This window comes from Protomyctophum bolini (assembly GCF_963924005.1).
Source record: "Protomyctophum bolini genome assembly, chromosome: 1".
NCBI lineage: Eukaryota > Metazoa > Chordata > Actinopteri > Myctophiformes > Myctophidae > Protomyctophum > Protomyctophum bolini.
In genome coordinates this window covers 45,617,987-45,762,165 of record NC_137862.1, presented here as the reverse complement: position 1 = coordinate 45,762,165, position 144,179 = coordinate 45,617,987, and the positions used below count along the sequence as shown (strand labels likewise).

At 39.1% G+C, this 144,179-nt stretch overlaps 4 protein-coding genes across 6 annotated transcripts in view; 1 reads left to right on the top strand and 3 right to left on the bottom strand.

Moving 5' to 3' along the window:
• Positions 1 to 47,739: 47,739 nt before the first annotated feature.
• Positions 47,740 to 76,150, bottom strand: drc4 (dynein regulatory complex subunit 4). Its single transcript, XM_080789269.1, has 11 exons — positions 76,026 to 76,150; positions 74,782 to 74,874; positions 74,215 to 74,412; positions 63,389 to 63,595; positions 62,248 to 62,302; positions 61,943 to 62,148; positions 61,194 to 61,361; positions 60,931 to 61,017; positions 48,733 to 48,942; positions 48,103 to 48,168; positions 47,740 to 47,963 (listed from the first exon to the last, which is right to left on the bottom strand). Exons 1-11 carry the CDS (start codon positions 76,026 to 76,028, stop codon positions 47,829 to 47,831), a joined length of 1,428 nt encoding a protein of 475 aa, XP_080645395.1. The 5' UTR covers positions 76,029 to 76,150; the 3' UTR covers positions 47,740 to 47,828.
• A 1,801-nt stretch (positions 76,151 to 77,951) lies between these two features.
• Positions 77,952 to 110,406, top strand: dbndd1 (dysbindin domain containing 1). Its single transcript, XM_080790858.1, has 4 exons — positions 77,952 to 78,059; positions 86,400 to 86,573; positions 96,544 to 96,681; positions 110,064 to 110,406. Exons 1-4 carry the CDS (start codon positions 78,029 to 78,031, stop codon positions 110,207 to 110,209), a joined length of 489 nt encoding a protein of 162 aa, XP_080646984.1. The 5' UTR covers positions 77,952 to 78,028; the 3' UTR covers positions 110,210 to 110,406.
• Positions 110,407 to 115,036: 4,630 nt separating this feature from the next.
• On the bottom strand, positions 115,037 to 131,903 carry LOC308315534 (mitochondrial inner membrane m-AAA protease component AFG3L1-like). 2 transcript variants are annotated; one of them, XM_080763561.1, is made up of 17 exons: positions 131,605 to 131,903; positions 129,822 to 129,912; positions 129,649 to 129,714; positions 129,445 to 129,548; positions 127,346 to 127,498; positions 126,532 to 126,606; positions 125,643 to 125,701; positions 125,231 to 125,528; positions 124,796 to 124,933; positions 124,352 to 124,505; positions 123,569 to 123,676; positions 122,404 to 122,529; positions 121,488 to 121,598; positions 120,782 to 120,897; positions 119,771 to 119,971; positions 118,623 to 118,817; positions 115,037 to 117,334 (listed from the first exon to the last, which is right to left on the bottom strand). In XM_080763561.1, the coding sequence occupies exons 1-17, from the start codon at positions 131,734 to 131,736 to the stop codon at positions 117,119 to 117,121; spliced, it is 2,343 nt and encodes a 780-aa protein (XP_080619687.1). In that variant the 5' UTR covers positions 131,737 to 131,903; the 3' UTR covers positions 115,037 to 117,118. The 2 variants fall into 2 exon arrangements, with proteins under 2 accessions (XP_080619687.1, XP_080619686.1); XM_080763560.1 differs by having other exon boundaries at positions 115,038 to 117,334; positions 125,643 to 125,767.
• Positions 131,904 to 133,006: 1,103 nt separating this feature from the next.
• def8 (differentially expressed in FDCP 8 homolog) overlaps positions 133,007 to 144,179 on the bottom strand; it is a 14,739-nt gene continuing 3,566 nt past the window's right edge. Inside the window, exons 3-12 of one of the 2 annotated variants that reach the window (XM_080763593.1) lie at positions 143,150 to 143,247; positions 142,871 to 143,020; positions 142,096 to 142,237; positions 140,568 to 140,732; positions 139,231 to 139,358; positions 138,745 to 138,858; positions 138,462 to 138,542; positions 136,398 to 136,538; positions 136,025 to 136,134; positions 133,007 to 135,571 (exon numbers count right to left, since the gene is read on the bottom strand). In XM_080763593.1, coding sequence (XP_080619719.1) covers positions 135,478 to 135,571; positions 136,025 to 136,134; positions 136,398 to 136,538; positions 138,462 to 138,542; positions 138,745 to 138,858; positions 139,231 to 139,358; positions 140,568 to 140,732; positions 142,096 to 142,237; positions 142,871 to 143,020; positions 143,150 to 143,247 — 1,223 coding nt within the window. In that variant the 3' untranslated portion in view covers positions 133,007 to 135,477. The remainder of the gene's footprint in view (positions 135,572 to 136,024; positions 136,135 to 136,397; positions 136,539 to 138,461; positions 138,543 to 138,744; positions 138,859 to 139,230; positions 139,359 to 140,567; positions 140,733 to 142,095; positions 142,238 to 142,870; positions 143,021 to 143,149; positions 143,248 to 144,179) is intronic. The other variant, XM_080763594.1, reaches the window with a different exon arrangement.

Below are 144,179 nucleotides of genomic sequence, written 5' to 3'. Positions count from 1 at the left end.
TGCAAGAAATGCAAAATGGACTATCGTTACCAGCAGTATTTGCTTGGTTATCATAACTTCAACGATAAGATATTTCTTTCCATACCACTTTTATCTTTTCTGTTGGCTTTTATGGCAGTAAGTATTTTTAAACTGTAATTAAGTACATTCTTTGTGTCACTGGCAGCAAAAGCTGTCATTTTTCAATGTGTGTGTGTGTGTGTGTGTGTGTGTGTGTGTGTGTGTGTGTGTGTGTGTGTGTGTGAGTTTGTGCGGCCGAAGTACTGGGCTCAGAGCATAACTGATTGTAAGGAGTTTATTCAGTTTCAATGTAATGCACTTTTTTAATCACTTTTTTAATCCTTTACACAGAATGACACTGCTCCCGGACGAACGTTACAAGCGCTGGAACTATTCAACGGGCTAAAAACACATCATTCCACGATTCGCAAAGCGTTTCATCATTTTCTCTCTCTAATGGACTTTGAGTTTGATTATTCATGCCTTAGATGCGGTCATGCACCGCCGATACTGATCTGTGACGCTGATTTCAAAGTTGCCTTTGATCTCCCAAGTAAGATCGAACACACAATTAAACAACAAATACAATTAATAAAATTAGATTAATGTTCAAATTTTGATCTAACCTCCACCTGACAATGCTATCTGACTTTTAGTGACGTGTTAAAGTTAATTGAAATACCTATCTTCATTTTGAAAGAATTATAAAAGCTTGATAAAATGTTATTCTAACTGAATAATTACATCTTACAGTGAATTATTTCGCGAGACCCGAGGGCACTTACTCCCCACCTGCAGAAATTGATGTCGAAACCTCGTGGACAGAATTGCATAAAGAGATGATAGCAGAAGGTTTCATCTGTGGTAAATGTTAAAGAAGGACTATGGCCTATTTCATTTAAGATTACAGTGTCTGTCAACGTACGGGTTGCTGTTACATTAATAACATGGTATTTTCAATTACTTTTGCTCTGCAGGCAAGGCCCAGAAAAATCCATACTCGTTGATTCCTGGTTATTCAACACTAGCTCCGTGGATGGGGAGAAGTGTACGTTTGCAGGACGTCTTACCGAAAACAGAGGGTTTTAAATCAATGAAACCACATAAGTCTACGCCTACCACTTCAGTTGATTTGACTGAAACAGAGGAAATTTCCGTATTGGAATTGCTTGAAGGAGCTGATGTAATGTGATTTTTTTATATTGATTTGTTATCTAGACTATATGTAGTCTAACAATTAATTGAAATTAATTCAATATTTGTTTTATCATAAAGGGCCTGGCAACGCGTGAGCAGCTTGAAGCTGCGTGCGCATATGTGGGCGTGTCGGACGAGGGGACGGTTCCGGATCTACGTCATCGTTTGGAAGAATTACTGAATTACAAAATTCTCTTTCCAAAACTGTTCTTGAAACTGCTAAAAGCTGGAGGTAAGAAAATGTTAATTATACACATTAACCAGTATCCCCAAAAATATCCCAACTCTTTCAGCGCCAACTGGTGGTCACCAGTTTAGGCCTATTATAAAGTCAAAGAATTTGTAATTATATTATGCATGTAATGTGCATGTCATCACCTGTACACCAGATTAGAGGAATTTTCAAAATATGGATGACATGCACATTACATGCATAATATCATTTTCAATTATTTCTTACTTTATATATAATGGGCATTCAGAGACTAAACTGGTGACCACCTGGTGGCGTTTAAAGAGTTGGGATATTTTGTCGTCTAGTGTTATCTGAACATAAAGTGAATATATTTTAATTCGTAATCTATATTGCTTATCTCTCTATCTCTCTCTCTCTATATCAGGTGGCATTTTGCATTTCACTTGCACTCACGGAGTGGTTTATTACTTAAACTTTTTGTTTTTTAAAGAAAGCGCGAGAGATCATGTTGACGGGTTATTAAGCCTTCGTGCTTTTCCAACTGTTTTTTTGTGTGACATCGCCGGTCAGGTGTCTAGACACATGCGCAATCGCTGCTCAGATCAGCACAGATTTTTTCAACCAAATGAAGGCAGGTTTTGTGAAAACACGATCGAAAATGTTCAGCTTGCTCTTGTGAAAGAGCTGATCATCGAACCAGACTGGGTGGAAAATTTGAATTCTCATCCAGTTCAAGTTGGATTGGATCACCACGATCGTTTCATAAGTCCACACCCTATCACAAAGACGAGGTCCAGATATGCGATTTATGACCGTTTTCATGAGAAAAATCAAACACGCCCAGAGGAGCGTCTGAGGAGTTTAAATATTTGTCCTTCACTCCGAGCGAAAGTCAACTCTTCAAAAGCTGAACAGTTGAACAGAGAGCTGTCTTCTGTACTTTATTCTTTCTGTGAAATGAAGCCAGCTTCTTTCATGTTCAGTATGCGAATTCACCTCGAAATGAGAAATCTAAAAATTAACCAGATTTTCAAAGAAAGAATCGAAAAGATGGCCTCACAGATATTGGATGTTGGAGCCAATGGTCTTTTAATTCAAAAAGGTAATTAGACTGCACATTAATTAAATTGAAATACAAACATTCACTAATTAATTATTTTATTCACTTTTTTTTTTAACAGGTTTTTCTGGTAGCATTTTCATAATTAAGAATAATCAAAAATGCAAAGTATATAACTGGGCCTAACCTATTTTCCAAAAGGACCACAAAAGCTAACACCTGCAGGACCTTCCAAGTCGAGTCCTATTCATAAGAAGTGTCCAAGTCACCCGACGCCGCAAAGTGAACCCTCCAGTTTTCCATATGAGAAATTAAAAATTACAAAGGCTCAAGAGGTCAGTTAGTGTTTTGTTTCCCTGAAATTTTTAACAGAACCTATTATTATTATGTCTGATTTTGATACATTTATTTGATGCGTTACATTTATATTTACAGACGGAATTGCAGGCAATCTGTTGTCGAAAGGAGGAGCCTAATTTGCCATCGCCAACCTTGCGCAGATTGGATGAATATATTCTGACTCTGCACGATTTCAAAACGGTTGTACCTAGTGACTTTGTCTTAGCTCCCAAAGGCAAAAGGGTTTACGACTGGTTGACAGGAGACGTAAGCATACGCACACACGAATGCACACGCACGCATGTACGTCTATACCTAAAAAAATATTAATAATAATTCTGAATACAGGTTTTGAACTTCAGGACTAAGCAGATCCTAAGAAACCGTCCAACGGTAATAACACTGTCAGGTTTGAATGTGAATAAGCAATGTAAATAATTATAATAATTAAACGTTAATACTGTATGTCAAATGTTTTGGTAGCATTTTAATTAATAATTCTGTTTTATAACTACATGTACATTGAGTGCAGTGGGGGATGGTTCCTGACTTCCTATGGTCAACATGGCTTATGGATATAGACAGCATTGATTGGGTCCAGGAGAAGAGGATAAAAGATATTGAGGTAGGTAGGGTTTTTTCCTTTGATATTTGATTGTAAAGTAAAACGTTTAACAAGTAATTCAATTACATTTTTTTATCAATTCACAGCATGCAGACGTCATTGTCTTCCCCCTCGGAGTGCCATGTCTTAAAGCAGACGACAGGCCTAGTCACTTTGTGCTTTGGGTAAGTAGGCCTACATAATAATTATGTTGATCAATGCATATTAACATATATGTATAATAAAAAACTTAGAAATCTGTCTGATGTGATTTTCTAAAGTTCATCATACTCGTTTTATAAGACACGTTTGGGATAGTGGTATTCATTGAAATGACTGTAATTGAAAAAATGTTTTAATTTCACAAGGTTGTCGACTTTCTGACAGAAGAAATCAGAGTATATGATTCTATCGGAAGATTTTCGTTGAATCCATACATCTCAACGATGCAGTAAGAAATATTTTGTTTACTCATATATGGACATAACTACTCATGTTGTATCACAAATAAATACTTATTTAACATGAGTGTACACATCTGGCTATATATATATATATATATATATATATATATATATATATATATATAATAATGAAAACATTTTTCTATACTTGCAATTTCAGAAAAGCATTCCGCTGGCACAAACATCACGAAGTCTTTGAGAGAATTGTGTCCAAACAAACATATCGTTTTCCTGAACACTGGAGGCAAATCGATGCTACTAGCTGCGGGCTTTTCGTTTGCATGGTAAATACACACACACACACACACACACACACACACACACACACACACACAAGGCAACGATGTTAATACGTTTTTATTATAGTGTTTAATGTATAGTTAATTGCATTTCTATTTGTTCTTAAAAGGCGGTGGAACACGAGGCAGCAGGAATCCAAGTTGCCGCAGAAAACTTGCACCCGCCGCATACAGAAATTATCCGAAATTATCTGGCAAGTCAATTGTTGATATCAGATGAGGCACAACTGCAGGACTTTAGACTGCAGGAAGAAGAGGTAAGACACATTTCTCTGCGAAAACATGCAATTTGAATAATATCTACCCACCCCCCCCAATACACACACACACACACACACACACACACACACCATGATCATTTGAGAGACAGCGACAGATAATTTGTCTTCCAAAAATCAGGATTTGCAAATCCAGCTAGCAACGTCGCAGTCTCTCCTGTTGCCAGTGGAAGAAAGACAAAATCAAAAACCCCAAATGGTTTTAAGAAGCAAAATCGCAGGAAACGTAAGATATGTTCTTGTATAATGTCATAAATGAATAATATTCATTATTATTGTGCAATTATTAAAGTGCAATTAACTTCTGCCCCTTATACCGTGGGAAAAAAGCTACCATCCTCCTCTTCTGAAGAAACTCAACCAGCTCAGTCCGATGCTAAAGAAAAGGGGGGGGGAGAAACATTTGCAAAGGTATGAGACTGTGTTTTCGTATAAATATTACTATATGAAAATGTCTTAATGTCATAGGTGCGATTCATAAATACAATTGAAAATATAACTTCACCTACCCTGAAAATAGCAAAAGGGTTCCAAAATGCCGGAATTGGATACACAAGACTCTCAAGAGATTTCCAGGAAGACAAGCAGTGGGGAACAATCACAACAAGTAAAAAATGCACTTGTTACCTTTATTGAAAATGTCATATGTTAATTACATAAATGTAAAAGTAATTAACACCACCAATGTCCACCTCCCGTTGGAATAGCCCCCCAAAAAGAAAAAGCAGAAGCGTGAGGATCCAAAATGCATGTCAACTTCTGTGATGGCATGTATGTTTGAGCTACGAACAAGGAAAGAAAGGAGTCAGGTTGAAACATTGATGTGTAGTACATGCAATAATGTTATTCACGATCAGTGCCTTGGACTAGATGCTAAACAAACAAAAAAGTTGAAAAAAGGGGAATTCAACTGCGGTTGTTCAGATTCACTGTAAGTAGCACTGTTCAAAATAAAACCACATTCTTATATATAAAATTAACGGTTTCTGTAATTGTTAAATCTGTAAATTATGGTGTGCAATGTACATTACAATGTATTAACTCTATTATTGTTTATACTTTAGGACGTTCGAAATTAGTTTCAGTTTGGAAAGCTTGGAAAAAAAAGTGACTTCAAAGGACATCACGGTGTGCAGTAACTATATTATTATTGATATAATCTAATTTAAACATATATGATTGATTAACATATGTCACTGATCACAACTTTGTTTATTTCGTTATCACAGAAAATGACGAAAGAGATTTTGAAAGAGAACACGTTTTGTAACCGATACCATGCCTTTGTGAATGAGAAGACATTTGCAAGCTATGCACAAGCTTATGCAAGCAACCAGACACTTCGAAATCTATCAGCAGAAATGGTAAAGGAAAAAAAAAGGGGTCTAAATTACTAATGATTGTAATGAACTATGTGTGTGCTATATAACAACAAAAGCCGAAAATAAATTGGAATTACGTTCATATCACAATTAATCATTGTATTTATGTTCTCATTTCAGAAAAAAAAATTCTTGAAACACTTGAAAGACAACAGCAAAACTGCTGATTTACTCGAAAAGGAATTTCCGGGAGATAAATCCAAGAAAAAATCATTTTACAAAAACGTTCTGATGCCTGAGGTTAGTTGTAGTCATTGTTAAAATATATATTTTCCTATTAAGCGATCTCTCTCTCTCTATGCACGCATGCATCATTCATCATCCATGTGTTTGTAAACTTTTTAACATAATTATGACTTTGTCATTTCTTCATTATTCACCAGGTCACCATTCGGTTTTTGATGAAATCCAAGTCTCTAACGCGATTAGAGGCAGAGAGAATACTGATGTTTGAAAGGTATATATGTTTTCTTGAATTAATGTTTTGGTTGATGACATAGATTCTAAATATTACTGATTATCTTTAAGGATATTGCTCATCTTGGGAAGTGTATATATATATGTGCAATAATCCAACATTAATGGTCGATTTTTTCCAGGCCAGTTGAAGAAGTGGCAGAAGAGGTATAGTTATCTTTTACTATTCATGATCATATGAAAATAACAGTCGTACATGCTTGTGAAAACGATTTAAGTAATTCCTTTTTTTATTCCACAGACTGACAGTGATGAATAAACTTTTTCTGCTGTGATTCCGGAGGAAGATCTGCGGGATTATGCGGAGTGCATTAGAATTTTTTCTTTTGATCCATGCATTAATGTGTTTAGAGCAAAAAAAACTCTACATATGCTGAATAAAGTACAAACATTAAAAAGAAATCACCATAATGTTTGAGAAGTTTGCTTTCATTCGCTGTATGATACATTATGCTATTCTCATTGAGTCAAACACGGAACGTATATGCGATTATTGATTTTATTGTAATGCAAAAATAAAAATGAAATTTAAATTTGGACGTAAGTGACATGCATTTCTTTGTTTTCAAATATCTTACTGCCTTGACAACATCACATTAAAGGAATAAAACAAATGAATAAAACAAATGAACATGAATGCATTAATGAATGAACAAATAGTTTTATATTTATAGTTTAAAAACAACAGTAAGTAAGACAATGTAAATATCACAATATATTTTGTGTGCTCTGCACTGACTGACTGACTGACAGACCGACCAGAAATTAATTGTATATAAATTAAAATGTCCTATATGCAGTGTTTGGGAGAGGCTTAGAGTTCTCATCGGGCCCGAAATTTGAAGCCCCGGCACGGCCCGGCCCTAACTGGGTCAGACCGAACTGGCCCGCACTGAGGGACGGCGGTTATAATACTAATAATTTTGTAAATCAAATAGCCATTAGCCTGTAGCCTGCAGTGGACTTTTAACATTAATAAACATAACAAAAGCAGCGACACCCCACCCCCCATCCATGCGCTTTGTGCGTAAAACCGTCATTATGGGGTACGCAGCACTCTCGTGGACCTCAATTGCAAAAGAGAGAGAGAGAGAGAGAGAGAGAGAGAGAGAGAGAGAGAGAGTCACTCACCCCCCCCCCCCATCCCCTCTCTCTCTCTCTCTCTCTCTCTTATAAACGTTGCGCGCACACACAAACATATACACACACAGATCTCTGAATTATTTCATCCTCTGCTAGCGTAACGGCTAGCGCTCTCGCCCCTATAGTCAAGGCACCGTGCAGACACAGGTTCGATTCTTGCAAAAAGCAAACTTTTTTTTTTTAAAGTAATTTTTTTACCCGTACATACCGTGTGTGTGCGTGTGTGCGTATACAGTGTGCGTGCGTGTATGCGTGCGTATACAGTGTGTGTGTGCGCGTGCGTGCGTGCGTGCTTCATCGTATTTATTATTATTACCTGCATATTAATAATAATAATAATAATAATAATAAATACGATGAAGCACGCACGCACACACACACACACACTGTATACGCACGCATACACGCACGCACACTGTATACGCACGCACGCACACACACACACTGTATGTACGGGTAAAAAAAGAACTTTAAAAAAAAAAATAGTTTGCTTTTTGCAAGAATCGAACCTGTGTCTGCACGGTGCCTTGACTATAGGGGCGAGAGCGCTAGCCGTTACGCTAGCAGAGGATGAAATAATTCCGAGAATTCTACTACTAGGACTGCACCACGGCACCAGGGCACGCAAAAAAAAATAAACAATGGCGGATTCGCCACAGCGGATTGTGTACTCGCCAAGGCGGATTCTGTACTCGCCATGGCGGAAAATGAAGAATACGCCATGGCGGAAAAAATAGGTCGTGGCGAGTCGTCGCCACGGCGGATTGTGTACTCGCCAAGGCGGATTCTGTACTCGCCATGGCGGAAAATGAAGAATACGCCATGGCGGAAAAAATAGGTCGTGGCGAGTCGTCGCCACGGCGGATTGTGTACTCGCCAAGGCGGATTCTGTACTCGCCATGGCGGAAAATGAAGATTACGTCATGGCGTAAAAAAATACGTCGTGGCGAGTCGTCGCCGCCACGAATTAATCTCGCTGTCTCTCCTCGTTTCTCATCATTTTGGACCATGGGCTATAGCCCATATCGTACGGCATACTATAGCACGCCGTTTTTCATCATTTTTGAGGATTTGAAAAAAAAGAAAAAATAAAAAAAACGATGGGTTATAGCCCATGTTTTTTTTAAATTTTGAAAAAAAAAGTTAGCCTCGTTTCTCATCATTTTGGACCATGGGCTATAGCCCATATCGTACGGCATACTATAGCACGCCGTTTTTCTACATTTTTGAGGATTTGAAAAAAATAAAAAAAACGATGATTTATGCCCATGTTTTTTGAAATTTTGAAAAAAAAAGTTATCCTCGTTTCTCATCATTTTGGATCATGGGCAATAGCCCATATCGTACGGCATACTATAGCACACCGTTTTTCATCATTTTTGAGGATTTTTAAAAAATTAAAAAAACGATGGGTTATAGCCCATGTTTTTTGAAATTTTGAAAAAAAAAGTTAGCCTCGTTTCTCATCATTTTGGACCATGGGCTATAGCCCATATCGTACGGCATACTATAGCACGCCGTTTTTCATCATTTTTGAGGATTTGAAAAAAATGAAAAAATAAAAAAAACGATGGGTTATAGCCCATGTTTTTTGAAATTTTGGAAAAAAAAGTTAGCCTCTTTTCTCATGATTTTGGACCATGGGCTATTGCCCATATCGTACGGCATACTATAGCACGCCGTTTTTCATCATTTTTGAGGATTTGAAAAAAATGAAAAAAACGATGGGTTATAGCCCATGTTTTTTTTAATTTTGGAAAAAAAAGTTAGCCTCTTTTCTCATGATTTTGGACCATGGGCTATAGCCCATATCGTACGGTATACTATAGCACGCCGTTTTTCATCATTTTTGAGGATTTGAAAAAAATGAAAAAAACGATGGGTTATAGCCCATGTTTTTTTTAATTTTGAAAAAAAAAGTTAGCCTCGTTTCTCATCATTTTGGACCATGGGCTATAGCCCATATCGTACGGCATACTATAGCACGCCGTTTTTCATCATTTTTGAGGATTTGAAAAAAATTAAAAAATTAAAAAAACGATGGGTTATAGCCCATGTTTTTTGAAATTTTGGAAAAAAAAGTTAGCCTCGTTTCTCATCATTTTGGACCATGGGCTATAGCCCATATCGTACGGCATACTATAGCACGCCGTTTTTCATCATTTTTGAGGATTTGAAAAAAATGAAAAAATAAAAAAAACGATGGGTTATAGCCCATGTTTTTTGAAATTTTGGAAAAAAAAGTTAGCCTCTTTTCTCATGATTTTGGACCATGGGCTATAGCCCATATCGTACGGCATACTATAGCACGCCGTTTTTCATCATTTTTGAGGATTTGAAAAAAATGAAAAAATAAAAAAAACGATGGGTTATAGCCCATGTTTTTTGAAATTTTGGAAAAAAAAGTTAGTCTCGTTTCTCATCATTTTGGACCATGGGCTATAGCCCATATCGTACGGCATACTATAGCACGCCGTTTTTCATCATTTTTGAGGATTTGAAAAAAATGAAAAAATGAAAAAAACGATGGGTTATAGCCCATGTTTTTTTAAATTTTGAAAAAAAAAGTTAGCCTCGTTTCTCATCATTTTGGACCATGGGCTATAGCCCATATCGTACGGCATACTATAGCACGCCGTTTTTCTACATTTTTGAGGATTTGAAAAAAATAAAAAAACGATGATTTATGCCCATGTTTTTTGAATTTTGGAAAAAAAAAGTTATCCTCGTTTCTCATCATTTTGGATCATGGGCTATAGCCCATATCGTACGGCATACTATAGCACGCCGTTTTTCATCATTTTTGAGGATTTGAAAAAAAAGAAAAAACGATGGGTTATAGCCCATGTTTTTTTAAATTTTGAAAAAAAAAGTTAGCCTCGTTTCTCATCATTTTGGACCATGGGCTATAGCCCATATCGTACGGCATACTATAGCACGCCGTTTTTCATCATTTTTGAGGATTTGAAAAAAATGAAAAAATAAAAATAACGATGGGTTATAGCCCATGTTTTTTGAAATTTTGGAAAAAAAAGTTAGCCTCTTTTCTCATGATTTTGGACCATGGGCTATTGCCCATATCGTACGGCATACTATAGCACGCCGTTTTTCATCATTTTTGAGGATTTGAAAAAAATGAAAAAATGAAAAAAAACGATGGGTTATAGCCCATGTTTTTTTAAATTTTAGAAAAAAAAGTTAGCCTCTTTTCTCATGATTTTGGACCATGGGCTATAGCCCATATCGTACGGTATACTATAGCACGCCGTTTTTCATCATTTTTGATGATTTGAAAAAAATGAAAAAAACGATGGGTTATAGCCCATGTTTTTTTTAATTTTGAAAAAAAAAGTTAGCCTCGTTTCTCATCATTTTGGACCATGGGCTATAGCCCATATCGTACGGCATACTATAGCATGCCGTTTTTCATCATTTTTGAGGATTTGAAAAAAAAAATTAAATTTAAAAAACGATGGGTTATAGCCCATGTTTTTTGAAATTTTGGAATAAAAAGTTAGCCTCTTTTCTCATGATTTTGGACCATGGGCTATTGCCCATATTGTACGGCATACTATAGCACGCCGTTTTTCATCATTTTTGAGGATTTGAAAAAAATGAAAAAATGAAAAAAAAACGATGGGTTATAGCCCATGTTTTTTTTTATTTTGAAAAAAAAAGTTAGCCTCGTTTCTCATCATTTTGGACCATGGGCTATAGCCCATATCGTACGGCATACTATAGCACGCTGTTTTTCATCATTTTTGAGGATTTGAAAAAAAAAAAAAAAACGATGGGTTATAGCCCATGTTTTTTGAAATTTTGGAAAAAAAAGTTAGTCTCGTTTCTCATCATTTTGGACCATGGGCTATAGCCCATATCGTACGGCATACTATAGCACGCCGTTTTTCATCATTTTTGAGGATTTGAAAAAAAAAAAAACAAAAAAAAAACGATAGGTTATAGCCCATGTTTTTTTTTAATTTTGAAAAAAAAAGTTAGCCTCGTTTCTCATCATTTTGGACCATGGGCTATAGCCCATATCGTACGGCATACTATAGCACGCCGTTTTTCTACATTTTTGAGGATTTGAAAAAAATAAAAAAATAAAAAAAACGATGATTTATGCCCATGTTTTTTGAAATTTTGAAAAAAAAAGTTATCCTCGTTTCTCATCATTTTGGATCATGGGCAATAGCCCATATCGTACGGCATACTATAGCACACCGTTTTTCATCATTTTTGAGGATTTTAAAAAAATTAAAAAAACGATGGGTTATAGCCCATGTTTTTTGAAATTTTGAAAAAAAAAGTTAGCCTCGTTTCTCATCATTTTGGACCATGGGCTATAGCCCATATCGTACGGCATACTATAGCATGCCGTTTTTCATCATTTTTGAGGATTTGAAAAAAATGAAAAAATAAAAAAAACGATGGGTTATAGCCCATGTTTTTTGAAATTTTGGAAAAAAAAGTTAGCCTCTTTTCTCATGATTTTGGACCATGGGCTATTGCCCATATCGTACGGCATACTATAGCACGCCGTTTTCATCATTTTTGAGGATTTGAAAAAAATGAAAAAATGAAAAAAAACGATGGGTTATAGCCCATGTTTTTTTAAATTTTGGAAAAAAAAGTTAGCCTCTTTTCTCATCATTTTGGACCATGGGCTATAGCCCATATCGTACGGCATACAATAGCACGCCGTTTTTCATCATTTTTGAGGATTTGACAAAAATGAAAAAAACGATGCGTTATAGCCCATGTTTTTTTAAATTAAAAAAAAAAAAGTTAGCCTCGTTTCTCATAATTTTGGACCATGGGCTATAAGCCCATATCGTACGGCATACTATAGCACGCCGTTTTTCATCATTTTTGAGGATTTTTTAAAAATGAAAAAAACGATGGGTTATAGCCCATGTTTTTTTTAATTTAAAAAAAAAAGTTAGCCTCGTTTCTCATCATTTTGGACCATGGGCTATAGCCCATATCGTACGGCATACTATAGCACGCCGTTTTTCATCATTTTTGAGGATTTGAAAAAAATGAAAAAATAAAAAAAACGATGGGTTATAGCCCATGTTTTTTGAAATTTTGGAAAAAAAAGTTAGTCTCGTTTCTCATCATTTTGGACCATGGGCTATAGCCCATATCGTACGGCATACTATAGCACGCCGTTTTTCATCATTTTTGAGGATTTGAAAAAAATGAAAAAATGAAAAAAACGATGGGTTATAGCCCATGTTTTTTTAAATTTTGAAAAAAAAAGTTAGCCTCGTTTCTCATCATTTTGGACCATGGGCTATAGCCCATATCGTACAGCATACTATAGCACGCCGTTTTTCTACATTTTTGAGGATTTGAAAAAAATAAAAAAACGATGATTTATGCCCATGTTTTTTGAAATTTTGAAAAAAAAAGTTATCCTCGTTTCTCATCATTTTGGATCATGGGCTATAGCCCATATCGTACGGCATACTATAGCACGCCGTTTTTCATCATTTTTGAGGATTTGAAAAAAATGAAAAAACGATGGGTTATAGCCCATGTTTTTTTAAATTTTGAAAAAAAAAGTTAGCCTCGTTTCTCATCATTTTGGACCATGGGCTATAGCCCATATCGTACGGCATACTATAGCACGCCGTTTTTCATCATTTTTGAGGATTTGAAAAAAATGAAAAAATAAAAATAACGATGGGTTATAGCCCATGTTTTTTGAAATTTTGGAAAAAAAAGTTAGCCTCTTTTCTCATGATTTTGGACCATGGGCTATTGCCCATATCGTACGGCATACTATAGCACGCCGTTTTTCATCATTTTTGAGGATTTGAAAAAAATGAAAAAATGAAAAAAAACGATGGGTTATAGCCCATGTTTTTTTAAATTTTGGAAAAAAAAGTTAGCCTCTTTTCTCATGATTTTGGACCATGGGCTATAGCCCATATCGTACGGTATACTATAGCACGCCGTTTTTCATCATTTTTGATGATTTGAAAAAAATGAAAAAAACGATGGGTTATAGCCCATGTTTTTTTTAATTTTGAAAAAAAAAGTTAGCCTCGTTTCTCATCATTTTGGACCATGGGCTATAGCCCATATCGTACGGCATACTATAGCATGCCGTTTTTCATCATTTTTGAGGATTTGAAAAAAAAAATTAAATTTAAAAAACGATGGGTTATAGCCCATGTTTTTTGAAATTTTGGAATAAAAAGTTAGCCTCTTTTCTCATGATTTTGGACCATGGGCTATTGCCCATATTGTACGGCATACTATAGCACGCCGTTTTTCATCATTTTTGAGGATTTGAAAAAAATGAAAAAATGAAAAAAAAACGATGGGTTATAGCCCATGTTTTTTTTTATTTTGAAAAAAAAAGTTATCCTCGTTTCTCATCATTTTGGACCATGGGCTATAGCCCATATCGTACGGCATACTATAGCACGCTGTTTTTCATCATTTTTGAGGATTTGAAAAAAATAAAAAAAACGATGGGTTATAGCCCATGTTTTTTGAAATTTTGGAAAAAAAAGTTAGTCTCGTTTCTCATCATTTTGGACCATGGGCTATAGCCCATATCGTACGGCATACTATAGCACGCCGTTTTTCATCATTTTTGAGGATTTGAAAAAAAAAAAAACAAAAAAAAAACGATAGGTTATAGCCCATGTTTTTTTTTAATTTTGAAAAAAAAAGTTAGCCTCGTTTCTCATCATTTTGGACCATGGGCTATAGCCCATATCGTACGGCATACTATAGCACGCCGTTTTTCTACATTTTTGAGGATTTGAAAAAAATAAAAAAATAAAAAAAACGATGATTTATGCCCATGTTTTTTGAAATTTTGAAAAAAAAAGTTATCCTCGTTTCTCATCATTTTGGATCATGGGCAATAGCCCATATCGTACGGCATACTATAGCACACCGTTTTTCATCATTTTTGAGGATTTTAAAAAAATTAAAAAAACGATGGGTTATAGCCCATGTTTTTTGAAATTTTGAAAAAAAAAGTTAGCCTCGTTTCTCATCATTTTGGACCATGGGCTATAGCCCATATCGTACGGCATACTATAGCACGCCGTTTTTCATCATTTTTGAGGATTTGAAAAAAATGAAAAAATAAAAAAAACGATGGGTTATAGCCCATGTTTTTTGAAATTTTGGAAAAAAAAGTTAGCCTCGTTTCTCATCATTTTGGACCATGGGCTATAGCCCATATCGTACGGCATACTATAGCACGCTGTTTTTCATCATTTTTGAGGATTTGAAAAAAATAAAAAAAACGATGGGTTATAGCCCATGTTTTTTGAAATTTTGGAAAAAAAAGTTAGTCTCGTTTCTCATCATTTTGGACCATGGGCTATAGCCCATATCGTACGGCATACTATAGCACGCCGTTTTTCATCATTTTTGAGGATTTGAAAAAAAAAAACAAAAAAAAAAAACGATGGGTTATAGCCCATGTTTTTTTTTAATTTTGAAAAAAAAAGTTAGCCTCGTTTCTCATCATTTTGGACCATGGGCTATAGCCCATATCGTACGGCATACTATAGCACGCCGTTTTTCTACATTTTTGAGGATTTGAAAAAAATAAAAAAATAAAAAAAACGATGATTTATGCCCATGTTTTTTGAAATTTTGAAAAAAAAAGTTATCCTCGTTTCTCATCATTTTGGATCATGGGCAATAGCCCATATCGTACGGCATACTATAGCACACCGTTTTTCATCATTTTTGAGGATTTTTAAAAAATTAAAAAAACGATGGGTTATAGCCCATGTTTTTTGAAATTTTGAAAAAAAAAGTTAGCCTCGTTTCTCATCATTTTGGACCATGGGCTATAGCCCATATCGTACGGCATACTATAGCACGCCGTTTTTCATCATTTTTGAGGATTTGAAAAAAATGAAAAAATAAAAAAAACGATGGGTTATAGCCCATGTTTTTTGAAATTTTGGAAAAAAAAGTTAGCCTCTTTTCTCATGATTTTGGACCATGGGCTATTGCCCATATCGTACGGCATACTATAGCACGCCGTTTTTCATCATTTTTGAGGATTTGAAAAAAATGAAAAAATAAAAAAAACGATGGGTTATAGCCCATGTTTTTTGAAATTTTGGAAAAAAAAGTTAGCCTCTTTTCTCATGATTTTGGACCATGGGCTATTGCCCATATCGTACGGCATACTATAGCACGCCGTTTTTCATCATTTTTGAGGATCTGAAAAAAATGAAAAAAAACGATGGGTTATAGCCCATGTTTTTTTTAATTTTGAAAAAAAAAGTTAGCCTCGTTTCTCATCATTTTGGACCATGGGCTATAGCCCATATCGTACGGCATACTATAGCACGCCGTTTTTCATCATTTTTGAGGATTTGAAAAAAATGAAAAAAACGATGGGTTATAGCCCATGTTTTTTGAAATTTTGGAAAAAAAAGTTAGCCTCTTTTCTCATGATTTTGGACCATGGGCTATTGCCCATATCGTACGGCATACTATAGCACGCCGTTTTTCATCATTTTTGAGGATTTGAAAAAAATGAAAAAATAAAAAAAACGATGGGTTATAGCCCATGTTTTTTTTTAATTTTGAAAAAAAAAGTTAGCCTCGTTTCTCATCATTTTGGACCATGGGCTATAGCCCATATCGTACGGCATACTATAGCACGCCGTTTTTCTACATTTTTGAGGATTTGAAAAAAATAAAAAAATAAAAAAAACGATGATTTATGCCCATGTTTTTTGAAATTTTGAAAAAAAAAGTTATCCTCGTTTCTCATCATTTTGGATCATGGGCAATAGCCCATATCGTACGGCATACTATAGCACACCGTTTTTCATCATTTTTGAGGATTTTAAAAAAATTAAAAAAACGATGATTTATAGCCCATGTTTTTTGAAATTTTGAAAAAAAAAGTTAGCCTCGTTTCTCATCATTTTGGACCATGGGCTATAGCCCATATCGTACGGCATACTATAGCACGCCGTTTTTCATCATTTTTGAGGATTTGAAAAAAATGAAAAAATAAAAAAAACGATGGGTTATAGCCCATGTTTTTTGAAATTTTGGAAAAAAAAGTTAGCCTCTTTTCTCATGATTTTGGACCATGGGCTATTGCCCATATCGTACGGCATACTATAGCACGCCGTTTTTCATCATTTTTGAGGATTTGAAAAAAATGAAAAAATAAAAAAAACGATGGGTTATAGCCCATGTTTTTTGAAATTTTGGAAAAAAAAGTTAGCCTCTTTTCTCATGATTTTGGACCATGGGCTATTGCCCATATCGTACGGCATACTATAGCACGCCGTTTTTCATCATTTTTGAGGATCTGAAAAAAATGAAAAAAAACGATGGGTTATAGCCCATGTTTTTTTTAATTTTGAAAAAAAAAGTTAGCCTCGTTTCTCATCATTTTGGACCATGGGCTATAGCCCATATCGTACGGCATACTATAGCACGCCGTTTTTCATCATTTTTGAGGATTTGAAAAAAATGAAAAAAACGATGGGTTATAGCCCATGTTTTTTGAAATTTTGGAAAAAAAAGTTAGCCTCTTTTCTCATGATTTTGGACCATGGGCTATTGCCCATATCGTACGGCATACTATAGCACGCCGTTTTTCATCATTTTTGAGGATTTGAAAAAAATGAAAAAATAAAAAAAACGATGGGTTATAGCCCATGTTTTTTGAAATTTTGGAAAAAAAAGTTAGCCTCTTTTCTCATGATTTTGGACCATGGGCTATTGCCCATATCGTACGGCATACTATAGCACGCCGTTTTTCATCATTTTTGAGGATCTGAAAAAAATGAAAAAAAACGATGGGTTATAACCCATGTTTTTTTTAATTTTGAAAAAAAAAGTTAGCCTCGTTTCTCATCATTTTGGACCATGGGCTATAGCCCATATCGTACGGCATACTATAGCACGCCGTTTTTCATCATTTTTGAGGATTTGAAAAAAATGAAAAAAACGATGGGTTATAGCCCATGTTTTTTGAAATTTTGGAAAAAAAAGTTAGCCTCTTTTCTCATGATTTTGGACCATGGGCTATTGCCCATATCGTACGGCATACTATAGCACGCCGTTTTTCATCATTTTTGAGGATTTGAAAAAAATGAAAAAATGAAAAAAAAACGATGGGTTATAGCCCATGTTTTTTTTAATTTTGAAAAAAAAAGTTAGCCTCGTTTCTCATCATTTTGGACCATGGGCTATAGCCCATATCGTACGGCATACTATAGCACGCCGTTTTTCATCATTTTTGAGGATTAAAAAAAAAAAATGAAAAAAACGATGGGTTATAGCCCATGTTTTTTTTAATTTTGAAAAAAAAAGTTAGCCTCGTTTCTCATCATTTTGGACCATGGGCTATAGCCCATATCGTACGGCATACTATAGCACACCGTTTTTCATCATTTTTGAGGATTTGAAAAAAATGAAAAAATAAAAAAAACGATGGGTTATAGCCCATGTTTTTTGAAATTTTGGGAAAAAAAGTTAGCCTCTTTTCTCATGATTTTGGACCATGGGCTATTGCCCATATCGTACGGCATACTATAGCACGCCGTTTTTCATCATTTTTGAGGATTTGAAAAAAATGAAAAAATGAAAAAAACGATGGGTTATAGCCCATGTTTTTTTTAATTTTGAAAAAAAAAGTTAGCCTCGTTTCTCATCATTTTGGACCATGGGCTATAGCCCATATCGTACGGCATACTATAGCACGCCGTTTTTCATCATTTTTGAGGATTTGAAAAAAATGAAAAAATAAAAAAAACGATGGGTTATAGCCCATGTTTTTTGAAATTTTGGAAAAAAAAGTTAGCCTCTTTTCTCATGATTTTGGACCATGGGCTATTGCCCATATCGTACGGCATACTATAGCACGCCGTTTTTCATCATTTTTGAGGATTTGAAAAAAATGAAAAAATGAAAAAAAACGATGGGTTATAGCCCATGTTTTTTTAAATTTTGGAAAAAAAAGTTAGCCTCTTTTCTCATGATTTTGGACCATGGGCTATAGCCCATATCGTACGGTATACTATAGCACGCCGTTTTTCATCATTTTTGATGATTTGAAAAAAATGAAAAAAACGATGGGTTATAGCCCATGTTTTTTTTAATTTTGAAAAAAAAAGTTAGCCTCGTTTCTCATCATTTTGGACCATGGGCTATAGCCCATATCGTACGGCATACTATAGCATGCCGTTTTTCATCATTTTTGAGGATTTGAAAAAAAAATTAAAATTTAAAAAACGATGGGTTATAGCCCATGTTTTTTGAAATTTTGGAATAAAAAGTTAGCCTCTTTTCTCATGATTTTGGACCATGGGCTATTGCCCATATTGTACGGCATACTATAGCACGCCGTTTTTCATCATTTTTGAGGATTTGAAAAAAATGAAAAAATGAAAAAAAAACGATGGGTTATAGCCCATGTTTTTTTTTATTTTGAAAAAAAAAGTTAGCCTCGTTTCTCATCATTTTGGACCATGGGCTATAGCCCATATCGTACGGCATACTATAGCACGCTGTTTTTCATCATTTTTGAGGATTTGAAAAAAATAAAAAAAACGATGGGTTATAGCCCATGTTTTTTGAAATTTTGGAAAAAAAAGTTAGTCTCGTTTCTCATCATTTTGGACCATGGGCTATAGCCCATATCGTACGGCATACTATAGCACGCCGTTTTTCATCATTTTTGAGGATTTGAAAAAAAAGAAAAAATAAAAAAAACGATGGGTTATAGCCCATGTTTTTTTTAAATTTTGAAAAAAAAAGTTAGCCTCGTTTCTCATCATTTTGGACCATGGGCTATAGCCCATATCGTACGGCATACTATAGCACGCCGTTTTTCTACATTTTTGAGGATTTGAAAAAAATAAAAAAAACGATGATTTATGCCCATGTTTTTTGAAATTTTGAAAAAAAAAGTTATCCTCGTTTCTCATCATTTTGGATCATGGGCAATAGCCCATATCGTACGGCATACTATAGCACACCGTTTTTCATCATTTTTGAGGATTTTTAAAAAATTAAAAAAACGATGGGTTATAGCCCATGTTTTTTGAAATTTTGAAAAAAAAAGTTAGCCTCGTTTCTCATCATTTTGGACCATGGGCTATAGCCCATATCGTACGGCATACTATAGCACGCCGTTTTTCATCATTTTTGAGGATTTGAAAAAAATGAAAAAATAAAAAAAACGATGGGTTATAGCCCATGTTTTTTGAAATTTTGGAAAAAAAAGTTAGCCTCTTTTCTCATGATTTTGGACCATGGGCTATTGCCCATATCGTACGGCATACTATAGCACGCCGTTTTTCATCATTTTTGAGGATTTGAAAAAAATGAAAAAAACGATGGGTTATAGCCCATGTTTTTTTTAATTTTGGAAAAAAAAGTTAGCCTCTTTTCTCATGATTTTGGACCATGGGCTATAGCCCATATCGTACGGTATACTATAGCACGCCGTTTTTCATCATTTTTGAGGATTTGAAAAAAATGAAAAAAACGATGGGTTATAGCCCATGTTTTTTTTAATTTTGAAAAAAAAAGTTAGCCTCGTTTCTCATCATTTTGGACCATGGGCTATAGCCCATATCGTACGGCATACTATAGCACGCCGTTTTTCATCATTTTTGAGGATTTGAAAAAAATTAAAAAATTAAAAAAACGATGGGTTATAGCCCATGTTTTTTGAAATTTTGGAAAAAAAAGTTAGCCTCGTTTCTCATCATTTTGGACCATGGGCTATAGCCCATATCGTACGGCATACTATAGCACGCCGTTTTTCATCATTTTTGAGGATTTGAAAAAAATGAAAAAATAAAAAAAACGATGGGTTATAGCCCATGTTTTTTTAAATTTTGAAAAAAAAAGTTAGCCTCTTTTCTCATGATTTTGGACCATGGGCTATAGCCCATATCGTACGGCATACTATAGCACGCCGTTTTTCTACATTTTTGAGGATTTGAAAAAAATAAAAAAAACGATGATTTATGCCCATGTTTTTTGAAATTTTGAAAAAAAAAGTTATCCTCGTTTCTCATCATTTTGGATCATGGGCAATAGCCCATATCGTACGGCATACTATAGCACACCGTTTTTCATCATTTTTGAGGATTTTTAAAAAATTAAAAAAACGATGGGTTATAGCCCATGTTTTTTGAAATTTTGAAAAAAAAAGTTAGCCTCGTTTCTCATCATTTTGGACCATGGGCTATAGCCCATATCGTACGGCATACTATAGCACGCCGTTTTTCATCATTTTTGAGGATTTGAAAAAAATGAAAAAATAAAAAAAACGATGGGTTATAGCCCATGTTTTTTGAAATTTTGGAAAAAAAAGTTAGCCTCTTTTCTCATGATTTTGGACCATGGGCTATTGCCCATATCGTACGGCATACTATAGCACGCCGTTTTTCATCATTTTTGAGGATTTGAAAAAAATGAAAAAAACGATGGGTTATAGCCCATGTTTTTTTTAATTTTGGAAAAAAAAGTTAGCCTCTTTTCTCATGATTTTGGACCATGGGCTATAGCCCATATCGTACGGTATACTATAGCACGCCGTTTTTCATCATTTTTGAGGATTTGAAAAAAATGAAAAAAACGATGGGTTATAGCCCATGTTTTTTTTAATTTTGAAAAAAAAAGTTAGCCTCGTTTCTCATCATTTTGGACCATGGGCTATAGCCCATATCGTACGGCATACTATAGCACGCCGTTTTTCATCATTTTTGAGGATTTGAAAAAAATTAAAAAATTAAAAAAACGATGGGTTATAGCCCATGTTTTTTGAAATTTTGGAAAAAAAAGTTAGCCTCGTTTCTCATCATTTTGGACCATGGGCTATAGCCCATATCGTACGGCATACTATAGCACGCCGTTTTTCATCATTTTTGAGGATTTGAAAAAAATGAAAAAATAAAAAAAACGATGGGTTATAGCCCATGTTTTTTGAAATTTTGGAAAAAAAAGTTAGCCTCTTTTCTCATGATTTTGGACCATGGGCTATTGCCCATATCGTACGGCATACTATAGCACGCCGTTTTTCATCATTTTTGAGGATCTGAAAAAAATGAAAAAAAACGATGGGTTATAGCCCATGTTTTTTTTAATTTTGAAAAAAAAAGTTAGCCTCGTTTCTCATCATTTTGGACCATGGGCTATAGCCCATATCGTACGGCATACTATAGCACGCCGTTTTTCATCATTTTTGAGGATTTGAAAAAAATGAAAAAAACGATGGGTTATAGCCCATGTTTTTTGAAATTTTGGAAAAAAAAGTTAGCCTCTTTTCTCATGATTTTGGACCATGGGCTATTGCCCATATCGTACGGCATACTATAGCACGCCGTTTTTCATCATTTTTGAGGATTTGAAAAAAATGAAAAAATGAAAAAAAAACGATGGGTTATAGCCCATGTTTTTTTAAATTTTGAAAAAAAAAGTTAGCCTCGTTTCTCATCATTTTGGACCATGGGCTATAGCCCATACCGTACGGCATACTATAGCACGCCGTTTTTCATCATTTTTGAGGATTTTAAAAAAATGAAAAAAACGATGGGTTATAGCCCATGTTTTTTTAAATTTTGAAAAAAAAAGTTAGCCTCGTTTCTCATCATTTTGGACCATGGGCTATAGCCCATATCGTACGGCATACTATAGCACGCCGTTTTTCATCATTTTTGAGGATTTGAAAAAAATGAAAAAAACGATGGGTTATAGCCCATGTTTTTTGAAATTTTGGAAAAAAAAGTTAGCCTCTTTTCTCATGATTTTGGACCATGGGCTATTGCCCATATCGTACGGCATACTATAGCACGCCGTTTTTCATCATTTTTGAGGATTTGAAAAAAATGAAAAAATAAAAAAAACGATGGGTTATAGCCCATGTTTTTTGAAATTTTGGAAAAAAAAGTTAGCCTCTTTTCTCATGATTTTGGACCATGGGCTATTGCCCATATCGTACGGCATACTATAGCACGCCGTTTTTCATCATTTTTGAGGATCTGAAAAAAATGGAAAAAAAACGATGGGTTATAGCCCATGTTTTTTTTAATTTTGAAAAAAAAAGTTAGCCTCGTTTCTCATCATTTTGGACCATGGGCTATAGCCCATATCGTACGGCATACTATAGCACGCCGTTTTTCATCATTTTTGAGGATTTGAAAAAAATGAAAAAAACGATGGGTTATAGCCCATGTTTTTTGAAATTTTGGAAAAAAAAGTTAGCCTCTTTTCTCATGATTTTGGACCATGGGCTATTGCCCATATCGTACGGCATACTATAGCACGCCGTTTTTCATCATTTTTGAGGATTTGAAAAAAATGAAAAAATGAAAAGAAAAACGATGGGTTATAGCCCATGTTTTTTTAAATTTTGAAAAAAAAAGTTAGCCTCGTTTCTCATCATTTTGGACCATGGGCTATAGCCCATATCGTACGGCATACTATAGCACGCCGTTTTTCATCATTTTTGAGGATTTTTAAAAAAATGAAAAAAACGATGGGTTATAGCCCATGTTTTTTTTAATTTTGAAAAAAAAAGTTAGCCTCGTTTCTCATCATTTTGGACCATGGGCTATAGCCCATATCGTACGGCATACTATAGCACACCGTTTTTCATCATTTTTGAGGATTTGAAAAAAATGAAAAAATAAAAAAAACGATGGGTTATAGCCCATGTTTTTTGAAATTTTGGAAAAAAAAGTTAGTCTCTTTTCTCATGATTTTGGACCATGGGCTATTGCCCATATCGTACGGCATACTATAGCACGCCGTTTTTCATCATTTTTGAGGATTTGAAAAAAATGAAAAAATGAAAAAAAAACGATGGGTTATAGCCCATGTTTTTGTAAATTTTGGAAAAAAAAGTTAGCCTCGTTTCTCATCATTTTGGACCATGGGCTATAGCCCATATCGTACGGCATACTATAGCACGCCGTTTTTCATCATTTTTGAGGATTTGAAAAAAATGAAAAAAACGATGGGTTATAGCCCATGTTTTTTTAAATTTTGAAAAAAAAAGTTAGCCTCGTTTCTCATCATTTTGGACCATGGGCTATAGCCCATATCGTACGGCATACTATAGCACGCCGTTTTTCATCATTTTTGAGGATTTGAAAAAAATGAAAAAAATAAAAAAAACGATGGGTTATAGCCCATGTTTTTTGAAATTTTGGGAAAAAAAGTTAGCCTCTTTTCTCATGATTTTGGACCATGGGCTATTGCCCATATCGTACGGCATACTATAGCACGCCGTTTTTCATCATTTTTGAGGTTTTGAAAAAAATGAAAAAAAACGATGGGTTATAGCCCATGTTTTTTTTAATTTTGGAAAAAAAAGTTAGCCTCGTTTCTCATCATTTTGGACCATGGGCTATAGCCCATATCGTACGGCATACTATAGCACGCCGTTTTTCATAATTTTTGAGGATTTGAAAAAAATGAGAAAATAAAAAAACGATGGGTTATAGCCCATGTTTTTTAAAATTTTGAAAAAAAAAGTTAGCCTCGTTTCTCATCATTTTGGACCATGGGCTATAGCCCATATCGTACGGCATACTATAGCACGCCGTTTTTCATAATTTTTGAGGATTTGAAAAAAATGAAAAAATAAAAAAAACGATGGGTTATAGCCCATGTTTTTTGAAATTTTTGAAAAAAAAGTTAGCCTCTTTTCTCATGATTTTGGACCATGGGCTATTGCCCATATCGTACGGCATACTATAGCACGCCGTTTTTCATCATTTTTGAGGTTTTGAAAAAAATGAAAAAATGAAAAAAAAACGATGGGTTATAGCCCATGTTTTTTGAAATTTTGGAAAAAAAAGTTAGCCTCTTTTCTCATGATTTTGGACCATGGGCTATTGCCCATATCGTACGGCATACTATAGCACGCCGTTTTTCATCATTTTTGAGGATTTGAAAAAAATGAAAAAATGAAAAGAAAAACGATGGGTTATAGCCCATGTTTTTTTAAATTTTGAAAAAAAAAGTTAGCCTCGTTTCTCATCATTTTGGACCATGGGCTATAGCCCATATCGTACGGCATACTATAGCACGCCGTTTTTCATCATTTTTGAGGATTTTTAAAAAAATGAAAAAAACGATGGGTTATAGCCCATGTTTTTTTTAATTTTGAAAAAAAAAGTTAGCCTCGTTTCTCATCATTTTGGACCATGGGCTATAGCCCATATCGTACGGCATACTATAGCACACCGTTTTTCATCATTTTTGAGGATTTGAAAAAAATGAAAAAATAAAAAAAACGATGGGTTATAGCCCATGTTTTTTGAAATTTTGGAAAAAAAAGTTAGTCTCTTTTCTCATGATTTTGGACCATGGGCTATTGCCCATATCGTACGGCATACTATAGCACGCCGTTTTTCATCATTTTTGAGGATTTGAAAAAAATGAAAAAATGAAAAAAAAACGATGGGTTATAGCCCATGTTTTTGTAAATTTTGGAAAAAAAAGTTAGCCTCGTTTCTCATCATTTTGGACCATGGGCTATAGCCCATATCGTACGGCATACTATAGCACGCCGTTTTTCATCATTTTTGAGGATTTGAAAAAAATGAAAAAAACGATGGGTTATAGCCCATGTTTTTTTAAATTTTGAAAAAAAAAGTTAGCCTCGTTTCTCATCATTTTGGACCATGGGCTATAGCCCATATCGTACGGCATACTATAGCACGCCGTTTTTCATCATTTTTGAGGATTTGAAAAAAATGAAAAAAATAAAAAAAACGATGGGTTATAGCCCATGTTTTTTGAAATTTTGGGAAAAAAAGTTAGCCTCTTTTCTCATGATTTTGGACCATGGGCTATTGCCCATATCGTACGGCATACTATAGCACGCCGTTTTTCATCATTTTTGAGGTTTTGAAAAAAATGAAAAAAAACGATGGGTTATAGCCCATGTTTTTTTTAATTTTGGAAAAAAAAGTTAGCCTCGTTTCTCATCATTTTGGACCATGGGCTATAGCCCATATCGTACGGCATACTATAGCACGCCGTTTTTCATAATTTTTGAGGATTTGAAAAAAATGAGAAAATAAAAAACGATGGGTTATAGCCCATGTTTTTTAAAATTTTGAAAAAAAAAGTTAGCCTCGTTTCTCATCATTTTGGACCATGGGCTATAGCCCATATCGTACGGCATACTATAGCACGCCGTTTTTCATAATTTTTGAGGATTTGAAAAAAATGAAAAAATAAAAAAAACGATGGGTTATAGCCCATGTTTTTTGAAATTTTTGAAAAAAAAGTTAGCCTCTTTTCTCATGATTTTGGACCATGGGCTATTGCCCATATCGTACGGCATACTATAGCACGCCGTTTTTCATCATTTTTGAGGTTTTGAAAAAAATGAAAAAATGAAAAAAAACGATGGGTTATAGCCCATGTTTTTTTTAATTTTGAAAAAAAAAGTTAGCCTCGTTTCTCATCATTTTGGACCATGGGCTATAGCCCATATCGTACGGCATACTATAGCACGCCGTTTTTCATCATTTTTGAGGATTTTAAAAAAATGAAAAAAACGATGGGTTATAGCCCATGTTTTTTTAAATTTTGAAAAAAAAAGTTAGCCTCGTTTCTCATCATTTTGGACCATGGGCTATAGCCCATATCGTACGGCATACTATAGCACGCCGTTTTTCATCATTTTTGAGGATTTGAAAAAAAAGAAAAAATAAAAAAAACGATGGGTTATAGCCCATGTTTTTTGAAATTTTGGAAAAAAAAGTTAGCCTCTTTTCTCATGATTTTGGACCATGGGCTATTGCCCATATCGTACGGCATACTATAGCACGCCGTTTTTCATCATTTTTGAGGATCTGAAAAAAATGAAAAAAAACGATGGGTTATAGCCCATGTTTTTTTTAATTTAGAAAAAAAAAGTTAGCCTCGTTTCTCATCATTTTGGACCATGGGCTATAGCCCATATCGTACGGCATACTATAGCACGCCGTTTTTCATCATTTTTGAGGATTTGAAAAAAATGAAAAAAACGATGGGTTATAGCCCATGTTTTTTGAAATTTTGGAAAAAAAAGTTAGCCTCTTTTCTCATGATTTTGGACCATGGGCTATTGCCCATATCGTACGGCATACTATAGCACGCCGTTTTTCATCATTTTTGAGGATTTGAAAAAAATGAAAAAATGAAAAAAAAACGATGGGTTATAGCCCATGTTTTTTTAAATTTTGAAAAAAAATGTTAGCCTCGTTTCTCATCATTTTGGACCATGGGCTATAGCCCATACCGTACGGCATACTATAGCACGCCGTTTTTCATCATTTTTGAGGATTTTTAAAAAATGAAAAAAACGATGGGTTATAGCCCATGTTTTTTTAAATTTTGAAAAAAAAAGTTAGCCTCGTTTCTCATCATTTTGGACCATGGGCTATAGCCCATATCGTACGGCATACTATAGCACGCCGTTTTTCATCATTTTTGAGGATTTGAAAAAAATGAAAAAAACGATGGGTTATAGCCCATGTTTTTTGAAATTTTGGAAAAAAAAGTTAGCCTCTTTTCTCATGATTTTGGACCATGGGCTATTGCCCATATCGTACGGCATACTATAGCACGCCGTTTTTCATCATTTTTGAGGATTTGAAAAAAATGAAAAAATAAAAAAAACGATGGGTTATAGCCCATGTTTTTTGAAATTTTGGAAAAAAAAGTTAGCCTCTTTTCTCATGATTTTGGACCATGGGCTATTGCCCATATCGTACGGCATACTATAGCACGCCGTTTTTCATCATTTTTGAGGATCTGAAAAAAATGAAAAAAAACGATGGGTTATAGCCCATGTTTTTTTTAATTTTGAAAAAAAAAGTTAGCCTCGTTTCTCATCATTTTGGACCATGGGCTATAGCCCATATCGTACGGCATACTATAGCACGCCGTTTTTCATCATTTTTGAGGATTTGAAAAAAATGAAAAAAACGATGGGTTATAGCCCATGTTTTTTGAAATTTTGGAAAAAAAAGTTAGCCTCTTTTCTCATGATTTTGGACCATGGGCTATTGCCCATATCGTACGGCATACTATAGCACGCCGTTTTTCATCATTTTTGAGGATTTGAAAAAAATGAAAAAATGAAAAAAAAAACGATGGGTTATAGCCCATGTTTTTTTAAATTTTGAAAAAAAAAGTTAGCCTCGTTTCTCATCATTTTGGACCATGGGCTATAGCCCATATCGTACGGCATACTATAGCACGCCGTTTTTCATCATTTTTGAGGATTTTTAAAAAAATGAAAAAAACGATGGGTTATAGCCCATGTTTTTTTTAATTTTGAAAAAAAAAGTTAGCCTCGTTTCTCATCATTTTGGACCATGGGCTATAGCCCATATCGTACGGCATACTATAGCACACCGTTTTTCATCATTTTTGAGGATTTGAAAAAAATGAAAAAATAAAAAAAACGATGGGTTATAGCCCATGTTTTTTGAAATTTTGGAAAAAAAAGTTAGTCTCTTTTCTCATGATTTTGGACCATGGGCTATTGCCCATATCGTACGGCATACTATAGCACGCCGTTTTTCATCATTTTTGAGGATTTGAAAAAAATGAAAAAAACGATGGGTTATAGCCCATGTTTTTTTAAATTTTGAAAAAAAAAGTTAGCCTCGTTTCTCATCATTTTGGACCATGGGCTATAGCCCATATCGTACGGCATACTATAGCACGCCGTTTTTCATCATTTTTGAGGATTTGAAAAAAATGAAAAAAATAAAAAAAACGATGGGTTATAGCCCATGTTTTTTGAAATTTTGGGAAAAAAAGTTAGCCTCTTTTCTCATGATTTTGGACCATGGGCTATTGCCCATATCGTACGGCATACTATAGCACGCCGTTTTTCATCATTTTTGAGGTTTTGAAAAAAATGAAAAAAAACGATGGGTTATAGCCCATGTTTTTTTTAATTTTGGAAAAAAAAGTTAGCCTCGTTTCTCATCATTTTGGACCATGGGCTATAGCCCATATCGTACGGCATACTATAGCACGCCGTTTTTCATAATTTTTGAGGATTTGAAAAAAATGAGAAAATAAAAAAACGATGGGTTATAGCCCATGTTTTTTAAAATTTTGAAAAAAAAAGTTAGCCTCGTTTCTCATCATTTTGGACCATGGGCTATAGCCCATATCGTACGGCATACTATAGCACGCCGTTTTTCATAATTTTTGAGGATTTGAAAAAAATGAAAAAATAAAAAAAACGATGGGTTATAGCCCATGTTTTTTGAAATTTTTGAAAAAAAAGTTAGCCTCTTTTCTCATGATTTTGGACCATGGGCTATAGCCCATATCGTACGGCATACTATAGCACGCCGTTTTTCATCATTTTTGAGGTTTTGAAAAAAATGAAAAAATGAAAAAAAAACGATGGGTTATAGCCCATGTTTTTTTTAATTTTGAAAAAAAAAGTTAGCCTCGTTTCTCATCATTTTGGACCATGGGCTATAGCCCATATCGTACGGCATACTATAGCACGCCGTTTTTCATCATTTTTGAGGATTTAAAAAAAATGAAAAAAACGATGGGTTATAGCCCATGTTTTTTTTAATTTTGAAAAAAAAAGTTAGCCTCGTTTCTCATCATTTTGGACCATGGGCTATAGCCCATATCGTACGGCATACTATAGCACGCCGTTTTTCATCATTTTTGAGGATTTGAAAAAAAAGAAAAAATAAAAAAAACGATGGGTTATAGCCCATGTTTTTTGAAATTTTGGAAAAAAAAGTTAGCCTCTTTTCTCATGATTTTGGACCATGGGCTATTGCCCATATCGTACGGCATACTATAGCACGCCGTTTTTCATCATTTTTGAGGATCTGAAAAAAATGAAAAAAAACGATGGGTTATAGCCCATGTTTTTTTTAATTTAGAAAAAAAAAGTTAGCCTCGTTTCTCATCATTTTGGACCATGGGCTATAGCCCATATCGTACGGCATACTATAGCACGCCGTTTTTCATCATTTTTGAGGATTTGAAAAAAATGAAAAAAACGATGGGTTATAGCTAGAGTTGTCCCGATCACGTTTTTTTGCTCCCGATCCGATCCCGATCATTTGAGTTTGAGTATCTGCCGATCCCGATATTTCCCGATCCGATCACTTTTTTTTGCTCCCGATACAATTCCGATCATTCTTCCCAATCAGATACATTTTGGCAATGCAGTAAGAAAAAAAAGGGACTAAAACGGTTCCGAACTGCCGCCCCGTGTCCGAAACGGTTGAGAAATGACAGAGTTACTGTGTGCCGGTCCCTCTACTGTACCCTCTACTGTACTGTACTGGCACACACGAAATCATCATATACAGTTAATATGGGCATGTGTTTGTGTGCGTGTGTTAGGTTGCACACAGGTGGTGAAAAACAACCATGCTGTTTTCATGCTCATACCCAGTCCAAGGGACTGGCTTGCACCACTCAAAAAGTTTATTTATAGCATTATCTTTTATTCTTTTTTTAGCATATATTATTTTATTAGACATTTCTGCCTTTTCATTATTTAAAGGGGGAAAAAAAACCTTATATTGCTATTTTAATGTGCCTCATCATTATGTTCAAGGGAAAAATAATGCACCTATGCGCTCACACGTGGTGCAGAGTCGCAGCACATGCAGGGAGGAGAGGAGAGCTCGCTGGGGAGAGGAGGGATTCCGTGGCACAGAAACATTTACAAAAGTTTACAATAAAGATCTCTGCATGAGATATTATGCTTATATTATTAGAAGAAGGGTTTCTATCTACAGTCATGGATTGGACATAGAGTATTATGTTGGGACTTTTCAGACGGAATTTTCTTCTCCTGCTCCGGGTGGACAGAGCAACAACAACGAGTTGTTTTTGCTCTCTCTCTCCCTTTTTAGCACTCAAACAGCGAGTGCAGATGCAGAAGCAGATCTGAACAAGACGGTGCTTAGAAGCCTGTTGATTCGAGGTTACTCCGCTGTGTGTGTCTCTGTGTATGACGATCAATAATTATTCCACCGAGTGGTCTTTGCGAGGGCTGGATTCTCCTCATCATCTCTCTCTCTCTCTCTCTCTCTCTGTGGTTCCTTCTTTTTAAAAGTCGCTTTAAGCGTCGGTTGTTTCAGTGCAGCCGCTGCCGCTTGTTGTCGCTAGCTTTCTGCTATTAGCCTACTAGCCACGCAAGTTACAAGTTACGCAAGTTACGCAAGAACGTCGCCATTCGTAGCAAATCTACAAGATCACAGCGCGTTGCGAAAGCAACTCTTTGTGAGCTTGCAGATCTGCTGTTTAGGGCCAACGTCACTGTCGTGCGCTAAGTTTTCCTAGGAGCAGCAGCAAGAGGCTGCTTCGAGAGGAGGATGTTTTGTTGTTATTAATTATGAACCAATCTGTATTAAAAAACAAAACTAAAGACTCGGGAGGATGACTTTAAGACTTATAGATGGTCACGTTTCTTCTGTAACGTTAAATACAATTAAGAAAAGATTTAATAAAAAAAACAAAATATTATATTTAATAAATATTTTTTTCCCGATATTTTTTCCCCGATCCCGATCTTTTGAAAATGACGTGATCGGGCCCGATCGATCGGCCTCCCGATCGATCGGGACATCCCTAGTTATAGCCCATGTTTTTTGAAATTTTGGAAAAAAAAGTTAGCCTCTTTTCTCATGATTTTGGACCATGGGCTATTGCCCATATCGTACGGCATACTATAGCACGCCGTTTTTCATCATTTTTGAGGATTTGAAAAAAATGAAAAAATGAAAAAAAAACGATGGGTTATAGCCCATGTTTTTTTAAATTTTGAAAAAAAAAGTTAGCCTCGTTTCTCATCATTTTGGACCATGGGCTATAGCCCATACCGTACGGCATACTATAGCACGCCGTTTTTCATCATTTTTGAGGATTTTAAAAAAATGAAAAAAACGATGGGTTATAGCCCATGTTTTTTTAAATTTTGAAAAAAAAAGTTAGCCTCGTTTCTCATCATTTTGGACCATGGGCTATAGCCCATATCGTACGGCATACTATAGCACGCCGTTTTTCATCATTTTTGAGGATTTGAAAAAAATGAAAAAAACGATGGGTTATAGCCCATGTTTTTTGAAATTTTGGAAAAAAAAGTAAGCCTCTTTTCTCATGATTTTGGACCATGGGCTATTGCCCATATCGTACGGCATACTATAGCACGCCGTTTTTCATCATTTTTGAGGATTTGAAAAAAATGAAAAAATAAAAAAAACGATGGGTTATAGCCCATGTTTTTTGAAATTTTGGAAAAAAAAGTTAGCCTCTTTTCTCATGATTTTGGACCATGGGCTATTGCCCATATCGTACGGCATACTATAGCACGCCGTTTTTCATCATTTTTGAGGATCTGAAAAAAATGAAAAAAAACGATGGGTTATAGCCCATGTTTTTTTTAATTTTGAAAAAAAAAGTTAGCCTCGTTTCTCATCATTTTGGACCATGGGCTATAGCCCATATCGTACGGCATACTATAGCACGCCGTTTTTCATCATTTTTGAGGATTTGAAAAAAATGAAAAAAACGATGGGTTATAGCCCATGTTTTTTGAAATTTTGGAAAAAAAAGTTAGCCTCTTTTCTCATGATTTTGGACCATGGGCTATTGCCCATATCGTACGGCATACTATAGCACGCCGTTTTTCATCATTTTTGAGGATTTGAAAAAAATGAAAAAATGAAAAAAAAAACGATGGGTTATAGCCCATGTTTTTTTAAATTTTGAAAAAAAAAGTTAGCCTCGTTTCTCATCATTTTGGACCATGGGCTATAGCCCATATCGTACGGCATACTATAGCACGCCGTTTTTCATCATTTTTGAGGATTTTTAAAAAAATGAAAAAAATAAAAAAAACGATGGGTTATAGCCCATGTTTTTTGAAATTTTGGGAAAAAAAGTTAGCCTCTTTTCTCATGATTTTGGACCATGGGCTATTGCCCATATCGTACGGCATACTATAGCACGCCGTTTTTCATCATTTTTGAGGTTTTGAAAAAAATGAAAAAAAACGATGGGTTATAGCCCATGTTTTTTTTAATTTTGGAAAAAAAAGTTAGCCTCGTTTCTCATCATTTTGGACCATGGGCTATAGCCCATATCGTACGGCATACTATAGCACGCCGTTTTTCATAATTTTTGAGGATTTGAAAAAAATGAGAAAATAAAAAAACGATGGGTTATAGCCCATGTTTTTTAAAATTTTGAAAAAAAAAGTTAGCCTCGTTTCTCATCATTTTGGACCATGGGCTATAGCCCATATCGTACGGCATACTATAGCACGCCGTTTTTCATAATTTTTGAGGATTTGAAAAAAATAAAAAAAACGATGGGTTATAGCCCATGTTTTTTGAAATTTTTGAAAAAAAAGTTAGCCTCTTTTCTCATGATTTTGGACCATGGGCTATTGCCCATATCGTACGGCATACTATAGCACGCCGTTTTTCATCATTTTTGAGGTTTTGAAAAAAATGAAAAAATGAAAAAAAAACGATGGGTTATAGCCCATGTTTTTTTTAATTTTGAAAAAAAAAGTTAGCCTCGTTTCTCATCATTTTGGACCATGGGCTATAGCCCATATCGTACGGCATACTATAGCACGCCGTTTTTCATCATTTTTGAGGATTTAAAAAAAATGAAAAAAACGATGGGTTATAGCCCATGTTTTTTTAAATTTTGAAAAAAAAAGTTAGCCTCGTTTCTCATCATTTTGGACCATGGGCTATAGCCCATATCGTACGGCATACTATAGCACGCCGTTTTTCATCATTTTTGAGGATTTGAAAAAAAATAAAAAATAAAAAAAACGATGGGTTATAGCCCATGTTTTTTGAAATTTTGGAAAAAAAAGTTAGCCTCTTTTCTCATGATTTTGGACCATGGGCTATTGCCCATATCGTACGGCATACTATAGCACGCCGTTTTTCATCATCTTTGAGGATTTGAAAAAAATGAAAAAAAACGATGGGTTATAGCACATGTTTTTTTTTAATTTTGAAAAAAGAAGTTAGCCTCGTTTCTCATCATTTTGGACCATGGGCTATAGCCCATATCGTACGGCATACTAAAGCACGCCGTTTTTCATCATTTTTGAGGATTTGGAAAAATGAAAAAAACGATGGGTTATAGCCCATGTTTTTTTAAATTTTGGAAAAAAAAGTTAGCCTCGTTTCTCATCGTTTTGGACCATGGGCTATAGCCCATATCGTACGGCATACTATAGCACGCCGTTTTTCATCATTTTTGAGGATTTGAAAAAAATGAAAAAATAAAAAAAACGATGGGTTATAGCCCATGTTTTTTGAAATTTTGGAAAAAAAAGTTAGCCTCTTTTCTCATGATTTTGGACCATGGGCTATTGCCCATATCGTACGGCATACTATAGCACGCCGTTTTTCATCATTTTTGAGGTTTTGAAAAAAATTAAAAAATTAAAAAAAAACGATGGGTTATAGCCCATGTTTTTTTTTAATTTTGAAAAAAAAAGTTAGCCTCGTTTCTCATCATTTTGGACCATGGGCTATAGCCCATATCGTACGGCATACTATAGCACGCCGTTTTTCATCATTTTTGAGGATTTAAAAAAAAATAAAAAATAAAAAAAACGATGGGTTATAGCCCATGTTTTTTGAAATTTTGGAAAAAAAAGTTAGCCTCTTTTCTCATGATTTTGGACCATGGGCTATTGCCCATATCGTACGGCATACTATAGCACGCCGTTTTTCATCATCTTTGAGGATTTGAAAAAAATGAAAAAAAACGATGGGTTATAGCACATGTTTTTTTTTAATTTTGAAAAAAAAAGTTAGCCTCGTTTCTCATCATTTTGGACCATGGGCTATAGCCCATATCGTACGGCATACTAAAGCACGCCGTTTTTCATCATTTTTGAGGATTTGGACCATGGCACGCCGTTTTTCATCATCTTTGAGGATTTGAAAAAAATGGAAAAAAACGATGGGTTATAGCACATGTTTTTTTTTAATTTTGAAAAAAAAAGTTAGCCTCGTTTCTCATCATTTTGGACCATGGGCTATAGCCCATATCGTACGGCATACTATAGCACGCCGTTTTTCATCATTTTTGAGGATTTGAAAAAATGAAAAAAACGATGGGTTATAGCCCATGTTTTTTTAAATTTTGGAAAAAAAAGTTAGCCTCGTTTCTCATCGTTTTGGACCATGGGCTATAGCCCATATCGTACGGCATACTATAGCACGCCGTTTTTCATCATTTTTGAGGATTTGAAAAAAATGAAAAAATAAAAAAAACGATGGGTTATAGCCCATGTTTTTTGAAATTTTGGAAAAAAAAGTTAGCCTCTTTTCTCATGATTTTGGACCATGGGCTATTGCCCATATCGTACGGCATACTATAGCACGCCGTTTTTCATCATTTTTGAGGATTTGAAAAAAATGAAAAAATGAAAAAAAACGATGGGTTATAGCCCATGTTTTTTTTAATTTTGAAAAAAAAAGTTAGCCTCGTTTCTCATCATTTTGGACCATGGGCTATAGCCCATATCGTACGGCATACTATAGCACGCCGTTTTTCATAATTTTTGAGGATTTGAAAAAAATGAAAAAAACGATGGGTTATAGCCCATGTTTTTTAAAATTTTGAAAAAAAAAAGTTAGCCTCGTTTCTCATCATTTTGGACCATGGGCTATAGCCCATATCGTACGGCATACTATAGCATGCCGTTTTTCATCATTTTTGAGGATTTGAAAAAAATGAAAAAATAAAAAAAACGATGGGTTATAGCCCATGTTTTTTGAAATTTTGGAAAAAAAAGTTAGCCTCTTTTCTCATGATTTTGGACCATGGGCTATTGCCCATATCGTACGGCATACTATAGCACGCCGTTTTTCATCATTTTTGAGGATTTGAAAAAAATGAAAAAAAACGATGGGTTATAGCCCATGTTTTTTTAAATTTTGAAAAAAAAAGTTAGCCTCGTTTCTCATCATTTTGGACCATGGGCTATAGCCCATATCGTACGGCATACTATAGCACGCCGTTTTTCATCATTTTTGAGGATTTGAAAAAAATGAAAAAATGAAAAAAACGATGGGTTATAGCCCATGTTTTTTTAAATTTTGAAAAAAAAAGTTAGCCTCGTTTCTCATCATTTTGGACCATGGGCTTTAGCCCATATCGTACGGCATACTATAGCACGCCGTTTTTCATCATTTTTGAGGATTTGAAAAAAATGAAAAAATGAAAAAAACGATGGGTTATAGCCCATGTTTTTTTAAATTTTGGAAAAAAAAGTTAGCCTCGTTTCTCATCGTTTTGGACCATGGGCTATAGCCCATATCGTACGGCATACTATAGCACGCCGTTTTTCATCATTTTTGAGGATTTGAAAAAAATGAAAAAATAAAAAAAACGATGGGTTATAGCCCATGTTTTTTGAAATTTTGGAAAAAAAAGTTAGCCTCTTTTCTCATGATTTTGGACCATGGGCTATTGCCCATATCGTACGGCATACTATAGCACGCCGTTTTTCATCATTTTTGAGGATTTGAAAAAAATGAAAAAATGAAAAAAAACGATGGGTTATAGCCCATGTTTTTTTTAATTTTGAAAAAAAAAGTTAGCCTCGTTTCTCATCATTTTGGACCATGGGCTATAGCCCATATCGTACGGCATACTATAGCACGCCGTTTTTCATAATTTTTGAGGATTTGAAAAAAATGAAAAAAACGATGGGTTATAGCCCATGTTTTTTAAAATTTTGAAAAAAAAAAGTTAGCCTCGTTTCTCATCATTTTGGACCATGGGCTATAGCCCATATCGTACGGCATACTATAGCATGCCGTTTTTCATCATTTTTGAGGATTTGAAAAAAATGAAAAAATAAAAAAAACGATGGGTTATAGCCCATGTTTTTTGAAATTTTGGAAAAAAAAGTTAGCCTCTTTTCTCATGATTTTGGACCATGGGCTATTGCCCATATCGTACGGCATACTATAGCACGCCGTTTTTCATCATTTTTGAGGATTTGAAAAAAATGAAAAAATGAAAAAAAACGATGGGTTATAGCCCATGTTTTTTTTAATTTTGAAAAAAAAAGTTAGCCTCGTTTCTCATCATTTTGGACCATGGGCTATAGCCCATATCGTACGGCATACTATAGCACGCCGTTTTTCATCATTTTTGAGGATTTGAAAAAAATGAAAAAATGAAAAAAACGATGGGTTATAGCCCATGTTTTTTTAAATTTTGAAAAAAAAAGTTAGCCTCGTTTCTCATCATTTTGGACCATGGGCTTTAGCCCATATCGTACGGCATACTATAGCACGCCGTTTTTCATCATTTTTGAGGATTTGAAAAAAATGAAAAAATAAAAAAAACGATGGGTTATAGCCCATGTTTTTTGAAATTTTGGGAAAAAAAGTTGGCCTCTTTTCTCATGATTTTGGACCATGGGCTATTGCCCATATCGTACGGCATACTATAGCACGCCGTTTTTCATCATTTTTGAGGATTTGAAAAAAATGAAAAAATGAAAAAAACGATGGGTTATAGCCCATGTTTTTTTTAATTTTGAAAAAAAAAGTTAGCCTCGTTTCTCATCATTTTGGACCATGGGCTATAGCCCATATCGTACGGCATACTATAGCATGCCGTTTTTCATCATTTTTGAGGATTTGAAAAAAATGAAAAAATAAAAAAAACGATGGGTTATAGCCCATGTTTTTTGAAATTTTGGAAAAAAAAGTTAGCCTCTTTTCTCATGATTTTGGACCATGGGCTATAGCCCATATCGTACGGCATACTATAGCACGCCGTTTTTCATCATTTTTGAGGATTTGAAAAAAATGAAAAAATGAAAAAAAACGATGGGTTATAGCCCATGTTTTTTTAAATTTTGAAAAAAAAAGTTAGCCTCGTTTCTCATCATTTTGGACCATGGGCTATAGCCCATATCGTACGGCATACTATAGCACGCCGTTTTTCATCATTTTTGAGGATTTGAAAAAAAAGAAAAAATAAAAAAAACGATGGGTTATAGCCCATGTTTTTTGAAATTTTGGAAAAAAAAATTAGCCTCTTTTCTCATCATTTTGGACCATGGGCTATAGCCCATATCGTACGGCATACTATAGCACGCCGTTTTTCATCATTTTTGAGGATTTGAAAAAAATGAAAAAATAAAAAAAACGATGGGTTATAGCCCATGTTTTTTGAAATTTTGGAAAAAAAAGTTAGCCTCTTTTCTCATGATTTTGGACCATGGGCTATTGCCCATATCGTACGGCATACTATAGCACGCCGTTTTTCATCATTTTTGAGGATTTGAAAAAAAAGAAAAAATGAAAAAAACGATGGGTTATAGCCCATGTTTTTTTAAATTTTGAAAAAAAAAGTTAGCCTCGTTTCTCATCGTTTTGGACCATGGGCTATAGCCCATATCGTACGGCATACTATAGCACGCCGTTTTTCATCATTTTTGAGGATTTGAAAAAAATGAAAAAATAAAAAAAACGATGGGTTATAGCCCATGTTTTTTGAAATTTTGGAAAAAAAAGTTAGCCTCTTTTCTCATGATTTTGGACCATGGGCTATTGCCCATATCGTACGGCATACTATAGCACGCCGTTTTTCATCATTTTTGAGGATTTGAAAAAAATGAAAAAATAAAAAAAACGATGGGTTATAGCCCATGTTTTTTGAAATTTTTGAAAAAAAAGTTAGCCTCTTTTCTCATGATTTTGGACCATGGGCTATTGCCCATATCGTACGGCATACTATAGCACGCCGTTTTTCATCATTTTTGAGGATTTGAAAAAAATGTAAAAATGAAAAAAACGATGGGTTATAGCCCATGTTTTTTTTAATTTTGAAAAAAAAAGTTAGCCTCGTTTCTCATCATTTTGGACCATGGGCTATAGCCCATATCGTACGGCATACTATAGCACGCCGTTTTTCATCATTTTTGAGGATTTGAAAAAAATGAAAAAATGAAAAAAACGATGGGTTATAGCCCATGTTTTTTTAAATTTTGAAAAAAAAAGTTAGCCTCGTTTCTCATCATTTTGGACCATGGGCTTTAGCCCATATCGTACGGCATACTATAGCATGCCGTTTTTCATCATTTTTGAGGATTTGAAAAAAATGAAAAAATAAAAAAAACGATGGGTTATAGCCCATGTTTTTTGAAATTTTGGAAAAAAAAGTTAGCCTCTTTTCTCATGATTTTGGACCATGGGCTATTGCCCATATCGTACGGCATACTATAGCACGCCGTTTTTCATCATTTTTGAGGATTTGAAAAAAATGAAAAAATGAAAAAAAAACGATCGGTTATAGCCCATGTTTTTTTAAATTTTGAAAAAAAAAGTTAGCCTCGTTTCTCATCATTTTGGACCATGGGCTATAGCCCATATCGTACGGCATACTATAGCACGCCGTTTTTCATCATTTTTGAGGATTTGAAAAAAATGAAAAAATGAAAAAAACGATGGGTTATAGCCCATGTTTTTTTAAATTTTGAAAAAAAAAGTTAGCCTCTTTTCTCATGATTTTGGACCATGGGCTATTGCCCATATCGTACGGCATACTATAGCACGCCGTTTTTCATCATTTTTGAGGATTTGAAAAAAATGAAAAAATGAAAAAAAACGATGGGTTATAGCCCATGTTTTTTTAAATTTTGAAAAAAAAAGTTAGCCTCGTTTCTCATCATTTTGGACCATGGGCTATAGCCCATATCGTACGGCATACTATAGCACGCCGTTTTACATCATTTTTGAGGATTTGAAAAAAATGAAAAAATGAAAAAAACGATGGGTTATAGCCCATGTTTTTTTTAATTTTGAAAAAAAAAGTTAGCCTCGTTTCTCATCATTTTGGACCATGGGCTATAGCCCATATCGTACGGCATACTATAGCACGCCGTTTTTCATCATTTTTGAGGATTTGAAAAAAATGAAAAAATAAAAAAACGATGGGTTATAGCCCATGTTTTTTGAAATTTTGGAAAAAAAAGTTAGCCTCTTTTCTCATGATTTTGGACCATGGGCTATTGCCCATATCATACGGCATACTATAGCACGCCGTTTTTCATCATTTTTGAGGATTTGAAAAAAATGTAAAAATGAAAAAAAACGATGGGTTATAGCCCATGTTTTTTTTAATTTTGAAAAAAAAAGTTAGCCTCGTTTCTCATCATTTTGGACCATGGGCTATAGCCCATATCGTACGGCATACTATAGCACGCCGTTTTTCATCATTTTTGAGGATTTGAAAAAAATGAAAAAATGAAAAAAACGATGGGTTATAGCCCATGTTTTTTTAAATTTTGAAAAAAAAAGTTAGCCTCGTTTCTCATCATTTTGGACCATGGGCTTTAGCCCATATCGTACGGCATACTATAGCACGCCGTTTTTCATCATTTTTGAGGATTTGAAAAAAATGAAAAAATAAAAAAAACGATGGGTTATAGCCCATGTTTTTTGAAATTTTGGGAAAAAAAGTTAGCCTCTTTTCTCATGATTTTGGACCATGGGCTATTGCCCATATCGTACGGCATACTATAGCACGCCGTTTTTCATCATTTTTGAGGATTTGAAAAAAATGAAAAAATGAAAAAAACGATGGGTTATAGCCCATGTTTTTTTTTATTTTGAAAAAAAAAGTTAGCCTCGTTTCTCATCATTTTGGACCATGGGCTATAGCCCATATCGTACGGCATACTATAGCATGCCGTTTTTCATCATTTTTGAGGATTTGAAAAAAATGAAAAAATAAAAAAAACGATGGGTTATAGCCCATGTTTTTTGAAATTTTGGGAAAAAAAGTTAGCCTCTTTTCTCATGATTTTGGACCATGGGCTATTGCCCATATCGTACGGCATACTATAGCACGCCGTTTTTCATCATTTTTGAGGATTTGAAAAAAATGAAAAAATGAAAAAAACGATGGGTTATAGCCCATGTTTTTTTTTATTTTGAAAAAAAAAGTTAGCCTCGTTTCTCATCATTTTGGACCATGGGCTATAGCCCATATCGTACGGCATACTATAGCATGCCGTTTTTCATCATTTTTGAGGATTTGAAAAAAATGAAAAAATAAAAAAAACGATGGGTTATAGCCCATGTTTTTTGAAATTTTGGGAAAAAAAGTTAGCCTCTTTTCTCATGATTTTGGACCATGGGCTATTGCCCATATCGTACGGCATACTATAGCACGCCGTTTTTCATCATTTTTGAGGATTTGAAAAAAATAAAAAAATGAAAAAAACGATGGGTTATAGCCCATGTTTTTTTAATTTTGAAAAAAAAAGTTAGCCTCGTTTCTCATCATTTTGGACCATGGGCTATAGCCCATATCGTACGGCATACTATAGCATGCCGTTTTTCATCATTTTTGAGGATTTGAAAAAAATGAAAAAAAACGATGGGTTATAGCCCATGTTTTTTTTTATTTTGAAAAAAAAAGTTAGCCTCGTTTCTCATCATTTTGGACCATGGGCTATAGCCCATATCGTACGGCATACTATAGCACGCCGTTTTTCATCATTTTTGAGGATTTGAAAAAAATGAAAAAATGAAAAAAACGATGGGTTATAGCCCATGTTTTTTTAAATTTTGAAAAAAAAAGTTAGCCTCTTTTCTCATCATTTTGGACCATGGGCTTTAGCCCATATCGTACGGCATACTATAGCACGCCGTTTTTCATCATTTTTGAGGATTTGAAAAAAATGAAAAAATAAAAAAAACGATGGGTTATAGCCCATGTTTTTTGAAATTTTGGGAAAAAAAGTTAGCCTCTTTTCTCATGATTTTGGACCATGGGCTATTGCCCATATCGTACGGCATACTATAGCACGCCGTTTTTCATCATTTTTGAGGATTTGAAAAAAATGAAAAAATGAAAAAAACGATGGGTTATAGCCCATGTTTTTTTTTATTTTGAAAAAAAAAGTTAGCCTCGTTTCTCATCATTTTGGACCATGGGCTATAGCCCATATCGTACGGCATACTATAGCATGCCGTTTTTCATCATTTTTGAGGATTTGAAAAAAATGAAAAAATAAAAAAAACGATGGGTTATAGCCCATGTTTTTTGAAATTTTGGGAAAAAAAGTTAGCCTCTTTTCTCATGATTTTGGACCATGGGCTATTGCCCATATCGTACGGCATACTATAGCACGCCGTTTTTCATCATTTTTGAGGATTTGAAAAAAATGAAAAAATAAAAAAAACGATGGGTTATAGCCCATGTTTTTTTTTATTTTGAAAAAAAAAGTTAGCCTCGTTTCTCATCATTTTGGACCATGGGCTATAGCCCATATCGTACGGCATACTATAGCATGCCGTTTTTCATCATTTTTGAGGATTTGAAAAAAATGAAAAAATAAAAAAAACGATGGGTTATAGCCCATGTTTTTTGAAATTTTGGGAAAAAAAGTTAGCCTCTTTTCTCATGATTTTGGACCATGGGCTATTGCCCATATCGTACGGCATACTATAGCACGCCGTTTTTCATCATTTTTGAGGATTTGAAAAAAATAAAAAAATGAAAAAAACGATGGGTTATAGCCCATGTTTTTTTAATTTTGAAAAAAAAAGTTAGCCTCGTTTCTCATCATTTTGGACCATGGGCTATAGCCCATATCGTACGGCATACTATAGCATGCCGTTTTTCATCATTTTTGAGGATTTGAAAAAAATGAAAAAATAAAAAAAACGATGGGTTTATAGCCCATGTTTTTTGAAATTTTGGAAAAAAAAGTTAGCCTCTTTTCTCATGATTTTGGACCATGGGCTATTGCCCATATCGTACGGCATACTATAGCACGCCGTTTTTCATCATTTTTGAGGATTTGAAAAAAATGAAAAAATGAAAAAAAAACGATGGGTTATAGCCCATGTTTTTTTTAATTTTGAAAAAAAAAGTTAGCCTCGTTTCTCATCATTTTGGACCATGGGCTATAGCCCATATCGTACGGCATACTATAGCACGCCGTTTTTCATCATTTTTGAGGATTTGAAAAAAATGAAAAAATGAAAAAAACGATGGGTTATAGCCCATGTTTTTTTAAATTTTGAAAAAAAAAGTTAGCCTCGTTTCTCATCATTTTGGACCATGGGCTTTAGCCCATATCGTACGGCATACTATAGCACGCCGTTTTTCATCATTTTTGAGGATTTGAAAAAAATGAAAAAATAAAAAAAACGATGGGTTATAGCCCATGTTTTTTGAAATTTTGGGAAAAAAAGTTAGCCTCTTTTCTCATGATTTTGGACCATGGGCTATTGCCCATATCGTACGGCATACTATAGCACGCCGTTTTTCATCATTTTTGAGGATTTGAAAAAAATGAAAAAATGAAAAAAACGATGGGTTATAGCCCATGTTTTTTTTAATTTTGAAAAAAAAAGTTAGCCTCGTTTCTCATCATTTTGGACCATGGGCTATAGCCCATATCGTACGGCATACTATAGCATGCCGTTTTTCATCATTTTTGAGGATTTTAAAAAAATGAAAAAATAAAAAAAACGATGGGTTATAGCCCATGTTTTTTGAAATTTTGGAAAAAAAAGTTAGCCTCTTTTCTCATGATTTTGGACCATGGGCTATTGCCCATATCGTACGGCATACTATAGCACGCCGTTTTTCATCATTTTTGAGGATTTGAAAAAAATGAAAAAATGAAAAAAAACGATGGGTTATAGCCCATGTTTTTTTAAATTTTGAAAAAAAAAGTTAGCCTCGTTTCTCATCATTTTGGACCATGGGCTATAGCCCATATCGTACGGCATACTATAGCACGCCGTTTTTCATCATTTTTGAGGATTTGAAAAAAATGAAAAAATGAAAAAAACGATGGGTTATAGCCCATGTTTTTTTAAATTTTGAAAAAAAAAAGTTAGCCTCGTTTCTCATCATTTTGGACCATGGGCTATAGCCCATATCGTACGGTATACTATAGCACGCCGTTTTTCATCATTTTTGAGGATTTGAAAAAAATGAAAAAATTAAAAAAACGATGGGTTATAGCCCATGTTTTTTGAAATTTTGGAAAAAAAAATTAGCCTCTTTTCTCATGATTTTGGACCATGGGCTATTGCCCATATCGTACGGCATACTATAGCACGCCGTTTTTCATCATTTTTGAGGATTTGAAAAAAATGAAAAAAACGATGGGTTATAGCCCATGTTTTTTTAAATTTTGAAAAAAAAAGTTAGCCTCGTTTCTCATCATTTTGGACCATGGGCTATAGCCCATATCGTACGGCATACTATAGCACGCCGTTTTTCATCATTTTTGAGGATTTGAAAAAAATGAAAAAATAAAAAAAACGATGGGTTATAGCCCATGTTTTTTGAAATTTTGGAAAAAAAAGTTAGCCTCTTTTCTCATGATTTTGGACCATGGGCTATTGCCCATATCGTACGGCATACTATAGCACGCCGTTTTTCATCATTTTTGAGGATTTGAAAAAAAAGAAAAAATGAAAAAAAACGATGGGTTATAGCCCATGTTTTTTTTAAATTTGAAAAAAAAGTTAGCCTCGTTTCTCATCATTTTGGACCATGGGGCTATAGCCCATATCGTACGGCATACTATAGCACGCCGTTTTTCATCATTTTTGAGGATTTGAAAAAAATGAAAAATGAAAAAAAACGATGGGTTATAGCCCATGTTTTTTTAAATTTTGAAAAAAAAAGTTAGCCTCGTTTCTCATCATTTTGGACCATGGGCTATTGCCCATATCGTACGGCATACTATAGCACGCCGTTTTTCATCATTTTTGAGGATTTGAAAAAAATGAAAAAATGAAAAAAAAACGATGGGTTATAGCCCATGTTTTTTTTAATTTTGAAAAAAAAAGTTAGCCTCGTTTCTCATCATTTTGGACCATGGGCTATAGCCCATATCGTACGGCATACTATAGCACGCCGTTTTTCATCATTTTTGAGGATTTGAAAAAATGAAAAAAACGATGGGTTATAGCCCATGTTTTTTGAAATTTTGAAATACATTTGAATTGATTATTGATTGATAAAAACGTTTCAATGATGCTAATTAATTCAGTTTATTTAATTTACATTTCATGAGTTTATTATGTTTAAAAACTGTTTAGAAACGAATTGAGCAAAAAATGAATTGATTTAGAAATGAGTTGATTAAGAGACACTTAAGTAAAAATGATATTTAGGTGTTTAGAACATGTAAAGTATGTGTATTGATTGAATGTGCATTATACTTACATTAGTTCTTTTTTATTTTCCCTTTAAGGTTTTTCACCTTACCTGACTTACCCACTAACTGACTTACACAATACCTGTACAACTGTACTCAACTACAAAGTAAAGAAGAGTATATATAAAGTATATATATATATATAAGAGTATATATAAAAAAGTTAGCCTCGTTTCTCATCATTTTGGACCATGGGCTATAGCCCATATCGTACGGCATACTATAGCACGCCGTTTTTCATCATTTTTGAGGATTTGAAAAAAATGAAAAAATAAAAAAAACGATGGGTTATAGCCCATGTTTTTTGAAATTTTGGAAAAAAAAGTTAGCCTCTTTTCTCATGATTTTGGACCATGGGCTATTGCCCATATCGTACGGCATACTATAGCACGCCGTTTTTCATCATTTTTGAGGATTTGAAAAAAATGAAAAAAAACGATGGGTTATAGCCCATGTTTTTTTTAATTTTGAAAAAAAAAGTTAGCCTCGTTTCTCATCATTTTGGACCATGGGCTATAGCCCATATCGTACAGCATACTATAGCACGCCGTTTTTCATCATTTTTGAGGATTTGAAAAAAATGAAAAAATGAAAAAAACGATGGGTTATAGCCCATGTTTTTTTTAATTTTGAAAAAAAAAGTTAGCCTCGTTTCTCATCATTTTGGACCATGGGCTATAGCCCATATCGTACGGCATACTATAGCACGCCGTTTTTCATCATTTTTGAGGATTTGAAAAAAATGAAAAAATGAAAAAAACGATGGGTTATAGCCCATGTTTTTTGAAATTTTGAAAAAAAAAGTTAGCCTCGTTTCTCATCATTTTGGACCATGGCCTATAGCCCATATCGTACGGCATACTATAGCACAGTTTTTCATCATTTTTGAGGATTTGGAAAAAATGAAAAAAAGGATGGGTTATAGCCTGTGACAGCTGTTGGCTGTTTTGATTATGTTTGATTAATGATTATTTAATATATATAGAGCTGATGCTATCATATCTCTATATATTTATTAGTATGCTTGTTTAGCAGGTACTAGGTTATAGGAGGAGCGCCTATTATGTTGCCTGGTACTGGTTGTTGCTTCTGTCCCCTGCAGGTGCTGAGCATAACGCCTGATCAGCCCTCGGATTGGTCCTGTGGCAGCTCAGGCCTTGCTTCCTGGACTATAAAGCTCACTCTCTGTCTGGACTTCGGGGTGGGAACACTGCTGCGTGTGGTGTGGGAGCACTCCAGCGTGTGGCCTTCCCTCCAGCCGACTGCTTATGTGTTTCATGTCAGGTTTAGTTGTAGTTCCATTTGTCTGTGTGTTAGGTTGTGTCGTTTGTTCATCATCATGTAAGTCATTCTATAATTCTGGGCTCACAGAGCCATTCTGTTTATCATTCTGTCCGCCATTTTGTCATGCACTAAGCCACTTTGTTCTTTATTCTGCTTGGAGTATTAAACCAAATATTCTTTTATGAGCCGTGTTGTTCTTTCATACATGTTACGGGCAGTAAAACCCCTAGACTTGAACCGTTTCGTAACATAGCCCATGTTTTTTTAAATTAAAAAAAAAAAAGTTAGCCTCGTTTCTCATTTTGGACCATGGGCTATAGCCCATATCGTACGGCATACTATAGCACGCCGTTTTTCATCATTTTTGAGGATTTGAAAAAAATGAAAAAATGAAAAAAACGATGGGTTATAGCCCATGTTTTTTGAAATTTTGAAAAAAAAAGTTAAAAAAATCCAGGCCCATGATTTAGAGGATAAAGCTCACATGTTACCCAATTAGTTGAATACACAAAAGCTAAGGCACTGGTGTCGTACTTCTGGTTTACCGGAACGGGGTTCAACTCCCTGCAGTGCCCTGCTCAATGTGTTGTATTTATTGGAAAAATTGAGTGTTGCGGAGGATGAGAAACATTAGCAAATTACGGAGTGTTGCGGAAAAAGTGTTAAAGAGTGTTAAAACAAAAGAATGGGTTATAACCCATGGGTTTTTGTTTTTTTTTGAAAAATTGCGGAAAAATTGCGGAGGAATTGTGGAGTGTTGCGGAAAATTGCGGAAATTGCGTAAATTGCAAATTGCGTAAATTGCAAATTGCGGAAATTACGGAAATTGGAAATTGCGGAAATTAGGGAAATTGCGGAAATTAGGGAAATTGCGGAAATAATGGGCTAAGTTGGCCATGGGCTAAGGGCTCATGTTTTTTGAAAAAATGGGCTAAGTTGGCCATGGGCTAAGGGCTCATGTTTTTTGAAAATTTGAAAAAAAAAATCCAGGCCCATGATTTAGAGGATAAAGCTCACATGTTACCCAATTAGTTGAATACACAAAAGCTAAGGCACTGGTGTCGTACTTCTGGTTTACCGGAACGGGGTTCAACTCCCTGCAGTGCCCTGCTCAATGTGTTGTATTTATTGGAAAAATTGAGTGTTGCGGAGGATGAGAAACATTAGCAAATTACGGAGTGTTGCGGAGGATGAGAAACATTAGCAAATTGCGGAGTGTTGCGGAAAAAGTGTTAAAGAGTGTTAAAAAAAACAATGGGTTATAACCCATGGGTTTTTGATTTTTTTTGAAAAATTGCGGAGGAATTGTGGAAATTGCGGAAATTGAAAATTGCGTAAATTGCAAATTGCGGAAATTACGGAAATTGGAAATTGCGGAAATTAGGGAAATTGCGGAAATTGCAAATTGCGGAAATTGCAAATTGACTGACTCCGCCAGATGGGGGCAGTAGAGTAGGTTACACATACCATGCAGCAACTCCAACCCATTATATAATAAACTATGTTAATAATAAACTATGTTAATATTTTAGATTTCTTGCACAAGGAACACTTTGTTTTGTTTCTTCAACTTGGATGTATTTCAAAGGACAAACATCTCAACAAATCACTCATGAAAACAGTAAAGGTGCACACTGCTGCGTTTAGCGGCGTTTCCCCCCCCGAAAAACTTGTCCAGTGTGCAACCACCTTAAGACCATTTATACAAGTCAATGTATTCATATCATTTGCACACAACAAAAACAAAAGAGTAAGGTGCTTTAATAGTTTATTTGTAGATAAAAATAATAATAATAATGCAAGTGTCAGAGTAGATCAAAGGGGGTCAAATAGGAGGATAAGCTGGTTTCTCATCGGGGTGCAGGACCCTGTCCCAGGGTCTGTCCAGCTACAATACACTCTGGGGTCTTGAATCCCAGCTCTTCCAGAGGGATGCCAAAGGCTTTCAGCTTTGCTTCGTAGGTCCGCAGCATGTCATTATGGGCCTGCCGATCAGAAACGTTAACGTCCTTTAAAGATGACAGTTCTAAAACTAATACATCACAAGCCACTACCTACAACACTACAGTATAAGTAAGTAGTAAAACCCTGAAGCTATTACACTTAGAGCACAGACTGACTCACCTTACACACACGAGCCAATTCATACTGCAATCCCTTGATGGCAGTGTTCTTGGAGTCCAGAACTTCCTAATGTAAAAAACAAAAACACACCAATTACTGCACTAATAATAGACAGTAGAACAAGCATAAATACAGTAATAAAACAATAGTACATGACCACAAATAAGCATGCAAGCAATAATGATAATTCAAAAAGCACAAACGTATCAGGAGGAATAATGCTCTCCGCTCTCTTTTATGTTGATTAGGCATTATTATAAATTATTAGGGCAGACCTCCTGGCGGAAATGTGTGCTCTATTCTACACACCTTGTGTCACAATGTACTGTACGTATGATAAGGGAACACAAGAGACACTTGGTGGAACAAACTCCCACTGTACCTTCGACAGGCAGCCTCTGTAGACATATTTAAAGCACAGCTCAAGACCTACTTCTATACACTCTTGCTTTTAATTGAACTTTTAAATTCCTTGTTATTCATGTCCTCACTGTATTGCATTACTGCTATTATTGTAATGTTTAATGCCTTGCTCTTTTTTTCTTTTCCATTGCTCTGCATGTCATGTCATGAAAGGTGCCATACAAATTTCTGTTTTATTATTATTATTCATTATGGTGGTTACAGTACCTCAACTTTCCGTGTGACCACGCCAAGGGCGGTTTGATCCATGTTGGAGGCAGACAGCACCTCGTTTAGCTGAGCTTCCTTCTTTTCCAGGTTGTCCGTCAGGGCGTCCAGCTTCCGTTCCAGCAACACATTCTTAAAACCACTCTTCTGCTGCACCTCTTGAATAGCCTGCGTGAACTTCTTGTACAGCTCATCTCTCTCCGTCTGGACCTGGGACCATTATCCACAGATGGACACATGCACACAGGAGCATAACCCATTTAGACCTGGGAACGATTCTAAAACAAATGTCTTTTTAGTTTTCTGAAAAACCTCATGTTTCTATGTCAGTGGTTCTCACTATTTCATGTCAAGGACCCCAAAAACTATATGTAATTGGCCGCCGACCCCCATCTGAAGTTCCAGGGACCCCACCAGAAGCAAATATTTGAGTTAAAAACGTCGGATCTGAAAGAATATATATATTCAAAGATTTGCGTCACATTTTCACGATTCTTCAAAAATAGCAGACCTACAAGCTCATAGCGCGGCACTATGAGCTTGTAGATCTGCTATTTTTCAATAGATAAGTTATAACATAATGCTTAAAACACCAAAAGGGGTTCCCGCCCTTAAACATATGCCTTTTGCATATACTTACTTGCTTCTAACACACGCTAGTGAATTAATACGGAAAGAAAATTTGAAAAAGAAAGTTAGCCTCGTTTCTCATCATTTTGGACCGTGGGCTATAGCCCATATCGTACGGCATACTATAGCGCGCCGTTTTTCATCATTTTTGAGGATTTAAAAAAAATGACGAAATGACAAAAACGATGGGTTATAGCCCATGTTTTTTGAAATTTTGAAAAAGAAAGTTAGCCTCGTTTCTCATCATTTTGGACCGTGGGCTATAGCCCATATCGTACGGCATACTATAGCGCGCCGTTTTTCATCATTTTTGAGGATTTGAAAAAAATGAAAAAATGACAAAAACGATGGGTTATAGCCCATGTTTTTTGAAATTTTGAAAAAAAAAGTTAGCCTCGTTTCTCATCATTTTGGACCGTGGGCTATAGCCCATATCGTACGGCATACTATAGCGCGCAGTTTTTCATCATTTTTGAGGATTTGAAAAAAATGACGAAATGACAAAAACGATGGGTTATAGCCCATGTTTTTTGAAATTTTGAAAAAAAAAGTTAGCCTCGTTTCTCATCATTTTGGACCGTGGGCTATAGCCCATATCGTACGGCATACTATAGCGCGCCGTTTTTCATCATTTTTGAGGATTTGAAAAAAATGACGAAATGACAAAAACGATGGGTTATAGCCCATGTTTTTTGAAATTTTGAAAAAAAAAGTTAGCCTCATTTCTCATCATTTTGGACCGTGGGCTATAGCCCATATCGTACGGCATACTATAGCGCGAAGTTTTTCATCATTTTTGAGGATTTTAAAAAAATTACGAAATGACAAAAACGATGGGTTATAGCCCATGTTTTTTGAAATTTTGAAAAAAAAAGTTAGCATCGTTTCTCATCATTTTGGACCGTGGGCTATAGCCCATATCGTACGGCATACTATAGCGCGCAGTTTTTCATCATTTTTGAGGATTTGAAAAAAATGAAAAAATGACAAAAACGATGGGTTATAGCCCATGTTTTTTGAAATTTTGAAAAAAAAAGTTAGCCTCGTTTCTCATCATTTTGGACCGTGGGCTATAGCCCATATCGTACGGCATACTATAGCGCGCCGTTTTTCATCATTTTTGAGGATTTGAAAAAAATGAAAAAATGACAAAAACGATGGGTTATAGCCCATGTTTTTTGAAATTTTGAAAAAAAAAGTTAGCCTCATTTCTCATCATTTTGGACCGTGGGCTATAGCCCATATCGTACGGCATACTATAGCGCGCAGTTTTTCATCATTTTTGAGGATTTTAAAAAAATTACGAAATGACAAAAACGATGGGTTATAGCCCATGTTTTTTGAAATTTTGAAAAAAAAAGTTAGCATCGTTTCTCATCATTTTGGACCGTGGGCTATAGCCCATATCGTACGGCATACTATAGCGCGCAGTTTTTCATCATTTTTGAGGATTTGAAAAAAATGAAAAAATGACAAAAACGATGGGTTATAGCCCATGTTTTTTGAAATTTTGAAAAAAAAAGTTAGCCTCGTTTCTCATCATTTTGGACCGTGGGCTATAGCCCATATCGTACGGCATACTATAGCGCGCCGTTTTTCATCATTTTTGAGGATTTGAAAAAAATGAAAAAATGACAAAAACGATGGGTTATAGCCCATGTTTTTTGAAATTTTGAAAAAAAAAGTTAGCCTCGTTTCTCATCATTTTGGACCGTGGGCTATAGCCCATATCGTACGGCATACTATAGCGCGCAGTTTTTCATCATTTTTGAGGATTTGAAAAAAATGACGAAATGACAAAAACGATGGGTTATAGCCCATGTTTTTTGAAATTTTGAAAAAAAAAGTTAGCCTCGTTTCTCATCATTTTGGACCGTGGGCTATAGCCCATATCGTACGGCATACTATAGCGCGCAGTTTTTCATCATTTTTGAGGATTTGAAAAAAATGAAAAAATGACAAAAACGATGGGTTATAAGCCCATGTTTTTTGAAATTTTGAAAAAAAAAGTTTGCCTCGTTTCTCATCATTTTGGACCGTGGGCTATAGCCCATATCGTACGGCATACTATAGCGCGCAGTTTTTCATCATTTTTGAGGATTTGAAAAAAATGACGAAATGACAAAAACGATGGGTTATAGCCCATGTTTTTTGAAATTTTGAAAAAAAAAGTTAGCCTCGTTTCTCATCATTTTGGACCGTGGGCTATAGCCCATATCGTACGGCATACTATAGCGCGCCGTTTTTCATCATTTTTGAGGATTTGAAAAAAATGACGAAATGACAAAAACGATGGGTTATAGCCCATGTTTTTTGAAATTTTGAAAAAAAAAGTTAGCCTCGTTTCTCATCATTTTGGACCGTGGGCTATAGCCCATATCGTACGGCATACTATAGCGCGCAGTTTTTCATCATTTTTGAGGATTTGAAAAAAATGAAAAAATGACAAAAACGATGGGTTATAGCCCATGTTTTTTGAAATTTTGAAAAAAAAAGTTAGCCTCGTTTCTCATCATTTTGGACCGTGGGCTATAGCCCATATCGTACGGCATACTATAGCGCGCCGTTTTCCATCATTTTTGAGGATTTGAAAAAAACGAAAAAATGACAAAAACGATGGGTTATAGCCCATGTTTTTTGAAATTTTGAAAAAAAAAGTTAGCCTCGTTTCTCATCATTTTGGACCGTGGGCTATAGCCCATATCGTACGACATACTATAGCGCGCAGTTTTTCATCATTTTTGAGGATTTGAAAAAAATGAAAAAATGACAAAAACGATGGGTTATAGCCCATGTTTTTTGAAATTTTGAAAAAAAAAGTTAGCCTCATTTCTCATCATTTTGGACCGTGGGCTATAGCCCATATCGTACGGCATACTATAGCGCGCAGTTTTTCATCATTTTTGAGGATTTTAAAAAAATTACGAAATGACAAAAACGATGGGTTATAGCCCATGTTTTTTGAAATTTTGAAAAAAAAAGTTAGCATCGTTTCTCATCATTTTGGACCGTGGGCTATAGCCCATATCGTACGGCATACTATAGCGCGCAGTTTTTCATCATTTTTGAGGATTTGAAAAAAATGAAAAAATGACAAAAACGATGGGTTATAGCCCATGTTTTTTGAAATTTTGAAAAAAAAAGTTAGCCTCGTTTCTCATCATTTTGGACCGTGGGCTATAGCCCATATCGTACGGCATACTATAGCGCGCCGTTTTTCATCATTTTTGAGGATTTGAAAAAAATGAAAAAATGACAAAAACGATGGGTTATAGCCCATGTTTTTTGAAATTTTGAAAAAAAAAGTTAGCCTCGTTTCTCATCATTTTGGACCGTGGGCTATAGCCCATATCGTACGGCATACTATAGCGCGCAGTTTTTCATCATTTTTGAGGATTTGAAAAAAATGACGAAATGACAAAAACGATGGGTTATAGCCCATGTTTTTTGAAATTTTGAAAAAAAAAGTTAGCCTCGTTTCTCATCATTTTGGACCGTGGGCTATAGCCCATATCGTACGGCATACTATAGCGCGCAGTTTTTCATCATTTTTGAGGATTTGAAAAAAATGAAAAAATGACAAAAACGATGGGTTATAAGCCCATGTTTTTTGAAATTTTGAAAAAAAAAGTTTGCCTCGTTTCTCATCATTTTGGACCGTGGGCTATAGCCCATATCGTACGGCATACTATAGCGCGCAGTTTTTCATCATTTTTGAGGATTTGAAAAAAATGACGAAATGACAAAAACGATGGGTTATAGCCCATGTTTTTTGAAATTTTGAAAAAAAAAGTTAGCCTCGTTTCTCATCATTTTGGACCGTGGGCTATAGCCCATATCGTACGGCATACTATAGCGCGCCGTTTTTCATCATTTTTGAGGATTTGAAAAAAATGACGAAATGACAAAAACGATGGGTTATAGCCCATGTTTTTTGAAATTTTGAAAAAAAAAGTTAGCCTCGTTTCTCATCATTTTGGACCGTGGGCTATAGCCCATATCGTACGGCATACTATAGCGCGCAGTTTTTCATCATTTTTGAGGATTTGAAAAAAATGAAAAAATGACAAAAACGATGGGTTATAGCCCATGTTTTTTGAAATTTTGAAAAAAAAAGTTAGCCTCGTTTCTCATCATTTTGGACCGTGGGCTATAGCCCATATCGTACGGCATACTATAGCGCGCCGTTTTCCATCATTTTTGAGGATTTGAAAAAAACGAAAAAATGACAAAAACGATGGGTTATAGCCCATGTTTTTTGAAATTTTGAAAAAAAAAGTTAGCCTCGTTTCTCATCATTTTGGACCGTGGGCTATAGCCCATATCGTACGACATACTATAGCGCGCAGTTTTTCATCATTTTTGAGGATTTGAAAAAAATGACAAAATGACAAAAACGATGGGTTATAGCCCATGTTTTTTGAAATTTTGAAAAAAAAAGTTAGCCTCGTTTCTCATCATTTTGGACCGTGGGCTATAGCCCATATCGTACGGCATACTATAGCGCGCAGTTTTTCATCATTTTTGAGGATTTGAAAAAAATGAAAAAATGACAAAAACGATGGGTTATAAGCCCATGTTTTTTGAAATTTTGAAAAAAAAAGTTTGCCTCGTTTCTCATCATTTTGGACCGTGGGCTATAGCCCATATCGTACGGCATACTATAGCGCGCAGTTTTTCATCATTTTTGAGGATTTGAAAAAAATGACGAAATGACAAAAACGATGGGTTATAGCCCATGTTTTTTGAAATTTTGAAAAAAAAAGTTAGCCTCGTTTCTCATCATTTTGGACCGTGGGCTATAGCCCATATCGTACGGCATACTATAGCGCGCAGTTTTTCATCATTTTTGAGGATTTGAAAAAAATGAAAAAATGACAAAAACGATGGGTTATAGCCCATGTTTTTTGAAATTTTGAAAAAAAAAGTTAGCCTCGTTTCTCATCATTTTGGACCGTGGGCTATAGCCCATATCGTACGGCATACTATAGCGCGCCGTTTTCCATCATTTTTGAGGATTTGAAAAAAACGAAAAAATGACAAAAACGATGGGTTATAGCCCATGTTTTTTGAAATTTTGAAAAAAAAAGTTAGCCTCGTTTCTCATCATTTTGGACCGTGGGCTATAGCCCATATCGTACGACATACTATAGCGCGCAGTTTTTCATCATTTTTGAGGATTTGAAAAAAATGACAAAATGACAAAAACGATGGGTTATAGCCCATGTTTTTTGAAATTTTGAAAAAAAAAGTTAGCCTCGTTTCTCATCATTTTGGACCGTGGGCTATAGCCCATATCGTACGGCATACTATAGCGCGCAGTTTTTCATCATTTTTGAAGATTTGAAAAAAATGACGAAATGACAAAAACGATGGGTTATAGCCCATGTTTTTTGAAATTTTGAAAAAAAAAGTTATCCTCATTTCTCATCATTTTGGACCATGGGCTATAGCCCATATCGTACGGCATACTATAGCGCGCCGTTTTTCATCATTTTTGAGGATTTGAAAAAAATGACGAAATGACAAAAACGATGGGTTATAGCCCATGTTTTTTTAAATTTTGAAAAAAAAAGTTAGCCTCGTTTCTCATCATTTTGGACCGTGGGCTATAGCCCATATCGTACGGCATACTATAGCGCGCCGTTTTTCATCATTTTTGAGGATTTGAAAAAAATGAAAAAATGACAAAAACGATGGGTTATAGCCCATGTTTTTTGAAATTTTGAAAAAAAAAGTTAGCCTCGTTTCTCATCATTTTGGACCGTGGGCTATAGCCCATATCGTACGGCATACTATAGCGCGCAGTTTTTCATCATTTTTGAGGATTTGAAAAAAATGAAAAAATGACAAAAACGATGGGTTATAGCCCATGTTTTTTGAAATTTTGAAAAAAAAAGTTAGCCTCGTTTCTCATCATTTTGGACCGTGGGCTATAGCCCATATCGTACGACATACTATAGCGCGCAGTTTTTCATCATTTTTGAGGATTTGAAAAAAATGACGAAATGACAAAAACGATGGGTTATAGCCCATGTTTTTTGAAATTTTGAAAAAAAAAGTTAGCCTCGTTTCTCATCATTTTGGACCGTGGGCTATAGCCCATATCGTACGGCATACTATAGCGCGCCGTTTTTCATCATTTTTGAGGATTTGAAAAAAATGACGAAATGACAAAAACGATGGGTTATAGCCCATGTTTTTTGAAATTTTGAAAAAAAAAGTTAGCCTCGTTTCTCATCATTTTGGACCGTGGGCTATAGCCCATATCGTACGGCATACTATAGCGCGCAGTTTTTCATAATTTTTGAGGATTTGAAAAAAATGAAAAAATGACAAAAACGATGGGTTATAGCCCATGTTTTTGAAATTTTGAAAAAAAAAGTTAGCCTCGTTTCTCATCATTTTGGACCGTGGGCTATAGCCCATATCGTACGGCATACTATAGCGCGCCGTTTTTCATCATTTTTGAGGATTTGAAAAAAATGAAAAAATGACAAAAACGATGGGTTATAGCCCATGTTTTTTGAAATTTTGAAAAAAAAAGTTAGCCTCGTTTCTCATCATTTTGGACCGTGGGCTATAGCCCATATCGTACGACATACTATAGCGCGCAGTTTTTCATCATTTTTGAGGATTTGAAAAAAATGACGAAATGACAAAAACGATGGGTTATAGCCCATGTTTTTTGAAATTTTGAAAAAAAAAGTTAGCCTCGTTTCTCATCATTTTGGACTGTGGGCTATAGCCCATATCGTACGGCATACTATAAGCGCGCAGTTTTTCATCATTTTTGAGGATTTGAAAAAAATGACGAAATGACAAAAACGATGGGTTATAGCCATAGAGTATTAAAAGGATAGAGACTAAACTAGCGCGAAGCTCCGCCCCCTCCGCTATTCATGTCAGTGGAAGTTGCTCAGTGGCGTTTTGAAGCACCCGGAAGGCTGCCGGAAGTACCGTCTTTTCGCTGATTCAGCATTTCACTTCCGCATTTGGACACCAAATTTTGGTGTCCAAATGCGGAAGTGCACCCAGAGTGCACCTGGGCTTTACATTGGGCGCTCGGTTGCACGGGGTTTCCTCGTCAAGAATCCACGGGTCCGCCTGCAGTCCTTCCTCTTACCACTAGGGACCAGCGCTTCAACATTGGAGTGCTTAGCTGGCCCCTTGGTTATAGCCCATGTTTTTTGAAATTTTGAAAAAAAAAGTTAGCCTCGTTTCTCATCATTTTGGACCGTGGGCTATAGCCCATATCGTACGGCATACTATAGCGCGCAGTTTTTCATCATTTTTGAGGATTTGAAAAAAATTACGAAATGACAAAAACGATGGGTTATAGCCCATGTTTTTTGAAATTTTGAAAAAAAAAGTTAGCCTCGTTTCTCATCATTTTGGACCGTGGGCTATAGCCCATATCGTACGGCATACTATAGCGCGCAGTTTTTCATCATTTTTGAGGATTTGAAAAAAATGAAAAAATGACAAAAACGATGGGTTATAGCCCATGTTTTTTGAAATTTTGAAAAAAAAAGTTAGCCTCGTTTCTCATCATTTTGGACTGTGGGCTATAGCCCATATCGTACGGCATACTATAGCGCGCAGTTTTTCATAATTTTTGAGGATTTGAAAAAAATGACGAAATGACAAAAACGATGGGTTATAGCCCATGTTTTTTGAAATTTTGAAAAAAAAAGTTAGCCTCGTTTCTCATCATTTTGGACCGTGGGCTATAGCCCATATCGTACGGCATACTATAGCGCGCAGTTTTTCATCATTTTTGAGGATTTGAAAAAAATGAAAAAATGACAAAAACGATGGGTTATAGCCCATGTTTTTTGAAATTTTGAAAAAAAAAGTTAGCCTCGTTTCTCATCATTTTGGACCGTGGGCTATAGCCCATATCGTACGGCATACTATAGCGCGCAGTTTTTCATCATTTTTGAGGATTTGAAAAAATGACGAAATGACAAAAACGATGGGTTATAGCCCATGTTTTTTGAAATTTTGAAAAAAAAAGTTAGCCTCGTTTCTCATCATTTTGGACCGTGGGCTATAGCCCATATCGTACGGCATACTATAGCGCGCAGTTTTTCATCATTTTTGAAGATTTGAAAAAAATTACGAAATGACAAAAACGATGGGTTATAGCCCATGTTTTTTGAAATTTTGAAAAAAAAAGTTATCCTCATTTCTCATCATTTTGGACCATGGGCTATAGCCCATATCGTACGGCATACTATAGCGCGCCGTTTTTCATCATTTTTGAGGATTTGAAAAAAATGACGAAATGACAAAAACGATGGGTTATAGCCCATGTTTTTTGAAATTTTGGAAAAAAAAGTTAGCCTCGTTTCTCATCATTTTGGACCATGGGCTATAGCCCATATCGTACGGCATACTATAGCGCGCCGTTTTTCATCATTTTTGAGGATTTGAAAAAAATGAAAAAATGACAAAAACGATGGGTTATAGCCCATGTTTTTTGAAATTTTGAAAAAAAAAGTTAGCCTCGTTTCTCATCATTTTGGACCGTGGGCTATAGCCCATATCGTACGGCATACTATAGCGCGCAGTTTTTCATCATTTTTGAGGATTTGAAAAAAATGACGAAATGACAAAAACGATGGGTTATAGCCCATGTTTTTTGAAATTTTGAAAAAAAAAGTTAGCCTCGTTTCTCATCATTTTGGACCGTGGGCTATAGCCCATATCGTACGGCATACTATAGCGCGCAGTTTTTCATCATTTTTGAAGATTTGAAAAAAATTACGAAATGACAAAAACGATGGGTTATAGCCCATGTTTTTTGAAATTTTGAAAAAAAAAGTTATCCTCATTTCTCATCATTTTGGACCATGGGCTATAGCCCATATCGTACGGCATACTATAGCGCGCCGTTTTTCATCATTTTTGAGGATTTGAAAAAAATGACGAAATGACAAAAACGATGGGTTATAGCCCATGTTTTTTGAAATTTTGAAAAAAAAAGTTAGCCTCGTTTCTCATCATTTTGGACTGTGGGCTATAGCCCATATCGTACGGCATACTATAGCGCGCAGTTTTTCATCATTTTTGAGGATTTGAAAAAAATGACGAAATGACAAAAACGATGGGTTATAGCCCATGTTTTTTGAAATTTTGAAAAAAAAAGTTAGCCTCGTTTCTCATCATTTTGGACCGTGGGCTATAGCCCATATCGTACGGCATACTATAGCGCGCAGTTTTTCATCATTTTTGAGGATTTGAAAAAATGACGAAATGACAAAAACGATGGGTTATAGCCCATGTTTTTTGAAATTTTGAAAAAAAAAGTTAGCCTCGTTTCTCATCATTTTGGACCGTGGGCTATAGCCCATATCGTACGGCATACTATAGCGCGCAGTTTTTCATCATTTTTGAAGATTTGAAAAAAATTACGAAATGACAAAAACGATGGGTTATAGCCCATGTTTTTTGAAATTTTGAAAAAAAAAGTTATCCTCATTTCTCATCATTTTGGACCATGGGCTATAGCCCATATCGTACGGCATACTATAGCGCGCCGTTTTTCATCATTTTTGAGGATTTTAAAAAAATGACGAAATGACAAAAACGATGGGTTATAGCCCATGTTTTTTGAAATTTTGAAAAAAAAAGTTAGCCTCGTTTCTCATCATTTTGGACCATGGGCTATAGCCCATATCGTACGGCATACTATAGCGCGCCGTTTTTCATCATTTTTGAGGATTTGAAAAAAATGAAAAAATGACAAAAACGATGGGTTATAGCCCATGTTTTTTGAAAATTTGAAAAAAAAAGTTAGCCTCGTTTCTCATCATTTTGGACCGTGGGCTATAGCCCATATCGTACGGCATACTATAGCGCGCAGTTTTTCATCATTTTTGAGGATCTGAAAAAAATGACGAAATGACAAAAACGATGGGTTATAGCCCATGTTTTTTGAAATTTTGAAAAAAAAAGTTAGCCTCGTTTCTCATCATTTTGGACCGTGGGCTATAGCCCATATCGTACGGCATACTATAGCGCGCAGTTTTTCATCATTTTTGAAGATTTGAAAAAAATTACGAAATGACAAAAACGATGGGTTATAGCCCATGTTTTTTGAAATTTTGAAAAAAAAAGTTATCCTCATTTCTCATCATTTTGGACCATGGGCTATAGCCCATATCGTACGGCATACTATAGCGCGCCGTTTTTCATCATTTTTGAGGATTTGAAAAAAATGACGAAATGACAAAAACGATGGGTTATAGCCCATGTTTTTTGAAATTTTGAAAAAAAAAGTTAGCCTCGTTTCTCATCATTTTGGACTGTGGGCTATAGCCCATATCGTACGGCATACTATAGCGCGCAGTTTTTCATCATTTTTGAGGATTTGAAAAAAATTACGAAATGACAAAAACGATGGGTTATAGCCCATGTTTTTTGAAATTTTGAAAAAAAAAGTTAGCCTCGTTTCTCATCATTTTGGACCGTGGGCTATAGCCCATATCGTACGGCATACTATAGCGCGCAGTTTTTCATCATTTTTGAGGATTTGAAAAAAATGACGAAATGACAAAAACGATGGGTTATAGCCCATGTTTTTTGAAATTTTGAAAAAAAAAGTTAGCCTCGTTTCTCATCATTTTGGACCGTGGGCTATAGCCCATATCGTACGGCATACTATAGCGCGCAGTTTTTCATCATTTTTGAGGATTTGAAAAAAATGAAAAAATGACAAAAACGATGGGTTATAGCCCATGTTTTTTGAAATTTAAAAAAAAAAAGTTAGCCTCGTTTCTCATCATTTTGGACTGTGGGCTATAGCCCATATCGTACGGCATACTATAGCGCGCAGTTTTTCATCATTTTTGAGGATTTGAAAAAAATGACGAAATGACAAAAACGATGGGTTATAGCCCATGTTTTTTGAAAAAAAAAGTTAGCCTCGTTTCTCATCATTTTGGACCGTGGGCTATAGCCCATATCGTACGGCATACTATAGCGCGCAGTTTTTCATCATTTTTGAGGATTTGAAAAAAATGAAAAAATGACAAAAACGATGGGTTATAGCCCATGTTTTTTGAAATTTTGAAAAAAAAAGTTAGCCTCGTTTCTCATCATTTTGGACCGTGGGCTATAGCCCATATCGTACGGCATACTATAGCGCGACGTTTTTCATCATTTTTGAGGATTTGAAAAAAATGAAAAAATGACAAAAACGATGGGTTATAGCCCATGTTTTTTGAAATTTTGAAAAAAAAAGTTAGCCTCGTTTCTCATCATTTTGGACCGTGGGCTATAGCCCATATCGTACGGCATACTATAGCGCGCAGTTTTTCATCATTTTTGAGGATTTGAAAAAAATGACGAAATGACAAAAACGATGGGTTATAGCCCATGTTTTTTGAAAATTTGAAAAAAAAAGTTAGCCTCGTTTCTCATCATTTTGGACCGTGGGCTATAGCCCATATCGTACGGCATACTATAGCGCGCAGTTTTTCATCATTTTTGAAGATTTGAAAAAAATGACGAAATGACAAAAACGATGGGTTATAGCCCAAAGATATGTTAGCATTGTACCTTGCTGAATCTCTGCTCCAACACCTCATGCTCCCATTTCAGATCTTTCATCTCCTTTTCTCCAACCTTCAAACGTGCCTTGGAATGCTGTCGAGAGTTATTGCCATTAATGAGTATGATCACTCAGGAAATAAATTAAAAAGTAGGGATGCACGATTAATCTGTAGCATAATCGGAATAGGCCATAAAAATGCCATATCGGTATCGGAACGGTCTCAAAAGAATACAGATTATTTAATCGTTTTTTTGAGTGGTAAACGCACCGCCAACGAGACCTTGTCCTTCTCATAATGGAGCAGCTGTTTCTGAAGCTCAGCCATCTCCTCCTTGGCTTTCTGAAGTGGTTCAGTTAGACGCTTGTTCTGAAGCAACACTTCCGCCATCTCCTTCTCTAGTCGCTCCTCTTTCTTCTTCATATCCTCCGCTTGTTCCTAAACAACATCGGTATGCTTGTATAAAACACAAAACTGCAGTGCTCAGCCCAACTATTGCAAATATACTCTCAACTAAGTTGCAATACTCTTGACAGCCCATTCATGACACGGGAAATTCCTATCTGATGATTGTATTTAAGTATGGCGTGATTATTTTTCTATGTGTTCGAGTTTAAGCACTCGTTTTCAATAACGCCACGCCCTGCTGTCTCGTGCATTATGCACATTAGGATTGTACGCAGGACTGTTCTAAACTCCAATACAAACAATCAATTCATTGACTGAAACTAGGACATGACAATGATGGATCTTTATGAAACAAAGACTTGACAGATTAAAAAAAAGAGGATAACCCAAGCTTTCCGTACAGATGCAATCTTGGTGAGTTTAAAGTCATTTAATACAGATAGGAATTTTCTGTTTTATGAATGGGCTGTCAAGGGTTGGTATTGCAACTTCGATGCAGATAGCATTATAGCGTCTAAGTTGCTTGCGGCTGGGAGGGGGGGCATTCATTTGAAATATACTTAAATGATACCTTCCTGGGATCACCATGGTTTATTTTCAACATGACTAACCTTCAGTGTGTTCATGAGGGCCAGATTGTTGAGTGTAATGTCATTGTAATAGTTCTTTATGTTGCTGAAAGCTTTCTCATGATTCTCCTTCAGAGTGGCGATGTGGCTGTTACTTCTCTCCTCTGTCTCTTTGATCTCTCTTTTTCTCTGGAGATCCAGTTCTTGTCGGAGCATGACCATCTTCTTCTCGTACTTGGCCTCGATTTCTGCCAAAATGGTAACAGACACAAAATTCAAACTTCCAATGCGAGGTTTTAATATTGAAATTTGAGCGCAACGCACCCACATGGACATGGTTCATTCACCTCTGACTTGTCTCTCAAAATCGTTTCTCGTTTTTGTTAATTCCTCATCATGTTTCTGTTGAGATAGAGATGATACAGTTAAGCTTGGCTCTGTGCCAATGATGTAGCCTGCAATCCAGACGGAGGCACTAGTACAGCGTTAACCTTTTCCCTTTTTGCCGAACAGAGCGAATCAGTCTGGATTCCAGGGCAGGCTACCAAAAAAAACGAAACATGGTATTCAAAAGAAGTGTGGTTGTCTTAATGGTAAACTTGACAGAAAAAGACTCACTCACTGTGGCTTTTCTTTTGTAAACTTTAATTTTGACCATCATTGTTGTCAACTTGTGTTTCCGCTCTTATTCTTTGTTGTGTTTGCTCCTTTGTGCCTTGTTTTAACTTGATTGTTTATATTGCTGTTTTTACTGTACAGCACTTTGTAACTTTGTTTTGAAAAGTGCTTTATGAATTAAATTGACTTACTTACTGTATACAAAAATGAAGGAAAACTCATATACTTTGAGCACAGAGCACTTCATAAGCATGATAAAAGAAAAGAAAAAATGTTTTGTGTTCGGACTAAAGGAGTTTTTTTTCTGTCAAGCTTTCCTCTATGTTTTTGAGACCACCGCTCCTGTAGTCAAGTTTGGAAAGAAGGACGAAGAAAGGCGCAACAGTTTTCTCAGTTCTTCGTTCTCTTAATCCATTTAGGTTTTCTCAAAAACCCATGTTTCTATGTCAGTGGTTCTCAAACATTTTCACGTCATGGACCCCCAAACATGTATATAATTGGCCGCCGACCCCCATCTGAAAACATGTTGTTCACTGCAGGGCTCCCACCAGAAGCAAAGATATGAGTTAAAAACGTTCTCTGAAAGAATATATATAAAGATTTGCGCCAGATTTTCACGATAAAAAAACCCCAAGAGGGGTTCCCGTTGAGAATGGTTTAATGGTATATTATGGTGACCCGCATGTAATTCCGACGGAGCATTAGTTCGACATGCGTCCGCATGTCGAACATGCGCTGCTCCCGTGCTTGTGGTTATGATTAGGTTAGGGTATGAGGTTGTTTGTCGGACCAATGACTAGTCTGAACTACATACTGCACCCGTATATAACAATATTATTGTGGGTACCTACCTAGTACTGTCCTACTCACCAGTTTTTGATGTTTGAAAAGGCTTTCACCGGAGATGTCCTGCTCCTTGAGGTCCACCTTGATGACACGCATGCCCTTCCGGAGCTCATTCTCCAACTCGGCGTGCTCCTTCTGCAGCAGCTTGGTGGAGACGACGCCCTCCGCCTTCACCTCCGAGACGGTGTTGTGGTGCTCGTACAGCAAATGCTTCACCTTCTGCTTGTACACCTGATGATGGAACATAATAATAATTTTAATGGAACCTGAATTCACAGCACTTGTAAAAAAAAAAGTTAGAGATGCACAATATCGAAATTATGACCTTGGCCGATATATTACATTATTACTAGAGATGTCCTGATACTGTATCGGTATCAGCCCTTATTTGGTCATATCGGATCATATCGGTATCGGCAAATATGCCAGTCTAACCACCGATCCGACACAGGGGTAAGGGGTTGACTCTTTATAGCCCATGTTTTTTGAAATTTTGAAAAAAAAGTTATCCTCGTTTCTCATCATTTTGAACCATGGGCTATAGCCTATATCGTACGGCATACTATAGCGCGCCGTTTTTCATCATTTTTGATGATTTGACAAAAATTAAAAAATTAAAAAAAACGATGGGTTATAGCCCATGTTTTTTGAAATTTTGGAAAAAAAAGTTATCCTCGTTTCTCATCATTTTGGACCATGGGCTATAGCCTATATCGTACGGCATACTATAGCGCGCCATTTTTCATCATTTTTGATGATTTGACAAAAAATGCAAAAATGAAAAAAACGATGGGTTATAGCCCATGTTTTTTGAAATTTTGGAAAAAAAAGTTATCCTCGTTTCTCATCATTTTGGACCATGGGCTATAGCCTATATCGTACGGCATACTATAGCGCGCCGTTTTTCATCATTTTTGATGATTTGACAAAAATTAAAAAATTAAAAAAAACGATGGGTTATAGCCCATGTTTTTTGAAATTTTGGAAAAAAAAGTTATCCTCGTTTCTCATCATTTTGGACCATGGGCTATAGCCTATATCGTACGGCATACTATAGCGCGCCATTTTTCATCATTTTTGATGATTTGACAAAAATGAAAAAATGAAAAACAACGATGGGTTATACCGGTATCCCATGTTTTTTGAAATTTTGAAAAAATAAGTTAGCCTCGTTTCTCATCATTTTGGACCGTGGGCTATAGCCCATATCGTACGGCATACTATGGCACGCGGTTTTTCATAATTTTTGAGGATTTGAAAAAAATGAAAAAATGAAAAAAACGATGGGTTATAGCCCATGTTTTTTGAAATTTTGGAAAAAAAAGTTATCCTCGTTTCTCATCATTTTGGACCATGGGCTATAGCCTATATCGTACGGCATACTATAGCGCGCCATTTTTCATCATTTTTGATGATTTGACAAAAATGCAAAAATGAAAAAAACGATGGGTTATAGCCCATGTTTTTTGAAATTTTGGAAAAAAAAGTTATCCTCGTTTCTCATCATTTTGGACCATGGGCTATAGCCTATATCGTACGGCATACTATAGCGCGCCATTTTTCATCATTTTTGATGATTTGACAAAAATGAAAAAATGAAAAAAACGATGGGTTATAGCCCATGTTTTTTTAAATTTTGGAAAAAAAAGTTATCCTCGTTTCTCATCATTTTGGACCATGGGCTATAGCCTATATCGTACAGCATACTATAGCGCGCCGTTTTTCATCATTTTTGATGATTTGACAAAAATGAAAAAATGAAAAAAACGATGGGTTATAGCCCATGTTTTTTTTAATTTTGAAAAAAAAAGTTAGCCTCGTTTCTCATCATTTTGGACCGTGGGCTATAGCCCATATCGTACGGCATACTATGGCACGCGGTTTTTCATCATTTTTGAGGATTTGAAAAAAATGAAAAAATGAAAAAAACGATGGGTTATAGCCCATGTTTTTTGAAGTTTTGGAAAAAAAAGTTATCCTCGTTTCTCATCATTTTGGACCATGGGCTATAGCCTATATTGTACGGCATACTATAGCGCGCCGTTTTTCATCATTTTTGATGATTTGACAAAAATGAAAAAATGAAAAAAACGATGGGTTATAGCCCATGTTTTTTGAAGTTTTGGAAAAAAAAGTTATCCTCGTTTCTCATCATTTTGGACCATGGGCTATAGCCTATATCGTACGGCATACTATAGCGCGCCATTTTTCATCATTTTTGATGATTTGACAAAAATGAAAAAATGAAAAAAACGATGGGTTATAGCCCATGTTTTTTTAAATTTTGGAAAAAAAAGTTATCCTCGTTTCTCATCATTTTGGACCATGGGCTATAGCCTATATCGTACAGCATACTATAGCGCGCCGTTTTTCATCATTTTTGATGATTTGACAAAAATGAAAAAATGAAAAAAACGATGGGTTATAGCCCATGTTTTTTTTAATTTTGAAAAAAAAAGTTAGCCTCGTTTCTCATCATTTTGGACCGTGGGCTATAGCCCATATCGTACGGCATACTATGGCACGCGGTTTTTCATCATTTTTGAGGATTTGAAAAAAATGAAAAAATGAAAAAAACGATGGGTTATAGCCCATGTTTTTTGAAGTTTTGGAAAAAAAAGTTATCCTCGTTTCTCATCATTTTGGACCATGGGCTATAGCCTATATTGTACGGCATACTATAGCGCGCCGTTTTTCATCATTTTTGATGATTTGACAAAAATGAAAAAATGAAAAAAACGATGGGTTATAGCCCATGTTTTTTGAAGTTTTGGAAAAAAAAGTTATCCTCGTTTCTCATCATTTTGGACCATGGGCTATAGCCTATATCGTACGGCATACTATAGCGCGCCATTTTTCATCATTTTTGATGATTTGACAAAAATGAAAAAATGAAAAAAACGATGGGTTATAGCCCATGTTTTTTGAAATTTTGAAAAAAAAAGTTATCCTCGTTTCTCATCATTTTGGACCATGGGCTATAGCCTATATCGTACGGCATACTATAGCGCGCCGTTTTTCATCATTTTTGATGATTTGACAAAAATGAAAAAATGAAAAAAACGATGGGTTATAGCCCATGTTTTTTGAAATTTTGGAAAAAAAAGTTATCCTCGTTTCTCATCATTTTGGACCATGGGCTATAGCCTATATCGTACGGCATACTATAGCGCGCCATTTTTCATCATTTTTGATGATTTGACAAAAATGAAAAAATGAAAAAAAACGATGGGTTATAGCCCATGTTTTTTGAAAATTTGAAAAAAAAGTTATCCTCGTTTCTCATCATTTTGGACCATGGGCTATAGCCTATATCGTACGGCATACTATAGCGCGCCGTTTTTCATCATTTTTGATGATTTGACAAAAATTAAAAAATTAAAAAAACGATGGGTTATAGCCCATGTTTTTTGAAATTTTGAAAAAAAAAGTTAGCCTCGTTTCTCATCATTTTGGACCGTGGGCTATAGCCCATATCGTACGGCATACTATGGCACGCCGTTTTTCATCATTTTTGAGGATTTGAAAAAAATGAAAAAAACGATGGGTTATAGCCCATGTTTTTTGAAATTTTGAAAAAAAAGTTATCCTCGTTTCTCATCATTTTGGACCGTGGGCTATAGCCCATATCGTACGGCATACTATGGCACGCGGTTTTTCATCATTTTTGAGGATTTGAAAAAAATGAAAAAATGAAAAAAACGATGGGTTATAGTCCATGTTTTTTGAAATTTTGGAAAAAAAAGTTATCCTCGTTTCTCATCATTTTGGACCATGGGCTATAGCCTATATCGTACAGCATACTATAGCGCGCCGTTTTTCATCATTTTTGATGATTTGACAAAAATGAAAAAATGAAAAAAACGATGGGTTATAGCCCATGTTTTTTTTAATTTTGAAAAAAAAAGTTAGCCTCGTTTCTCATCATTTTGGACCGTGGGCTATAGCCCATATCGTACGGCATACTATGGCACGCGGTTTTTAATCATTTTTGAGGATTTGAAAAAAATGAAAAAATGAAAAAAACGATGGGTTATAGCCCATGTTTTTTGAAGTTTTGGAAAAAAAAGTTATCCTCGTTTCTCATCATTTTGGACCATGGGCTATAGCCTATATTGTACGGCATACTATAGCGCGCCGTTTTTCATCATTTTTGATGATTTGACAAAAATGAAAAAATGAAAAAAACGATGGGTTATAGCCCATGTTTTTTGAAGTTTTGGAAAAAAAAGTTATCCTCGTTTCTCATCATTTTGGACCATGGGCTATAGCCTATATCGTACGGCATACTATAGCGCGCCATTTTTCATCATTTTTGATGATTTGACAAAAATGAAAAAATGAAAAAAACGATGGGTTATAGCCCATGTTTTTTGAAATTTTGAAAAAAAAAGTTATCCTCGTTTCTCATCATTTTGGACCATGGGCTATAGCCTATATCGTACGGCATACTATAGCGCGCCGTTTTTCATCATTTTTGATGATTTGACAAAAATGAAAAAATGAAAAAAACGATGGGTTATAGCCCATGTTTTTTGAAATTTTGGAAAAAAAAGTTATCCTCGTTTCTCATCATTTTGGACCATGGGCTATAGCCTATATCGTACGGCATACTATAGCGCGCCATTTTTCATCATTTTTGATGATTTGACAAAAATGAAAAAATGAAAAAAAACGATGGGTTATAGCCCATGTTTTTTGAAAATTTGAAAAAAAAGTTATCCTCGTTTCTCATCATTTTGGACCATGGGCTATAGCCTATATCGTACGGCATACTATAGCGCGCCGTTTTTCATCATTTTTGATGATTTGACAAAAATTAAAAAATTAAAAAAACGATGGGTTATAGCCCATGTTTTTTGAAATTTTGAAAAAAAAAGTTAGCCTCGTTTCTCATCATTTTGGACCGTGGGCTATAGCCCATATCGTACGGCATACTATGGCACGCCGTTTTTCATCATTTTTGAGGATTTGAAAAAAATGAAAAAAACGATGGGTTATAGCCCATGTTTTTTGAAATTTTGAAAAAAAAGTTATCCTCGTTTCTCATCATTTTGGACCGTGGGCTATAGCCCATATCGTACGGCATACTATGGCACGCGGTTTTTCATCATTTTTGAGGATTTGAAAAAAATGAAAAAATGAAAAAAACGATGGGTTATAGTCCATGTTTTTTGAAATTTTGGAAAAAAAAGTTATCCTCGTTTCTCATCATTTTGGACCATGGGCTATAGCCTATATTGTACGGCATACTATAGCGCGCCGTTTTTCATCATTTTTGATGATTTGACAAAAATGAAAAAATGAAAAAAACGATGGGTTATAGCCCATGTTTTTTGAAGTTTTGGAAAAAAAAGTTATCCTCGTTTCTCATCATTTTGGACCATGGGCTATAGCCTATATCGTACGGCATACTATAGCGCGCCATTTTTCATCATTTTTGATGATTTGACAAAAATGAAAAAATGAAAAAAACGATGGGTTATAGCCCATGTTTTTTGAAATTTTGAAAAAAAAAGTTATCCTCGTTTCTCATCATGTTGGACCATGGGCTATAGCCTATATCGTACGGCATACTATAGCGCGCCGTTTTTCATCATTTTTGATGATTTGACAAAAATTAAAAAATGAAAAAAACGATGGGTTATAGCCCATGTTTTTTGAAATTTTGGAAAAAAAAGTTATCCTCGTTTCTCATCATTTTGGACCATGGGCTATAGCCTATATCGTACGGCATACTATAGCGCGCCATTTTTCATCATTTTTGATGATTTGACAAAAATGAAAAAATGAAAAAAACGATGGGTTATAGCCCATGTTTTTTGAAAATTTGAAAAAAAAGTTATCCTCGTTTCTCATCATTTTGGACCATGGGCTATAGCCTATATCGTACGGCATACTATAGCGCGCCGTTTTTCATCATTTTTGATGATTTGACAAAAATTAAAAAATTAAAAAAACGATGGGTTATAGCCCATGTTTTTTGAAATTTTGTAAAAAAAAGTTAGCCTCGTTTCTCATCATTTTGGACCGTGGGCTATAGCCCATATCGTACGGCATACTATGGCACGCCGTTTTTCATCATTTTTGAGGATTTGAAAAAAATGAAAAAAACGATGGGTTATAGCCCATGTTTTTTGAAATTTTGAAAAAAAGGTTATCCTCGTTTCTCATCATTTTGGACCATGGGCTATAGCCTATATCGTACGGCATACTATAGCGCGCCGTTTTTCATCATTTTTGATGATTTGATAAAAATTAAAAAATTAAAAAAACGATGGGTTATAGCCCATGTTTTTTGAAATTTTGAAAAAAAAAGTTAGCCTCGTTTCTCATCATTTTGGACCGTGGGCTATAGCCCATATCGTACGGCATACTATGGCACGCCGTTTTTCATCATTTTTGAGGATTTGAAAAAAATGAAAAAATAAAAAAAACGATGGGTTATAGCCCATGTTTTTTGAAATTTTGAAAAAAAAGTTATCCTCGTTTCTCATCATTTTGGACCATGGGCTATAGCCTATATCGTACGGCATACTATAGCGCGCCGTTTTTCATCATTTTTGATGATTTGACAAAAATGAAAAAATGAAAAAAACGATGGGTTATAGCCCATGTTTTTTGAAATTTTGGAATAAAAAGTTATCCTCGTTTCTCATCATTTTGGACCATGGGCTATAGCCTATATCGTACGGCATACTATAGCGCGCCATTTTTAATAATTTTTGATGATTTGACAAAAATGAAAAAATAAAAAAAACGATGGGTTATAGCCCATGTTTTTTGAAATTTTGAAAAAAAAAAAGTTATCCTCGTTTCTCATCATTTTGGACCATGGGCTATAGCCTATATCGTACGGCATACTATAGCGCGCCGTTTTTCATCATTTTTGATGATTTGACAAAAATGAAAAAATGAAAAAAATGATGGTTTATAGCCCATGTTTTTTGAAATTTTGGAAAAAAAAGTTATCCTCGTTTCTCATCATTTTGGACCATGGGCTATAGCCTATATCGTACGGCATGCTATAGCGCGCCATTTTTCATCATTTTTGATGATTTGACAAAAATGAAAAAATGAAAAAAACGATGGGGTTATAGCCCATGTTTTTTGAAATTTTGAAAAAAAACAGTTAGCCTCGTTTCTCATCATTTTGGACCGTGGGCTATAGCCCATATCGTACGGCATACTATGGCACGCGGTTTTTCATCATTTTTGAGGATTTGAAAAAAATGAAAAAATGAAAAAAACGATGGGTTATAGCCCATGTTTTTTGAAATTTTGGAAAAAAAAGTTATCCTCGTTTCTCATCATTTTGGACCATGGGCTATAGCCTATATTGTACGGCATACTATAGCGTGCCGTTTTTCATCATTTTTGATGATTTGACAAAAATGAAAAAATGAAAAAAACGATGGGTTATAGCCCATGTTTTTTGAAGTTTTGGAAAAAAAAGTTATCCTCGTTTCTCATCATTTTGGACCATGGGCTATAGCCTATATCGTACGGCATACTATAGCGCGCCATTTTTCATCATTTTTGATGATTTGACAAAAATGAAAAAATGAAAAAAACGATGGGTTATAGCCCATGTTTTTTGAAATTTTGAAAAAAAAGTTATCCTCGTTTCTCATCATTTTGGACCATGGGCTATAGCCTATATCGTACGGCATACTATAGCGCGCCGTTTTTCATCATTTTTGATGATTTGACAAAAATTAAAAAATTAAAAAAACGATGGGTTATAGCCCATGTTTTTTGAAATTTTGAAAAAAAAAGTTAGCCTCGTTTCTCATCATTTTGGACCGTGGGCTATAGCCCATATCGTACGGCATACTATGGCACGCCGTTTTTCATCATTTTTGAGGATTTGAAAAAAATGACGAAATGACAAAAACGATGGGTTATAGCCCATGTTTTTTGAAATTTTGAAAAAAAAAGTTATCCTCGTTTCTCATCATTTTGGACCATGGGCTATAGCCTATATCGTACGGCATACTATAGCGCGCCGTTTTTCATCATTTTTGATGATTTGACAAAAATGAAAAAATGAAAAAAACGATGGGTTATAGCTAGGGATGGGTATCGTTAGGATTTTTCGAGTCCGGTACCGATTCCGGTTCTGCTTATCGATTCCGGTTCTTAACGGTTCCCTATTTCGGTTCCAAAATGATATAAAAGAGGTCAAATGTTTAACAAAAAAGCTCAATGTCAGGTAATGTATATATATATATATATATATATATACACACATACATACGTGTTGGGATTAATAAAGGATTAATAAAGTGACAACTTTTACAATATCTCCATTACCATTATCCAAATTAATTCCTTAATTATTTTAAATACATTTTGGAGAAAAGAATAGCTCATATGCAATGTGAAATGCCACCTAATTCTTAATCCTTTTCCTTGTCTTTATTATGGGCCATCTTGTGAAAGCTGCATGCTTTTATTGTGAAGGGTCTCAGTTCTCACAGCCTGCATATTTCCTCATGCTAAAAATAGCTGATCGACAAGCTCACAACGTGTTGCGTCCGCAATGCGTTGTGAGCTTTTCGATCAGCCATTTTCAGCATGCAAGCATAACACGTGTACGACGAAGAATAAATCAGGCATCACTGCGCTTCTGTGGAGGGAGGGAGATATATTTTGTTGGCCGAACGAGGCGATCATGTTTGGACATCTATGGACAGCTATTTTTCGTGGCACATTATGTTTAATCACAACAACGTCACGTTTACTTTAGCTCCTCAATGTTTGGGTCGGGACATGTATGTGTCTACGTGCATATGCGCTCTGCGCGCTCCAGTCTTTCTGGAGGGAGCGAAATGTAGCGTCTTCTGGATGCATCTAAGCATTAACATTTCAATGGCTGAGGGTCGTTAGAGTCTATTGTTCCGTGTTGTTGTTGTTAGACGTGTGACAACGCAACAATAGGAAGCGATTACCACGGTCCATTCTGTTGCTGGCTCTCCGAGTAGCATGATCTGATTATAATCAGCTGTTTTATGTGCGTCCGTGCGTGCGTGCAGGGTGTCACCCAGGAACCGATAGAGAGAACCGAAATTGAATTATTGTAATGGGTACCCGGTACTCGAGCATGTTCGGTTCGGTACCGGATTGGTCCCGAGGTTCGGGACCCACCCCTACTCTTGACACTAGGTAAATAAAATGTTGGGGCATTTGGAGTTTGCTTTGAAGTTGCCCGAAATGCAATTGCACATTTGAGTGAGGAGTCTGCTATAAACACAACACAAGATATATAGCTAGATAACTATAAACACTATTCCCGGTCGGTGGACTTCAAAATAAGATATTTTTTCTTTAATTATTATATTATTCTCTGGTATCGGTATACACAGAAATTGTGGTATCTGGATCGGGACATCCCTAATTATTATATTATATTTATTAAACTCATTGCTGCATGTTTTTTATTTTTGTTTTGCTGGTGAAAGGAGCCCCCATCCCCACTAACAGCTGATGCCCTTAAGGAGACAGAGACAGGCAGACTGGCTGCTCTGCGAGTACAAAGTCATTGACGGTCACATTATTATTGCGAGACATGGACCCTTACTACAACAGGGAAAAGCCCTGGATGGAGTCTACACAAGAATGCTACGAATGGCACTAGGTGTCACATGGACGGACCACATCAGAAATGTGGACCTCTATGGGGACCTACCACGGGTCACGGACAAAGTCAGAGAGAGAAGGATGAGGCTGGCAGGGCAATGCGTCAGGCACCCAGAACTTGAGGCAAGTAAATTGACCCTATGGGAGCCAACCCAGGGCAAAGACAGGAGAGGAAAGAAGTATACCACCTACTGTATGTTGACGTGCTGCGGCGCGACAGCTTGGCTGACAACACTCAAGAGCTCAAGAACCTGATGTTGGATAGGAAATTGTGAAGGGCAGCGATCCAGCAATCCCGAGTTTGTGTTGGCTAGACCTCACTCTCGTAGCAACTAATTATTGGCATTGCTTCATCAATATTGGTATAAAATGTATGCTTGCAGACCTAAGGGCATCTTTGGCCTTTTTGTCCATTTTAACACTCTGAATTTAATTAACGGAGTGTTTTACTGTGTGGACTACATTTGTCTATAAACATGTCAAGATACGATAGATTAATGCTAAACTCTTGCAATAGAGTACCGAAGTCTGACGTCAATATCGGTAGAGGGGCGCAAATCCACGGGTTCATGTACTTTTTATTTGCATTATAATCCCCATAGGGGGATTTTAGATCGCCTCATATAAGAACCGTGATTGAAAAATAAACAAATCATCCAGGCCGCTTCACTCATATGGATATGAAGAATCAACTGACTGAGAGAAAACGCTAATGTTACTGCTGCTGAATAGAGGGTATGCGCATGCTTAAAGTAAATGGCACATCGAGTGGCAAAGCAACAGGCAAAGTGAGTTTAACATTGTTTAATACAATCAAATAGGACTTTTCTGTTTGGATGTATGGGCTGTCAAGGCCAGAAAGTAGTTTTTTGCCACTCAGTAGGCGTTCCTGCATAACTTCCGGGTTTGATGATGATGTCACGCGCATACACTCTATTAGTTACATTTTCGCTAGAAACAGACTGTATCAAATATAAGTGACTGACTGTCACAAACGATACAGAGACAGCTTGTTTATTTTCGGACCACAATGCTTATATGAAACGATTTTAAGATGACCCCATGTTATTCTCCAAAGAGAAATTTCTTCCGTGAACCAGGGGAATCGAGGGGACGAGCGAGTGACGTCAGGACTTGGGCACTCTATGTCAAATGGTAAACACATTTACACTGCAATACGCTGACAAGAGGAGTGTGCTCATGCTTACCTTGATCTCCACTTGATGGCGCTCCTCGGCCTCCTCCATCTCTCGGTCCCTGTTCCTCAGGTCAGCCTCTCTCTCTTCAAGGTGTCTCTTGGTGATCTCCCAGAAGGTGTGGATCTTGTCCCTCTCCAGCTGGAAGTAGTTCCTCTCCTCCCTCTCTCGGTCCAGCTCTTCTCGGAGGCGCACAATGTGCTCCTCCAGCTTCCAATCCATACAGAAACAGGTTGTTTTTTAGAGTGTAGTAACAGTCAACTTTGTGCACCTTTTAATCAGCCTACCGGTATACATATTAACCACCTGAGAGTTCATAGTTAGTTACCATGTGCATTAATTCTACGATAATAAAAACACATGTTACAGGCATAAATGTGTGTGTGTGTGTGTGTGTGTGTGTGTGTGTGTGTGTGTGTGTGTGTGTGTGTGTGTGTGTGTGTGTGTGTGATCCATTATTACCGGTATATAGCATATGGTAAAGGTGGCCTAAGTGCTCCTGCTACCTTTGAACAAAGTGTCAAAGAAATATGTTAAGAAGAAATACATCTATTGAACAGATATTGAGCTGAATATTACCTGCTCCTTAGACATCTCTTCCGTGGAAAGGCCATCGATCACCGTAGGATTCTTTTCCTTAGGTTTCTTGTTTGCGCCCTTGCCTTTGGGTGGCTGCGTTGGTTGCAAATACATAATGATTTAGTAGTTGGTTGGTTTGATTGAATGATTGAATTATGTATTAACAGTTTGCAGAATTACAGTACATTTCAAGCACAAACAAAATACAAAGACTGTTAACTGTGAGTGGACAACCCAATAAAGCATTACACTTGTTTACAAGAGGGTCCACCTTGTTCAATGCATCAAAACATTTAGAGACATACAAATACACTTCTATATAGCCAAAGAACAGAACAGGAATTCATCATAAAGGAGGTAAAAAGGGAAAAGAAACATATACAGTGAGGGGAAAAAGGGGTTGGTGGGGGGGGGCAGATTCAGATTTTACGGGGGCCAGCTTCGAATTGCAGCCGTCCGTAGGTGCCCTTTGAGAGCGGTTTTGAAGGAGTCAAGGGATTTGCATGTCTTCATGACTGTTGGTAGGGCGTTCCACATGTTGGTGGCATAGGAGCGAAAACAATTTAGTCCCTTGTTTGTGCCAAATCTGGGTTGTACATGGTTCGTTGCACTCCCTCTGGTGTTGTGTGTGTGGACTGTATTGAATCTTGTGGACCAGACCCATTGCAAGATGCCAGATGCTAAGCCATATGCCTGTCAAAGTGGGCAGGGGTGAGGCTAAGTACTGTAGGAGCCTGACCAGTTTGTTTTGGGAAGTCTTGTTTTAAGGTAGGTGGGTGTACTCATCTCCATTATTAGCTTGGGCTAAAGTTGTTCAGTTTAATTTAGCTTTTGAAACTTCATTATCAAAACTATAGCTCTGTAGCCTTAGCTATATATCAAAACATGCCTTATTAAAAGCATGGCTGATCACTAGCTCTGGTCCATACAGTAGCTCTAACGCATTAGAGCTATGAACCAGAGCTAGCCCCTCTCGGAACCCCCTGGGTCAGCCCAATCCGAACCGAACCGGCTAACTGGGTCTCAAAAATGTCAGAAACTTCAGTACCATTGGGTTCTGACTCGTGGGGCTAGAACAGAGCTAGGCTGATCACATATTATATTGTTACTATGCTGCGTTTACTTGCAAGCACCAAATTCTACAGATTACAGAACCACATTCTAGCCGTTGTGTTAGCTAAAAAACATTTCTTCGACTCATCCACCACATTGACGCGTTACACTGAACGTAGACGTTTACTTACCATTGTAAAATATTGTGGGCACTTTGTTATATCAAGTAAATATTTACGTCGTAGTTGTAGAAGAGAAAGTTAGCAGCTACGAGCGGCTAGCATAGCATACAACCATCCTGGAGGCTGGAGTGTCCACTGATCTGCAAACAAGAAGCATTGTCATGGAAACACGATCACGTGACGTCCCGCGTCTTGTCCTAGATGCTCCCACTAGAGGTCGCTGTCTACTAGCATGGCTGTGGTTCAAGTGTTTAATGTGTCCTAGCATCATGGTCCAGGGATAAGGAATGCATGCGTGCAGCTGTAAGGTATTTTATTTTGTTGTGTTGCTATATATATATATATATCAAGAACACATTCAGTAGGTCTAATATATAATATATTGTGCGTGTTTCACAGATATCCTGGCACCTGTTTGCATCACCGAACAAGGAACCAATTCCCAAAGATGGTGTATAATTGCTATGTTTCCATTTGAGGAAGTTGGAGGTAGGCTAAATCGATGGGCAGTTTTTAAATATACTATTGCTGTTGAACGATTGAACACTCACGCACACACACACACACACACACACACACACACACACACACACACACACACACACACACACACACACACACACACACACACACACACACAATTCAAAGGGCTTTATTGGCATGAGAAAACATACGTTTCCATTGCCAAAGCAGAAAGAACAATACAACAATACAGCAATACAATCAAAACAAGAATGATGTACATTTGAAGGTCAGAATCTTCAATAGATCAAATTATATGTAGGAAGATCACTCGATGCTGGTATAGTGCAGGAATATACACAATGATTAGTCTTTAGGGTGGTTGTGTTCCATTTGCACACACACACACACACACACACACACACACACTTCCACAACCCTCCCCGCCTCCCCATTCTGTCTCATTCTTGGCAGCCAGCCAGCCAGCCAGCCAGCCAGCCTACCCCTCCCCTCCCCTCTCCTCCCCTCCCCTCCCCTCCCCTGCCCTCCCCTCTCCTCTCCTCTCCTCTCCTCTCCTCTCCTCTCCTCTCCTGTCCCCTCCCCTCCCCTCCCCTCCCCTCCCCCCTCCTCTCCTCTCCTCCCCTCCCCTCCCCTCCCCTCCCCTCCCCTCCCCCCTCCTCTCCTCTCCTCTCCTCTCCTGTCCCCTCCCCTCCCCTCCCCCCTCCTCTCCTCTCCTCTCCTCCCCTGCCCTCCCCTCTCCTCTCCTCTCCTCTCCTCTCCTCTCCTGTCCCCTCCCCTCCCCTCCCCTCCCCCCTCCTCTCCTCCCCTCCCCTCCCCTCCCCTCCCCTCCCCTCCCCCCTCCTCTCCTCTCCTCTCCTCTCCTCTCCTCTCCTCTCCTGTCCCCTCCCCTCCCCTCCCCTCCCCCCTCCTCTCCTCTCCTCTCCTCCCCTCCCCTCCCCTCCCCTCTCCTCTCCTCTCCTCTCCTCTCTCCCTCTCTCTTTGTCCTCTCTCGATCTCTCTGTATTCTCTTCCCACCAAAGCTCGTTGACAATGCCGGGGCTTTAATACTAAACAAAGTGGCTGCAGAGCAATTTGTTGTGTGTGATGTTCCCATATATCTCTCCCTCCCTCACCGTGGGATGGATGTGTGAGTGCACGTGTGTGTGTGTGTGTGTGTGTGTGTGTGTGTGTGTGTGTGTGACAGTGCAGTGTGCTCTAAGGTAGTGCCGCCCAGGTTGAGTGTGTGAGAGACACCAAGAGCAGCACCTGGATGAGAGATCTAGAACAACTGGTGACCAGAAAGGAGAGCAGCAGCAGCAGCGCATCCGAGGGAGTGTATCTCTCTCTCTCTCTCGTCTACACACACACACACACACACACACACACACACACACACACACACACACACACACACACACACACACACAGAGAGACAGACAAACACAGCCTCCTTTTCTTCCTCCCTTCCATTCCATCCTCTCCTCTGTCTGTCTGCTCCACTCTCTCCCATGCTGTTGTGGTGAACAGCAGGACCCTGTCGGCTGAGCTGCATGGAGGCACAGGGAGGGGCAGGGAGCCCAGGTAGGTACCCCCTATACCGCTTTCTGTTCGCTGTGTGTGTTAACACGACCACAACCTTGCTGATGTGTTAACATGCATACTAGCGTCTTTGTCTTTTAAAAATCGTAGATCATGTGTGGCATAAATAGCTTGCTTGAGTAAGAGAGCTGCCTTCTTTCCTTAGTAGTGTGTTCTTAATTTTGATCTTAAGACGGGCCACTCTCTTTCAAATGCTGATGGTCTATAATTAAAATGTTATGTAAATTCCATAGCAGTAGCAACTCTACAGACAGTCATTGATCTAATGACATGCGTATCCAGGTGGATTGTCTGACTGTCCACCAGGACTTTCACCTTTCCTGTCTTCCTGTCTTTCCCATCTTACTAAGTATTCATTTGTTAGTTAGTGATATCATTTTTTTGTGATCTTATCCACATTAATAACAGTTGTTGTTATACATTAAGCTTTTTGAGTGTCATGCCTGCATGTTATGAGAGCAGCTATACTTTAGCCTATTATGCATCAAAGTTATGTTGGATTTTACATACTGGAATTCACAACTGATTATTTTAGCTGAAATCATGGTTGTGACGAATGGATTTTTTGTGTAAGCAATACATATCAAGGACATCCATTAGTGCAATACTCAGGTAGCACTGTAGTAAGAGTATAACCTAACCTGTACCTGTAGGCACCAAATATGTGTTAGTATTGTAAGGCTCAAGAATATCAAAATTCCGTAGTCATAAAAACCAAAACTTTGTTATTTTAGCATTAGGCCTATATTAACATATAGTTATGCTAATGTACAAATTATAAACAAATATCACTAGTGCTGATTTGCATGCCATTGTGTCTCATCATCCTGTTATTTGGCGTGTTATTGTGAATAGTGGCTTATTTTACTGTATAGTAAACCAGTGGTTCCCAAAGTGGGGTCCGGGGACTCCCAGGGGTCCCTGAGGGAGTTCCAGGGGGTCCCCAGCTAAATGATAGTTTGGAACAAAACGGACCCGTATGTGTCTGTAACTCAGAGAGTGTACAAATGGAACCAAACGAACCCGTTGGTTCCATTTGTATACTCTCTGAGTTAAATTAGCATTGATTTTACAATATACATTGGGGTTCCAGAGATAGAAATGCCATTAAATGGGGGTCCGTAGACTACTAATGCATGTCAAACTGGGGGTCCTTGAAATTAAACGGGTTGAGGATCACTGCTACAGACGTAAAAATCTTCTCCTATGGGGGGTCCCTGGCATATCGTTTCAAATGGGGCTTCGCGGGCTAATTAGTGTAAATTTGTGAAAATGTGGCGCAAATCTTTGAACATATTCTTTCAAACGTACCTTTTTAACTAAAATCTTTGCTTCTTTGAGGGGGTCCCTGGAACAACATATTTTCTGCCAGCAGGGTGTGTGTGTGTGTGTGTGTGTGTGTGTGTGTGTGTGTGTGTGTGTGTGTGTGTGTGTGTGTGTGTGTGTGTGTGTGTGTGTGTGTGTGTGTGTGTGTGTGTGTGTGCGCGCGTGCGTGCGTGCGTGTATCCCTGGGCCCTCCTCATTGATAATGGTGGTGAAACAGTATGGGATGAAGGTGGAACATCTGATTCTGTATATTTAAGTATAAGTAATTTGAAAACTCACAGCTCCCTGTGGGATAGCTACATTTAGAATTTGAATTTATACATTTAGCAAATGCTCTTATCTAGAGTGACTTACAAAGTGCAAGACTGGAGTAAATGGCATGATGGACCCTAGTCAACAAACAACAACAGCCTAAATGGTTGTGTTAGGGGAAACAATGAGAGGACCATTTCAGTTAGTTTACTGCTGACAATTACGCTATATGTTTTACTTCATAAAAAAACCCAAAGTCAGTTAGTTAGTTTATTTAGTTCACTAATCACTAGTGAATTGTACATGAATGTTGCTGTAGGAGTTGAAGGTATACAGTTTAAGTTTACAGGACGAAAACGCAGTAACACACACATCGCATTGCCTGGAGGGTGTTAACTAATTTCAACATGCCGTCCCTATTTTTGGCATGCCATTGTAGGCACACACAGCAAAAAGATTTAATTTCCAATCTACATCACATTGTGATGTTGTGAGCTTGTAAATTGAACTTGACACCGTTATACAACTATTAGATGGTGGTTAAGGGGAAGCACCCTATGATCCGACGGACCATTGCTCCGAAGGAGCATTGGTCCGAGGTGCGCTGGGGGTCGGGAGAGGGTGGGTGGTTAGGTTTAGGTGTCTGCCCCGGGGGAGGTTAGGGTTAGGGTGAGGGTTTGAGGTAGGTTGTCGATCGGACCAATGGACCGTCGGCATATTGACGCGGACCCGTGGTTAAGTGGTTAATTCCACATCCACAACACCAGAGGGAGTGCAACAAAACATGTGCAACCCAGATTCGGCACAAACAAGGGATTAAAGTATTTTCGCTCCTATGCCACCAAAATGTGGAACGTCCTACCTACAGTCATTACGACATGCGAATCCCATGACTCCTTCAAAACCGCTCTCAAAGGGCACCTATACGGACGGCTGCAATTCGGAACTGGCCCCCGTAAAATCTGAATCCCCCACCCACCCCTTTTTCCCCTCACTGTATACCGGTATACTTCTTTTCCTTTTTACCTCCTTTATGATGAATTTCTGTTCTGTTCTTTGGCTATATATATCTATTCTGTACGTCTCTAAATGTTTTGTTGAATTGAACAATGGACCCTCTTGTAAACAAGTGTAATGCTTTATGGTGTCGTCCACTCACAGTCTTTGTCAATCAATCAAATTGATTTATATGAGCTACAGTACAAAGCTACAATCTTCTTGAAATACAAACATATGCATAATCTACATATAATCAGAATGGAAGATAAATTAACGGTTGGAGTTTGAAACAGTGTTGTTTTTGTCGACTAAAACTAAGACGAAAAATGTTCATCGACTACCTTTTTCTACTGACGAAAACTAAATGGAAACTAATTAAAAACTAAGCTATGATGACTAAAACTAAGACTAAATATACTGACAATTTCGTCAACAAATAAAAACTAGACTAAAACGTTAGGAAGGGACTAGTGGACAGTGTAATTTGGTGTCATGTCTTTGCGAGCTATAAATTAGAAGTAACAATCCTATTTATTCTTGTAGTACTCTTTCATTGATTCCTGGAGAAATATCCATTAGACTACTATAGGACAGCCAACGACACAGAAAGCACAATGAACTGGCAAAAATCCGTCGTGCTCTCTCACCATCTAAAGAAGATTGATTTATTGAGGCACACACTGAGTTTGATTAAATTGTGTGGGCAAACATGGATCTCTGTCCATCTCTCTGTTTCTCTCCGTCTATCTTTCTGTCTCATGGATAATATGCGTTCCTGTCTTGGCTCTTACACACTTTCTCTCTCTCTGTGGTTAGCGATTCAGAGGGAGCCTGTATGCGTGATAGGGAGGAACAGAGTTAATCCTATACAATCACAATGGCGTTGCCGTAATTAACAGATTTCCGTGCTAAAAATCACTTTTTCCGGTAATTCCACAGGCGTCTGAGTCAAGGGCTTTGACGTTATCAAGGCAATTATGTTTCTGCACTGCCTATAGCCCACATCTAATCTAAGATACTGTCAAAGCCAAATATCTTCTTACAAGTGACCCTCTCTGGCTTATAGATATTTCGTGGAATTTGCATTTCTTTCCCGTGTTTGGAGGAGGGGAGCCTGGCAGCTGGGCGGAGGGTGAGAATTGTCATTGCACGAACTCCTTCGGGCAGGAGGGAGTGTTGGGCAGGAGGGAGTGTTGGGCAGGAGGGAGTGTTGGGCAGGAGGGAGTGTTGGGCAGGAGGGAGTATTGGGCAGGAGGGAGTGTTGGGCAGGAGGGAGTGTTGGGCAGGAGGGAGTGTTGGGCAGGAGGGAGTGTTGGGCAGGAGGGAGTGTTGGGCAGGAGGGAGTGTTGGGCAGGAGGAGTACATTAGGACTATAGGACCAAGGCTCTACAGTACGTCCTCCCAGTGGGGGCGCACATGTTCACAAGCAGGACAAGTAAACGGCTCTAGACTACGGCAATCGATACAAAGTGTAGACAGAAAATTGGTTTCACTATCAGACGCAGCAACTGGAGAGGGTGACGATAATGGGGAATGAAGCTGCTGGCAGATAGTGTACACATTGAATAGATTTTTCATTTTTGCAGTGAAAGTATCAATTTCTTTGAGCTCTTTCTAAACAAATTAATTGCCTTCGGCAAACACTGTAGTGAGATTGGTATTTATCCGTGACACGCATCACGCACGCACCACGCATGCGCACGGTGAGTGAGAGCTATAGAGAGAGAAAGAGTGAAATATGTATGCTGTTAAACTTCACTCCATCAGACCTCTCTCTCTCTCTCACACACACACACACAGAGCAGCTACCAGTAAGACGCCTAAGGGTGAGGACGCGTGCACGTATGTGCCTCGTTGGCGGCAGACTGCTGGGCGAGCGCTGGCCCTTCTGCATGGGGGGTCAGACCAACATGGAATCAATTCTGTACTGGCCCTTCTGCATGGGGGGTCAGATCAACATGGAATGAATTCTGTACTGGCCCTTCTGCATGGGGGGGTCAGACCAACATGGAATGAATTCTGTACTGGCCCTTCTGCATGGGGGGTCAGATCAACATGGAATGAATTCTGTACTGGCCCTTCTGCATGGGGGGTCAGATCAACATGGAATGAATTCTGTACTGGCCCTTCTGCATGGGGGGTCAGACCAACATGGAATGAATTCTGTACTGGCCATGCTGCCGGGCACTAATCACTTTGGGGCGGGCCCGTCTAGAGTTGCAATGGACACGTATCAGTCAAAAGGGAGACATCGATGGGGAAGGATCAACATATGGAACGTCAGAACCTGTTCTGACATTCCATATGTTGATCCTTCCATATGGGCTTAATTATTTGTGAGAGCAGATCGCATTTGCTATGACATCAGGGGCTGTATTTTGCGTGTCTTAAGTACCAGGTCTTATTCCCTAACTTGAGTAAACTAAAGACCTGGAGGCGTGATCAATGCCATTTGGCTATTCTGAGTGGCCAAAGAGAATTGATCACGCCTCCAGGTCTTTAGTTTACTCAAGTTAGGGAATAATAACTGGTACTTAAGACACGCAAAATACAGCCCAGATGTCATAGTGATGTCACCTGGGCGCCATATATGGGGGCTTTTCCATGTATGAGTGATACACGGACGGGAATTGCACGTTTTCATAGTAAATGGGACCTTAGGTCGCTATGATTGCTAATGTCGCAGCTTCAGATTCAGTAGTCTAATGATTCAGTAGTCTAATGTCACAGCTCATTGTGTAATGATTCAGTAGTCTAATGTCACAGCTCATTGTGTAATGATTCAGTAGTCTAATGTCACAGCTCGTTGTGTAATGATTCAGTAGTCTAATGTCACAGCTCGTTGTGTAATGATTCAGTAGTCTAATGTCACAGCTCGTTGTCTAATGATTCAGTAGTCTAATGTCACAGCTCATTGTGTAATGATTCAGTAGTCTAATGTCACAGCTCATTGTGTAATGATTCAGTAGTCTAATGTCACAGCTCATTGTGTAATGATTCAGTAGTCTAATGTCACAGCTCGTTGTGTAATGATTCAGTAGTCTAATGTCACAGCTCATTGTGTAATGATTCAGTAGTCTAATGTCACAGCTCATTGTGTAATGATTCAGTAGTCTAATGTCACAGCTCATTGTGTAATGATTCAGTAGTCTAATGTCACAGCTCATTGTGTAATGATTCAGTAGTCTAATGTCACAGCTCATTGTGTAATGATTCAGTAGTCTAATGTCACAGCTCATTGTGTAATGATTCAGTAGTCTAATGTCGCAGCTCGTTGTGTAATGATTCAGTAGTCTAATGTCACAGCTCATTGTGTAATGATTCAGTAGTCTAATGTCACAGCTCATTGTGTAATGATTCAGTAGTCTAATGTCACAGCTCATTGTGTAATGATTCAGTAGTCTAATGTCACAGCTCGTTGTGTAATGATTCAGTAGTCTAATGTCACAGCTCATTGTGTAATGATTCAGTAGTCTAATGTCACAGCTCATTGTGTAATGATTCAGTAGTCTAATGACACAGCTCGTTGTGTAATGATTCAGTAGTCTAATGTCACAGCTCATTGTGTAATGATTCAGTAGTCTAATGTCACAGCTCATTGTGTAATGATTCAGTAGTCTAATGTCACAGCTCATTGTGTAATGATTCAGTAGTCTAATGACACAGCTCGTTGTGTAATGATTCAGTAGTCTAATGTCACAGCTCGTTGTGTAATGATTCAGTAGTCTAATGTCACAGCTCATTGTGTAATGATTCAGTAGTCTAATGTCACAGCTCATTGTGTAATGATTCAGTAGTCTAATGTCACAGCTCATTGTGTAATGATTCAGTAGTCTAATGTCGCAGCTCGTTGTGTAATGATTCAGTAGTCTAATGTCACAGCTCATTGTGTAATGATTCAGTAGTCTAATGTCACAGCTCATTGTGTAATGATTCAGTAGTCTAATGTCACAGCTCATTGTGTAATGATTCAGTAGTCTAATGTCGCAGCTCGTTGTGTAATGATTCAGTAGTCTAATGTCACAGCTCGTTGTGTAATGATTCAGTAGTCTAATGATTCAGTAGTCTAATGTCACAGCTCGTTGTGTAATGATTCAGTAGTCTAATGTCACAGCGGATTCGACCGTTATCATACCATTGAATGGGGCCAGTATGGCCGTTATCACACCTTCGAATAGGGCCAGTATTGGTGGGGTGCATGTCACAGCTGGTTGTGTAATGATTCAGTAGTCCGGGACCAATGCTGCAGTCTGAATGGTAGCAGCCATCTGGAGTATACCAGCATGCAGGTAGCAAATATACAAGGATTGTCTCCCATAAGAGCTACAGTACATGGACATACTTATCCAAACCTGCTGCAATGCATTTTTATTTAGTTTATCCTTTTTTGTGCTGAATATTGCATTTTGAAATATATAATGTATTGCAATACACATAGACACTGCTTTTTCGACATTTTTACTGTATTTTAATTCAGCAGCTGTTCTCTAAATCTAAATCTAGTGGGGGCAATTAGATGCTGTCTGCTTGGCTCCAATCTAATGAAATACCTATAGGATTGTGCTCACAGTACTGGCAAGATTCTCTTTGCTTCAGATATTTTCAGATATGGTTTGGCGGCCAATTACATATATATTTGGGGGTCCTTGACATGAAAATGTTAGAGAACCACTGACATAGAAACATGAGTTTTTCAAAAAACTGTCATAGAAGACATTTTTAGAATCGTTTTCAGATCTAAATGGGTTTTTAATGCAGAGAGGAGGGAGACATGATGGAACAGAAACCTTCATAAGGAAATAATTGCCCAGACTCCCAGCTGTGCTCTGTGACTCATCCACCTGGAACGACATGAGCCATGCACGTTGTCTCGAGATAGTCTCAAGGAAACATCCTGCTTAACCCAATTATAGGCCTGACGTCGAATTGGGACAGTTTTCTGAAAAAAACTATGTTTCTATGTCAGTGGTTCTCAAACATTTAGATGTCAAGGACCCCCAAAAATATATGTACTTGGCAGCCGAGGAAAACTAGAGTTCTCAACAGGGGCCTGAAAATTAGGGCCCGGCCCTACTGGGCCCTAACTGGGCTGGCCTGAAGCCCCGTCTGGTAATCAAAAGCTGTAAAACCCGTCAGTCCGTCCGTCCGTGCGTCTGTCCGTCACACCTCGTGACACGCTATATGGCCAATAAATAATTCATTCCATATGTTCATCTGACCTCATCAAACCCTGCATGTACACTCAAGACACTGCCCCCGCTGCCACCCTTAGATCTCCATATGTGGAGCTAACCTGTTCTGACATTCCATATGTTGATCTGACCTCATCAAACCCTGTACACTCAAGACACGCTCCATATATGGCCAGTACAGAATTCATTCCATATGTTGATCTGACCCCCCCATGCCAAAGTGTCAGCGCTCGCCCAGCAGTCTGCCGTCACCCAGGGCGCTCTCAGGGCGTCTTACTGGTTGACACGCAAGGCAAATCTCAGGAGGTGATTTGAGGGCAGAAGGCGTTAGAATAGGGTTTATTTCTTCCTGAGGCAATAAAGGCACAAAAAAGTTACTTAAAATGAAAGTAAACCACAGCCATAAAATACCTGTGCTGTTCTGTAGACACAAGTCTGTGGCAAACACTTGATTCACTGCGTGTGTGTGTGTGTGTGTGTGTGTGTGTGTGTGTGTGTGTGTGTGTGTGTGTGTGTGTGTGTGTGTGTGTGTGTGTGTGTGCGTGTGTGACAGAGCCCAATAAAGACGTCCAGAAGCTGCTGAAACCCTCCAGCTCAGGAGACCTCGTTGCCAAAGAGCTGTTACACCACCCAGCGGGGGAGGAGGAGGAGGAGGGAGGAGGAGGAGGAGGAGGAGGGGGCATCTCAGGACACACTGCTAGCCTCCTGCATGTCACGGACAGGAGACGTGAGTACAGGGGTATGGCATTTTCACGATAAAGAAAAAAATAGCAGACCTACAGGTTCATAGCACGGCACTCTGTGCCGCGCTATGAGCTTGTAGATCTGCTATTTTTCAACAGCTAAAGCATAACATAATGCTTATAAACACCAAAAGTGGTTCCCACCCAGAATGGGTTTTAAAAGAGCTATGGATGGATGGGTGGATGGATAATAGTAAGATAATTAAGTGGCACTAGAGATAAGATAATTTAAAATTCCCTTTGTTGGCGTTATAAGTACTTGATTTGTACATTGTAAGTACTTAAATATTGTCTTACATGTATTTAGTCAATGACGGGTAGCTTTGACTATATTGTAACTACACAGTGCAGTTTGTAAATACATCAAAGATGCGAATATAATCAATTTCTAATGGATGCCTTGGCCTGGAAGAGAGGTCATCAGGTGGTCTCCAACCTTCTTAGAGTGTTTCAACCCTCGACCACTACACTCTCCAGTTGGCGGGTCAGCAGTGATTGGTCAAGTCACTGCCCCTCTCCTCCAGGCTTCCAGCTATAGACAAGTCCACGGAGGGGCACCCCGGGCGCAGCCATCACCGAGGCGTAACCAGCACCGGGAGAGAGGGCCACACCCGGCCCACAGGGAAGTGCGAAAAACCTGCCGGCCAGGTGCCTCAAACCAGTGCTGACCACATCCCAGCGACCGCCGCGCCCAGGGCACCCCCTCTCGGACCCGCCCACTGTACTTTCTCCCCTGCCAGAACTAACAAGAAGCTCTCTCTGCCTTGTGTGTTCTTGGGGGATATCAGGCACTGAGAGGTCTCTAGGACTATGGTTTGCCTCCTGCCTAGTGTCCTCCTATGTCTCACCAGACTGTTCGTCTGTGCGGTGTGCATGTCCGTCCTTGTCCACACTTGGCCTTACTCTGGTGTATTTGAGTCAAGGGAGCCTTCTCTGCGTCTGTGTCACTGTCATAGTTGTCGTTTAATCTGTCCTATGGAGTCTCTCTTCCTCCGCTCCTCTCGGGAGACTCTGGGGTATTGCTCATTTGTACGGTCTGTAGCTTGCTTGGTGCCCTCTTGCGAGTGCTGCAACAGAGGTTGCTAACCCCTGTTGTCCTGCCAGACTTTCCTGGAGGTCAGCTGTCTCTCCAGCGTCACCGACCTTCCTCGGTTGCCATCCAGACTTTCCTGGAGGTCACTGGTTGCCCAGGGAGTTCAGTTTGTAAATAATAGAACAGTATAACATCTTCAATGTTAATGTAACTGTGAGCGTGTAAACATTGACATTGATTTTCACATCACATAATAAAGTCGGGATATACTCTTACATATATAATTCTGAGGTATCCACCTCATCCAGTGCAGGTTGATTCAACTCAATGGCCGGCCATTCTTTTAGGCCTGCTGCTGCCCCATCCTCTGAGTCTAAATGCACTTCATGCTGAAAGAGCGCATTGTGCATGAGTGTGTACAGAGGCTGCCCCTGTTGTATGGGAAGGCAGGGCCCAGGGCACAGACACTCAGAGACAGATACTGAGGCTACAAGGCTGCCTTTATCTGGTCCACTGACTGAACACTCATTCAGAGAGACCGCCCTTCAATAGTGGCGAAGGTCTAGATAACCTGCTCTAATGTGTCTGCATGCCACCTGGCACACCGTATGACTACAGAGGCTTACCAGAGGGAGCACTTTGGTCATGATATGTGCACCGTTAAGTAGATTATGTTAGGATTTTACCCGACAAGAGTAACCATTACCAGGTGATCGATTTTTATGCATTAAATAAAACCCATTTAGAGCTGAGGACGATTCTACAAATGCCTTCTAAATCCTGACAGTTTTCTGAAAAACCTCATGTTTCTATGTCAGTGGTTCTCAAACTATTTCATGTCAAGGACCCCTAGAATTATATGTACTGTATTTGGCCGCCGACCCCCATCTGAAAATATGTTGTTCCAGGGACACCCCCAGAAGCAAAGATTTGAGTTAAACGTATGATTTTTCTAAAATAGCAGACCTACAAGTTCAAGCTTGTAGATCTGCTATTTTTCAACAGCTAAAGCATAACATAATGCAATAAAACACCAAAAGGGGTTCCCGCCCAGAATGGGTTTTAAAAGAGCTATTGACAAATCACCAGTGTATTTCACTCACTGTAAAAAATAAAATAAAATAAAAAGCCATTGAGATTGCGTGGGATAATGCCTTGCGCTATAGTGTAGAAATGTGCTTCTGTTCCTCTATATTATAACCTCTCCCTGCTGTGGCTGCTTCTCCAACTTGACATGCTTGTATACCCTCTGTCTCACACCATGGGCTGGTCAGACTGGACTAATAACGCCCAGACTCCCTGGGGGTTCGCAGGCGCGGTTATCCTTGGGCTCAGAAGGGCATACGTTATCTTCTTTCATCCTCTCCTCTCACAAGATGGTAGCTCGGCCTCCTTCTCTAGTCTCTTTGATCTTCCTCATGTATGTAGACGGGTGTGGGCACGTCTATACGAGAGGAGATGGATAATGAGGATACGAGGAACGTCTACCCATGCAACATTACATTGATAGACGCAGACTTATAGTTCCTGGAATAAAATAGACCCCCGGGTACACTTCTTACGTTTTTGTATAAGACCTTTGATGTGTTATGCCTCACATGCCTTCACAAAATATGTCTAAGAACAATAACATGTGCACATCACACCGTGTGGGAAATCGCTTCTCGGTGGCATAGAGTAGAGGTGTGATTGGACAATCGATATCCATGGAGTAGAGGTGTGATTGGACAATCGATATCCGTTATGTAGTTTATGGTCTGTTACTTGTCAGCCTTTACTGTATTTAACCGTTGAGCCTTACGACTGTTCTGTTGCATTGTTGTGAGCTATACAGAAGGGAGAGCCTTACGACTGTTCTGTTGCATTGTTGTGAGCTATACAGAAGGGAGAGCCTTAAGACTGTTCTGTTGCATTGTGGTGAGCTATACAGAAGGGAGAGCCATCGACTGTTCTGTTGCATTGTGGTGAGCTATACAGAAGGGAGAGCCATCGGCTGTTCTGTTGCATTGTGGTGAGCTATACAGAAGGGAGAGCCTTACGACTGTTCTGTTGCATTGTTGTGAGCTATACAGAAGGGAGAGCCTTACGACTGTTCTGTTGCATTGTTGTGAGCTATACAGAAGGGAGAGCCTTACGACTGTTCTGTTGCATTGTAGTGAGCTATACAGAAGGGAGAGCCTTACAACTGTTCTGTTGCATTGTTGTGAGCTATACAGAAGGGAGAGCCTTACAACTGTTCTGTTGCATTGTAGTGAGCTATACAGAAGGGAGAGCCTTACAACTGTTCTGTTGCATTGTTGTGAGCTATACAGAAGGGAGAGCCATCGGCTGTTCTGTTGCATTGTTGTGAGCTATACAGAAGGGAGAGCCATCGGCTGTTCTGTTGCATTGTGGTGAGCTATACAGAAGGGAGAGCCATCGGCTGTTCTGTTGCATTGTGGTGAGCTATACAGAAGGGAGAGCCTTACGACTGTTCTGTTGCATTGTTGTGAGCTATACAGAAGGGAGAGCCATCGACTGTTCTCTTGCATTGTAGTGAGCTATACAGAAAGGGAGAGCCTTACGACTGTTCTGTTGCATTGTTGTGAGCTATACAGAAGGGAGAGCCATCGGCTGAGGCAGCATGGAGGTCTGCTGCATCTTTGCCACTCGCTTATGTTCTGTTATCAGGGCATCACTGATTGGAGGGAGGCCATTCTGTTATCAGAGCATCACTGATTTAATGGAGGCAGGCAGTAGTTCGGGGCGCAACCCAGCACTCTTTTAGCTAGCGGAGATGCAGTGTGTAACGACATGGATTTCGAAAAACAAATTTGTTCAACGCAAAAATACTGTGTTCAACTTCAGGAGACTTCAGGGGGGGAAAAGCTATTTCCATGCTGCCTTCCGGCATGGCATGGCATGGAAAGGAGAGGAGGGGAATTTCCATTTCTTTCAGCATGTAGTAAACGCTACATTCGTGGTCTGGAGAGGGCAGTTGTTTTACAGACGGGTAAAAGGGCAGGGGCTGAAGCCCCCTTTGATGTCTATGTGTGTGTGCATGTCCCTGGTCTGTGTGCCTGCCACCCACTACACTGGGAGGGAAACCCTGTTCCGGATTAATTATTCAAAGCCATTGGATGTGGGAGTGGGGAGAGGTAGGGGCACGTATAGAAGGAAAGGATTTGCACCACCAGCATGCATGGTCTAGTTGCCGGTCAAAAACCGAAAAGGGGAAAGCGTCTGTGTAACTTTAGTCACCGTGTCACTTCTGTACACGTGTCCCTGCTGGCGCAAAACATTTTCAGATGGGATGTCCCGAATTAATATCAATTTGAGGGACCTTGACACAAAAAAGTTTGAGAACCACTGATTTAGCAGGCATTTGTAGAGAGAGAGAGCCTCAGGTCTGGGTTAAGAATAACCTCATCGTCCCGTCCGTCTGAATTAGGGTACTATAGTAGCTGTCTCTACTACAGTGTGTTCTTTCTTATCCTCTGATACTTTTAGCACTTTCTTCTGTGCTATTCTTTGCTCTCCCTCAAGTCTCTATTATACCCGTCATGTTTCTTCACAGATTCTGCGGTTCTCGACGCTCTTCCCTGTAGCTGCAGGTCAGCATCTTTCAGCCTTGTGGGAACGCTCTGTCAGAGCATTCTTCATGCTAGCTTATTCCTTATTCCTTATATCCCTTCACACTCTAGCTCTCTGTCTGTCTGTCTGTCTGTCTGTCTGTCTGTCTGTCTGTCTGTCTGTCTGTCTGTCTGTCTGTCTGTCTCTCTCTCATGTACTGTACACCTGTGTGTGTGTGTGTGTGTGTGTGTGTGTGTGTGTGTGTGTGTGTGTGTGTGTGTGTGTGTGTGTGTGTGTGTGTGTGTGTGTGTGTGCACGCGTGTGCGCGCGTGTGTAGGCTACAAACAGCTACTGCGGTAGCTACCATTCAAAATCACAATAGATACCTGTTGCAGGATAATTCCGTATATTATTATAACAAAGCACATGGCAGTGTTTTGGCCTAATGTGTAACATTCTGACAGCCTCAATGTTCTCAATTTTAATTAGCCGTGGCCTTTTAATTTAATTTCAATACAAGCGGTACTCGTACACCTTAATTCATTCAGCCCTGGGGTTCATTCAGAGTCGTATAATCATTCAATTTTAACACCGTCTTGCTTCCAGAGATGCATTCATCCTCCCTCTTTCTCTCCTGACATTTATTCTTTTCCACCTGTTCTCCTCCTTTTCTTCTCCCGCCTAATTATGTCATCTTTTTGTAAATGCTCAGATTTTTGTAATTTTAACCAAGAGATTATGTTTAATCCTATTCTCTGTGGACTATAATTACGCTCTGTGACTTTCACACCATTGTACAGGATATTATTACAATTTACACATTTAGCAGACGCTCTTAACAGTGGAATAGCTATATAATGAAACTACACATACAGTATATACTATACTATACTATCCTATACACATATACTATGAAGTGGTGTGACTATACATACAATGCAATTATAGTGCTGTCTCCATAACATGCCATTGCTATAAGTCTGTATAAAATGCTATCCAAGTTTACATACATACAGTGCTATCTAAGGGGCACAACATGGTCAGGGTAAAGATGATGTTTACCTTGCTGTTCTTACATGGCATCAGGTCAAGGTAAAGATGGTGTTTTTAACTTGCTGTGCAAAAAACAGTATAAAATACACCTGGCTGTTCACTTATTCCATAATAGCAATCAGGTGTTGTTGGAACAACATCAGGTTACTATCAGGGTTTAATATTAGAACACAGTGTAAATTTAACCCAATCTGGGCGGAAAGTAACCCCTTTTGGTGTTTTAAGCATTATGTTGTACTTTAGCTATTGGAAAATTTCAGATCTACTATGAGCTTGTAGATCTGCAATTGTTTTTAAATCATGAAAATGTGCCTCAAATCTTTGAATATACATGTATATTCTTACAGAGTGAACGTTTTTAACTCATATCTTTGCTTCTGGGGGAGTCCCTGGAACGACATATTTTCAGATGGCGGTCGGCGGCCAATTACATAATAATTGTTGGGGTCCCTTGCTGGAGGATTGAGCACCACTGATATAGAAACATGGGTTTTTCAGAAAAAGGTCATGATTTAGAAGATTTTTTTTTAAATGTCGACGTCAGGCCTAAATGGGTTAAGATAACAGTCATTATTATGACCAGATCTTATTTTCTCCCAAAGAACCCGAGCTCAAGTGGCTAGTTGATCTCTGATGTCATGCTAATGGGGTGCTTGGTTGTGCTCTGTGGACATGGATGTGAGATTAACTCATGTGAAGAGCCTTCTTTATTGACTATATAGGCTTAATATATACTGCTCACTGAAATAAAGATGTTCTACAGCCTGGTCGTTGTTACACCTTTAAGTTTACACGTTTCCCAGTCGGTACACTTGATTTCATGCTGCATGCAAATGAAAATCATTCATGCTAGTCACATACTCCCTCCCTTCCATTGCCCTTGACTATATGTACTGGCATCACATCTCCAGCTGGGCGTATATAGTTTGGACCCCTCCGGGTCTTCATCATGAGTCCTGATGTAGACCCGGAGGGGTCCAAACCTTGATTCCTGACCATTTCCTAATAAACTACTGGGAGCTTAAAGGACCACTTCACCACTTTTCAACCTATCTTCATATAATAGGTCCTCACTAATAATCATGTTAAAACGGCACGATTTTTTCCTACTCAGTCTGTGTCTCATAGGAGTCTCATAGGAGGGCTGTGGGCAGTTCAGAAACCGGCTGACTGGCTGACTGACTGACTGACTGACTGACTGACTGACTGACTGACTGGCTGAGTGATGAACTACAGTGTCTACCATCCGGTTGGCTTAACAACGGACTAACCAATCACAGAGAATTGAGAGCAATCAAGCAATGGGGTATACAGAAGCCAGCCTCAATACTGTAGCTATAGTCTTATTGTTGATCAACCAATCTCTCCAGGTTATAGACTTCGTTGTAGACTGTAACGTTCTCTGTAAAGCCCTATCCAGGCAGGTTATTATTTCACCAGGCAGAGAAAACAAAACACCACATCAACATCTATCATTTCTTGGAAGGGTCGCTGACCCTTGAGTCTTTGGCACGAAGGTTGTTGCATCATCTCTGGGATATACTGTAGTTATAGAGTGGACTGAAATTGCCCACAATTTTGCACATGACCCACATATATACAATCCAGTCCTTATAGGCTTTGCCCTACCATGTTTAGATTCTATGTGGCTACTTTTTTAGAGTTGTGTTTAGGCAGCACAGAATCTGTTGGTGCTCAGGTGGCACAGGGTACCTCTCTATCATCGTGGAATATATATATGGGATCCAATTCACTACGGTGGTTGCCAAGTATCTATTCCACACAAACACAATTGGCCATGAACGAAGGAGGGAAGCTGGGAGTGGAGGGCAATCGTTGTGCTCTCTGTGCTAGCGACTCCTATAAGTACGGATGGAGCTCATTCATTTCTATTGATAATGAGTACACCTATCGAGCATTTTCTATTATTTTGTGGAAAGACGGGAGATGACAATACATTCTGAACAGAACCAGTATCTTTTACTATAGATACAAATAATCAAGAAACTGGTTAATGTGTGTATACCGTCACTTGAAAAGCATAACTTTGTTTACGCGAGCAGTGCTGGTTGGCAGGTATGAATACACTTTTAGGCCGACACCTCTTGTGTTGATTGTTTAAGCATGACGTCACGGGCCGCTATAACAGGCTTGATAAGCCCAAAGCGTATCGATACCGGCTCTCAATAAGCTTGTTATGGGGGTTTTGTCGGGTATCAGGTTTGGAGCTTGGCATGGCCAGACGTAGATTTATTTCCTATGGTCTCAGACCTCATTAGCAGCAGATTAGTCTATGGTTTCAAGGCTACTATGTCCTCCCAGTGGGGGCTCCTCAGACTTCATTAGCAGGCGAGCAGGGTAAAACAGCAGCAAATGGAAATTGAAACAAAGACTAAACTGGGAGAAATGGGCTAAAAAAACAATCGATATACTATATATATATATATATATATATATATATATATATATATATATATATAAATATTTCGTTTTGCTGCGTGTGGAAAAATGTCAAGATGAAGATACTGTATGACATACTGTAAGAGGCAGAAAAAAAGGAAAGTACTGTATGTTTATCTGTTGATCTGTACAGATCATATGACCTGTGTCAAATGATTGGTGCAATAAAAGGACTGTCTGTCTTTCCAGAATGTTCTACTTTGCGTTCACCACTCTAGTAAAAACAACAACTGAAAAATGAATCTCCCTCTCTTCACAGCAGTGTGTAAATTGTGTAATCTTTCTGTCGGGAGCATGAAGGGAGAAAACTGTCAAGGACAATAGAGCAGAAAAAAACTAACCCTGAAGCATTGTTTAAATAAAAAAAACAAGGCTGACACACAGGGGGGGGGGGGGGGGGGGGGGGGGAGGGAAGCAGCTTTCAACTTGTCATCCATAACCCCCTCTTTTTCTTCACAAATAGAATCCCAACCCACTCAACCCAATGAGACTCTTGCTCTGCCTTTTACTTGCACAGCACGTCCACCGTGCATGAATTCAGACAGGCATCCACTGATGCATACACAACCAAAAATACACTATACCACCAGCCTCAGGCACTGTGGTCCCAATGAGTTCCAGACAACTTCCTTACAGTGGTCTGTGCGTGTGTGTTACCACTAACAGATTACTGTACTGTACACCCCAGCTCTCCCCCCCCCCCATCCCCATAACGGTTCACTCTTACACTGTACAAAAGAGGCAGGTGTGCTTGTGCCTGTGAAAGGTTATATCATATGTTCCACAAAGCACACGTACGGCACAGAGCGGTGTCACTATAGATATGCATTCCACACCTCGCACATATAAAGCAGCGTTTTTGGAATGCTGAGCCAGGCACGCTGCATACCGGTCGGTAACAAGAAACCTGTGCTTTCTCAGTGTAACAGTTTGGGATCTGAGCCCTGCCTGAGCAGGTATTGGATGCTGCAGCAGGAAAACAAACAAAACTCAAGCTGTCCATTGCTAACTCAATGACATCATGCAGACTCAGAGACTCATGTTGAATGCAGGCCACCTTGTTTTGTAGGGAGAAAGAATAAAGCAATGGTTCCCAAACTTTTTCATGTCAAGGACCTCCCAAATTGACACTAATTAGCCTACGGATATGCCAGAGACCCCCATAAGAGAAGATTTTACGGTTCTAGCAGTGATTATCAACCCGTTTAATTTCAAGGACCCCCAGTTTGACATGCATTTAGGCTACGGACCCCCATTTCATGGCATTTCTATCTCTGGGACCCCCAATTTAGATTGTAAAATCAATGTTAATTTAACTCTGAGAGTGTACAAAATTGTACACTCTCAGAGTTACAGACCCATAATGGTCCATTTAGTTCCAAACTATCATTTAGCTGTGGACCCCCTGGAACTCCCTCAGGGACCCCTGGTCCCCGGACCCCACTTTGGGAACCACTGGAATAAAGTTTCCGTTTCCGTTTTGCACCACATTCATTCCTACGTGGTTTGAAATGTTTCATGATTCAAATCAGATTCGCTAAATTATTTTCTCAGTCTGTTCGCTCAGACACCAAATTGAACGCTTTATGCATGCTTTGTTGTGCGGTATAGTGTCACTTGCCAAAAATAGCGGATTTATACAAGCATCACAATGCGGCGTATACAAGGTGAGCGAGGAGGGCAAAACAGCAGCACACAGAAGTGTGTGGAGAGGATTTATGTAAACCTGGTATGAATCTGGGTATGAATTATTTGATCCGCCTTCTTGAGAGTATGTTTCGTTTGTCGGTAGCTGTAGCCTATATCATACTGACCATTTGTTATTACATTTGTTCTTTTTCCCCCCTTGTATACAGAGCCCCTGAGCAGTGTGTCTTCCTTGGAGGTGCACTTTGACCTCCTCGACTTGACAGAGCTGACTGACATGTCAGACCAGGAACTGGCTGAAGTTTTCGCTGACTCCGATGAGGAGAACCACAACGAATCCCCAGCCAGTAAGCCATTCTAACACTCCAAATTCCCTTTGCTGTGTGTGTGTGTGTGTGTGTGTGTGTGTGTGTGTGTGTGTGTGTGTGTGTGTGTGTGTGTGTGTGTGTGTGTGTGTGTGTGTGTCAACAATAAAACAGTGAGCTTAGTACGTAAGTGGTTTTCCCTGAACACACACACACATCACCCGTACCGAATGTGTCATGGATTTGTATCAGCATGCGCATATCACATCTATTGAAGCATGCTGAATAATGACGATAGGGATGTTAGGGAGCTAGATAGATCTTCCCTGTTCCTCGATTTGAGGAGACGTATGGTCCCCTTAGCCAGGGAGCCACAGGGTTCAAAAGGAAACCCAGTGGGAAACTGGACTCCCCAGGCTTCGGCGTCTCATCGGATTGGCCGGATTTGAACGACCTCTGCGTCCAAGCCGGTGTGTCCCTGGAGTGGGCGCGGCCCGACTCTGAGACTGTGGAGGTCTCTGAGAACATAATAACTGACAGTGACCTACAGCGGACACACCCACCTGTTGACAACTATTGATGCCCGGCGGACCCTGTTGGATATGTTCCAACATCGGCAACAACAACACTATGGACTGGACTCAAACTCCAGGAGAAACTGGCTTGCCTTATTCCCCATGCTGACCATTCTGTTTCCCATTCATTTCTAAGGAACACTGCTCTCAATGAGGACATTATCACCTTTACAGTAAAAGCCTACAGATCCTTCCCACCTCATTGCTTGCATCACACCACACTGACCACAGGGCATGTTACAGAAGCCATGTCACACATTCTGAATGACTGTTATGCCTATAAAGGGCTTCACATATAGCACGCCACGACAGAATAGTTGATCTCATAACAAAGGACATATCTAAACATTTTGCACTTTTTGTCTGTGAGAATGTACAAACATTCATGTGTCAAACCTTCCATGTTTCAACTCTGTACTGAAAATCCTGAAATGTTTGCACATCTCTCTGCCAACACACCAGGTGTTGTTGTGGTCAATGAGGAGAAGAGATCAGTTTTCATTCTTGAAGTGGCCTGACTGCACCTTTGATTATAGCTCAGAGGAAGCCTTTATGACCAAAGTCATTAAGTACCAGCCGCTCCTCCAGACCATCATAGAGCTAGGCTATCGGTGCAATATACTTGTGTTTATCGTCGGCAGCCTAGGACACGTACACAGTGTGGTTACCCCTGGAGGGTGTGTGGGTATTTGTCCGGGATTTTCTGATTGCACTCTGTACAGCACCTTGTAAATATTTGTGTCCTTGTATTGTATCTCTTATGTGGACATAAATAAATGATTAAAATGTGTGTGTGTGTGTGTGTGTGTGTGTGTGTGTGTGTGTGTGTGTGTGTGTGTGTGTGTGTGTGTGTGTACATGTGTGTGTGTGTGTGTGTGTGTGTGTGTGTGTGTGTGTTTGTGTGTGCGTGTGTGCGAGAGAGAGAGACACACACACACACACACACACACACACACACACACACACACACACACACAGGAATTGTACTTCCTTATTCACATAATTGTTACTATTTCCATGGCCGTCTACTTTCTACTTCAACCACTTCACTTTCTATATTGAAGTGATTGCTTTGAACTTTTCAAAGCATTAAAGACAATCAGAGACAGTGGCAGTTGAGAGGAATAACCATAAGTGCATACTAATGATCCTTAATGTATATAAATCATGGATAAGTGGTCAGGACAAAAAGGCCTTTTCGGGAAGGCGTCGGAATAAATTGGTTATTCATCTCAATTGTCATATTGACGTAATGCTGCACCGGCCATTATAATATCTAAAAACAGACTGCAGGGAGATTTTTCGAGGCACAGTCCTAGGCATGTTCTGTATCCGACTATCCGCCACTGTTTGGTACCTGTTTTAACAAGGTTTGGATAGCTGTCAGGCAGTGTCTTTATTAAAGTGTTATTGTAAATTGGCATTAGGGAAACCCAGCTCTCATCATGGTATGAAGAAATTAGTTGTCTCCACCAGGCCGAAGGCATGGGGAGAGAGTATGTTTTGCACTCCGTCCGTGTGTGTGTGTGTGTGTGTGTGTGTGTGTGTGTGTGTGTGTCCGTCCGCCCGTCTGTGTACAGCTAATCTCCGGCACCGTTAACCCGGTAGATGCCAAAATGTATTCTGTAGGCCTACATGGCCATATATGGAGCGTGTCTTGAGTGTACAGGGTTTGATGAGGTCAGATCAACATATGGAATGTCATAACCGGTCCCTTTCATGACGTGGTGTGACACGACTGACTGACTGACTGACTGACGGGAAATTCAGGTTTTCATAGTAAACGCGGTAGCAGTTTAAAATAAATAAGTGATGTTGGGTAGTTTTTCCCTTTGAAAGTAAATAAACAAGCCACAGAATAACACAAGGTTCAGTTTTCCTGAAACAAAACGGAGGACAATATTGGAAAGGTGATTATTAGGAAAGCCAGACTGCTAAGAATGTCACAGAAAAAGTGAAACCAAGACTAGTCACTTAAATTTGAATGCACTTGTCCGGAAGGATTTATTAGTTGTCCCGGACAACAGGACAATGTCAAGCCCAAGTATGAAAACTTTTCATATTTCATATTGGGGACATCTAAAATATTCATAAATTTCATATTCATAATATTCATAAAACTAAACATTAAAAGATGTGTGCCCCCTTCGAACATGGTGAGGCGAGTATGTGTCCGTACACAACACATTCATCATAGATTGCCCTTGGGGAGGGGTGCAACAACAGATAAATTATCTTTTAATATAATACTTATATAATATCTGGTAACGTTTATCTGTATAGTATACATGGACTGTGAAGTCCAGTAGGCCTTGACACTTTGACACTCGTCTGTCATTATAGGCGACGAAACAAAAACGAAAATAGCAGCTTCAGAAGCTCACAATGTGTCAATATCTTTGCACAACACCATTGTATGACAAAGTATAAAATAGGGTGTGTGGCTTAAGTGGTTAATCGGACTAGTCTATTATTAAAAATGTATGTGTTTGTGTAAATTTTTTGTGTTGATTGTCGATTAACAAAAAAGTATCGATGGAATAATCACTAAGAAAATGATCAATAGTTGAATTTATAATAATTACATGGGGCCCCAATAAACCAAATTCTTCCACTACACTATGTGTTGCTGCTGTCGAGGGAAACCTCATGTGCCCAAGAGTTTGCAGATCGACAATTTTTTGCTACTTTAGTGTGACATTGTAGTAAGTAGGGCATTAATGACAGAGAAAAACATAAAAAGTTAAAATATGCCAGAAGCATGACAGTATGACCCGTTTGTCACAGCCACAATACAATGGCTCAACTACTCGCCCTCCTCCCAATTAGGCATACTTTCTGCCATGTTTTATTTATGGACCTGGATGCCTCATGCAGCATGCTGGGAGGCAAATCTCACCGCTAACACCGTGCCTTTCTCTCCCCCTGTCAGCCTCCCAGCAGTCACACCATGTGCTTGTGCTCACTGTTTAATCAAAGGCCTGTTATACTTAAATTCTGGTTTCTGGTCCACTACTCTAGTGCTAACCATTTCCCTTATATTGATTCCCTTTTAAATGTCTTGACACTAAGTTGACTATGACCTTTACTACTCCCAGAATGGAGACACGCCTTAACCTCTTCACATTATTCTCTGTAAAAATCAGTATGACAGCCCTCGTGTGTCTCTCTCTCTCTCTCTCTCTCTCTCTCTCTCTCTCTCTCTCTCATATATTTGTGCACACACACCATACCAACAATTACTTCTCTATGGCCTCTATTCCGTCCCTTTCACGTTTCAACAGTTGTTGCATCAACAACCCCCCCCCCAGATGACAGTATTTTTTGTGGAGTGAAAGGATAATGTGAAGACCTATAAATTAGCCTATTAATGGAGTGCATCAAGAGCAGTTGGCTAATACCGTATATACACTCCTGACTGTGATAGCGAGGTGTAAAGGGAGAGATATGTCACGGATTGCCAATAAGGACATCAAGAGGATGAATGAAACAGCGTGAGGTGTGTTGAATGACTGAATCTGCTGCTAATTTGATTGTGGAGGTTAATTATTACTCTGTGCTGCTCAGTGGTAGATTGATAACTAACCCCCTGAGCTCCTGCTTGCTCCGTTTTAGTGACTATACCCCAGGCTATATCCCACAAGTATAATAACAAAACCTTTCTTTAGTACTCTAATTCAACCTTGAGAGGTGATTATGAGCCTGAGCCTGGGGGGGGGGGGGGGGGGGTGTTATTGTCTCCACCAGGCCGAAGGCATGGGGAGAGTATGTTTTGCACTCTGTGGGAGAGTATGTTTTGCACTCTGTGGGAGAGTATGTTTTGCACTCTGTGGGAGAGTATGTTTTGCACGCTTTTTGTTCAAAGCATTTGAACAAAAAGCTTTACATGACATTTTTCACGCTTTCCTACTAGGAATAAATCCCACCCTTTTCACATTGGCCTGTTATAGCGCCACCAACAGGTGGATTTTTGCAAAACACATTTTTGGAACAAAATGCCTCAAATCATCTAATTTCCATCAAAGACAATGGTGGAGACCTGTGCGCCCCGAGGGGCTATAGTCTATAGTCACTTGTATAGTAGGTCTGTCTCCATTAGGACATTTTGTGTTGGGGATTTACAGCTATTATTGCCATTAATTATTTCATTGTTTTTGGCTAAGAACAATGCACAGGGCTTAAATACAGTATACTGAAATATACAAAGAAATTACAAGAAATATTTGCTCAGCTAAATAATTGCGATCTAGCGATTGTTCTAATTGTGACTGGCCTACACTACAGATTGAAGGGACTTGGGGTAAGTTCAGGTCTTCTGAATATATTCAGTTGTACTCTCCCCTCTCAATCAAGGATGTTTGTGTGCATTTATAGATGGTTGGGGTTTAGTGCTAGGTTTGTTTCTGCACTCTGCCTAAATTGCACTACAGATTTTATTTTCCTTGTTAAGAGAAGTGCCCACTAAGGGCTCTATAAAAGATGTGATGGCTCAGGGGATTCATTACCTTTCAGGTTAAAGTAGAAGTGTTTGTTTGGTGTTAATGTTTAACTTTGCATAAAGTACAAAGTTTCCTTTAATACCTTTGAGGCTGAGGGGAAACTTTGTATTATTGGGTAATGGGGAGAACATCGTCCTGAGTGAATTAGAATATAAGGCACCGTCTGACTTCAATGATGTTACGCCCGAGTCTAGGGGAAACTAGGCATACGAATCACGCGCGCAGCCGCGCAGGCGCGCACACACACACACACACGCACACACACACACACACACACACACACACACACACACACACACGAGTCACGCACGCGCGCCAATCCACAGGGAAAATATAAAATGCGACCTCAGGGTTGATGGTTGAGGGTTTTGACAGCATCTTAACTATATTATTTTCATTTGGATTCTGCAGTGCCATGTACTGTAGGTTTCACCCAATTTCTGCTAATTAAATGCATCTTCATCTTTCTGACAGGAGCACGAGTGTGCCAGAACCTGAGCTGGAGTTGTGCATGTTGTGGACATGGTAATTTCTACAGTGTGCCATCATGTCTTCTTAAATATGAAGACAATTAGGCCATCCCTAAGTTATGCAAGGATGTTCTCCTTTTCACGTATGCATGCGCATGCACACACACACACACACATGCGGACACGCGCATACACACACACACACACACACACACACACACACACACACACACACACACACACACACACACACACACACACACACACACACACACACACACACACACACACACACACACACACACACACACACACACACACACACACACACACACACAATTTAGGCTTTTAGCAGATGCTCTTAATCCATGGCGATTTACATTAAGCAAGAACAAAAAAGCATGGCAAATTGGCAATACATAAAAAGTAGTTATCATGAAACATGCGTAAGCTAAGAACGTAACAGTGGAATTACTGGAATATATAATGAAAATATATTATCAACTATACTATAGCCTACTATGCTATACATATGTACTGTACTATTATGTACTATGAAGTGCTATAACTATATATACAATGCAATTCTAGTGCTGTCTACATAACATGCTATAAGTCTGTATCAAATGCTATCTAATCCTACAAAAGGTGCTATTTGCTCCAGCGGTCTGTAAGTGTGGGAAGGTTTTGGCTGTGTGCAGTCAGTGTGTTAACAGAAACTGCTACCTTTACTGGAAAAAGCACAGAGAATCAATTACTATCTGCTAGTGCAGACGGTTTAATGAAAATGCCTGAAGATATTACCTGCTCCCTTTGGAGAATTGACAACCTACACAGTATGTTGGCCCCTTAATTCTGCCAAGCCAAGACAGGGTCCAAATGCACCTGTTGTTGATGTTCCCTTGTTTTCACCCAGTCCATTTGTTTGTTTGTTTGTCTGTTCAAAACATAACTCTAGAACGGATGGATGGATATTCATGAAATTTGGAATGATCAGTAGGCTTCCCTGAAAGAGACCATTCTCTGTTGGGTAACAAAGAAAAGGTCAAAGGTTGCGGTCATGATCAAGGTCATGGTTAAAATAGAGAACAGATGGATGGATGGATGATCATTAAGCTGACACAAAGATATTCACTTATTATATATTCAAAAAGATAAAAGAACAAGGCCACAATCAAGGGCAAGGTCACAATGACATCACTCATTTTTCTGTTCTTTTTTCACCTAAACATCATCATTGAGGGTAGCTACTGGAGACTTGATCACCCCCTGGCTGGGTCGCCTGAGTGAGGGCTATGATGTTGGTAGACCCTGTTGACCTCAGGATACATCACTGAGGATACGTCCCAGTTTCAGCCATGCAATGTATTTTTTAGTTAGTCTTCCTTCAACACCCACATTCCCAGAGCTAAGCAGAATAAATAACCTGCTTTCAACAGGTGGAGAATTGACTGCCGCAATTCAACACCATTTGTCATCCACCTTCTGTTATTATGACTCATCTTAGCTCGATGTTATTTTGCACACTATAATATCGCAGTTTTATTCATACTCTGTTTGAACTTGAAGCACATTCGATCTGGCTGCTGTATTTCTCATAATAGACTACTTCAAACAGTATCCCTCCCTCTGATTTTCCCTTCCCTTTGGACCACCTCCAGCATCCTCTGTCTCAGCCTATAAGCCTCAGGGAGGAGAGGAGTATAAGATAAAGATACAAAATAACATGCCAGATACAATAGGTATCAGGACAGCTAATAGATGACTTTGGAGGATTCTAGATTAGTGGTTCCCAAAGTGGGGTCCGGGGACCCCAGCTAAATGATAGTTTGGAACCAAATGGACCCTTGTAACAGAGAGTGTACAAATGGAACCTATACACTCTCAGAGTTTGTACACTCTCAGACAACATTTGTACACTCTCAGAGTTAAATTAACATTGATTTTACTATATAAATTGTGGTCCCAGAGATAGAAATGCCATTAAATGGAGGTCGGTAGACTAATATCTATGCATGTCGCGACGCAGCAAACGTCGGCACGCAGAAAATTGTGGCTTAAGGCCCAGCTGTTCTGTTACATGTGGAAATGTCCCAGTTCTGTTACGTGTGTAAATGTCCCAGTTGTGTTAAGCGTGGAAATGTCCCTGTTGTGTTACGTGTGGAAATGTCCCTGTTGTGTTACGTGTGGAAATGTCCCTGTTGTGTTGCGTGTGGAAATGTCCCTGTTGTGTTACGTGTGGAAATGTCCCTGTTGTGATTTCACAGCACGCACAAAGGGTAATAACTGTGACATTTCAACATGGCAGCTTTTTCATTATACGTAGATGAAAGTCCTTCACAAAGGCAATGCCACAAAGAACGTGAATTTGTGGCATGCACGTGTGGAGTACAACATGATTGCTTTAAGGTTAAGAATACATGGAAAAGAAACGTGGATTGTTAACCTACGTCTGTGTGCGTGCGTGTCCCGAAACATATCGCTGAATTTAACAATGCACACTCTGGGTGGCCACAGCCATCTGAGATGGGTGGCCACAGCCATCTGAGATGGGTGGCCCAGCCATCTGAGATGGGTGGCCCCAGCCATCTGAGATGGGTGGCCCCAGCCATCTGAGATGGGTGGCCCCAGCCATCTGAGATGGGTGGCCACAGCCATCTGAGATGGGTGGCCCCAGCCATCTGAGATGGGTGGCCCCAGCCACGGGTGGCCGCAGCCATCTGAGATGGGTGGCCCCAGCCATCTGCATTATGTTATGCTTTAGCTGTTGAAAAATAGCAGATCTGCAAGATCATAGCTCATAACTTGTAGGTCTGCTATTTTCGAAAATCGTGAAAATGTGGCGCAAATCTTTGAATATATTTTCTTTCAGAGCGAAAGAAGATCCATCAGTGGGCGCTGGCCCACAGGTGGAGAACCAGTGGACTGTGTGTAAGGGGGGTAGAGCTAGAGAGGTTATCTGAAGGGTGAGGAGGAGTTGGTGGGGGGGGAGCGATGACAGCGCAGCAGGAAGGGAGGAGGGAGCAGGAATGGGTGAGGGAGTTCATTCTTAAGAGTAGGTTCCTGAATAATTCACCTGTCCCTCCATGCTGGATACAAGACAAGGTCTTTTTGATCTGTCCCTGCATTCCATTCCTTTTTTTTTTCGTAAAAAGGAATGCCCTATACTTGATCATACTTCAGCATCACACAAAAGTATAAATAAATAGCAGATCGACAAGCACGAATAATTTGAAACGACAGTTCTGGACATAATGGATTCTATCCGACAGAGACGATCGATATTCAACACAATATATCGTCTCTTTTAAATCTATCATGCTCTCCCTTCTTGGGTCTAAATGGGTTCAATCTCTCATTCTCCCCCTTCTTGCGCTGCCTTGAGTTCATTTCTCTGCTCTCTGTCCCTCTTTATGCATTCAGAACAGCAGTCCAGCAGAAATATACACCCTGAAACAGTCATTCAACATTGAAATCTTTATTGAACACAAGCCGTTTCAGTATATCTCCCTATGTCCATATATGGGCACGTAATGGAGCTAGCGCTATTTTGCGTCGGGCATATCCTATTCATACGTGCTTTGTGCCACATTATCACCCTGACAGATGTAGACAGGGTTGTCACCAGTGTTGCTTTTTTGGCAGCATAGTTTTAGTCTGTCTCTTGAATAGTTTTCATTTAGTTTTAGTCACATTTTAGTCACGTGGAATGTCTTAGTGTTACTCTAGTTTTAGTCGACTAAATATCATACGATTTTAGTCTACTAAATCTACAGGTGATTTAGTCGAACAATTTTTATTTTTGCGGGCCTTGATGCCGTCGTAATGGCTGTATTTTTCACTTGCTGAAAATAGCCGATCTACAAGCTCACAACGCGTCGCGCTGCGCATATGTAGCTATTTTTTACAGTCTATGGTCTCTGGTAGCAGCTGCTAACATTTGTATTAGCTAACGATAACACATTCATTATTCTTCCTGATTGGCGCTGCGACACGTTCTGAACCTGTGAGCTTGTAGAACGGCTATTTTCAGCATGCAACCAAATGTAAAATGACTCTGATGTCTGATCTCTTGTCCACTAGTCCCTTCCTAACATTTATATTTAGTCTTAGTTTTAGTCATCATAGCGTCGTTTCCATTTAGTTTTCGTCAGTGGAAAAAGGTAGTCGACGAACATTTTTCGTCTTAGTTTTATAGTCGACGAAATCAACACTGGTTGTCAGCCCGGCCATTGCAGTCACGACACAGTCCACATGACATATCTACCAGACAGACAAGATACACAAACCACAACTTCAACATGGAACATATACTGCAACCAGTGATCCATCAAGCAGTATTCCACTGACAGTGATCAAGTGGCTGCACTTTGTGCACTCGGATCGTGTTTGAGTCCTTGGGGTTTCACTCTATAGCTCCAACAATACTGTAACCTTGACCTTGAGAAACCCCCCCGGGTGGTTGTCATCAATGTTAGGACCCATATATTCTTTGACTCCAGAGCATGTGATCACGTGTTTCAGTTGTTAACGTATATGTTGAGCTTTGGACCGTTTCATTAAAATGATCTAGACATATTTGAGGGAGGGCAGAATCCAATCCATTTCAAGCATTAGTTTTGCACAAAAAACACTCCTTGGGCTTGTGTGTGCGTGCAATAGGGACTATGGGTATTTAACTTGTTGCTCTAAACATTATTACAGCATTAAATACAAACAAATCCTTCTACCCGGAGCAATATTTTGTGTTCGGTTATCTCTATTTAATTCTGATGACTATTACGCAGGGAATGGCCAATAAGTTGGGTGGTTCTCTGCTTTAAACCCCATTCTGGGCGGGAACCCCTTTTGGTGTTTTAAGCATTATGTTATATACTTTAGCTATTTTTGAAAAATAGCCTCGACGACCTTGTAGGCTCATGCAAATGCTAAAATATGTAATGTGGATAGCATGTTAATGTAGACAGATGCCAGGACATTATTGATCTGAGCATTCTGTCTATAGTGTTCATTGTCTCAATGTACAGATATCCTATACTGTTAGACAGACGATAGGTTCTTATGATTTACTTATGATCCGAGATGACCATTTCTATACATTTGATGCATTAAGTTGTTCTTGCTTATTGTAAGTCGCTCTGGATAAGAGCGCCTGCTAAACGCCTTAATTGTAATTGTAAATGGTAAATTGTAAACGAAGGCTATAGCAAAGGACATTATTGTCATTATATTCTATTTGACATAATCTACACAGAAATCCATGTATGTATACAGTATTGCACACATACTGTACACACACACACACACACACACATGCACACACACACACACACACACACACACACACACACACACACACACACACACACACACACACACACACACACACACACACACACACACATGCGCCACCATCAGCTAAATGACACACAGTAGCCTTTACATCGCAGACTGTAGTCACTCACTGTAGCAGGGACGTGCAGAGAGTGTTAGAGGGGCAGGGGCTGAAATCCCATTAAGAGGGCACTTTTTGACAAAAATTGCTAAAATAGCTGATCTACAGGCTTGAGAGCTTGTAGATCAGCTATTTTAGGGGCACAACCCAGCACTCTTTAGCTAGTGGAGATGCGGTGTGTAACGACATGGATTTTGTTCAAGTCAAAATACCATGTTCAAGTTCAGGAGACTTCGGAGGAAAAAAAGCAATTCTCCTAGAATGCTGGCATGGAAAGGTGTGGCATTTGCATTTCCTCCACTGTAGTAAACATCCGTGGTCTGGAGAGGGGCAGTTGTTTTACAGACGGGTAAAAAGGGCAGGGGCTGAAGCCCCCTTTGGTGTCTATGTGTGCACGCCCCTGGTGTTTTCCCAGACGGTGGACTGGCTACACAACACAACACGGCTACGAGCTGATGGAGGAATCTGTTGGCAGCCAGCCAGCAGCTCAGAAGGAACACTAGTGACTGCACAAAGACAGAGGAGGAGTGATGGTGTGAGAGATGCACAGACACAAGTAATGCAGTGCGTGCGTGCGTGCTGTTTGTGTGTGTCAATGGGAGTGGGAAAGCAAGCATGTGTTGCAGACTAGAGCAGACTGTATCAGTGTGTGTTTGGTGAGGGGATATAGGTGGTGTGTATTTGTGTGTTGTGATTTGCTCGAAGACAATCGTTCAACTTAATGAGCCGTCGATCAAACTACAATTAAGGCAAGGATATTAAAGCGGACTGTGTAAATTTACATTCAAGCAGGGCTACAGCTATCGATTGTCTTCTCAGCGATTGTATCGTTTTATTTTTCAATTCATTGAATAATTGAAAAACATGTTTTTATATATAAAAAAGTATATAGTTCACAGCGTGAGCTGCGTGACACAGCTTGTTTTCACTATTTAAAAAAAAATCTTTTCCAACATATACGCCTATGACATAGCTCAACACAGAGAATAATTATTGACCAATAATTAAATGACTGATTATTATTGATTAGTCAGTTCTGTTGAAGCCCTACAGGTCATTCAGTCTTAATACTATTTGATATTCACCCAGAGAAAGATTAAAGAACAGGCCTTTCAAGATGCTGAGTTTGTCCACTCATTAATACACAGGAGGCTCCATCAGTCTTCTGAGATCAATAACGTCATGTCTCTTTCCCATGCTCGCTCGCTCTCTCCCTCTCTCTCTCACTCTCTCTCCCTCTCCCCCTCTCTCTCTCTCTCTCCCTCTCTCCCTCTCTCTCACTCTCCCTCCCTCTCCCCTCTCTCTCCCTCTCCCCCTCTCTCTCTCCCCCTCTCTCCCTCCCTCTCTCTCTCCCTCTCCCCCTCTCCCCCTCTCTCTCTCTCCCTCTCCCTCTCTCTCCCTCTCTCTCTCTCCCTCTCCCCCCTCTCTCTCCCTCCCTCTCACTCTCTCTCTCCCTGCCCCCCCTCTCCCCCCTCTCCCTCTCTCCCTCTCTCCCTCTCTCTCTCTCTTCTCACTCTGCTGCATCATGCATGCATGTGTGTTGTGTCTGCATGGCTTTTAGGAGATACATTATTCAGACATACTGTAGGCTGTATTATTCAGACATACTGTAGGCTGCCGCTACTGCAAAATCCTGAGTGACCATTTAACTCAGAGTGTACACATTTGAACACGCAGGGTCCCTTTTTTACACTCTTGCAAAAATGACGGCACAATTTGCATTGTACTGATCTGGCATTCTGTTGGCCAGGGCAGAGGACTGACTATAGCCATATTCTGGCCATCTCAAAATAGGCAAACATTTTCTTTAAAACAAGGTGGACATTCCATGGAAAAAGAATATGTTGACATGGCGCATCTAAAGCTCACAATGCATATGTGTTGTTAGTTTGTAGTAGAACACCTATTTTTGGTCATTTGGGGAAAAGGAGGGGGGCCTATTATAGACCCCTGGGTTACTCCATTTAACAAAGTATAGTGTTTAAGTCCTCTATTATATGTGCAGTGAACTGATACAGGAATAGTATGTTGTAATTTAATCATGTCCATTGTCCATGTGGCAATGGTAGACAGTGCCACCAAGTGGTGTTCGGTGGTGGTGACAATTATTAACTCATTTAGACCTAGAAAAATGTCTTCTAAATCCTTCAAGTTCTCCATTTGAACGGGAGAAACTGTAGCAAAGAGTTAGGCAACAGACTAGAGTATTTGGCTATTTGCTTATATGGAAAGTATAACATTTTGGTGTGACGTGAGAACTGTACACTGTGGCCAAACTGGCCATGCTTTGGGTGTGTATGGTATGCAAACGACAATGTGCAGATTGTAATGTATACTGTGTTTCCAAATACTGTATACTGTACACTCGGTGTATATTATGCTTTTGGATTTGTTGCCCATTCGCCGTTGTGTTTCTGGTCCTCAGGTCCCCACCAGCATATGCTGCCCAGAGGGGGATACATGCGCTCCCCCTCATGGACGCGCTGCAGCAAGGTTGACCACCCACGAGAGAGGAAGCACCACAGCGACTCAGACACCACAGAGCCCTCCATGAAGCCCAAGCAGCCATGAGACCCAGCGGGGACACGCACAGCCAGGCCACGCACGGAGAGAGAGGACACAGAGAGAAGACACAGCCAGGCCATACACAGAGAGAAGACACAGCCAGGCCATACACTGAGAGAAGACACAGCCAGGCCATACACCGAGAGAAGACACAGCCAGGCCATACACCGAGAGAAGACACAGCCAGGCCATACACCGAGAGAAGACACAGCCAGGCCATACACCGAGAGAAGACAGCCAGGCCATACACCGAGAGAAGACACAGCCAGGCCATACACCGAGAGAAGACACAGCCAGGCCATACACCGAGAGAAGACACAGCCAGGCCATACACCGAGAGAAGACACAGCCAGAGTGGATGTAGAGAGCAGACCAATGAGGGCCATCCTTTCTCCATCGGTCACTCATACAATGTAACTTGGTGTTGAATAGACTATTTCAGATCGAACTCTGGATGCTGTGCTCTGTTACTGAACTATGTTGAGATGGCTGTGCAGTGCACACAGTCTCGCTCACATACCCAAATACACACACACACACACACACACACACACACACACACACACACACACACACACACACACACACACACACGCACACACGCACACACGCACACACGCACACACACTCACATTTTCCATGCAGGGGTTCTTATGGTAATTTCCTGTCAGGATTTTTAAGCTTTGTTTTTAAATGACAAACAGGGTATCATGAGGTCAACTCAACCTCCACATCCGTGGAAGATGCAGCATGGAGAGTGAGACCTCCATATGGCCAGAGCAGAGCACCCATGCAAAGGTCGCTCATTTGAATTCACAGTCCCGAGACACCAAACAGTCAAGTGTTATTGTGAATTCAACTGGCCAGGCCTGACACCACCACACGATGTATTTATCGGATACATTATGTAAGACCATGCGCTGCCTTTATTATTAAGGTAACTTGCACAGGAAAATGGGGTTGTGTTTCAATGAGGCCACCCTGATGATCCCATGTCTACTCCATCACACCTTTTCCATTCTTAGAAAAAAGAAAGTGTGTTCTTATTGCAATTGCCCTGGAAAAAGATTGCAGTCCTTGCACTGAATTTGATATATGGTGCCCTCTGGATCTATTGGCTCCCTTTGGTATACATGGCCCACAAGATAGCAGTGAGATTTAAACCTTTGGTATACATATGATGGCCCACAAGATAGCAGTGAGATTTAAAGCTGCCATCTTTGCTACTACATTACAACAGAAACATTCTTTCCAGAAATCTGCCTTCTACAGAACTCTGTTTATTTCCAGAACTATTGCAATTGCTGTTGCTAATACAAGTCATCCAAAGTATGTTTTATGTGGCTATATGTTCCACTCATATTGACTATGCTGTAGTAGATTTAATTTATGAATGCGTCATACTCAAAAGTAGTTGAAGTGGAATTTCGCTATTATTAGTTTAATACATTCTTACAAAAATGCCAAAACACAACAAAGTGCCAATAAAGTTAAAATCCTGCTTTGATTCAGTTCATTTTTTTTATTGAATTAAATTGTAAATACTGTACATCGATTATAATGTTTCTGAGTTTTCTGAATATAGAATATAGCTGATTACAGTAGCCTACATCTGTCATTTATCTAATTTTCAGCTAATATAGCTTTACAAAGAATGCCAATAATATTCTTGATCATGTACACCGAATCCAATGAGACTGGGCCGGGTGGCAGAATTAAGTGTTTTCTTCAAGTGTGACTAATTTGTTAACTTCCATGATAAAAGAAAAATCACACTTGTGTGAAGTGAGGGGCGCTCATCATCATACATCACATTCCGTGCTCAGCCAATCAGCGGAGCACATTCCATGCTCAAACGGACAGACAGACACGTAGTCATACACACAGCTGTGCAAAGTGTGCATAGTGACGCAAGGTTTCAAATCAGTGTTGATTTTGGCAGCACGTTTCTTTTTTAGTTTTAGTCATTATAGTCTTTTGAATGGCTTTCATTTAGTTTTAGTCACATTTTAGTCACCCGGAATGTTTTAGTGTTAGTCTAGTTTTAGTCGATTAAATGTCACGAGAATTTAGTCGACTAAATCAACCGTAGATTTAGTCTAAAATGTATTTTGGTCGGCCTTGATGCCGTCTAAAGGCCTAATTTTACACTGAAAATAGCTGATCCACAAGTTTACAACGCGTAGCGCCGCGACGCGTTGTGAGCTTGCAGATCAGCTATTTTCAGCATGCAACATTTTAGTCAAGTTTTCTGTTGACGAAATTGTCAGTATATTTAGTCTTAGTTTTAGTCATCATAGCTTAGTTTTCATTTAGTTATTTTTTTAGTTTTTGTCAGTGAAAAAACATTTTTAGTTTTAGTTGACGAAATCAACACTGTTTCAAATGAACACTGCAGAACTGCAGACTGTCAGGATCTGGGAGTCTGACAGGGAGTCTGACAGGTAGTCTGACAGGGAGTCTGACAGGTAGTCTGACAGGGAGTCTGACAGGTAGTCTGACAGGGAATCTGACAGGTAGTCTGACAGGGAGTCTGACAGGTAGTCTGACAGGGAGTCTGACAGGTAGTCTGACAGGGAGTCTGACAGGTAGTCTGACAGGGAGTCTGACAGGTAGTCTGACAGGGAGTCTGACAGGTAGTCTGACAGGTAGTCTGACAGGGAGTCTGACAGGGAGTCTGACAGGGAGTCTGACAGGTAGTCTGACAGGTAGTCTGACAGGTAGTCTGACAGGGAGTCTGACAGGGAGTCTGACAGGTAGTCTGACAGGGAGTCTGACAGGTAGTCTGACAGGTAGTCTGACAGGGAGTCTGACAGGTAGTCTGACAGGTAGTCTGACAGGTAGTCTGACAGGGAGTCTGACAGGTAGTCTGACAGGGAGTCTGACAGGGAGTCTGACAGGGAGTCTGACAGGGCTGGTAACCATGAGAGCTATGGATGTCCCGATACACTTTTGTCGCTCCCGATCCGATCCAGATACCACAATTTCTGTGTTAGCCGATACCGATACCAAATACCTGTCTTAAACTGGTTCAAACTAAAATAATAATTCAATTCAAATGAAAAATCAAGATTTCAAAATAAAAATATCAAACTCTGATTCTTTTAAGTCCCGCAAGTTGCCGCGATGCAAGTTTCCTATGTCTCACTCTCCACCAAATCAAGCATCAAAAAAGTTATCCCAAAAGTAAGTTAGTAACCAAACCAAAAAATAAAAAGGCAGTTCATTGCTCAAAAATGGAAAGAAGAATATTCCTCACTCACCCAAACTTCAAGTCAGGACTCAGGAGACCACAGCAGGTTCCCCCCCGAACCTTCAAGTCAGGAGGCCACAGCTAGGTTCCTCTTTGTCCAAAAGCTCTGAAGGGATTCAGAGCTAAACCCTCAGGAATGTTCATCGACCATACTTTTCTTCTTCCAGATCTCAAAGTTTTCTGTGGTTTATCTATTTCTAGTTATGGTTTAGTATTTATTGGCCTTAAAAGAGTATTTTTAACAAAACACCACCAAACCTAAATACCTAAAATGGAAGCACCGGCGGCCTCACTTCCTGTACTTTTATAGATGTTCCTGATACCTCACTTCCTGGAACTAGCATGCTTTTTTCCCCACAGCTCCCCCTATGATCAAACCTTGTCAACAGAAATTGAATGACCACAAAACCAACCATATTTTCTCTACACTTCACTATTAACCAATATATTCTCTTGTTATCATCACCCAGTATGTTATGTTACATTGTCCTTCAATACACAGGAAATACATTTCTTCACACATACAGTATTTGTAGCAGTGTCCCCATTACTAGTAAGGGACCTAGATTTTGGGGACTGGCCCCAAAAAAGGTAGAGAAACACTGCTTTACATATTCCTCAGTGTAAAGCTGAGGTTATTGTATTATGTTTCAAATCAATTTGCTAATGTCTTGGAAAGTATGTCAAGTTTTTAATACCAAGCATGTATTGTGTGTGAGGCAAAGACAAAGACACCCATGAATAGCTGACACACATAACTCGTGCTGCAAATTCTGCACGCTAATACAGGTCATAGATTGTCACAGTCCCGCTCCCTTGCATGACCTTTTAAGCGTCGTACAAAGCCAACTCGAGTTGTGACAAATCATGACAACAAACAAACAAAACATTTTTGGGGGCAGAACAAATAATTAGAAAGAAGAAAAAAACACTTTTTGTGTTTTTCTTCTTTGTAATTATTTGTTTGTCTATAGTGCAGTGTATTGAAGATGGTGGCTGCAGTCTGTAGGGTTAAGTAAGGCTCATTCATAGTCTGGATTTTCGGTGGTAAGGTGACCACCGCTCCAGTGGTGAGGTGACCACCGGAGCTGAAATAACATTGAGCGGTGGTGAGTAAAAACAGTAGAGAAGGGCTGGGGCGGTGGTTTGCTTTTCACCGCGGCTCGTGACGTCATGTTGTAGTTCGGTGGTCACCTAACCACCGATAAATCCAGACTATGAATGAGCCATCGTAATGCTCATAGGCCTACATCTAGTTTTGCTGAATGTTCGCCTATAGCATAATATGATGACATGACCAGAATAGGGTTCATTTATGTGTATAGGCTTATCACAATTATAAAAACACTGATCAAATTGGGTCACAGAATGTTTGTTTTATTGTTAAAAAGCTGCTGAATAATGTTTTTTGTCCCTCCCCCCCACACACATCTCAAAGCACACACAAGCTATAAGCAGACCTGAACTTCCATGCGCGGCCAAGGGAGCTGTCTGCCGGGGGCTCCTCCGGGTTTTTAGACAGCTGGTGGATGGAAATGAAGCTCCACCCATGCGGCTGCGTCGGCCAGATTCCCGGAAAAGTTTGCCCAAGCGGCATTCTGCCTAAAAACCCGGAAGAGACCCCGGCAGACAGCTCTTTGGCCGCGCATGGAAGTTCAGGTGTGCCCAGGCGGACAGAGAGACAATCACTGAATTGTGAATAATTACAACAAGTTAGTGAAAACACACAACGTACTGTATGTGGTGAATATTGACACAGTGTGGAGTAAGGATCAGGGTAGTGATACTACTTTAAGTGGCATCAACAAAGTAACATAAAAAAAACACGCAACAATAACTTGGTCTACTCCAACTCGACGGACCCTGCATTACTATACAGCACCCGTGGAGCTACGAGTTATATGAAACGGTATCATGTCAATGGTTTTACACTAATATAGCTCATGTTGCGTACTCTTTATTGACCCTCAGAGGGAGATTGGTGTGTGTCATGGTAGCAACGGTGGTGAGAATGAAACAGCAAAGAGGCAGGTAGGAACATTTAACCGCTGGAAGAAACTGCAGTAACTCAATGTTAATAGTATTCGTAGTAGATAACAGCAGCACAATTTGAAATGTGCACCCTATGGCCAGAAACATAACGTCTGTGCTTTTTGACTGGATTGCTGAATTCCTACAATGCCCATAATGCTTCAGTACACTACCCCTCCTTGTGGAGAGGGATGAGGCTGCATGGAGGTGTGACTTTGTAGTCCAGGAAGGAACATAGACCATGTTCATGACCTCATGTACAAACCCCAAGAAAGTGTTCCTTGTGTCCTAAACATCATTAAAATAAGCTCTGCTTGCAAAAGGGGTGAAGTGGCCCTTTAAAAATACAAAACCAATAGAAAACCGAGTTGTTGGTCCTAGACCTGCACTGGATCTCTGAATGAGTGATTGTGTGAACAACAATGAATATAAATGCACAGTGAATATATGAATGAATAATATTGTATCAAGTACAGTCTATCAGCAACGGGTATATACAATATGTATGTTTATTAACAGTCACATTTCTGGTAAAAAAAAATCTTGTTTGTTTTGATAAGAACATGATCATAGAATAATGACTCACAGTAAAAGCCTGTTTTTGAGGAATAACTATACTTCTGGTGAGGTATAATATGTAACATGATGCAATCTCACAAGCTTTGATTCTTATTCAGTACCTCACCTCTAATGAAGGATCATGTAAACCCTTCATGCCTTTGTGCCCTTCAACTACAGCTGGTTTTCCATAATTCAACGCATATTTGACAGTATTATGTCAATTCTAATGCATATCTGCAATACATCTGACTGTGATGAGAGGGGAGGAAGTCAGCCTACGTGTGTTGTGCGTCAAGCTAAATTCAACACACATCATAATAGGTATCTCAGAAAAACAACATGGAACAATCATCCAGGGGCTGCTATGACATTTTAAAAAGAAAAGAACAAAAGAACAATAACAAGTCAAGGTTGAAATCTGTTTCAGGTCTAAAATATGGAGAAGAATCATTGACATGGATGCCAACCAAGGGGCTGAGAACCCCCTCGTACTTAGAAACACACTTTAAGCTTAAACAAGTGAGTTTACAGATATTAACATCATCTGCAAACAAACATTTCAAGTAGATTATTTCATGCCCCCGATATGTTTTTAACATTTCACTTGAAATAACACGTTCATCATAAGTTGATACAATGTATTGTACAGTACATCCAGTGCCAGTGTCATTGTGTTATAGGTGTGCCCTTACGGAGGAACAGTGTATCAAGGCACCTCCAGTGAATGTTATGCTGTAGCTGCAGCTGCCTTCACAGAAACAGGAACTTTTCAGGCTTTAATTACTTCAAATTGCCCTCCAGCCAAACCTATAGGGAGTCCATTTTTGGCATTCCCACTGGAACATAATTGCTACGATGAAGAATTGCACATTGTATAATTTAGGTCATTTCAGACTACAGTGCACATTATATCACCCCCCTAATGTCCTGCTTCTCTTCGTGAGATATCAATGAGGTCAGGTCGTGTCAGCTTTATGAAAGCATAAACCTGACACGACTCACGAGCCCCACAGTCTGAGCCAAATGGCCTTTGACATCTTTAACATGTAGGTCCAGTGGTCGCAGTGCATCTACAGGTAAAGGGCCCCCTTCCCTTGTCGCTTCTCCGGGTGTTTCCTCTCCCCTCTGTCCTCGTTCCAGTCTTTCAGCCCCTCAGGTAAGGCCTCCACGTCTCCTATTTCAATAAAGTCCTCATACGTGGACTTCTCTTCGAAGGGACGAGGCCCGAGCAGAACCAGCAAGTCACCCTTGTCTAAAACCTCTTTCTCTAGTAGACACTTTCCAACCTGCAACAGCAGAGGTGAAATGATGAATAAAAACGTATACGAGTGAATAAAATGTTATTTTCAACTATATGTATGTTACTTTTAATGCATTTTCTTTATTTTGTACCAGTTGTTCTCCCCAATTTAGTCCTTTTATGCCAAGTGATTCCTCCCCATCCTACAGGTGCCGCCTCAGCCTGTAGGAATACGTGCGGTGACAAATATCACCCTCCCTTCTTGTCCTCGCTCCCCCGAACATGGGCCAATTGTGTTCATAATATAGAACTATAGATGCTGGAAACGTAGGATTTCAAACCACTGGACTCTGCGGTGGTGGGCAAATACTTTTTATATATAGAGTACATGTATATATTTATATATAATTTAATTGTTTTGCCCCATCCCTCACCCCTTACCCCTAAACATATTTTTTTTAATATTTCAACTATAACTATAAGTTTAGGGATAAGGGGTAAGGGGTGGCGCAAGATGTTCTTCTGTCTTTATGCCAATCCCCATTTATTTCCCCTCATGTGCATTTCCGTTCCGTGTCACTGAGTGCTGCTGACCCCTGGCTGTATCTTAATCCTGGTCTCCGAGACACGTGAAGTTGCCATGCCGCCGTGTCTTTTCACCTGACGTACAGTGATATAATATAGTATAGTATGTATAGTTTACATAGATACTCCACTGTTACGTTCTTAGTTTATATATGATTCATGATAACTACTTTTTGTGATGTATGCCATGCTTTTGTTATTGCTTAATGTAAGTCGCTCTGGATTAAGAGCGTCTGCTAAATGCCTAAATTGTAAATCGTAAATTGTGAGGAGTTTCACGAGGAGGACGTAACATATCGGCAGGAACACGCTCTACCTCTCAGTTTCGCTCCTTAGCTGCTGAACGGGTGCCAGTCACTGCCAGACAAGCATGAAGCGCTCACTAGTGCAAAAACAAACATGTCCACTCCAAGCCAGATACACCGGAGCACTCGAAGCCCTAGTGTAAAATGTAAATAGAATATAACTAGTGCATCTGCAATGGATGGAGGTGGTCTCCCAAGTCCGATTAGCCTGGTTGATAATGTCAGTTATTTGAAGCAGACGGCACACCGAAACGGACACTACTACTGTACATGACTTCCCCGAAACGCCTCCATTTGAAAATATGTAGTTCCAGGGACGTTTTTTAGTTAAAAACGTTCGCTCTGAAAGAATTTATATTCAAAGATGTGCGCCACATTTTCGCGATTAAAATAAAATAAAATCCTTCTCTCTACTTTCTCTATCTGTCATGAATGATCTCTCACCTTCTCCACCATGTCCCTCTTGCTTGTGATGAGTTGATGTGTCCGTTGGATGGCGGTGTCTATGAGCGAGCGCACCTCCTGGTCTATGAGCTGGGCGGTGGGTTCACTGTACGGCTTCTCTGTCACCATGTCGCCCTGCTGCGGCAGGTCGAAGGACATCTGACCCACAGCCTCGCTCATTCCAAACTGCACCACCTGGAAATGGAGCTACGGTTTAGTCCGAGGCAGTGTTGTTTTCTAAATGAAAACTAAGCTATGATGACTAAAACGGAGACTAAATATATGGACAATTTCGTCAACAAATAAAAGCTAGACTAAAATGTTAGGAACGGACTAGTGGACAAGAGATCCAGTATAAATACAGTTTCATGCTGAAAATCTACAAGCTCACAACGTGTCGCAGCGCGAGCAAGTGTAAAATCAGTCATTATGACAGCATCAAGGCCCGACAAAATACATTTTAGTCGACTAAATCAACTGTAGATATTTAGTCGACTAAAACTAGATTAAAACACTAAAACATTCCAGGTGACTAAAATGTGACTAAAACGAAATTAAGTTTCATTCCAAAGACTAGGAATAGACTAAAATAGAAATGTGCTGCCAAAAACAACACTGGTCCGAGGTCGCGAAGGGAAATAATGACAGAAAACTCCCATATCTGCTGCAGGGCGAAGTACAAAAATGTGCAAACAAGATTTGTGAGCTGCTGTGATTGGAGAAGGATAAATCTAATGGAACACAACCACCTTAAAGACTAAGCATTGTGTGTATTCCTGCACCATCTGCATCGAGTGATCTCGGTACATAGAAATTGATTTATTGAAGACTCTCAGACTTTCAAATGTACATACATTTTGTTTTGATTGTATTGCTGTATTGTTGTATTGTTCCTTTTGCTTTGACAATGGCAATGTAAACTGATGTTTTCTCATGGCAATAAAGCCCTTTGAATTGAATTGAATATAGCACTGGTACATTTAAAGCAGTGAAAAAACACAATAATTGATTGATGAAAACAAAAAGCAGATGGCCTGTTCAGCTAAAGGCCTATTCATAGTCATGTGTTGTAGATTTCGGTGGTCACCTCTTGAAACCTAAACTTGAAACTTAAAACACCTGCCGTGGATCCTGTGAAGTGGTCTTACCTGTGCGTAGGCAGACTGCGTGACCTTCCGGAGGTCATCCTGTGCCCCGGTGGTCACTCGGCCTAAGAAGACCTGCTCTGCCACGCGGCCTCCCAGCATCACGCACATCCTGTCAAACAGCTGCTCCTGGGTGAACAGGTACTGCTCCGTGGGAAGATGCTGAGCGTAGCCCAGACCCTTCCCTCTGGGAATGATCGACACCTAGAGATTGGAAGACAGATCAGCCATCATGCCACCGGTCGATGTAGTGAAAGATTGAAGATAAAAATGAGAGTGTGCACACGAGGAGGTTGGAAACTGTGCGTTTGTGTGTGTCAAAATAATGTATTTGACACACACACACAGTGACCCCCATCCATCCTTCTTCCAGCTTCTCTGAAAGTGTGAGGACAATATGGACGTATATATAAAAAGGATCCCACAAACCGTTACCATGCAACCATAATGTCTTGATTGAATTGAATACAGGGCTTGATTCCACAATGGAAACAAGCCCGCGTGGCTTTTGTGTGTTATCCATTTAGCATTCATTTGTATAACTGTACCAATGTACGTTTTTTTGCAAACTGTTAAAACGTATTCAATCAATCGATGCCTCTGGATAAGGTGGAGAAAAATAAAACGCTACATAAGACTGCAGGAGCCAAGAAACAACAGAAGGAAGGAGGAAGCTACCTTCAGTAAGGGGTCTGCATGCTCTAGGAACCAGCCCACCACCTCATGGTACGTACCTTCAGTAAGGGGTCTGCATGCTCTAGGAACCAGCCCACCACCTCATGGTACGTACCTTCAGTAAGGGGTCTGCATGCTCTAGGAACCAGCCCACCACCTCATGGTACGTACCTTCAGTAAGGGGTCTGCATGCTCTAGGAACCAGCCCACCACCTCATGGTACGTACCTTCAGTAAGGGGTCTGCATGCTCTAGGAACCAGCCCACCACCTCATGGTACGTACCTTCAGTAAGGGGTCTGCATGCTCTAGGAACCAGCCCACCACCGCATGGTACGTACCTTCAGTAAGGGGTCTGCATGCTCTAGGAACCAGCCCACCACAGCATGGCCGGCTTCGTGGTACGCCACAGTGGTCTTCTCCACAGCCTGCAGTACCTGGGTCTTTTTCTCCACACCTGCAGGCGTCAAGGATTCGTTAACATTTCGACAGACGTTGACCACGCATGTGTGTACTGTATGCAGTGTTGTTTTTGGCAGCAGATTTCAATTTTAGTTCTAGTCATTAATTAGTCTCTTGAATAGCTTTCATTTCGTTTTTGTCACATTTTTGTCACCCGGAATGTTTTAGTGTTAGTCCAGTGTTAGTGGACTAAATATCATAAGATTTTAGTCGACTAAATCTACAGTTGATTTAGTCATCACTAATCGATTAGATCGGTGGTTCTCAAAGTGGGGTCCAGACTCCAGGGACCTTCAGGGTTCTAAATGGACCCTTAGGTCTGTGACTCTGAGAGTATACAAAGGACCCTTAAGGTCCTTCATTGCAGACTGACGTGTTTTTCAAACAAATTGTGAAAGAAATGTCGGGAAATTGCCGAAAAACACACCAGTCTGCAAGGACCTATATACACTGTACTTGCATTTGTGTACACTCAAGTTATGCGGGTCCTTGAAATGAAGATGTTTGAATACCACTGGATTAGATTGGCGTACTGTCATAATAACATTGACATCCCATTTAAATGAAATAAAGTCCTTAACTCACCACCGATAACCCTCTCGATAGCCTGTTCAAAGTGCTTAGTGCTGATAGAATGGTTGAGGTGACGCGCTGCGATGAGAGCTGCCTCGTTACACACGTTAGCGATGTCGGCTCCTGGGACACAAAAAGGAGAGATCATGACTGTAAAATAATATATTTATTATTTACAATGTGTTGTTAATTTAAAAAAGAAATCAAGCTTCATGTTGTATTTAATTGTTATAATCATTACTATATTTTTCTCATTTTTTTGTCAATGGTGGTTGGTGCTGGGGTTTGGGGGTAGGATTAAAAAAAATGTTGTATGCCTGTACCAGTGCCTTTCATCTAAAAATGAAATAAAAATGTATTTAAAACAATAACTATAAAATAATAATATATTCAGTTATGTAGCAAGGCAAGACAAAAACAATGTTATGAGCACTACAGATGAACCCAGGAACTGCCATATGTACGTAGGTAACTATCCGGTAACAGGTCCATCTCGCCCCACTACTCTACCTACTGTAGCTGTAAAGAACAAACATCATTTCATGTTGGTGATTATATAAAAAGGTATTATCATATTCATTTATCATTGTTAAGTTCACTCTGTATAACCATGGGCATAATAGCATGATGACGCCATTACAAAACATGGGCTACATATGGAAGAAATAAATAAAACGAAATTAACTGCTAGAAGGCCCTAAATTAACTTTTTTAATTAAGCATATAGTAAGAGTATAGAGATCGACTAAACTATACAATCAAATAAATCTGTATACAAGATCATTTCAGATTACAGAGAGGGAGGGAATTACTAAATTAACTGTTAACTACATTAACACATTTCGCGGGGGCCTGTTGGTAAAGGGGCGAGTCGTCTGGTATTCAACTATACACAACATTACACATGCAATTATTCCAATGAGCTCACCAGTAAAACCTGGAGTTAGTGCAGCTAACTTTTTAGCCAGAACCTCTTCCTCTATACTGGAGTCCAGCTTGAGAGGTCTTAAGTGCACCTTAAAGATGGATGCCCGGCCCTTTATGTCAGGTGGCCCTGCATGGTGGAAGAGAAAAAGGCATCATGAAAATTACCCAATCCCATGACACACAACTCTACCTCCCCTCCACAACCATCACCCACCCTGGACCCACGGCAAAACATGGATGCAAACAAACGTTCTAAAACTCAACTGCAATAAATCCAAATGATCATTGTCCGAGACTCCCTCACCCGCTCCACTCATGACTTCTCCCTTAATACTGATGGCTCCAGTCAGTGTCACCGTCTCCACCTTGGTGTCATCCTGGACCCCACCCTCTTAGACCAGTCCCCAGATGGGAAAAAAAAAACCTTCAGAAAATGACCCTGTAGGGCAGGCATTCTTGCAGGAAAGTACTGTTTCTGCCGTATGCCGAGTGATACGAGTCACCGTTTTCGTCAGAAATTGAAAAAATTTGGAAATGGCTATAATTCTGATAAATAATTGTACATAATGTGTTGTTGTTCATAGAGTGTGATCTATCTCCATTCTGTAGCAATAATAATAAAGAGCAGCAGGGTCTGGAGGAGACTGAGCAGGCATGGACAGATCATCTACGTCACTCACAGAGATCAAAAGGATGCACTTCAAACACACACACACAGACACACCCCTAAGTACAAACATGAAGAGTTGGACAACAGCGCTGAATGTAACAGACACATACAGTAGCTATTAATTATGGGTCAGCGTGCACAAAATATATGACGCTAATATGATGAGCTAATGATGAAGTTAGGTTCTTCAACACCAACATCAAAGCAGTCCTCCTATACGGAGTCTTCATCAACAGCTGCCTGCGGAAGACCCTCCACGTCCGATGGCCAGACACCATCAGTAACAATGAACTCTGGCAGAGAACAAACCAGCTTCCGGCGGAAGAAGAAATAAGGAAACTGGAGAGAACAGCTCAAGACAGAGATGCCTGGAGATGGCTTGTTGACGGCCTAATGCCGCCTAGGGGCAGTAGGCGTAAGTAAGTAATGATGAGCCTATAGGTCTATGGTATATTAGCAACAGACAGACAGAAACCAGGCCAGGTGTGTAGTGTACCTAGGTAGATATGTCGGTCAAAGCGACCAGGCCTCATCAGCGCGGGGTCCAGAATGTCAGGTCGGTTGGTGCCAGCCAAAACGACCACGTTAGTGTTGGGTCTGAACCCTGCAAAGACAAGAGTGTCACCAACTGTGATCTCGGGTATAATGTTAGGTAGATCTGAGCAATATGTGCTAAATCAAATCACAATCATCAATATCAAGTCACAATATATATATATATATATATATTTTTTTTTACCAAATACCTCAAAATCAATAAGTTGATGATAAAACACTGACTTATGCCACATCACACTATTAAAATATCCAAATCCCTAGTCTCATAATATCACAGTACCTATATAACATTGATATATTGACCAGCCCTAATGTTAGGAAGGGACATACAGTATTATTGAATACGGCATGTCAACAGGTGATTCATATCATAACCGTACGGCTGGTATCTCCCTTAGAGATAGAGTGAGACGCGGGAGATACTCGGAGTAGAGCCGCGGCTCCTTCGCCTGGAAAGGAGCCAGCTCTGGAGAGGGAAGTCTGGAGCTCTCTGGTGGAGCTGTTGCCCCCGCGACCCGACTACGGATAAGCGGTTGAAGATGGATGGATGTCAACAGGTGATTCATATCATAACCGTACGGCATGTCAACAGGTGATTCATATCATAACCGTACGGCATGTCAACAGGTGATTCATATCATAACCGTATACGGCATGTCAACAGGTGATTCATATCATAACCGTACGGCATGTCAACAGGTGATTCATATCATAACCGTACCATCCATTTCCACTAGCAGCTGGTTGAGTGTGTTGTCCTGCTCACTCTGGTCCCCGACGCTGCCCTTGCCTCTCTTCCTCCCCACAGCATCAATCTCGTCAATGAACAGGATGCAGGGGGCATTCTTTCTAGCCATGGCAAAAGTATCCCTTATCTGAAATTGGGCACAGGGAAAATAAATCAATTGAGCCGATTGTCCAAGCTTTTTGGGATCAATTTGTGAGATCTGGCATCACAGTCGAACTAACAGGCAGTCTCTATGAGTTAATGAGTTTGTCAGTGAGGAACAGGTGGTAATTAGAGTGTCAAGTATCATCTACTATAGTAGGCTTCATTAAATGTATTAATAGTGTTATATGCATATATATATATTCAGTCATTTGGAGGACCAAATTATTGAATGCGTTTCATTCACAGGAATCAGCACTGCAACCAAATACTGACCCTGGCTGGACCCACGCCAACAAACATCTCCTGAAACTCTGAGCCATTGACAGTGATGAAGGGGACATCAGCTTCTCCTGCTGTGGCCTTAGCCAGTAACGTCTTCCCGGTCCCTGGCGGGCCGGACAGCACTGCACCCTGGAGACATCATGGACATGTGTTACTTTACAAGGTCCTGAGAAAAGAGCATCTGCATGTTTCGTGCCAGGGTTGGTCAGCATAATCAACTTTAGCACAGATCCGAGTGTGCAGATGCCCTTTTCTCAGCCTGACAGGGTGTTCGAATCCCTATTTGCTGCGTGTTACTCCCCATTTCCGTCTACTGTCAGTCTACTGTCCTATAAATAAAGGCATAAAATCCACAAAACATATACATATAAAATAAAAAATATATATATCTATATTTTAAAGAACAATACACATATGTACACATACCTTAGGAATCTTGGCTCCCAGGTCTTGGTACTGGTGAGGGTTTTTCAGGAAGTTAATAAATTCCAGGATCTCCAGTTTGGCTTCCTCACAGCCTGCGACATCCTTGAAGCGCACACTGCCATTGTCTTTGACTATCCTGGCTTTGGATTCACTCATGCTGAAGGGATTTAGCCGACTCTTGCCTCCACCACCACCGCCGCCGCCACCGCCTGACATTGGTCCTTGTCCTTGTCGTCGCATGGCAAAAATCAGAAAGCCAACCAGTAGCAGGGTAGGGAGAACAGTGAGCAGAAATGTCCTGTAAAGAAACAGAGACGTTTCACCAGACTGACACCACATGCCTCCTGTCAGCATGACGGCTCCAAAATGTCTGTTCTGGCTTAGATTGAATCACTCTCCCTCCCTCGCTCACCTATCAATCTCGCTGCAGTAGTAGACAGGTATTCTCTGTGTGGAGTCCAAACCCATCTCCTGTTGAGCCATTTCCAGTTTATGCTCAAAGGTGTTCACACTGCCAATGTTGAACCACAAGTAATTCTGAAATGTAGACACATTAATACACACCTTATTTGTTTTGTTAATCTTGTGAGATAGCGGAACCGTGAGGAACCGCTGCTCAAACAAATGAAATACTAAAATCTATTACACTCAATACAGAAGTGATTTTAATGGATTGAAAATTGAAGGAAGCAGGCAAGCACAAGCAAGTTGGAGGACATTGAGGAAATCAATAAGTGCTTAAACTTCATGAGTACAGAGATCCCACACATCAAAATAGATTTTCTGCCTGTTCATCCCTAGTATTTTGGTAAATTGTTTCCTCCAAAATCTTCCTCCTCAACAAGTAGGTTGGAGAGGCTTATTGTGGACGGTATAAGGCAGAGCGCAGGAGTCTATCACTGTTTGGCAATGTGCTATAGACCCCCTGGGAGATGGATTGAGCTAGACCTCTGGGAGATGGATTGAGCTAGACCTCTGGGAGATGGATTGAGCTAGACCTCTGGGAGATGGATTGAGCTAGACCTCTGGGAGATAGGTTGAGCTAGACCTCTGGGAGATGGATTGAGCTAGACCTCTGGGAGATGGGTTGCTACACCTACCATCAGCTCCCAGAACTTACCGCATATACTTGCTACACACCATGCTACTCATATACTCTGAGTTGGCAGTGCCCGTGATCGACCCCATAACCTTGTGGTCGAAAGGCGAGTGCTCTACCGACTGAGCTACACGGACACAGATGTCATGCTGTGGGTATATTTGTGAATAACAAAAAAAGAATTTCTTGCTTTACTGCTTACCACTTGTGACGAATTCACATCTTGGGAAGGAATCACTTTGACGTACTGTTTGTTGACCACCTCCAGGTGATCCACCTGTGCGCAGAGCACAACATAGTGTACAGGTCATGACCGTTTCAACCACAAAGCAAGGAATTACAGGTAAAGGAAGCGAGTGCCGAATGGCCTTCGTGTTTGAGTAAATGGTGACCCTCCTAAGTACAGTTTTAGACCGTGACGGAGGGGTGCCGTCTCAAGCAAACTTGAGCCACGAGAGACACCGCAAGTTGCCGCGTCGAACGTAGCAAAGTTGGCTTAGCCTCGAGGTGCGACCTGATATGGACAGAATAGTAAATCATGTTCTGCCAAGAGCGTTTTCCCCGACTGCCACCAGGGTTGTTTTTGGCAGCAAATTTTTATTTTAGTTTTAGTCATAGTCTCTTGAATAGTTGTAATGTCAAAAAAGATTGTCGACTAAATCTACAGTTGATTTAGTCGATTCAAATAATGTAATGACTGTTTTTACACGTGCTGGAAATAGCAGATCTACAAGCTCACAAGGCATTGCACTGCGACGCAGTGTGGGCTTGTAGATCTGCTATTTTCAGCATGCAACTAATTCCACTAGTCCCTTCCTAACATTTTTGTCTAGTTTTTATTTGTTGATGAAATTGTCAGTATATTTATTCTTAGTTTTAGTCATCATAGCTTACTTTTTATTTAGTTTCCAAAACAACACTGAGTGGCTACTGGCCTATCACAGGCCCAGCGCCTCCCTGCACAAGGCCATTCGGCACTCACGTAAAGGAAACACTACGTTTGTAGTTTCTCTCACCAGTCCTTTGGCCATGTAGTGATGGACATAGTCGTTCCAGGTGATCTCTTGTCCTGTTTCCCGCAAGTAGAAGACGTACATAAAGCCTATGGCCACGCCTCCCGCACCATAGGCAATATTACGCATAGTTTTTTCATCCAACGGAAAATCATCCTGAAAGGGAGATAGTTATGAAGTTATAAAGAGACAGTATATAAGCTGAGGTCTGGTTAGGATGTCCCCCCCTTCCCTCGTTTATCCTTTAATCTTTTTAACCTTGTACTGTTGTTGTATCTGCTATGTTTTGATTTGTTTTTTTCCTAATAAAGTCTGTTCCTAGTGTTCTTATGTAAAGCGCTTTATACATCTGAGCTATTATTATTATAAAGGTCGCAAGAGGATTTTAAACTGCTGGACAAAATGTCAGGAGTGATTGACTGGACATGTTGTATTAAAAACGGCCACATCCTTTTTAATGCCCAAAAGGCCAAGCATATTGTACATTTAACAATGTATACAATATGTGACCAGATTTGATCGAGGGGCTGCCATCGTGCAGCCTCCAGCTTTTCACCGGAGGAGAAAAAGTGAATTTATTTATTTTTTAATCCAGAATTGAGTTAATAGCACAGGCAGACTCTTCACAGTCACTCACTCACAGTCACAGCATTATATTTTTTGATTAAAAACTATTTGAGCATGAAGGATTATAGACAGTCATGTCTTAAAATCACACATTTTGTCATGTGTGCGTAATAATAATAATAATAATTCATGATTAGATCATTAGATTATTAAAACAAGTTATCCCGAGAAAGTAAATTCTCCTTGTAGAGCTTTTCAATGGGACAGGACTGTGTATTCCATGTATCCATCTTTGTGATTAGCAACCATGGCATGGTTCCATGTGCACGCAACACGACCTTGCAGTACGTGACACGAGCAATGGACAGCTGCTGTGAAGTCTGTTTAGGCCTCTGCATCTCTGTTGATTGCTTCATCTTCAAATGCATGTGCATTGTTATTGTTGAATTATCACGGCACTCCATCTTTAAAGTGTGTCTGTCATGTACGTGTTTGCGTGAGTGAGAGAGAGAGAGTGTGCGCACTTTATTTGTTTATTTATTTTACCGCCCAGGATGTCCGGAGGGAATTGTATTTTCCGGTATCTTTCATTTTTTTAAATGGCCAAAACCGGTAATTCTACAGGCCCCGACCTTTGGACAGCTATAAAAAGTGGAGAGAGATTGACCAGACCAGACTTTGTCTTATATTTTTGTAATTATCTTTCCTGTAATTTAGATTGCATGAAAAGTCAACCAATCATGCAGTTACTGTGTGTGACTCTTCACCATTAACATCAGAGGAAATGGAAAGTTGATTGAAGTTGAAATTGATTATGGTTGACAATCAATGTATCATGCAGAACGTAACATTGGAAAGTTGCTTTTCAAACACTACATCAGGGTTCATATCAATGAATAGCCGTGGATTGGAACATTTTGATTAGATATCAAAGAATAGAAAGACAAATCTTTGTATCAAGTAGACCACAGGCACCCAACAGACATTAATGCTGTTGTATAATCCAAGTTATCACATTGGCTGGAATAAGGGGTTAAATTAGGGACAAATTTGGACCATAGCTGGTAAATGTTTCATATTTTCATAATGGTCCAGAATGGTGCCAAATGAGTAGTTAAAATTAAAAGATTCCAGCTAAATAAAAAATCTACCAAGGCATTTGGCATTCTGTTATGTTCTGATAGCAGTCACTGTACTCAATAACATGTTCTGCCTCTGTTTACACTGTTGTTATGTAAGTGGAAATGATTCCCTCTTCAGCGTGAATCAGGATCAACAACACCCAGTCAGCGTGTACATTCAAACCAAAGATCCTTTGTGGATAAATGCCCGGCAGTCAGGGTTTATTTTGAGGCCCACAATCTGGTCAGGGTTTATCAGTGAGGTTTATCACCTCACTGTAACATTATCCCTTACTTAGCTGTGATTATTCACTCTCCACTTCACAATGTATCATGATACAACTCACTGACTACAAGTACTATAGTGTGGTTGCCACACTAATAATTAAAAGAAAAACGTTGTCCGGTCTACACCTTAAATCGTGTCCACCAGTCTTCCTCATTTCCTCCTCCTCTTCTGTCTTCTTCTTTATTTGCATCATTACCTTTCTGATGTTCTGGCTCTTGAGTGTTTTCATCTATACAATAACAATACAGGGGGGGAAAAATACTATTTAGCTAATAGAGGGGTATGATTACTGCCTGTAGAACGTATTGCTGTTGTTGATGAAGACTCACCTTTATCTTCGGTTGATTTGCTGGTGCTCGGTCTCTCTTCACTCTTTGGATAAAACCTCTCAAATCCTATATGGACATTCATTGGCACAAGAAAGGACAATTAAAACCACAAGGAATTAATGTTAAAGGTACAACATGCAGTGTAGTATGTAGTTGCATATTCTGTGTATTACCTTTTGGTGGTTTGCTGGAGCTAAGTAATCGAGCAAGTGTGAAATTACATTTATTTAACCCTGTTAGCCTCCTCTGGATTAAGGCAGAGTTCTGAAATAGAGGGACGGTAAATAAATTAGTATAACTTGCTGGACTTTAGAGAACAGCTCTGAAATTACAATGAAGAATTAGATCAAACCATTATAGGCCTTCATGTGAAATGTTGGCCTTATAATGCTATAACCATGTATACCAGACATGTAGTGTAGCACACTTGCACATCCAATCACACCTCCTGTATCAAAGCTCTCGTTTGATTGATTGATTGATGAATTGTACATTTCAAGCACAACTCAATACAATACATCGTTGGATGTCAACCAGAATCTAAGGAAAAGAGGCCGAGCTGTTTTTCCTATATCTTTTGCTGATGGGTTCTCAGATTGACCAAAATCACATCCTTTGGTTTAGTTTGTTAGTTAGGTTTTCAAATGTTCAACTTGCCTACAGAATCAACGAGACAACTTGACTGCATATAGTATTTATTTGGTGTCTAGTCTATTGTGTCTGCATAGCTTTGTCCCCATCTTTACTCTTTTATTTGTGAAAATGTACAGTGTATTCAGTACATTAATGCACCAATCTCACCAAGACAAATTCCTTAGATGTGCAAAAAGATTCTGATGTGATTCTACAAAGATTGCACTCGTGCAGTATAGTGCAGTATAGTGCTTATACCTCCATCACCACTATATGCCTGAGATGTGCAAATTATTTCCCCCTTGATTATCACCATGACCTTTGAGCCTTCAACCAGAGTTACTCATCTCTTCAAGGCATTCCCACCAAATTTCATGAACATCCGGCACATCCGGCCTCAAGTTATTTTGCTTAGACAGAAACATAAACAAACTGAATGGGTTGAAAACACAACCTCTTTCCAACTCTGTTGATGGAGGTAATGATTACAGAGAATAACACATATGAAAAGACAAATAAGATCATGCTAAAACAGTTTTGGCACACCTTGACATTTTGCATAATATAGGCTATTAGAAATATTGTGATTTCTTTCAGCAAAACTAAAACATGCTTGCATGCATACAAAACATTTTACACTTTCGTTATTTTGCAAAAAAAAGGCAAGAGAATAAAGACAGATAGACAAATAGAAAAGAGACAGCTGTGGCAGCCTATAAATAGGAATACCTTTGAGAAATCAGAAACATCCAGCCATTATCCAATGACTTGATCAAATAACTTATCAAGGTATAATCATTTAAAATGGCTTCATTGTCATTAAAAGCTAGATTAAATATAAAGTGATAATGGTATTAGTACAAACAATGAAATGTTACAAGAATGATTGAGCCCCCCCCCGTTCTTTCCACGCTGCTTGGAGCGCTGTTGACAGTGTGACACAGACAGAGACACACCCCCTCGGATAAAATCTCATGGAATTACAGAACATGACCCAAATTGACCTGTTAAGTGTAATTATATAATTTCCCCCGACTATGCTCAACTAACGCGCGTGTGACATACACACGAAATAATTGCATTTATACTGTAATTGTCCCTCTCCTATATATGTAATGTAACGTGGTAGAACATTGTGTACAGCTTGTGTACTTTCCAGTGGGAAACTGCTATACAACAGTCTATACTCTTAATGCAACAGTATTTAAAAAATATATATTTGAAAGTAGTTGCACCAAATGTGAAATGTTGCATTCATAACTTTTTGGAAAGATATGCCAATAATGATGTAATAGATAGAAGAACAAAGCGACGGTCCCTTACCGATGATAGTGCTCCACTGTGGCGACTCTGGCCAGAAGAAGTTGCTGCTTTTGTAGAGAATTCTCTTCCCAGCGCCAGGACTCGGTTCCGAAAGGGGTGCAGCGCGACGCTCACTGAAATAAGCCCCATCATGCGACCCGATGTTCAGCCTTCTGCAGGCTGAAGTCTGCAGAACTTGCAGAAGGATCCTCTGCAAGCAGTATGGAAGTATAGCCCACTCCAATACTGTCTGAGTGACACCAAATCTCGGCCAACTCGCGAGAATTGGAGCAGCTTTATCGGTACACAATGTACAGCGAGTCAGCGACTGTACAGTAGGTGGCGTTTGGTTATCCCTTGCTTCATTAGTTAATTCATTAGGTGATGAGCTTAGGTGGAAAGCCTGGCGGTGGTGAGGCGAGTTTACATACTGAGCTTAGAAGAGAATGATGCTGCTGAGATCTATAGCCTGCATTTTTAATGAAGGAATGTCATAAGGTAAACGGTCAATATAGAAACTACCGGTATTACATAGAAATTATGCTTTTTTCAACAAAAATAATAATATTTCAAATAAACCCTTCTAGTTTTCTGGAAAAACAAAACCAACCCAGGGGTCCCCCTGTTAAAGATGTTTGAGAACCAAAGTATAATATCTCAGTCTCTCATAGGAGTTTTTCATCTACACTGATTGTTGTGTGATGGTGTCAGTGTCAGTAATCCCAAATGGCCAAAACCCAAAACTAATGTCTAATAAATCATTGAATCAAAGTGACAGAGCCTGTGTAGTCTGTGGGAGGAGTTGGCTGTCATTAGTGAGAACATGCTGTGTGCATCAGTGATTTTTTCAAACTGCCAGTACTATTGTACGGATCAGAGACGTGGAGGACAACAAAGGCAACAACAGTGAAGGTGCAAACTTTCATCAACAGCTGCCTGAGGAGAATTCTGAGCATCCGCTGGCCAGACACCATCAGCAATAACGACCTCTGGCAGAGAGCGAGGCTACCACCAGTGGAAGAGGAGATAAAGAGAAGAAGGTGGGGATGGATAGGCCACACACTCCGGAAGCCCAATACCAGCATCACAAGACAAGCCCTTACATGGAACCCACAAGGCAAAAGCAAGAGAGGGAGGCCGAAGAACACCTGGCGCAGGGACCTTGAGACTGACATCAAGCAGTGTGGACTGACATGGTAAGTAGACTCGAGTGTGCACAAAGTATAGTGATTTTGTACTGTATATAGGCTATAACAAAATAAACTGTAGCAGCTGTATTTATTCCAATATTAAACCGAATCCCAAAGATGTATCTCACGACAAACTGTTTGGGAACAGTGCTTGTAGATGATAAATCATGTAGACATTAAAAAAGGAATAATAAAATCAGTCAGTATATCACTTTATTCAAGCAATAGTCCACATGATTTGACAACTACCACAGGTTATGACAGCACAAACTTGTACGATCAATATTCAAAGGAAGCTTCCATTAATCGTGCTGAAATATAAAAGACACAACTCATTATTTTAAAACAAATAATGTCATTGTTCCCAAAACTATAATTCAATTGGTTTGCCACAATTGAAGAAATAAATCATATACACATGTAATGGTATGGTTAACTGCATGTAATGGTTAACTGCATACAAAATTATTATAGCCGACATATAGTCTTATGTGAACCACGTGACTAATGGATTATGAATGCATCATATTTCTGACTGGTCATTTGGTAAAGCACTGCACTAGAATTAACTTTATTCAAATTATATATTAAATTGTATGTCATTTATTTCACAACACTAATATTTTATTTAATACAATATTATATTATTAGTTATGTGGGTATTTGCTACAGTACATTTGCACATTATGTATAATTTTCCCTCCATTTTACATTCTAACTATTGTGAGCAGTGGCTGCCATTATGCACAGGATGCATTGATAGTATGTTCTTAGCCAAGACTATTTACATTTAACAATTGTTAAAATTGTAAACAACAAAGGTTGGCGTGTGAATATGTATGAACTCATGCAGGGGAATACAAGCTAAAAGTGAGAATGCCCTGTTGAAATGTAACGGGGGTTCTCACCGTTTCTGACTGCAGGGGACCCCCGGGCCGGAAAGGCTTTGGCCATGTCTCGACCCCGAGACATGTTCTAAAGGCCTGGAGGCCACGTGAGTGTATATGTTGTTAAAGATCCCTCAAAATCAACGTTAGACAAGTTATATAAGAAGCATGGAATCTGTGGGTGCCCTAACGGCTGTCCACCTCATGAACAGCTCTCAGCGGGTAAATGGGGCTGGTCAAGGTCTCAGGTTCCAACTCCGATATTTTAGATTTCCCCTCCCGGACCCCCGTGGCGTTTAAGAGGTTAAGCATTATGTTATACTTCAGCTATTGAAAAATAGCAGATCTACAAGCTACGAGCTTGTAGATCTGCTTTTTTTTTTTTATCGTTAAAATGTGCCTCAAATCTTTGAATATATATTCTTTCAGAACGTTTTTAACTAAAATCTTTGCCTCTAGGGGGGTCCCTGGAACAACATAGTTTCAGATTGGGGTCGGCAGCATATTACATTTTTGGGGCACTACTGATATATAAACATAGGTATTTCAGAAAACTGTCATGATTTAGAAGACATTTGTAGAATCGTTCTCAGGTCTAAATGGGTTATGATTGATAGCATATGGTCCGATATGGTGGTGAAAACCAAATGACCTAATATAAGAGATACCAGCTAGTGAGGACAAAGGCCCGGCCCCACACTGTAGTTTAGTGCCTTAAGTTGGAATTTCCAGTGGAATTTGCATCAGCATAACATAAGCTAAACAAAGTTGACACATTTTTTTCCTTTTATATATGTACTGTATGTGTGTGTTGACAAATGCTGGGCACATACATCCTTTTTTTTAGTTTCGGGGAATATTAATTGATTCAGCATGAAGACTAAAGCGTTCTAAATACATAATATACACATGCCTTGATCACTGGTACGGCAACCTTCGAGCTGACGTGGAAGTGAGCGGAATGTACGACCACGTCACGGCCAATTTCAAATGCTGAATTCCACACGTAACTTGGGGATGATCGTAAATGTCCGTCCGCTCAAGATATGAGCATAAACGCCGTTGTGAATCTGGCCCAGAGTGTATCAATGGCACACCCTTGTGTGTTAGCATGAGTAGCTTAATTTTAGTATTTTATTTTTTCCATTTCAGGGGATTCTAACATGGATTATAAATTGACACAGTTGAGGTTTTCAATGGCAAATATTGCATGCCAGAATGACCTTCTGTACTTATTGTTTTATACAGGTCGGTCCACTATGTTAATTATATGAAACAGCTTTTTTGGTAAATAGACACACATACACCACATACATAAACACATCATAGTACTTAGTAGAACCAGTCTCAGAGTATCAAGTAAAACCTTGGATTAAAAATAAAAAACAAATGTCAAGGTGGGCTTGTGAGTACAGTATACCCTGCTATCCATTACGTAGTGCACTGAAATGGAATAAATTTAAGACACATTATAAACATCTCCCACAAAACACAGACTGCACAGTATAGAGCTAGTCACTGTAGTCGGAACACTTTCATCAGAATGTCTTGATAGAGTGGCATGCAACGTTAAGCCTGATTTCTACTTTGTTGCGCGCCAGGGTCTCACACGGAAAATGGGTGTTCCACAGGCTCACGACGCTTGTATATCTGATATTTTACGGCGTGCGACAGCTGCGCACAAAATAGTATGAATCAAACCTTTAGGCAAAGTGCAAAATCCACTTGTAGTCACAGTAAACACCAGGTACGCTCCGCTCCCCTCCCATGCCAGTCACAGTAAACACCAGGTATGCTGCTCTCCTCTCTCATGCCATTCACACATCCTTCATATCCGATGGCTCATCATTCCTGCGCTCTGTCATCCTGGCACACCGGGGACAAGTTGTGGAGTTGTCGTAGTAACAATCTCTAAACAAACCAAACAAATGTATACATATAACAATTGTTACTGCTGCTACAGCAACATAACGCTGTATATTGTCTTGCTTTTTAACACATTTCGGTTGTGAGCTTGTAGGAATTTGTGGCAAAGACATTTGATGTAGATGGGGGAAAAAGCAGTCTGAGTAAGACTGAGTGCAGGTACGTTTGAATTAGAGTGAGAGAGTGGCGACACTAGCGTTGACTACAATGGAATGTGGAAGTGCTCATTCTATCTCAATGGGATAGTTCCAATGTTTGGAACTATAGCCCATAGTAGTTCCAATGTTTGGAACTATAGCCCATACCCATAGTAGTTCCAATGTTTGGAACTATAGCCCATAGGCACCCGCTTTGCAGCGAGATCAAAGCGTGTCGCCACTCTCTGAATAAGAATGGAGGGTTTAAGTGGTTAATGTTTGATTGATATGATTAGCTGACCTGTGGAAGACAGCAGAGCAGTCATGGCAGACTGACGTGTGACTGTCGAAGGGGAACAGGATGTCTCCCTCCTTACACAGTTCACACACAAATCCTTTGGCCTGACAGCGCTATGACACACACACACACACACACACACACACACACACACACACACACACACACACACACACACACACACACACACACACACACACACACACACACACACACACACACACACACACACACACACACACACACACACACACACACACACACAATGACGATTATGTAATTGTGACAGGCCTATTTTAGGCATGGCCTTTTAAGATTATGGAGGAGAAATACATACATCAGTATTATGCTGCGTTTCGTGCATGAAAAAGCCTACCTCACAGTCTAATTTGATGTGCTTAGCAAACGTGGTGTGGATCTCGGTGAGAGAGCAGCTGAGTCTACCACTGGAGATGTCAATCAAGTCTTGTAATGAGTACATGTCATCATTCTCCACAAAGTGCTGGCGATCGTGGAGCTGTGGACATACAGTATCAAACGTAATAGGATTAGTAATTAGTACAATGATTAATCACAAAGGTAAAGTATACAACATGGTGAAGAAATACTAAATGATAAGGGGAAACAACTGCTATGGTATGTGTATGGTACAGTATGTGACATTACAATAACACAGGGCAAACTCAAAGGAATGATCAATGATAGCCACATAGTGAGCAAAGACAAAATAATCTAAGCACCGACACTTTTCGTGTGATGTCTGAAAAGGCAAAAGTTGACAGGGATGATAACCTTCATAAAAGATCATTACATCAGGTATCAGTGTGAGATCTGGATTATGCGAGCTCTGCTGGTGTGTGTCCATCATTGAATAAATTAATAAACTAATACAAATGTCTTTCGAGCTTTGGGACCGTATTATATAATTGTCTCTGGCACAGGTTCTTAAACATTTTCAACCTGGTACCTAAATTGCTGTGGCCTCATTAAAATATATCAAAAACGTTTAAACATAAAGTTAAGATAGTTTCCCACAATATTTAATTAATGCCCGATTCATTTAAACTGTTAAGATAAGATATGCTTATGAGATATCCTGACAAGACATTATGGCCTGAGGGTGGCACGACTATCATGTCATGCCCATTTTCAGACAGCTTGTGTGCAACTGGAAGTTTGGCCTAAGTGTGGCACTATACTAGAGGTAAGGCCATGGGTTCATCAAAACAGCAGCGTTCTGTTCATTAACTGTAATATAATATAACATAATATGCCTTAATGTAGGTCATAGCAGTACATTTAATTTGAGCGTGTTTATGACCAGGGGGAGTCCGATAAACAAATCATGTTTCCACAGTAGTCATTGTGTCAAAGTGATTTATAATGTCCCAACTGAAAAACATCAGCTGCAAATAATGTACTGATTGTGACAAACAAGTGCTACATTTCAAGGCAGGTTACATAAAAGGCAGCGAAGCAAAATGAGAAAATTGAGAAATTCCATCAAAATAAACATGAAATAACCGTGACTTCACAACATGTGCTCGCAAGCTTGTAAAATTGGCTATTTTTTACCAAATGTTGTTAATCTAGTACAGAAAAGAGCACTGAAATACCTATTCCCTTCATGCCGGGACAATAATTTATAACCTACAAATACAATGAATAAAATAAATGTTTAACTTGACGTGGTTCTTAAATTGACATCTATGATTTAATGCTGGAAGTATATCTTGGTGGGGCATAATGTGAATATAAATTGTGTAAATTGTTATGATAATTACACATGCAATATGTCTGTTTAGATTGATCTGCATAGACACTAATAAAAGCAAGCACAAGCAGTCAGTCACTACACTACAGTCATTCACTACAGGCAAGCAATGCACATCATGTGAATACATAATTGCATATTTTTGTACCTGGCCATGTTCTGGCATCTGATGGATTACTTTGGTGGAACACCAGTTGAATTTAAGCTTGGTACGTGTATGAGTTGCTGAAAACTGCTATGAGCTTGTAGATCTAAATTATTGAATAGCCCAAGTACAGTGGTCGCCGGTTGGCGGCCAAATACAGATAATTCTGGGGGTCCTTGACATGAAAAAGGTTGAGAACCACTGACATAGAAACATAGGGTTTTTCAGAAAACTTGAGAATGTAGAATCTGTTCTCAGCTCTAAATGGGATAAAATTGGGCTTAAGTGGTTAATCAGTGAGATATTACTCCAAATAATATTCTGTGATGTGGGGTCATGGAAACGAGCCTTTGTGACTTGTTTATGTCCCCACATGACAGGCACGGCCACATCAAGCACATATAAATGAATATTCCACATGGTGGCACTGTTCCCATTAATCTAACCACAAAGCATGGCATGAGAAATGTGATTGCATATCAGATTGGTGCATCATATGTTTCTCATGATGTGGTGCTGACCTGGAGTAATAGCCGAGCCTCCATCGCTTCCTTACAGGTGATAAAATATGGCTTCATCAAAAGGATATCTTGACGAAGCTTCTGCAAGAGTGACACACACACACACACACACACACACACACACACACACACACACACACACACACACACACACACACACACACACACACAAACACACACACACACACACACACACACCTTTCAAGACTCTAAAAATGTTATATCTTGTACAGAACCGCCTCATCAAGAAAGCTCAGGTCAGGTCACTGAGTACAGTACTCACCCTAATCTCCACCAGTTCCTCCACAAAGTTGAAGAGCAGCGGGTTGATTTCCTTCAGTTTGAGGACAGGTCGCGGCATCATCAGAGCCAAGTAACGAAACGAGGATCGACAAACCTGCCCAGCAGACAGATTGTAAGAGCACACACTGACTGAATGGCTCTACAATGTGCACACACGTTATAGCGAAAACTAGTGCTGGGACTCGATATTTTAATCGCATATCAATATTTGACCTTAGAACAGTGATACAAGTGAATTAAATAAGCTTAACCAATAAAACAGTTTTTTTAACAAGGTGGTAATTAACCAAGACCAACAGATCAGTGCAATTGTTGCCCTAAAGTGCAGCAAATTTTAGGAATATACTCTACACTTTAGAGATTCAGGTAGCCTGTATGAATTCAAGGACGTTCTGTAATCTCAACACTTCAACTTTGTTTCCAAGTCATTGCACTGTGCCAATCCAGTGTGGTAATCCAGGGTTACCTTGCGTTGTTCAAACTCCCAGTTGTGAATGACCCGCGCTGGGATGATGTCCGTGTCATTCCAGTGGCACGTGCTGCAGTAATACTGGCCTGTGTAGTCACACTGCCTGGCCTCACAGGGAATACCCCCTATGAGATACAACACAACACATCACATCACACTGCCTGGCTTCACACGGAATACCCCCTATGAGATACAACACAACACATCACATCACACTGCCTGGCTTCACACGGAATACCCCCTATGAGATACAACACAATACATCACATCACACTGCCTGGCCTCACACGGAATACCCCCTATGAGATACAACACAACACATCACATCACACCACACTGTCTGGCTTCACACGGAATACCCCCTATGAGATACAACACAATACATCACATCACACTGCCTGGCCTCACAGGGAATACCCCCTATGAGATACAATACAACACATCACATCACACTGTCTGGCTTCACACGGAATACCCCCTATGAGATACAATACAATACATCACATCACACTGCCTGGCTTCACAGGGAATACCCCCTATGAGCTACAACACAATACATCACATCACACTGCCTGGCCTCACACGGAATACCCCCTATGAGATACAACACAACACATCACATCACACTGTCTGGCTTCACACGGAATACCCCCTATGAGATACAATACAATACATCACATCACACTGCCTGGCTTCACAGGGAATACCCCCTATGAGCTACAACACAATACATCACATCACACTGCCTGGCCTCACACGGAATACCCCCTATGAGATACAATACAATACATCACATCACACTGCCTGGCCTCACACGGAATACCCCCTATGAGATACAATACATCACACACATGCATTCACTTCTAGTAATTTTACTAGTTGACTAGTTGTCTAGTTTACTAGTCGACTAGTTGTTTAACTACCTATTATGTTTAATAAATATTTGTACATTTAAAAACGGTGTACATTGGTGACTAACTATAATCTACCTGATCTTGAGGCCTACAAAGTGGTGAAAAGTGTTCACAAAATACAAAAAACAATGACAGTCTTAAATTTAGAAAATAGCCGATCTACAAGCTCACAGTGCGTGTCATTGTGACGCACTGCAAGCTTGTTTGAGCCATTTAGTAGTTAATAGATTAAAAACCTGCACTTCTCGATGAATGGAAGAAGCAATTGATATTCTAACTGCCATAACAGTACAATGTATGCACACTCACGCAGTGACACAGGAGTGATATTCTAACCGCCATAACAATACAATGTATGCACACCCACGCAGTGAGAGTGATATTTTAACCACCATAACAGTACAATGTATGCACACTCACGCAGTGACACAGGAGTGCGACATTCTGCACAGCGGTAGTCTTGTCGGTCCAGTCCTATCTCAGGGCAGATGCTGAGCTCGTACTCGGACTGGTGGCTCACCTTTGACCTCACACAAGGCTTGGTGATTAGGTTCATGCATTTGCTGTGGCAACGGTAATAGCAACCTGCAAATGTTGACAAAAGACAAAAAGAGACACATCTGGCATGATATTTCAACCCATTTAGACCTGAGCTCGATTCTACAAAATGTCTTCTAAATTGTCAGAGGTGCTCAAATTATTTCATGTCAAGGACCCACAAAATATATGTAATTGACTGCTGACCCTCATCTCAAAATACGTTGTTCCCTCTTCTCTGAAGAATATATATTCAAAGATTTGTGCCACATTTTCACGATTAAAGATACCTAAAGTATAACATAATCCTTAATTAAATAAATTATTCTAGGTAGAATATCCTAACCCGACTACGCCAGATAGCTGCAGACAGCAGGAATGTAAACAACCCTCACGAACGATAAAAAGTGTTTGCGAACACCTGGTAAGATTAGGTTCAAAACTTTTTTAGAAACCTCTATCGTGTTGCATGTGTAGGTCATGTCTTCGCTAGCTTCCAAGAATAGAAGACGATTTTCAAATTTTAAGGTGCTCCAAAGAAATACAGCTGCAACAGACGCTTCTCCATGGCGTCACACCCGGTCTCGCCAAGATCCCGCCCGTATTTGTCGCCGATTGGTCCGACCCAGGCTGGCTGATTGTTTCCGAACCGGGCCGGGCCGGTTCATCGGATGCTGAATTGTGAATCAACACGGCACGGGGTGGCGGTGGTTCAGCGGTAGAGTGGGGTCCTTGAGGGAGTTCCAGGGGGTCCCCAGCTAAATGAATAGTTAGGTGCCCAAATGGACCCTTATTGGTCTGTAACTCAGAGAGTGTACAAATCTCAGAGTTAAATTAAGATTGATTTAAATCAAGGTCCCAGAGATAGAAATGCCATTAAATGGGGGGTCCGTAGCCCAATTCAAAGTCAAACTGGGGGTCCTTGAAATGAAACGGGTTGAGAATCACTGCTAGAGCCGTGAAAATCTTCTCTTATGGGGGTCCCTGTCATATCTTTTCAAATGGGGGTCCGCGGGCTAATGAGTGTCAATTTGGGGGTCCTTGACATGGAAAAGTTTGGGAACCAGTGCACTAGCAGCATCCCCAAGATCCTCACCTGTACATGTATACCACGTCTGGATAAGGCCCCATAGATCCTCACCTGTACATGTATACCACGTCTGGATAAGGCCCCATAGATCCTCACCTGTACATGTATACCACGTCTGGATAAGGCCCCATAGATCCTCACCTGTACATGTATACCACGTCTGGATAAGGCCCCATAGATCCTCACCTGTACATGTATACCACGTCTGGATAAGGCCCCATAGATCCTCACCTGTACATGTATACCACGTCTGGATAAGGCCCCATAGATCCTCACCTGTACATGTATAGCACGTCTGGATAAGGCCCCATAGATCCTCACCTGTACATGTATACCACGTCTGGATAAGGCCCCATATGATGGTGCTACACTTGTCACAGGTCTGTTTGACACTCTTGCTCTTTTCCTTAGAAAAACGGTGCTCCAAAAGAACCCTCAGATTGGGTTCGTCCTCCTCTGGGTCCTGTTGAGGAACAAAGGGACAGAGACATCAAGCACACGACATGTAGAAAGGCCCACCCATGGGTATAAAGGCCCACCCATGGGTCCACTCCATGCAGCACACTACATGTAGAAAGGCCTACCCATGGGTAGAAAGGCCCACCCATGGGTCTATGCAGCAAGGTGAGGAGGAATAGTTTAACTCATTTATTGCGGCTAGCTGTTAGCATATTAAACAAAAATATGAGTTATTCTGAGAAATACCACAGCATTGATTCGGTGGCCTTCCTCAGACTAAATGAAGGGAAAGCTACCACACTGTTATAAACTATGTACACTGCAGGTCGCTCAGGCACTCATTGTGGCAATCATTGGGTGAACATATATTTTTTAATGGGTTTAACAATTGACATAACTACAGTAAATGAGCAGCGCGAAAGGACATGTATGATGTTAAGATAAGAAAACCCAGACTGTGCAGGACACTGAGCAGTGACATGGACTTGTGTTTTCATTCTGCCATATACTGTACAGGTTTTAGCTTTGTCTATAAATTATATTTGGAAGAAAAAGAGTCAGTTTAACGTTGCACTTTCTTGTGCTTCTCTTCACAGCCGTCAGTTTACTCCTCACTCGGCCCGCTGCTGTACCGTACCTTGAGCTCTTGCAGTTTGAGGCGCAGATGAATGAGTTTGACTACAGTGTCCTTCTGTCTCTCCGAGTGTTCAGGCAGCTCCAGGATCAGTCTCTTACAGTCCTCGATGGCCAGCTTCAGCTGTTCAATATCCGACGCAACAAATGATCTCTGTAAAGACGATGAACGGGTTAAAGAGCTCACACACACACATTTGAATTATTACAATTTGGATCTGAGGCGCAAACATTATATGGTCCAAGCAAATACAACTGCTGCACATGCAAAACACTGACTTACGGAAGGTCTTGAGAAGTGGTCTTCGGCTAGACCAAGATCCATGGCGCGATCAGAGCTCAGGGTTCTGGTCTCTGAGGAGAAAGGCTGGGGTCTGGCCTCTAAGGGAAGAGGACGGCAGCACAAAGCACAGCTCTCATTAAAAGAACACACACACTGACTGTGCTCCGACTCTTATGTTCAGGCATGCATGGTTAATGCTCACACACACTGTATGACAAGCCCTGCTGCACTTCAACCAATCACTACTGAGCAGTAAAATGGACTGTTGGTATGTATTCATAGATACAGTATCTAGTGATCTACTGTACACCAGTGGTTCCCAAAGTGAGGGAGTTCCAGAGGGTCCCCAGCTAAATGATAGTTTGAAACCAAATGGACCATTATGGGTCTGTAACTCAAGAGTGTACACTATTATTATACACTCTCAGAGTTAAATTAACCTTGATTTTATAAAAAACAAAAATATATATTTTTTTATCCCATGATTTTGTAACCAATGCATTGTTCACCCTTGTGTCAATTATCTAATGTGATCCTGGGCTCTACACACCCTCCGCCAACCTGGGGAGAGCAACGGACTTGAACTCATGCTTCCTTCATGCATGAGTGTCCAAGTTGCTCCTTTACACCTGACAGGGGGAGTTTCCCTGGCTGGACGTAGCGCGTGGAAGGAACACGTTATTCCAACCAGTTCCTTTCCCCTCCATCAGGCTGATGGAGCCAGTGGCAGCGTGGCTTCCACACTTCCGCCCTCGATACAGGTCGCTCCAATGAACTGCAGCGGCCAATGAGGCATATAGGTTTTTATGATCTATGATCATTGATTTGAACAAGAACAACAAACAAGAATTAAAAACAGATTACTATGACTCACTGTTGAGTGTGCATCATACGCTTTGAATTTCAACTCATGTTTATTATTTGTACAGTGCAAAAGTACCAGTTATTATAATGTAAATGCAGGCACTGTATATAATGTCACACTGACAGTTTGCTGCTTGAACCAGTATGAGTGAGGGACAAGAGAGTA

Excerpts from the sequence above, each read along its gene's own strand:
- drc4 (XM_080789269.1), bottom strand. Across the intron at positions 74,413-74,781 it reads AAGAGATGTCTAAGGAGCAG|CTGGAGGAGCACATTGTGCG; the intron begins GTAATATTCAGC and ends ATGGATTGGAAG. Across the intron at positions 61,018-61,193 it reads AGGACAAGGTCTCGTTGGCG|CATTCCAAGGCACGTTTGAA; the intron begins GTGCGTTTACCA and ends AACTCTCGACAG.
- dbndd1 (XM_080790858.1), top strand. The coding sequence starts at position 78,029 with ATGGAGGCACAGGGAGGGGCAGGGAGCCCAG. Across the intron at positions 78,060-86,399 it reads GGGAGGGGCAGGGAGCCCAG|AGCCCAATAAAGACGTCCAG; the intron begins GTAGGTACCCCC and ends CGTGTGTGACAG. Across the intron at positions 86,574-96,543 it reads GCATGTCACGGACAGGAGAC|AGCCCCTGAGCAGTGTGTCT; the intron begins GTGAGTACAGGG and ends CCTTGTATACAG.
- LOC308315534 (XM_080763560.1), bottom strand. The coding sequence starts at position 131,736 with ATGATGGGGCTTATTTCAGTGAGCGTCGCGCTGCACCCCTTTCGGAAC. Across the intron at positions 124,506-124,795 it reads TTGGCGTGGGTCCAGCCAGG|ATAAGGGATACTTTTGCCAT; the intron begins GTCAGTATTTGG and ends GCCCAATTTCAG. Across the intron at positions 119,972-120,781 it reads ATGCAGACCCCTTACTGAAG|GTGTCGATCATTCCCAGAGG; the intron begins GTACGTACCATG and ends TCCAATCTCTAG.